General features: G+C 43.2%; 1 protein-coding gene across 3 annotated transcripts; it reads left to right on the forward strand.

The window, feature by feature from the left end:
• The first annotated feature begins 3,242 nt into the window (after positions 1 to 3,242).
• ARK2N (arkadia (RNF111) N-terminal like PKA signaling regulator 2N) lies at positions 3,243 to 85,754 on the forward strand. 3 transcript variants are annotated; one of them, XM_073343456.2, is made up of 5 exons: positions 3,243 to 3,426; positions 23,636 to 24,445; positions 51,250 to 51,432; positions 70,293 to 70,419; positions 82,757 to 85,754. In XM_073343456.2, the coding sequence occupies exons 2-5, from the start codon at positions 23,722 to 23,724 to the stop codon at positions 82,944 to 82,946; spliced, it is 1,224 nt and encodes a 407-aa protein (XP_073199557.1). In that variant the 5' UTR covers positions 3,243 to 3,426; positions 23,636 to 23,721; the 3' UTR covers positions 82,947 to 85,754. The 3 variants fall into 3 exon arrangements, with proteins under 3 accessions (XP_073199557.1, XP_073199559.1, XP_073199558.1); XM_073343457.2 differs by lacking the exon at positions 3,243 to 3,426 and adding an exon at positions 3,480 to 3,664; XM_073343458.1 differs by lacking the exons at positions 51,250 to 51,432; positions 70,293 to 70,419; positions 82,757 to 85,754 and adding an exon at positions 34,298 to 35,089.
• Positions 85,755 to 141,128: the final 55,374 nt, after the last annotated feature.

Here is a 141,128-nt window from a genome sequence, read left to right on the forward strand (position 1 = left end):
CCACCCTGACAGTTAGGAAGTTTTTTCTAATGCCCAGCCTAAACCTCCCGTGCTGCAATTTAAGCCCATTGCATCTTGTCCTATCCTCAGAGGTTAAGAAGAACAATTTTTCTTCCTCCTCCTTGTAACAACCTTTTACATACTTGAAAACAGTTATCATGTCCCCTCACATTCTTCTCTTTTCCAGACTAAACAAACCCAGTTTTTTCAATCTTCCCTCATAAGTCATGTTTTCTAGACCTTTAATCATTTTTGTCACTTTTCTCTGGACTCTCTCCAATTTGTCCACATTGTCCTTCCTGAAATGTGGTGCCCAGAACTGGACACAATACTCCAGATGAAGCCTAATTAGCACAGAGTAGAGCAAAAGAATTACTTCTCGTGTCTTGCTTATAACACTTCTGCTAATACATCCCAGAATGATGTTTGCTTTTTTGGCAACAGTGTTACGCTGTGGACTCATATTTAGCTTGTGGTCCACTAGGACCTCCAGATCTCTCTTTGCAGTACTCCTTCCTAGGCAGTCATTTTCCATTTTGTATGTGTGCAATTGATTGTTCCTTCCTAAGTGGAGTGCTTTGCATTTGTCCTTATTGAATTTCATCCTATTTACTTCGGACCATTTCTCCAGTTTGTCCAAGTCTCTCCTTTTCCCCAACTAGCTGTCAGGAAAGAACTCATTCAGACCCTGCTTACAAATTGTTTTGCTGTAGTAATGGTCGATAGCTTCTTTACGAACTACTCAATGCAGGTGCTCACGCATGACATTGTCATATTTCCCAAGGAGCGCTACTAAACTGAGGAAATTACCATTATGTTCCGTGAACAACTTATCCAAACCCCAGAAAGGCAAATTATTCTTTGCAGGGAAGAGGGTAATTGAGATCAGAGCTTGAGCACGTTCCTTCAAAGCTGGGTTTCTACATTAATAATGCGCTGGTTTTCTGGATCTACGCATTTATTCAGCTTGAACCTGGACTGGAACGCCATCCATTTGGAGTAGGCCATAAAATGGCCAGATGCCTTTTCATGTTGCTTCAAAGCATCAGCTAAGTTATGCCAGTAATTGTACCCCGAAAGCACAAGCAATCATTTGGCATTCTTGTCAAATATTTTGCAATAAAAACAGAACACGTTGTCTATTGATTCTGAGTAAACTAGTTAATGCCGATTCAGTTTCTTAGCATTCTTGAGCACTCTTTCACAGTGTGACTTTGAGAAGTGTCGCTTCTGCTCATTTACTGGAAACATCATATCCTTGAATTTGCCCAGCCCCTTCAAAATTTTATGATCAGTAGCGGCAGAGTTCAGGATTTCTGGCCATAAAGCAGGATCTGATGTATCGATTTGTGGGGTGTAATTTTTCTCACTGCTGTTTCTGTCATCATGCGAGGCTGATTCTTCTCTATTGTTTCTCTCCTTTTCATGTAAACCAGATTTTTCTTTATCATCACTCTCCTTTACATCGCCAGGAAAACTGGACGATTCTTCATCACTTTCCTCACATTTCTATTCCTTATCAGGTAAATCTGCTAATTCCTTAGTAATAAGACTTCCATAATTTACACTTTGCTCCTCAATTTCTTCTGCACTGGGACGCTCACTATTGCCTAAAGCAGGGGTGGCCAACCTGTGGCTCCAGAGCTGCAAGGCTCCTCAGACGTTAATAGGTGGCTCCTTGCATATGTGCTGACTCCAGGGCTGGAACTACAGTTGCTAACTTTCCACTGCTCAACCCTAGGCCCTGCCCCCAGTCCACCCATTCCCCCAAGGCCCCCACACCTTCCCCTGAGCCTGCTCCTCCCACTCCTTCCCCCGTGCCCTTGCTCCTCCCGCTCTATCCCAGAGCCTCCTGTACACTGCGAAACAGCTGATCACGGTGGGCAGGAGGTACGGGGAGGGAGGGAGAGGTGCTGATCGGCAGGGGTGCCAGCGGGCAGGAGGTGCTGGGCCTGGCGGGGTGAGTGTGGGGTCTGCTCCTGTATTACTGTGGCTCTTTGGCAATGTACATTGGTAAATTCTGGCTCCTTCTCAGTCTAGCCACCCCTGGCCTAAAGCCCAGTCTGTGTTGTTCTGTTTCAGATATTTTCCCATCAAATTTGCCCCTTGCTTCAAATGAGATTGCAGCTGAACTTTTTGCTTCCTATATTGAGCATGTGAAAGCTTCTTTGGGGTCATCTTTTATTTTCTATGGGGAAAAACAGACCGTATTAGGGAGAACAAAAGTCTATATTCCGCAGTCTTAGAAAGTTATCAAACATTATGTGTTAAGCATGGCAAAAGGAGTAACAGTATTTCTTTTATATTGTTGCTTAGATAAGGGTTCAATAGTTATTTCTGGTGTCTCATTAAATAGTCCTTTATTAGTCTGTATTTACTCTCTTCAAGTCTTAAACCCCAAAGTACTTTCACAATTACACAATATTGCAGCTGGGCTCTCACTTCACTCCGTATCTCACTGACTGACTGGCAGGGTCCTGCCCCTTACGCACCCACGAGGCTCTGGCTGACAAGATTCGAGGCGGTTCAAAGAAAATGTCGTTCTCAAAAAATCTGGAAGGTTGCACGAGATACTGCAAAGGTCCGGAACGTTCCGCAGCCGGAACCCCTGAAACATTTTACTTCAAACATTCTGTTTTCCCATGTGTCGCTAACAACACAGAGGGCACCTCCAGCCTGGCCCTGCCTGAGCCTGGCGGCCCTGGACACCCCCCGTGAGCATGGGGCTGCAGAGTTAACTGGTTTGTGTCTAGCCCGTCTCTTTCAGCCCCATCCATCAGGGGCTTGCCAGGGCTGCCCTGCCTTGCCAGAGGGTGATACCAAAGCCCTTCCCATGGGGCCCCAGAGGGAGCTGACAGGTGAGGCTCCGGGTCTCTTCGAGGGGGGGAGAGAAGCGGGACTGGGAAGAGGCTCTGGCTCCCATCCCTCTGGACGGGACCCTAGGTCGGAGGCTCTGGATTACCCCCCGACTCCCCAGAGGAGCGGGGTCTCCCTGGTTCCTTTCCCCATGGGGCCCTGGAAGGAAGGGTTCCGGCTGCTCCCGCATCCCCATGGGGCCCTGGGGGGTGGGGGGGGGCTCGGCCGGCTCCCACTCTTCGGGGGCCGGGCTGGGGGCGGTTCCCGTTCCTGCGGGGCAGGGGGGAGGCGCGGCGGGGGCGGGCCGCCAGGTGGCGCTGCAGGGGCCAGCGGCGGGGTCGCTCTGTGCGCGGCACGGCGCTCGGCGGCAGCCCGGTCCCGGCCGCCGGAAGTGACGCCGCGAGCGGAGCCGAGCGGCCTCCGGTGACATTTTCTCTCGGTGGCGCTCAGGGCGGGGAGCGGGGCAGGCGGCGGCGGCGACCCGGCCTCGGCCCCCCATGTCCGAGCTGCTCCCCCGCGAGGGGGAGGCGAGGAGGAGCCGCAGTGGCGGCGGCGGCGGCGCTGGCACTGGTGAGCGACGCGCGTTCAGCCGCTGGGGGCTCGGGCCAGTCTCGGGGGACCCGCCCGCGCGGCCTGCGCTCTCGGAGAAGCCGGGCTCGCTGCCCCCCCCCCCCCGCCCCTCGCGTCAGGCCGGGCTGGGCGGAAGAGGCCCGTACACCCGCCCCCAGCGCGCCGGGACTGGCAGGAGGCGCGGCCTCGGGTGGGATCCGCGTCTCCCCCTCTCCGGGCCGGGGAGGAAGCCCGTGAGGTGAGGCCGAGGCCGGGCCCGGGCCCGGGTCCCGGCGCGCTGCAGCGGGCTGGGCCCCGAAGGGATGCCGGGAGGGGCCTGCGGCCTTAGAGTGCGCAGCGCGGGCTCAGTGCGCGGGCGGGAGGGGCCCGGCTCTGGTGCCAAGGCGCCGGGTGAATTCTGCGTGGGGGTGGGATTCAGGGGTGGTTCCAGCACCCCAGTGCCTGTGTGAAGGCCGGGCCCCCTGGCGGGAGGTCACATCCGCACCCTTGAGCTCCGGGAAATGCAGTTCAGCGCACCAGGGGGTGACTCTTAAAAACTTGATAGCTTCTGGGGCGGCTTTCAGGAGCCCTTAGGTGTATCTCTCTCTCTCCCCCCCTCCCCCGCCCATTCTACCACATGGCGGGAAGTGTGGGAGTGCAGCACCTCACTTCTGGTTTCAAGAGAAGCCCAGTAGAGACCTTTAGTGTGTCGGGATTTGTTCCAGTCCAGGCTGTGGAGTGCCGTTTGAAGTGGGGGCCAATAGAATTTGCTTCTCTGCCTGACCTTTCTCTTTCTCTCAGGCACCCCACCACCCAGCAGCCTGGTCCTCTGGCCCATGAGTCCCTACACCCATCCTCTCCAAATTTTGAACCAGTGATGCTGCAGTCTGGCATGTGAGGTTGTAGCACCACTCAGGTTTGACCCAGTTGCCCTTCCATCATGATGGAGGGGCAACTGGGCCAAATTGGAGTGGGTGGCATTGTGACCCCGGTGCAAACTTGAGTGCTGCCGCAACCCCGTGTGCCAGGTGGGAATGCCATTCACTCAGATTTGGTTCAGCTGCCCCTCCATCATGACACAGGAGTGTCCTGAGTGGCGTTGCAACCTGGAGTGTGGGGTCAAAGCGCCCTCAGGTTTGGCTCAGTCAAAAAGTGGTCACGTCCCACTCCCCCCCCACCACTCCAGCTCTGCTGCCTGTCATTCTAGTTATAAACTCTTATGCTCATCCCATCTACCTTTAGGGATCTTACTTACCATGTTTTTTTTTTAATTAATATTATTGTGGACAGAAAGAATACATAGGGGTAACTGAAATAATGGTTCCTGGTGTTCAGGTTTACTAGGTTAGTGCCAGTGAGCATTGATGTGATGTTTTGTGTTCATTCATGTCCTGACTTAAAAGCTCAACTCTCAAGTTTTCCAGTTGCCTTTATAGCCCCATAATCTGTTGTAATTTGATTACTCTAGTTCACTGAATCTGTTTTGACAATGCTGGGAAGCACATTTTTGGTTTCTTAACTTAAATAGTTCTAGAAAGAAATTTACATAATCTAATACCATAATATGTTTTGTTTGAAAAGCCCCTGGAGACAAATGTATGCCTAATTTATGTAATAAATAATAGACCTATCTAAATTTATGCAAAAGTTCCAATTCGAGAGTTTATGATGAGTTCAAATTGTGTTTTCCTTACTTAGGCAAATCTCCCATTGACTTTAATAGGAGTTTCTACTGAGTGACAGTAGGACTTGTCACTGAAGCTTTAAGTAGAAAGACCTTTTAAAAATACTGTAAATAAAACTTCACTGTCCTGCTTGGTGTAAGAAAGACACTATGGCCATAAGTGCACACTACTACGTATGCCAGCAATTTATGTCAGTCAGGAGTGTGAAAAATAGCACCCAGAGCGACATAAATTATGCTGGCATAAGTGGTGGTGTGCGCTTCTCCTGCTGACATAGCTACTGCCGCTTGTTGGGGGTGGTTTAATTATGTTGATAGGAGAGCTCTCTCCCCTTGGCATAGAGTGGCTGTATGAGAGATCTTAACAGTGGTGCAGCTGCATTGGAACAGCTGTGCCGCTGTAGCTCTCTAGTGTAGACATAGCATAAGCTGTTGAATATATTTCAGATGACATTTTCTAATGTTTGAGCTTTTCTTTTTGGTCCTACTCATTGTTATAAATTCTGGCATTTTTGGACAGACTTTTCCAAAGTTGTCTTCACTCTTATTCAGAATACTGAAGAATCTATTCTTAAATCTATCTGATTCTATGTAATTTAAATATACTTCTGAAATGTTTTTAATCTTTAAAGAAATCAGCCAAATAATTTGTGCTCTGAGAAGTTTACACATTTGCCTTTGTAGTCTTTTTGGGAAGTCATAACTCAAACAGCGTAGTTATAAAGTTTCAAACTTTTGATGATAGCTAGTGTTAATATATAAGTAACACACAGTTTCTGACTTTGTTTCAAAGACGGTTAGAACTCCTGTGTAGAAATGCTAGTGTCAAATGTTTTACTGGAATCAGTGAATCTTGGCTATTAAAGTCAACCAAACATAAATCTTTGCTGAAATACCTAACAGTGTTCCTTTAAATATATCAAATTTCTGTTATCTTCTGAAAAGTTTTGGGTGGCACAGGATTTTCTGTGATTTGGGTATAGCAAGCGCACAACCTTTTTTTTTCTACATGAAGTTTAGATCCATGTATAAGTAAATCGGTATCACCCAATCAGTGAGATGAAATGTGGTGCAATCAACACAGCAACCATTCCTAAGACTCTAATGACATGCTTGATCAACATGTGAGTGCTGTACTCTTGAGCAGTTTATCTGCTTGGTTAATGATCTGGAAGAGTCAGGTGTTTACAAAAGAAACTGATCCAGAGAAGGGTTTTATTACTTGGAGACTTGAATGGCTGGTAAAATATCAGATAATAATGCCAGTATACTTATAATACCAGTGTTTTGTTAAGTGAATAATGAGGGGGTGAGGGGCAGAAAAGATGCTGGAAAATGATTGCTGAATATAGTAGCTGCATATGAACAGAAAGATTAAGATAACAGTTCAGATTCATTTTTATCTATCTCTATTTATATACACACTTGTATTTTTAAATTATAAGTGCCAGCTATCCCTATCTGCTTTTCAAACTAATCATTAGTTGGCTGACTTCTTATAGGCATCTCAGCAGAAATGTCTCGAGTAGAGATTCGAAAGAGGAAAAGATAGTGACCTTATGTTTACAAAAAGAAAAGGAGTACTTGTGGCACCATAGAGACTAACAAATAAATTGGTTAGTCTCTAAGGTGCCACAAGTACTCCTTTTCTTTTTGCGAATACAGGCTAACACGGCTGTTACTCTGAAACTTGTGTTTACAGTTACTTGTGTTTACTTGTATTGTGGTAGTACCTGGTCTCATACTAAAATAGGCATTGTAAAAAGTGCAGCAAAAAGACTACATGCTCTGAAGAGCTTACAGTTTATAAGATAACAAACAAATGGTACAACAAACAGATGATGAAGGAAATGCAAAGCAACAGCCAGGCAACTAAGAATAGCATGATAGTCAGTGGTCACAGCACATGCCATGTAAATCCTCCTGAATTGTAAAAGAAGACATGGAAGCACCTGTGGGAAGCTGACAGACTGGTAGATAAGGCTACCATCAACAATGCAGAGGACATGGGGGTTAATGAAGTAAGGCTGGACGAACAAAGAATAGAAACAGAATTGTGAATGGCCTTGAAGATTAAGTAGGAAGGAAGGATACAGTGGAGAGATCCAAAAAAGGGTATGGTTTAGTCAAAGCAGCAAGTAACATACCTGCTGTCAACTTCGCCTGTTGCTCTGATCACACCTCTCCTCTTTGAATCCCTTCACTGTCTTCCCAATTATACTGCATCAAGTTCAAGCTTTCTCTGTTTGTTTTTAAAGATCTTCATGGCTCTGTGTTCTTACTTGCCCATTTCCTTTTGTCTTATTGTGACCACTCCCATATCCTTTGCTCCACCGACAATGCAAGTTTCATCACAAAAGCATCTGTGTCCCTTGAACCTGTAGTTTCCGCAGATGTTACAGTATAAAGGAGTGGCTGCAGGTTGTATTTGCTTAAAGAAGGTGGTTAGAACTCCGTTGGCTGTGTTTATCCCCCCCACCCAGTTCCCCCCGTCTACACTGCTAACTGAAGGTTTTTGAAAAATTCTTGTAGATTTTAAAGGAACACAATGAACTTTTATTTCTCTGAACACTTTATTACCTACAGATACTAGTAACCTCTAAGGTTCCTAAAACTGAAAGGTCACAGGAAAAGTGTCTGTATTTTAATATACTCTTCATTTGACCTCACTGAGTCTGTAACATAATAATATTAAAATGTGACCTAAAACTGCAGATACTGATAGGGGACTGCTGAGCAAGTGTAGTAAGTCTTTTATCTCCGTTAAAACTGACTAGACTTGAAGCTAATGGTGTTCATATTGCAAAACGTGTATCCACATTCAACCCAGAGGGCCTTCAGTTTTGCATTTAACTTTTAGCTGTATTGAAAGCCCTAGGAGTTGCTGAGCTACCACAGCACTAGTGCCTGCTCCAATGAAATAGTGTTATCTCCCTTAGTCTATTTATAGTGATGATGATTTCCATGGTGGACTGACAAACCAAGCTGTTCAGTTCTCATTAATATATGTGTCATTAATCACATGATCTTAAAAGCAAGTCAGTAAAATTAGTATTTTCTTCCCTTAGTTAATTGTACTGTTATAATTGAGAGGAGTATAGGGGTTTGTATAAAAATCCATAACAAAAAATACTTGGTGTGTAGCATTAGATAATCTTCAGTATTGGTAACACCTTCATCATAGAGAATTATTATCCCTATGTTAGGTAAGAAACTGAGCTAGAGAGGTTGCAACTGAACTGGTGGCATAGATGAAGTCCAGGCCAGTGTTATAGCCAGGATTAAAACTAAATAGTTCCTTGCTCCCAGTCCGGTGTTCTCTTAGAATACGTTCCCCTGTTCACACGCATCTGTAATACATTTTTCATAACTGAAGAGGCCAACACAATTGTATTATTGTTACCTTATTTCGCTTAGATTTTTGACGCTTATATAGTAATTTTACTCATTCAAGATTAAAAACTAGGCACAACATCTGAGTTAGTGAGATGTTGCTCTTACTCAATTACAGATGGGTTGCCTGAGGCACAGGAAGGTCAAATAATACGCCCATGGGCATGCAGTGGGTTGAGTTCAGATCCAGGGTGGTCCATTATCCTCTGTTTTCTCTGAATTTAATTGTGTAGCTGCCTTTCAAACAGAATATGCATAACTCACTTAGCATAATATATTTACTTTCACAGATATACTATGCCTCTCTTGATGCTCAATCTTTGTGGAGAAATCTTAAATTGTTATGATGTTTACATCAGGCTACTTTTAATCACAAATAACAGGTATTTATTTAAGGCTAGATGTAGGTATCAGTGTGTGTATTTAAGACACTTTCAAATTTACATTTGCACCACTTTAATTTCAAGAGGTTACTGAAATTATGGCTTTGGGTATTTATGGTGAAATTCTCCTTTTCTAATAGTATCCTATAGACATTGTTTCTCTGTACCTTCTTAAACTTTCCAGAAAGGTGGACATGCGTAACCTGATCACATATGGGAAATTTAACTCCTATCCCAGCCTGCTCCATCAGTGTTTATCAATGGTCTTGAGTTTTAGTCATTGATAAAACTGTACAAGGCTTCCTTTCACAGAAGCTGACATTACTGTTTCCATTTTGGGTAAACTGAGGTGAAGCAGTTAAGTGACTTGCCCAAGTTTACAAAGCGAGTGGCAGAGCTGGAAATATGCCCAAGGAGGCCTGACTCAATCCACTCTAAATGATAGATTACAATTGCTATTGCACTCTTTTTCTAAGTTAGATAATTGTCTATTTTGCTTAAGCAATTATTCCAATATTTAAATGTACCCTATATTAGTTTGTCATAATGCTGATATCCATCTCTGGTAATGCTGGGAAATCAGGCTGACATTCGTTAGCAGGAAAACAGTTTAAGACTACTAGACTTCTCAGTTTTATCTTGGCTTTCTAATCAGTTGTCAGCTTCCAGTCCACCCACTTCACTCTGCCAGTTCTGTCTTTTCTGAGAATGCTTTCCCAGGGAATTCAAGATGACTGTATAGCAAGAACTGGCACAGCCTCTTAGGGAAAGAGGTGGTGAGTACAGGAGGGGGATTGGAGACTGACTACTGATTGCGTATGCTTGTCACTGTGGCTGAAGTTAAAATATTTTAAGTGAGCTCACTTAATGTAATATTTTCTATAAACTGTGTGGAATCTCCCACAGAAAAAATACAGGGCCTCAAAGCAGTTTGATCCAAACTTTCTACTTTATGCAGAGTTTCTCTTCTTCCTCTTTAGATGATCACTGATAAGGACTGTTGACATTGGGCATTGGTACAGGGCAATAATTTAAAAAACCCTAATACTACAAGTTCAGTACAAACAATATGCAAGTTGACTTTCAGTATAAGGCATTTTGGATAAACTCGTAACCTAAAGAGATGGTATGAGTTACCTGTTGAATATATAATACCATTGCTGTTAGATGGACTAGATCTAATAGGTTGCCTCCGTTAACACTTGTAGCCAGTCAGGCACCTTTGACAAGACTAGAGGCATTCAGCAAAATAGCTGCAAAGAGAAGACTTTTCTTTGTCTTTAGTGAAGCAGAAACTGACCTTTGGGGGGAAAAAACATGCTATGACTGACTTTAACATTTGATAAATGAGAAGTATTTAATATCTAAATTAACATATTTGAGAGGAGAGTGAGGTCAAGCACACTGCAGGCTAGTCTGAGGACGCTGACAGTGCCTGTAGCAAACCCTGTCTCCAGACTGTCAAGGTAGCACCTTTCACTAGCACTAGTTCACTTTAATTAAGAGGAAAAGTAAAGGAAGTATTGCAGTTGTTTATTCTCTTCTATAATATTAAAACCTTGGGGGTTAATGATAAAAGCACAGTGTAGCAATGCGTGTTAATTTCACTGAATGAGGCTGCAGCAATATTTTCATGCTAAACTCTGTAGCAGAGCTTGCAGGTACAGCTAGCAAGAAAGTTGGCGCGATTATAGTTGGCTGTTGCTCCCTGTGACAGACTGACAATATTCTGTATTATCCTGAATAAATTTTATGGAATTAAGGTAAAATTTATTGAATTAGGGTTAATATCTCTGAGGTACGTTGTATTAAAAATGCAATTATATATGTGTTGTGGCATTGTATATACCTTCCGTAGTCGGGGATGTTAATATACTTTCTCCTATCAACCTTTTGAAGCCACCCCTCTGGAGAGGTCTGCATATACTAGTTCAAACTGGATTCTCCAGGGCCCAGCGGGCAAAGAAAGGGTTTGTGGATAAATAAGCCTGGTTTTAAACTGGCTCAAGGCCTTCTTCCTCATCCAGCAAATGGACAGGACCCTGATCCATGGAGGGTCCCAATCCTTAGTGGAGGGTTGGAAGGGCCGGGTGCTTGTTCTGAGCTGAAGCTGTGATGAATTGGTAACTGCAAGAACTCCCCTTTGGTTGTGGGCAGGTGGAGAGGGGAAGGGTTTGAAGGACAGTTCCTATTAGAGCTCATTTTAGGGTTATTTTCATTTCAGTAGGTTCTTTCATTGTTTTCTATGTGTTTTCTCTGTAATGCTTTTTACCTTAAGAGGCTTGCATGGGAAGTGCTGTGTGGTGACTTATATCTGTAGCACCTGATAACCTTCTCTAAAGAGAAAGCAAGCAGGTGTCCTCAAACAACCTGACTGTACTGGGAAATATACAGTGAAGTCAGGGAACTGTGCAGCCTGGAAATAAGCTGGTCAGAAGGGAGAGGGATGCGGGTCTCCACCCAAGAGAGGTGGAAGCTGGAAGCCTGAGAAGAGTAGGTGCCCTGGCTGGACCACTGAGGAGCAACACGGGTGCAATTGAACTGTGAAACTCCCTGGCCACAGAATACCTGTATTTTTCCAGGATTTACAATATAGTTTGATTAGCAGCATGTAAGCAGAACACCTGATGACAATATTTTTCAAGACATAAGGAAATGGATGCTGTATAATGTGGCTGATACCCTATCTATATCCATGATTTCATCCAATAAAATGTACTATATTTTGAAAACTGACTTATAGCCTTAATTAAAAGCGGTGTGCAGTAGCCCTTTGAAGGCTGTGGGTTGAGCCTGGCTGGATATCAATTCAGCATGGTGTGAGGGAATTCAGGAATGGTAGGTTGCTGCAAAACATGCTAGGACGGAGTGCCATGGAATTCTGGTTAGAGAGGAAGTTTTCACAACCCAATTTAAAAAAAAAAATTCTAGGGCTATATAGATACTATAGAGCCTATATAACTCAATTTTCAAAAATAATTTGAATTTAGAGTAGAGACTTAATTTTGTCACACATGATCAGAAAAGTTTTTTCTTCTGTTTTTCCCAATATGTGTAATAAATCTAATCTTTTTTGTCTATATACTTCTTTGCTGAAGTACGATACTTGGATAAGGGCATGCAATTAAGATTGAGGGGATTTAAAAATACAAACTAGTGAATGCTGAATTCTTTTAATATTAGGGGTCTACTATAGGAGTGGGTGGTGAGGTTCGGTGGCCTGCAATGTACAGGAGGTCAGACAAATCAGTGGTTTTCAAACTTTTTTTTCTGGTGACCCAGTTGAAGAAAATTGTTGATGCCTGTAACTCAACGAAGCTGGGGATGAGGGGCTTGGGGTGCGGGAGGGGGCAGGGGCTTGGGGTGCGGGAGGGGGTCAGGGCTCTGGCCTGGGGGTGCAGGCTCTGGGGTGGGACCGGGAATGAGGGATTTGGGCTGTGGGAGGGAGGCTCCGGGTTTTGCGGGGGGCTAAGGGCTGGGGCAGGGAGTTGGGATGTGGGAGGGGGTCAGGGTTTTGGGCTGGGGGTGCAGGCTCTGGGGTGCGGCCAGGAATGATGAGTTTGGGGTGCGGATTTGGGGCATGGGCTTATCTCTGGCAGTTCCCGGTCAGTGGCACAATGGGGGTCCTAAGGCAGACTTCCCGCCTGTCCAGGCATCGCGGATTCCGCTGTGCCTCGGAAGTGGCTAGCAGCAGGTCTGGCTCCTAGGCGGAGGCACGCAAGCGACTCTTTGCGGCTCTCGCCCGCAGGCACCGACCCCCATTGGTTCCTGGCCAATGGGAGTGCAGAGCCAGTGCTCAGGGCAGGGGCAGTGTGTGGAGCCCCATGGCCCCCCCTGCCTAGGAGTTGGACCTGCTGGTTGCTGCTTCCGGGGCACAGCATGGTGTCGGAGCTGGTAGGGACTAGCCTGCCTTAGCTGGGCAGCACCGCCAACGGGACTTTTAACTACCTGGTCAATGATTCTGACCAGAGCCGCCATGACTGAGTGCCTTACATTTCGCAACCCAGTACTGGGTCGCAACCCACAGTTTGAAAACCACTGGACTAGGTGATCATGATGGTCCCTTCTGTCCTTAAAGTCTGAGTGAGACTATTTAAAGGGAATAGTGTTGTTCTCTAAACATGCTAGGTTTACCAGCTTCTCTACTCTTTTCTTACAGTGTGAGGGTGATATTACTATATTTCTCCTACTGCCAATTCAGTATTGCCTTATTCTTCTTCAAAAACAAAAAATAATCAATGCAGGTACCAGAGTACTCAGGAGAACAATCCTATGCTAGTGACTAATAAATTTAAAGTGCCTCTTATTTAGAGTTACCAGTAGTACCATTCAGTCCATGATGCTGCTATTACCAGCTGGAGGGGAGAGAGTGGGTTTGATCATGCATCCTAGGGCCTCCTTGAGCCAGAATAGTTGAAGAGCATATTGTCCATTTATGGAACCAAAGTGCGTGTAGTTAAAACGTAACAATCATCTGCTTTCATTCAGCTTTAGTTCTAAAATTCCTCCTCTCCTGCCTTGTCCTCATAACTTATCATAATTTACTACTTATCTACATCAACTGATGGGCAGAATATTATAATACATCTGGTGCTAAATAATCTTGGACTCCCATTAGCATCACAAGAAATTTTATGCAGTCATAAACAGAGCAACTGTGCTAGTGGTCAAAAGAATCTTCACTCCCACACCACCTGCAATATCTCAACCCAGACTGCAGTTGACAGCTTCAGACCAGAGTCGCTCTCATTGTGAAGAGCTCTCATGCCTCCTTTGTTGAAAGGATCAAAATAATTATTTTATTACAGTAGTTCTCGGGTTCTCAAGTCTGGTCAGTGTCCCATTGTTAAGAAGTGTATAAACATGGAATAAAAGACAGTCCCTACCCTGAAAGGTTTATAGTCTAAACTGAGAATTTGAAGTAGTCTTTTATGTGACCCAATTGTACAAATGGGAATTCTTAATCAGAAAGCTGTGATTTATATCAAATGGACCTGTTACCCCCGTGGTTGTTGGAGAGTAGTTGGGTCCTCTATTGATCAACATTATCAAAGTTTCTCATTGTGGGCAATCGCACTGATCACGCTAAATTGCACAGTAACCTAGATAGTTCTCGAGCCAACTAGCAACCCCACTTTTGTCCCCAAAATTATCAAGAAAGTGGTTCTGAGAATAGTCCAGCAGAAGCTGATCTCAATCAATGTTCTTAGACACTTTAGTCAGGTTTCAGATGAGGATATGGCACTGGTACCACCTGTACTCACTTTCCAAATGGGTATATATATTCATCCTGCTGGGTTTATAAGAACGGCCATACTGGGTCAGACCAAAGGTCCATCTAGCCCAGTATCTGGTCTTCCGACAGTGGCAAGGTACCCCAGAGGGAACGAACAGAACAGATAATCATCAAGTGATCCATTCCTTGTCGCGCATTCCCAGCTTCTGGCAAACAGAGGCTAGGGAACAACACCATCCCTGCCCGTCCTGGCTACTAGCCATTGATGGACCTATCCTCCATGAATTTATCTAGTTCTTTTTTGAACCCTATTATAGTCTTGACCTTCACAACATCCCCTGGCAAAGAATTCCACGAATTGACTGTGCGTTGTGTGAAAAAACTACTTTTTGTTTGTTTTAAATCTGCTGCCTATGGATTTATATAGAGGCAATATATTTTCTGTCTTATTATCTATCCCTTTCTTAATGATTCCCAATGTTGTTTGCTTGTTTCACTGCCGCTGCACAATTGTGTACATGTTTTCAAAGACTTATCCCCACTGACTCCAAGATCTTTCTTGAGTGGTAACAACTAATTTTAGACCCCATAATTTTATATGTATAGTTGGGATTATGTTTTCCAATTTGCATTACTTTGCATTTATCAACATTGAATTTCAACTGCCGTTTCGTTGCATAGTCACCCAGTTTTGAGAGATCCTTTTGTAGCTCTTTGCAGTTTGCCTGGGACTTCACTATCTTGAGTAGTTTTGTATCATCTTCAAATTTTGCCACCTCACTGTTTACCCCTTTTTCCAGATCATTTATGAATATTCTGATTAGTACTGGTCCCAGTACAGACCCCTGGGGGACACCCCTATTTACCTCTCTCCATTCTGAAAACTAACCATTTAGTCCTACCTTTTATTTCCTATCTTTTAACCAGTTACCGATCAATGAGAGGATCTCCCCTCTTATCCCATGACTGCTTACTTTGCTTAAGAGCCTTTTGTGAGGGACCTTGTCAAAGGCTTTCTGAAAATCTAAATTCACTATATCCACTGGATCCCCCTTGTCCATGTGTTAGCAGCAGCCTTCAGTTCTGTTTGATCATACTGTGCTGTAGACTTCTATACAAGAGCTAGCAATGATAGATAGACCCAAGTTTGAATCCATGCTCTGCCTGATTTGGAGCAGTGACCTGAACCCAGATGTATTCAAATAGCTGCTCCAAATTATGCAGATCAGTGGTTTGAGGGGTTTTGTGCAGCTCTGGTGAGTGCCCGAACCACTGGGCTATTAGCTATTATGGGGCAGATGTCCGTTGAGAGTGCGTGTATGTGTGAGAGAAAGAAAAAGGGCTGACCTGACTTAGGTGCCTAACTCCAAGAGGTAGTTAGGCACCTAACTACCTTTGACGGATGGTGCTTAGATGCTGCACCTCTCCTTGGAATTATTACTGGCTAGTTTAGGCAGCTCCCCACTCAGTGTGTTGGCTTCTGTGAATCCCTCTTTTAGGAACCTAACTCTCCCCATAAAATGCAGGGGGAGGCTGGGCACTTAACTTGGAGCTGTAAATACTACTGGCTGGCAGGGCACCTGAGTCCCTTTGTGGATCGAGTGTCTTCTGTCTCCATTTTTAGGAACAAGCAGTTTATAAAAATCCATTTCCCTTGAATTCAGAGGGAAGAAGTCTTGTAGATTTGAAAACGCTGGCTACTCACAACAATGGAATATAGACAGCCAGGCACAGTGGAAGGGAAACGCTTAACAAAGCGAACACACCTTAACTTCTGTCCTCTTCTCCTGTATATTTAACTCATGAATTTATTTTAGCAAGGAAAATGAGTTTGCTTGGTTCCCTTTCAGCTGGTGAGTGCGTATAGAGTGCCAAGTGCAGGCTCATGTCCTACAGGTATGTTTTGGATTATCTTGGCTGGTCAGTCTTGACTAGTTTTCTTTAATAGTCTCCCTTTTTCAAGTTCACCTATATTAATATTTTTAAATGGAGGTTTTTTACTCTAAATTCTTGCTTGCTTATACTGGAAAAGGACTTTTTTTTTTTTTTTCCCAAGAATGCAGAGGTGTTTCACATACCCTCTCTACTGAGTCTTGGTTGGTTTGTATACACAGTCTGAGGGCTTAATAGAAATAGTTTATTTTTTAACCTCATTTGTTTATGCAAAACCAGTTGAAACAGAGCTTTAGTTTCATCCTTTCATCTCATGTTTCTGTAACCATATTGGTTGGAAAGGATGGAGTGTCCAACCTTTTAGGATTGCTGCTGGGCCTGAGTTATGAATTAACTGGCTAAACAGCCAAGTCCACTCCCCAAAAATGTTCCTTAGGTAGAATGGTGTGCTATTGAATCAGCTTTAGGAGAGCATTTTTCTAAGGACCATCTATATAAAGAAGTACAGTATCCAGAAGGTGGTGGTATAGTGGTGTGAAAAAGGCTAGACACTCTAAAGCAGCCCAGGTTTCAAATTCAAGCAAAGATGACTCCACCATCTTGAGTTAAACCGAGTGCCATGCAGTCTTCTGTTGTTTTATGTATATGGATATGCCTGGCATCTTCTACGAGCAGACAAAAAGATGTGGTGTTGGAGCTTGCAGAGTAAATCTGATCAAGAGCTCAGTAAAAATGACAGACTGTGGTGGGTGGGAAGGAAAACGTCCGTACTTGCACACCTGTCTTGAGGGAGGCTAGTATTTCCAGCAGAGAAAGGACCAATTGAATTGATTTAGTTTTGCTTGTTTTCCTTTGTTTACTTAGATATTTTTGTTGTTGAACATTTATATAAAACTTGAGTTCAGTGTTAGATTATCATTGATGGGCTTCACTGAAGGAGTAAAGAACGGTTTTGAATGGAGAGGGTGGCCTATTGGTACTAAAGGGGAGGGAGGGAGTTCCAAGCATAAAAGATGGCATGAAAATCATGAAGACCTATATATGGGTCTTTTGGATTAAATCTTAAAATTGGAGGGCATTAAAGGTCTCACAATTCTCTTTGTAAGAGTAGGAATTTGCTTCAGTGTCCTTTGCCAAAGCTTCCTCTCTTTGCTTTACTGTGCAGTAGTGCATCCCTGCACTTCAGAGGTGACTGTAATTACATGTGGTGGAGTATTTAGACAGTGTGCGAGCTTGTATACCTAAACATACTTGGGGATCTTTCAGTCTGCTACATAAACGTAAAATATATAGGCAGCAATAATTTTAGGCTGAGATAATGAGAATATAAACTTTCATCATATTCTTTAGAACGCTCTCGGCAGTGAGGAATAACTAGCGCAAGGCCTGGGCCTGTCCCAGAAACACCCCGGGGCCCTACCTTTCCACGAAAGGCGGACCAGGTGTGGGCAGGCTCCACCTAGCAGGATCCAAGTGTGGAGGAGCTTAGTGTGTGGGAGGATCCAGATGTGGGGTGAGAGGATTCTGTGTGGGGCAGTCTGGGTGTAGGCAGCTCAGTGGGGGTCTGGGTGCTGGGGCAATGGGATTCTGTAGGGGGGGGGGTCTGGGTGATGGTGGTTGGGCCTCAGCAGGGAAGTCGGGGGATGGGGCTCGGCAGGGGAGTCTAGGTGTGGGGGGCTCAGCAGCAGGAGGCTCAGCAGCAGCGTCTGGGTGCTAGGGGATTTGGGCTTGGTGGAGTGGGGGGATGGGTGCAGTTGGTTGGGGGTTGAAGTGTAGGGGGTTCGGGCTTATTGGGGTGGGGGTTGGGGTTCAGGGGACTCAACAGGGGTGATCTGGATGCTAGGGGCTTGGGGCTTGGTGGGGTGGGGGTCTGGGGGGCCTGTTGGAGGGTCGAGGTGTGGGGGTTCCGGCTTATTGTTGTGGGGGTTGGAATTCAGGGGGCTCATCAGGGGTGGTCTGGGTGCAGGGGGTGGGGCTCAGGAGCAGGGATTTGAGAGGAGAGGATCTCTGGATGCAGGGGATGAGGCTCAGCGGGATGGGGGTTTGGGTGTGGGAAGTTCGGTGGGTGGGGTTCTAGGTGTGTGAGGAACTGTCTACGGGGGCATCCAGATGCACAGGGTTGGGCATATGGGGGAGCAGCTCCCTGTCCAGTAGCCCCTCCCCCCATGGCTGAGGCGTGATGTGGGCAGGAAGTGGGGGTGGGGGGCCTGCAGAGATTCCTGCAGCCAGGGGAGTTTTCTGGGGGTGGATTTGACTTGGCCTTGGCTGCTCCTTGCAGGGGAAGAGAAAATCCCATCTCTCTTCCCCCCCCCCCCCCCCCCCCCCGCGCAGGGACTAGCAGCTGAACCCGATGCGGGATAGGAGCACTGGCTGAGGCATCCATAGTCCCTACAGTGATTTACCTCTCTGTCGGCTGCTCCAGGTGCCTGAAATGGTGCGCACGTGCTGCTGGGGAGGGGCGCACGACTGTTCTTGCGGCTTCCCTTTGCTTCCCCCATCAGAAAGTCATTTTTCTGTGGGGAAACAAAGAAATCTGCTGGGGACATGAATTCTGCATGTGCGCAGTCGTGCACATTTTCCCCAGGAGTAATAGAGCAGTAGACTGAGAATCATGGCCTCTTGGTTTTATTCTTTCTTCTGTCACTGTCTTGGTGTGGTGTTTGGACAACTTTTTGTGCCTCAGTTTACCCATATGTAAAATGGAAACAGTAATACATGTATTACGGAGATCTTGTGCGGTGTAATTGGATTTCTGAAGTTCTTTAAGAGAACCTGATTAAAGGTTAGAAAGAAATGCTTAGTATTACTATGCCTGCAGTTAATGCATTGAGGCAGAACCCTTGAGTTTCGCAGTCCTTCTGGACCAATGCCTAAATTGTTCACAAGATACACTTTAATTCAAATAAAGGTGCACTATTTGACAGTGTGTAAATTAATATTGCATAAGTTTTTATTGCTTAAGTAGAAGTCAAAATGAGCCTATGAGTTGATTGCTGTGAAAATACTTTCTTCATAAAGATCATGTTAGATATTTAGGAGTATCTGACAGTGCTGTTTTAAAGAACTGTTTTCTTAATCTTCAGACAAACATTTGTTCACTAAGAAAAAGGACAAAATTTTTGTTTTGGCTGAATGGAATTCTTGGACATTGTGTAATTAAATATCCATTTGAGCCTGTGAAGTTTTACAAACTAGTTTTCAGTGCAGTGGTTTTCTGATTTAAGTTGCCTGCTTGGCTTTCTCTTAAGGTTACCTTGAGAACTTATGTAGCATGTTTCCAGGAAAGGGTGGGAGTATTTCAGCATCATCTTTTTGCTTTTCTTTCCTCTTTATATTTCTCAAGTAGAACTAAAATAATATTTCTTAAGATTTGTTTTTCCTTAGCTTCTCCCATTGACATAGCTACCGCCTCTCAGGGATGTAGATTAACTACGCTGACGGGAGAATCTCTCCTGTCATTGTAGGAGCATCTTCACTTAAGCGCTACAGTGGCACAGCTGCAGTACTGTATGTGAAGACATGCTCTAAAGCACCAGTCCTCATGCTTCTAGCTGGAGAATCTTTTTTTTTCTGTGAAGCAGCATTGTGCAGATGTTGATTTCAGAATGGAATCTTTAAAATCATCAATCTGCAAGGGGCATGTAGTGTGATTTCTGGGGTCTAGCGGTGATATGGTGGTAGCAAAATCTTCATGTTCTTCAGTTCAGGGGCAGAGGTGGAAGAATATACACATACACCTGCAAAGATCAGGCAGCTGAATTTTCACACCTCTGCCTGAGATCTTCCCCAGGGACATAACATTTCTTTGATCCCAGTGAGAGGAAAACGGGGAAAGTTATGGTGCTCAAGAAAGAGTATCATGAAATCCAAAATTTCCATAAACACGATTACAAGATCAAGCTTTGGGATTTACAGTGTATTACCATGTGTGCAGGTAAATAGTGGAGAAGCAGCAGGCATCCGTATCAACGGAGATGAAGCATGACTGCTGAACATCATGAACCATTTGCCCTGTTGACTTCTGTATCCTATGTAAATCTCAAGTTCCCAGAGCTTCCCCTGGCCCAGGCATATACTGCTTCCCTTCTGACTCCCTAGCTCAGAAGGAAAGGAAATCATGGACTTGATCTCCACAAAATTTTCCTTAATTCCCATATGGTATAACTTCTCTAGTTATAGCACTGGAGAAAACTAATGTAGACAAAGCTTGGATGGACTCAAGGTTAAAAATGCCTGAGCCCACATGAGTCTTGTCTACTCTACTGCTTTAACCAGTGTTGCCAACAGAGAACTGCATCCATAGTGAATTACAGACAAAAAAAAATCTAATGTAGACAAAGCCTTGGGATCCATTTCCTGGTATAATACTATTTTTGACCTAGGGCAAGTCACTTAAACTCTCTGTGCCTCTGTTTTTCCATCTGTATAACTGGTATATTAATAATAATGAGATTTGCCAGTGAAGTACATGAAAGTATTCTAGTTTTAGGATGCTTTTACATCTCAGTATATTCGCTTTCCTAGTTATAAGTTTTTTTTTCTTTTTTGATGTACAGTAACACCCCGCTTAACGTCCTCTCGCTTAACGTTGTTTCGATCTTACGTCCCTTCTCAGTTACAGAATATGCTCCATTTAAAGTTGTGCAATGCTTCGCTATAACGTTGTTTGGCTGCCTGCTTTGTCCACAGCTGGCAGCCCTCCACCAGCTCCCCTCCACCACCCCCCACAGCACCTCCCACCCGCCGGCAGACCCCACAGATCAGCGCCTTCTCCTTCCTCCCCCCGCTTCCTGCGTGCGGCAATCAGCTGGCTTGCGGCGTTTGGGGGGAGGAGCGAGGACTCGGTGCGCTTCCCCCCTTCCTCCCCTGCCTCCTGCCCATGGCAATCAGCTGGCTTGCGGTGTTCAGGAGGCAGGGGAGGGAGGGGGAGCCTGCACACTGTGTCCTCGCTCCTCCCTCCTGAACACACCACAAGCCAGCTGATTGCTGTGGGCAGGAGGCGGGGGAGGGAGGGGGGAGGAGCGAGGATGCGGTGTGCGGAGTAAAGGGGGGGGAGAAGAGGCGGGTTAAAGGTGGGGGCTTGGGAGAAGGGGTGGAGTGCGCGGGCCGAGGGTTGAGCCCCCCACCCCTGGTGCTTGCAAAGTAGGGGAAGCTGCCGCTGCTGCTGCGCAGTGTGCTTCTCCTAGCCTACAGCACCTTCAGCCTCCTTGCTTGTCTCATTGTCTCCAGTGCAAGTGGGCTGTGCCTGTGTGGGGTAAGGCGGGGGCACCTCCCAACTATAGTACTGTACTGTATGGCAAAAAATTTCCCTGGAAATTAACCCCCCCTATTTACATTCAATCTTAAGGAAAAATTGGATTCACTTAACATTGTTTCACTTAGTCGCATTTTTCAGAAACATAACTACAAAGTTAAGTGAGGAGTTACTAAAAAGAAAAGGAGTACTTGTGGCACCTTAGAGACTAACCAATTTATTTGAGCATAAGCTTTTGTGAGCTACAGCTTACTGTAGTCTGTTGTAACATTTGAAAAGAGGCAGAGAAAGTGGGTCTTATGCAGTTATATATTGTCTATAAGAATTCTCTTTAGAAATTAACAGCTTCAGACGGACCTTCTCCTATTTTGTTTCAAACTAGCTTTGCTCATTTGAAGTACTGTCAGATGCTCTTTATCTATATACATCACCATACTTGCTTCTTTAGCATTTGTAATTGTGATTCCCGCTTAGCAGTTTCCACTTTCTCATTTAGCAAACCTTGATTTGTAATACTTGTGTTTTTCATGGTGCCCAACACTAATATGGCAAGTTTATTTCCTTGTTGAAGTACATTTACTTCAAGTACAATTACTTGTTGAAGTACAATTAATAAATGTCAGCACAACGCTGTGAAAGTTTTGTTAATTTAAACTTTCCTTCCTTCACTGGTCTGACGGAAGTACATTTATGACCCCCCATAACTGTAGTGCCTGACACTCATGACACTTAGGGAGAAGTGAAATATATTTAAAAAAAAAAATCTCAAGATTTAGGATTATTCAAGGGATTGGTAACAGAATCTAGACCTTTTCCCAGCACCCTCTGGGGTAAGGAATACTATTATTCCCATTTTACAGAGAGAAACTGAGTAACAGAAGTACCCAGCGTCTCATAGGAAGTCTGTAATGGAGCAGGGAATTGAACCTGGATCTCCTGAGTCTAGATTAGCACCTTCCCCATTAGACCATCCTTCCTATGGGGATGGACAAGGATGGTGTCCCTAGCCTCTGTTTACCAGAAGCTGGGAATGGGTGACAGATGAATTGCTTGATGATTAGCTGTTCTGTTCATTCCCTCTGGGGCACGTGGCATTGGCCTCTGTAGGAAGACAGGATACTGGGCTAGCTGGACCTTTGGTCTGACCCAGTATGGCTATTCTTATGTTATACAAGTACTCATTGTCTTTTTCTAGATCCTACAGAAATAGAGCCTTTAAAAAGCCCTCCCACAAATTAGAACATAGCACTGTATATTTTTCAATATAATGAATGTTGACAGTAGTAACTATTAAATTACTTTGTTTAGCACATACCAATTTTTAGGCCTAAACAAATTGTCCCCTTTAACTTACATATAAGTGGGAATGATAATTGAAAGATTTTTGCGTGGTTTTACGGTATGTTGAAGTCAAAATTAAAGTGTGGATGGAAGAAGATCTATAATAAAGGTGGAAGAATTAATGCTATTTTTATTTATAATACTTCGGAGGTGTTCAGACACTACAAAGGTTGGGGACCTACAAGTTAGCAGCTTTCTAGACAGTTTGATTTTAACATTTAAGATGGAACAGTGCTGATCAAACTATAACTTGAAGTAAAAGATGCGATTGAAACTGTGTGTGGATAGAAAGTGTTTCTTGTCAGAAGCTGTACCATCTTATGCTGTTCCCTTGACAGATCTTATCAGCAAAACCAGGTCAGGATGGGTCAATACTCATATCCGAGACCTTCAAGGAGCACCTAAATGTTGTATGAAGTATTGTTAGTACTTCACTGTAAATGAACCATCAGTGCCACTTCTCTATGGGCTGGTACTAAACCAGTGCCTCAGCAGATTTAGTGCTACTGGAAGTGGACTGCTAACACTCATTGGGTTCCCACTGGCATGGAAACTGAACAATGTTGTCACCCGTAAAGGTGGCCTCCCCAGGTAGAGGACTTCAGGATTTTGGGGTTTCAGTATGTCACTTTTTACCAATACTGAAGTTTCCTTTAAAGTGTATTAAAAATTACTTCTAGATAAAAGTTCAAAATCTGCTTATATTGTATTAATTTAAACCTTCCAAAGTAAGAGTTTAGAAACTGCAGTTGTTTTTATTTCTGATCTGTTGTGATAACTAGCGCAGATTGAAGTGTATTTTGTACAATGATAGTGCCATCTTTCATTAAGAGGGAAAGCATTAAGCATGTCAGTGTAACAGACTGAGTTAACCAGGAAAAGGCAGAAGCTAAAGAAAAGTACCACAGCCAAAGTTGTAATGTACCTTACTAGCTTTAACTAAATAAAGAAGTGGTCTCACTGTGTGAAATTGTGGACATGACCAAAAAAGTAGAAGTGATTCTGCTATTTGAGTAAATTGTCATTACTGTTCTGTTCTTATGCAGGTTGCTTTGCTGTTGAAAACCTAATCTAGTTCCCCCAGTCCTCTAGACTCCATGCTTTGAGACAAGGAGGAGCTTGGAATTCTGAAATGAAGATGGAGGCAGTGGGAAAAGTAGAAGAATGCATTGACTCAGAAGTCTCACCAAAACTCTCTGAAAAACAAGAGACAGCTCCTGGTGAAGATGGACCTATAGAACTAGACACGTGTGCTCAGAAAGATGGTGTGCCCATTGTAGCAGATTCTATGGTGCTCTCCTCAATGCCGTGCTTACTGATGGAACTGAGACGGGACTCCTCGGAGTCTCAGTTAGCATCAACAGAGAGTGATAAGCCAACAGCAGGCCAAATTTATGAGAGTGACTCTTCTAATCACTGCATGCTTTCCCCTTCTTCCAGTGGGCATTTGGCTGATTCAGATACGCTGTCTTCCGCAGAAGAGAATGAGCCCTGTCAGGCTGAAGCTCCTGTAGAGGGAGACCCTTCTGGAGTTTCTGGGGCTGCAGCTGGGAGAAAATCCAGACGGTCCAGGTCTGAAAGTGAAACATCAACTATGGCTGCCAAGAAAAATCGACAGTCTAGTGATAAGCAGAATGGACGAGTCACCAAGGTAAAAGGTCATCGGAGCCAAAAGCACAAAGAAAGAATCCGGTTATTAAGACAAAAACGGGAGGCAGCTGCTCGCAAGAAATACAATCTGCTGCAGGACAGCAGTACCAGTGATAGTGACCTGACCTGTGACTCAAGCACGAGTTCATCAGAAGATGATGAAGAGGTTTCAGGGAGCAGCAAGACAATCACGGCAGAGATACCAGGTAGAGGATGTTTTTTAAACTGAACTGTAAAGCGCCTGACATCGTTTCTCAGCTGTCATGCTAAATTAGATGAGTGACACTTGAGAAAAACCAGGAGAACTGCAGCTCTGTGTAAATTTGAAGACTGCAGTGTATTAACAAGACATGGCAAATTTTAAACTCTGTTCTGAGGTTTTCAGTTTGCTTTTGCACAACAGCAAATTGTACAGGTAAATTGTAGAAGGGACTATCTTGGAATTTTCAGATTTTTCTTTGTAAACCTATATGAACTCTTATCACTGCTGGTTAGATGGTAATAATCATAACAGCATATTTAGCCAATACATTATTATAAGTGGGCATCCGCACTTTAATATATTACAATAGCATCTCTGCATCTGTGTTTGGAAAAAATATGGCATATCTATTGCCCATTTTACCATAAGGCCTCATTCTCCAGTGTTGCACTTATGCTGTGCTTTCCAGCTCTACATTTCAAATAAGTAGTTTACTTAACCTTTTTGTTCGTTACATTCATGCAAATTGCAGCTGGCCACTTACTTTAGGGCATAAATAAAATTATTTGTACGTGCCCCAAATTGTCTCCACTCCTGGTGTTTCAAAATTTTAGGAGTAAGCCAATTCCATCCTTCTCTGTTACATGAATCTATAATTTTTATATTTCTGAATTCTCTGTTATATCCATGTTGACAAGCTGGGTGCAGCAAATTGGGGCATTCTCATGATTTTTATAGCAGAAGAAAGATAACTTCTTAAAGTTTCTCATCGGTTAGACTTCATTATTTAATTGGTGCAAATACCATGGTCAGGATTATGTGTGAACTATTTTTCCAATATACTATACCTCAAAACCTTCATCGTATAGCAACGTTAAAAAATAAAATAAAATTTAAAATAAAGTTTTTGGTTTGCCAGTCTTTCCTGGGTGGATCTGCCTTTTCCCCCTTTCTGCTAACTAAAGAGGATGTTTGGGGGATAAACTGTATGCTAAATAACAGCATATTTCTGTAGTTTAAAGGAAGATTTAAAGGAAAATGGCAGTCTTAATAACTTTGACAGCTAAAATGAATGAATATATAAAAAAGATGAATTTACCTACGATTTTACAAATAGTTGTAACTGTTTCAGCTTATTTTAATAATGGTGAATGGTGCTGGTCTGTCTGTTTGAAAACTGCTATTTTGCTTATACTCTGTAAGGCTGCATCTCTTTGCTAGGATGTAGATTGAACACAGGAAATGCAGTTTATCATTGGAAGGTATGGGAAAGGTACAGACTTCCATAATTATGTGGTTGGTTCTGTTCTTTTTGTTTTTTTAAAAAAAGAGGTTTATTTAATAGTGGTTCAGTAGCTATATTTACCAGTTAAAATAGTACAATGTGACTGATAACTTTGACAGTCACTTGTCTCATTATTTATTATTTTTAGAGTGCCCTCAGCACTTGGGGCCTGATTCAAAGCCCATTGAAGGCTCCCATTGACTTCAGTGGGCTTTGGATCAGGTCCTTCAGAACAAATAAATAGACCAGGCCAGTTTTTCAAAGGTATTTAGCTCCCGAAAGTTGCAGATAAGCCGTAGTGGGGTTTTCAGAAGCACCTACACACCTAGCTCTCATTGATTGCAATGGAAGTCAGGTGCCTAGGAATTTTTGAAAACCTCTCTAGACACTTGGCTGCATCTTTAGGTGCCTACATACCTTTGTAAATCTGGCCCTCAGTCCTGGCCCTGGAGAGCTTGCATTCGAAGGACCTGATCCGGTGCCCACTGAAATCGATGGAAAGACTCTCATTGACTTCAGTGGACATTGCATCAAGGCCTAATTTTACATGTGACACAAGGAGTGAGCACACAAAACACTTGGGGACAGCACTGACCTGCATATCTTCTTTCATACCCCAGGTGTTCTGATGGACTCTAAACAGTGGGTTTCTCTTTGACTGTTCTTTTTTTTTTAAAGTGATGTTTAAGACATACTTTGTCTTTTTAATGAATCCTTGCTAATTCTTTCACATTTCAGTTACCCTTTAAATGAGAAGGGTTGTGAGAGAAATGATCCAGAACGATCCTATTGCTCTGTGTAGGCTAGTGAAAATTAATAGATTTAATAGCTGTACTTGAGCCTTGAATCTGACCTGAGTTTCTAGCTCTCCCATTGTAGATGGATCGCTAATGATCTGGCCTGGCTACTTTTACTTAAAATAAATATTTAATTCTGCTTGATCCTTCTTTGAATTGGGTGAACTGGTTGTGTTAAAGTCATAATTATTTGACTTAATAGAGAGCATTGAGAAAGCATAGCAAGTTGACATTAAAAAGAAAAGGCGGACTTGTGGCACCTTAGAGACTAACAAATTTAAATTTGAGACTAAAATAAATTTGTTAGTCTCTGAGGTGCCACAAGTCCTCCTTTTCTTTTTGCGGATACAGACTAACATGGCTGCTACTCTGAAACCAAGTTGACATTGTGTTGTGAATAGGACCCTCAAAAGACTTAAATGAAAGACCACTCAGACACTAGTACAGGGTGGCCCAAAGTGCAGCCTGAAGGCCAAGTTCAGCCATATTTACCCCTATTGGTGATAAAAGGGTGATAAACTGCAGGCTTAATTGCTCCTGAACTTCTCTGCATCTATCAAGGGATATATAAGAACGAGCAAATGTGTTCACTTATTTTGAAAAATTCTGTACCTCTTTATGCAAATGACTTATGACACTAACAAGAAGCCAATGTAACCCTCAGTGTCATAAAGCTTGGATGCTCTTGCACTAATGAGTTAGTTTCAAGATTGGTTCAGCAGCTTACCATAGATGCTGTTTTGCAGACATGTCAAGCATAAGCATGAAAAATAGCTACGCCAGCAAAGATGTTCCAAGATTATAACTTTGCTATAGGTGTTTTTTTAGCACAGATATGAAGAGATGCTGTAAAAAAGAATAAAATATTCCTGCTGTCAAACGTGTAAAATTATTTTAGTTATATGGAAAAAAAAAGTTTGTTTTAAACCTGTGGGTAGTTTGAAAATTAAAGTGATGTACTTGGTAGGATACAATTGGGTCTTTAATGCTAAAGGATTTCACTGGACATCTTCCATTTTAAGAGTGCAGATAAATAATTTTTGAACCCCACAATATGATTGCTTTTGCAATGAGTTTGGGATGATTATTAAGAAGACAAATGTCCCAATAAATGCATAATGATGCCGTAAACATAAACAATCTTACTAACTTTTCTGCTTTCACTCAAACACACGATTTCTGAACCAGACTATTTTGCAATAGAATTTCAATTCTCAGTGCTAATCTGCAAACCTGATAATTTTCATTAAAATATTAGCAGTCTTATTTCACATCTCAGCAAAGGTTGAATAGCAAAATGTTATGATGAGGTTTCATTACTAAAACTTCATTACAATTATAACTAGATTAGTGGCATACATGACAAAAGTACATTCTGTGAGGCAGTATTCCTGAATGTTTTATGTTGTTCCTTTACGTGCTATAGGCACTATCCCACACCCATTGAAGTTAGTGAGAACCTTTTCATTTTTCTCAGTGGGCACTGAATTGGGCTCCATCCAGTCCAGTAAACCACAATGGCTTGCTAATTGATGCAAATTAAGATGCCTCTATTGTATTTTAAAGATTGAGCAGCAATATTGGCATACAAGATTCCTAAGCAATCCTTGGATATATGATGGCATTCACTTTGGGCACTGATAAAATATGGTACAGCAGCTTCTACGAGCACTTCTGTTATTGTTTAGGGTTTTGTTCTTTGTTGATTTCTGATTTCACTCTACAGACTGGCTTTGGATGAAGAAAACTTGGCATGCAAAATGATCCTAGGAATCAATATTTGGCTTAAAACAATTTGACACTTCTTAAAGTATAAAATATAATATAATATTGTTATTCCGCACACCATTGTGCTATCCTATAAGTCAAAAACAGTTTTGAATGTTAAAAAGGGCATTAATCCGTGTTTTAGGCTAATATATGGGGGAATATTGTTAAAAGCTGAAATATTAAAGTTGGAAAAGTTACATATGTGAAATGGCAAATTACCTGTATATTAATAAGGATTTTTAATATGTAGGCCTTTCTAACACATGGTGTAGAGGGCCAGCACAAAGCATTTGAACCATGAACCATTTCAATTTCACCTAGGCTTCGTGCCTAGGTCTTTTGTTGGCCCTCTGCCAAGGAATGAATTTTAACTGAAGAGAATAACTGAGGATGATTATTCAAGAGCAGATATATTTAAAAATCTGTTTGGAAGGATAAAGCTGTAAAGTATACAGTTTTTCTTAAAAGTACTGGGCTAGTGTATCAACAAGTGAGAGACCCACTATTAATAGCTGGGGACAAGATGCAGCATACCATTTTAAACTGATCTTGCCAGATCTCATAAATTAAACAACATTGATCCTAGTTGTTGCTAGGGTGGGAGACCTAAAGAATGCACACAGTAGATTCTGCTTAATAGCAATCCTGATATTAGCAACTTCTGGTTAATAGCAACATATTGCCAGGAACCAGTCCTATCCCATTGTCAGTTTGGATATGTGCAGAGTACCCCCTGCAGGCACGTTTGTGAGGCTGGAAAGGAAGTACTGGGACTTGCCTTCTCTGGTTACAGCCCTGCAAAAATACAGCACATCCTAGCCCTTCCTTCTGGAGCTTCAGCCTCTCAAACTTGCCTTCACACGGGAGGTATGGAGCTGTGGGCTGAGCAGTAGCAGGAAGAGGGGCTGCAGCCTGTATGCTGGAGCTGTGGTACTTCCCCATGTGCTCTCCAGGCTGTGCCATACCAGGGATCCCACACAGGGAAGGAAGCTCAGGGAGAGATACTGTACAGCTCCATGGGTCCCAGCACTCCTGCTCCTTATGGAAAGCCCTGGTACAGCAACTGATGGGTAACAGCAACTCTTTGCTGGCAACCAAAGGATTGCTAATAAGAGGAGTTTGTTGTACATAGACAGTGTTGGTGATTTCAGTAGCTGGTGCTCTAATCTCTTAAATCAGTGTTGAAACCACTGCCCCACTGCTGAGGGATGTTATTCTGCTGGGGCTGCTATGTTTCAGACGAGGCATAGTGTGTATATACTGATCCCTTTATGGTCACTGAAGATTCCAAGGCTGTTTGGTATCCTAGCCAAATTCAAAAGCTATAAAGTTTTCAGTTTACAGACTGCTGAGAGATCTATTAGATAAATGTTATTGTTTTAATATCATGCAAAAAGCACCTTGAAACCAGACTTTATGGCACGGAAAGCTGCCGATAAAATTGAAAGTTTGACTGAGGCATGTTGCAAACAAGCCTCCTGTAAAATTTCATGTACAAAATCATACAACATCTTTTACTTAGAAGTGCAAAAGAAGTATCTCAAACTGTTTGATATATTTGCTGCTACTGTTAAGTTAAAGTGTAATTATACCCTGAATAGTGCCTCTTTAAAAATGATGTAGGATTACATATTTGTGACTCAACAGCTATCATATCAAATTCCTTCAGCAGACCTGTTAAAGAAGCATTTTTTTTCTAGCTTCTAGCCCTGCAAACTCATCCAGAGTTTTGAACATCAATCTGGATTATTTCTTACCCATCATCACCAGTGATAAAAAAGGATTGTGCGATTAGAACTTAGTTAACAAGTTGTTGGGATCTGATCCAAAACCCTTTGAAGTCTCCCATTGGTTTAACTGAACTTTGGATCAAGCCCTTGATGAGCAAGCATAAATAGAGTTCAGCTTACTCTTATTGTATTGGCCTGCAGTAATACTTAGGAGTAAAAAGAAGAAAATGTAAGTTTTGTCAGTAAATAGATTTGCTTCCTGTGTGTATATTCAGGGTCACATCTGTTTGAGCAAGAAGATGCCATTTGTAATTATACTTTCTAATCACAACCTTGTTTTAAATAAAATGCAGCCAACTCAATTGAGACCAAATATTATCAGGGTATGTCTACACTACGAAATTAGGTCGAATTTATAGAAGTCGGTTTTTTAGAAATCGGTTTTATATATTCGAGCGTGTGTGTCCCCACAGAAAATGCTCTAAGTGCATTAACTTGGCGGAGTGCTTCCACAGTACCGAGGCTAGAGTCGACTTCCGGAGCGTTGCACTGTGGGTAGCTATCACACAGTTCCTGCAGTCTCAGCTGCCCATTGGAATTCTGGGTTGAGATCCCAATGCCTGATGGGGCTAAAACATTGTCGTGGGTGGTTCTGGGTACATATCGTCAGGCCCCCGTTCCCTCCTTCCCTCCGTGAAAGCAAGGGCAGACAATCGTTTCGCACCTTTCTTCCTGAGTTACCTGTGCAGACACCATACCACGGCAAGCATGGAGCCCGCTCAGCTCACTGTCACTGTATGTCTCCTGGGTGCTGGCAGACGTGGTACTACATTACTACACAGCAGCAGCAACCCATTGTCTTGTGGCAGCAGACGGTGCAATAGGACTGGTAGCAGTCATCGTCATGTCTGAGGTGCTCCTGGTCGCCTCTGTGAGGTAGATCAGGAGCGCCTGGGCAAACATGGGTGCAGGGACTAAATTTGGAGTGACTTGATCAGGTCATTCTCTTTAGTCCTGCAGTCAGTCCTATTGAACCATCTTATGGTGAGCAGGCAGGTGATACGGATTGCTAGCAGTCCTATTGCATCATCTTCTGCTGGGCAGGCAAGAGATGAGGATGGCTAGCAGTCCTATTGTACCATCTTCTGCCGAGCAGCCATGAGATGTGGATGGCATGCAGTCCTTCTGCACCGTCTGCTGCCAGCCAAAGATGTAAAAGATAGATGGAGTGTATCAAAACAAGAAATAGACCAGATTTGTTTTGTACTCATTTGCAAACCCCCACCCGCCCCCCGTCTAGGGGACTCATTCCTCTAGGTCACACTGCAGTCACTCACAGAGAAGTGCAGCGAGGTAAATCTAGCCATGTATCAATCAGAGGCCAGACTAACCTCCTTGTTCCAATAAGAACAATAACTTAGGTGCACCATTTCTTATTGGAACCCTCCGTGAAGCCCTGCCTGAAATACTCCTTGATGTAAAGCCACCTGCTTTGCTGATTTTAACTCCCTGTAAGCCAACCCTGTAAGCCGTGTTGTCAGTCGCCCCTCCCTGCGTCAGAGCAACAGCTAACAATCATGCATCTGAGTTGAGAGTGCAGTCCAGAGCAGTCACAATGGAGCACTGTGGGATAGCTCCCGGAGGCCACTACCGTCGAATTGTGTCCACAGTACCCCAAATTCGACCCAGCAAGGCCGATTTAAGCGCTAATCCACTTGTTGGGGTGGAGTAAGGAAATAGATTTTAAGAGCCCTTTAAGTCGAAATAAAGGGCTTCATCGTGTGGACGGGTGCAGGTTTACATCGATTTAATGCTGCTAAATTCGACCTAAAGTCCTAGTGTAGACCAGGGCTCAAACAGTTTGCTATTGAATAGAGAACTTGAATGCTGAGTTTTAGCCTGTTTAGTATGAAAACAGATAAGTGATAAGCCCTTAAAACCGGGGCTCATAGTGGAAATGCCATGTGACCTTTAACTATAGAGAAAATAAGAACAGAATAATCTTAAATATTGGTAATTATCCAAAATGTAAGGTTTCTTCTACGTGTCTAATTTAAATGGCTCCTCAAAAGGAATGTATTGATTAAATGACACTGTAATTTCCTATAAGAGATAAATCCCCAATAATGTGTTACTACCATATCTCATTATCAGTAAATTCTTGGTCTAGGTCGTCCAGTGATTTCTCTGCATTTTAAGGTATTTTCTGTTGTTCTTAAGATATGATAGCCTATGGATATTGTAAACAACAATGTTTGTTTACTAAGACACCCATATCCTATAGCAAGTCATTAGGTTTGTAAAGAAAATTGTAAACAGCCAAACAGACTCTTCCAGAAATTTAGCTGCATGAAAAAAGCCACTTAATTAAATTTATTTATATATAATTTATTAGTAAATACTAATTTAAATGTAAACTCCATCGGTTAATTACCTGTTTTTAATAGTTTAATGTGATCCTTGTCTAGTTGTGAAAACATCTAAATAAAGTAACTCTTTATGTATTAGAACAACATAACTGTTCTAGGTACATGCTGTTGACTTCCAATCATACAGGTTCAGATCCTCATGTTACTATCTTTTTTTGAGTTGGCATTTTTGAGGAGTTTGAGCACCAAAGCATAGGTTACCACTGCCTTTCTTTTTTGTTTAGAAGCTAAAATAAGCTAGGATGAGCGCCTCTGTTTAGATCAGGGGTGGGCAAACTACAGCCTGCAGGCCACATCCGGCCCACCAGCCAATTTTATCCGGCCCTCAAGCTCCTGCTGGGGAGCAGGATTGGGGCTTGCTGCACGCCAGCCGGGGAGTGGGATCGGGAGGCACTCCGCGCAGCTCCCAGAAGCAGCGGCATGTCCCCCCCTCTGGCTCCTACGTGCAGGAGCAGCCAGGGGGCTCCGCATGCTGCCACCACCCCAAGCGCCGCACCCGCAGCTCCCATTGGCTGGGAACTGCGGCCAATGGGAGCTGCAGGTGCGGCACCTGCAGATGGGGCAGTACACAGAACTGATTGGCCGCTCCTCTGCGTTGGAGCTGGAGGAAGGACATGCCGCTGCTTCCGGGAGCTGCTTGAGGTAAGTGCCGCCTGCACCCCGACCCCCTCCCGGGCCCCAACCTTCTGCCCCAGTCCAGAGCCTCCACCTGCACCCTGAACTTCTCATTTCTGGAGCCCACAGCCCCAGACAGAGCCATCACCCCCTCCTGAACCCCAACCCCAATTTCATGAGCATTCATGGCTCACCATACAATTTCCAAACCCAGATGTGTCCCTCAGGCCAAAAAGTTTCCCCACCCCGGCTTAGTTTGTTTCTGATCCTTCCAATGACGGTCATTTTAGCACCTCACTGAGAAAGGAGAGCAAGCAGTTTCCTTCTCACTGGACCCAGGAAAGAGGGTCTCCTAGAAACAAAATGCCATTTTTCTGATACTGTGGAGAATAAGGATCAGGTCTTGCTCACATTTGAGTCAATGGGAGTTTTGCCATTGATATTAATTTGAGCAGGCTTGGGCTTTGCATGGATTACCCCTGTGGTGTGGTTAGTCTTTCCTGCCGTCAGAAACAGAAGCTGTTTTACTCCTCCTTCCCCCATATAGCAGCATGGTGTTACTTACGTACTACGTGCAAGATCAGGGTTTTGTTTGTGACATTTTATTCTTCCTTTAGTGTCCAGTGTTTTAGAAGTAAAGACTAACAGGGCTAAAATTTGGGATTTGCTACTTGAAATAGTACAATTTTAGTATCAATCTCTATCTCTGTTACGTGTACAGTTGTGTGTGTGTTTACCCATCCCTTGGTGGGGAGGGAGGGCACTAACCATTTAAGTAATATGTGTATAATTATTGAGTTTATCCATTAAAATCTATGATATTTTTATATTGCAGTTTAATGGAGGTATTCATTATATCATTAAATATTGTACGATGTTTTGATTTTGAATCAACAGTGAAAGCATCTAAAGTTTCTATGGGGATTGGACTAAATTTGGTTTCCAAAACCTACAAGCACATTGTGACGGAATAGTTACCAGAAAAATCTAGAATGAAATATTTTTAAAGCCAAGAACTTGAAGTAATAACTCTGTGGTGCCTGGTGGGTTTTTACTTTGAAGTAAATGCTTCTGGTTAATTTGGAGGCTACAGATTGGTCTCCCAATATTGTATCCATCTGGCCACAGTTAGAAAAGTTTATACTGTTTTCCTGAGTTAGCATGCCTTAATAAACACTATAATGTTCTTACTTAACGTTGTCTTATCAAATGGCCTCAATGTCTTTAAAGCTGGCTACAGTCGTGCTGGGGGATCTGGAGGAGCGACCAGGGAAATTCCAGGATTGCTTGACAGGGGCACCGTGTGGGATAGGAACTGCATAGGCAATGTCCTGGAAGAGGCCATGAACTGCTTTGCCGAGATGCAGAGGCAGACAGAGGAGAAATTTCGCATGTGGATAGAAAAGCTAACTCGTCTTGACACAGATGAAGAAAGCAAGCAACAACTGGAGCCCAGGGAACCTAAAATGCAACTAGTTGGCCAAAGAATTCCCCCTACCACACAGTCAGGGGCATACACGCAGATGCCTGATAGCCAAGTACTTCCTCAGCAGTCCTTTAATTCTTATGTGAGCTATCAAAATGTTGACACTACATTAGAGTTTCCAGCGACTTTTAATAACAATATTCCAGCTGTGTTTCCAGAGAATGGGAATATTGCAGAGCATGATTTAAATCAATCAAAAACTTAGTCTTTAAAATCTTGACATTACCTTGGATTGTGTTAAGAACAAAATTTGCTTTTCTCCATGCAAGTATTTTTTTTTCCGTGATGGGTTTTTAACATTATGCTGTAAATCTTTTATTTAAAGAAAACTTATGTGGTTTTTTAAAAAACAAAGCAAGCAAAACACACACATAAACACACATGCAAAACTCAAAACAAAAACCTCCTGTCACCAACGTTTGGCAAGATGTAAATTAGAATCCTTGTTACATACCCTTGGAATGGTAGAGCTATGTTTGTTATAGTAGAAGCAATCAGTGTATTCATCTATATGTTCCTCTTGCATGCCAAAATGTTTATATAGGGAAATATAAGTTTAAAGACTTAAGGAATCTTAGTGAACTTGACTACATAATAATAATTAATACATACTTAAATGTCTGTTCATACCTAAATTCTGCAGCTTAAACTTGTCTATATATTGACCCTCCTCCTTTTTTTTGGCAGAAGTCGTAAATAAGCCTACCCTAAAAATTAGCTATATATACTGAATGTGCTCAGTAGTTGATATTCATGTCCCATTTGGTAGTTAATTTTCTCACAAGAGCTTCTATTAATGACATTGCTATATTACATACAACATTCATATTTAGGGGAAGCACCAATTTTGTATGTATGCTTGCATATATATAATTATGTATACACATACACTTTTGTGTGTGCGCGTGACATATGCACACAAATAAAACATTGATACTTTCGTGTGTGTGTGTGTGTATATATATATATGGTCAGGCTATGTCTTTCATGCTGAAATAAAAAGAGCATTGTCAGTTCTGAGATAAGCAAACTTTGTAGGTAGCTTTGAGTCTTGGGCCAAGAACTTAAAACCGAATGTCTGACATTCAGATTGGTAAACACCGTGGTGGACTTAATGCACTGTTTGCTTGTGGGTCTTAAAGCTAGAGCATTTTCTGAGCCACCTCTCTGACTGCCATTGAAATGATTATCTGTGATTGGGAATGCCATAGCATTAGTTTTGTTTAAATAATATAAGAACTGTCTACTGTGTGGGTTTTGTTTTAATTGTTATACTGATAATTAGTTATTCTGAGTAATCAGGCTTGAAACTTTGATGTTTAAATTAGGATTAAGCTATATATTATAGAAATAACTAATTCTCACCATTGCCAGAATACATGTGGTTTTCTGTTGCCTTTACAGTTGGGCCTTCATGAGAGAATAATTTCCCCTTAGTTACCAAAAGTATACATTTATATAGTTTATTTCACCCTTGTATTGGTGAGATGTTTCTAATGCAAATAAAGTCAAAACTGTAATAATGGGAATTAAAAGTCTCTACCTAGATGTCTTTTGAGTAAAGAAAATGGAAGAGGTCTTTTGGGGCTCTTAGAATTTCAGTTTTTAAGCCACGGTGGTTTTATGAATTTTTATTTAGATCATTTCAGTAAAGCTTTTTCTTCCAATTAGAAGTACCATTGTGTATCCTACAGGCCTGATACAAAGCCCGATGAAGTCACTGGGAATCTATCAATTTACATAGCCTTCTGATCAGGCCCTCCATTAATAACTAATATTTTTTACTTGTTTTAAAAATAAAAGTAACCATGATGTGTTTAATATTTTTCCTATACCAGCCAATTTAACAAACTTGTCCTCATCTATTTAAAAGTTAAGATCTTTCAGGGAAAACTGATTGCTGATTTAAAAAAAATCTTTTTAGTATTCATAGATTTTAATATATAATATATACATTTAGAATTCTAATATGAGCAGCATATTTAAAGCATGACAACTCTACAGTTTTCCCCATGCATGCAAAAGCTGCTTCCAGCAGTGACTGGTTACTTTTATATAGAACAGGGTCACTTATTCAGTATGTTAAGCATGCTCTGAAACATTACTATTTTTAAAAAAATGGAGCAATTAGGCATCTGAAAACAAATTGCCTTAAGAATTGAGCAGAATTTGTTCATCTGTTATACAGACTTTTATATACTGATTAGAAATCTCTTGTAACTGGATAATAACTTTGCAATGGTTGTAGTCAATTAAATTTCTCTCTAACTTCTGTGCCTTGTGTAGGTCATAGGAACCTTGAAAAAAAATCTTTGCATTGAAGCTGGATGGGATTTTTTTTATTGAAACTGACCTTTGAAATTTAAGTGTTAATAAACAGCACTCCTAGCTTTGCAACAACAGAAATATACTTTCTGCTTCATAAAACCTTTTCACCACCAATACATTACTTGATTTTATCTTGTAAATTACTGTGAATGTTAACAAATCAGAAAATAATAGTGGTGGAACATACATGTTTTGCTGCATATGGGGATGATGTTTTTTAAGATGGTGCCCTTTTTAGGATAGATTAGTTCAAAGGCAGCCAGTTGATTGTTAGGAAAATGTTTCAGATTAGAGATGTAGAATTTAACAGTATTTCCATATATGAACTACACAATATTGAAAACATATGAATGTGTAAATGGTTTTAGTTTGGTCAGCTGCTCTATCTGCCTCCAAAACATATGGAGTCAGATCTTCTACTGGCACAAGTCAGTATTACTTCTTTGAAGTCAAATCCAATGTCATTTTATACAAGCTGAGGATCTGACCCATTAGCTTGTGTTCTGGTTTCAAGAATTGAATTCCTCCTGGGGGGGGGGGGGGGGAATCTCCACTTGCATTGGTTTGGTATAAATATGATATTTGAGACAACGAATGGTCTGTTTTTATGCTCCTGGAAAATATGCAATAGTTTGGTTGTACACTTAAACAAAAGTATCTATCTTGCTGCTTTATATTATGTATTTGAATTGTTTATGCCAGCACTTGACATCTTTTTAACTGAATGGAGTTCTGGACTTCGGTTGCATTTCTGAAAAACTGAAAGTGTTTGTATTTTATGGTGGTATATTCATACAGCTACAGTTAAGGTTGTCACAGTTTCAGCTATAAGCTCCTATTTTCAAAGGTTTTGGCTTGAAATTAATATTTCCAGGGAATTAAGATTTGCTCTGAGCTGAAATTTTAGTATATAAGGTCTGGTCCCCACCTTGACATCCTGCTAGTAAAATAGTCTGGCCTTTTTTATTTTAAGAGTACGAGCCTTGTCTTTAAAAATGAAATTTAATTAACTGTTGTGTTTAATGAATACATTTGTGGGAGAGTCCAATGGGAATTCTACATACTGTATATACTCGTTCATTAGCCCGTTCATTTATAAGCCGACCCCCCCAAGATGGATAGGTAAAAATAGGAAAAACTGTATGACCCTTTCATAAACTGACCCTATATTTCAGGGGTTGGCAAACTTTGGCTCCCGGCCTGTCAGGGCAAGCCGCTGGCAGGTCGGGATGTTTTGTTTACCTGGAGCGTCTGCCGGCATGGAGCCCCTCAGCTCCCTGTGGCCGCAGTTCACAGGGTGCTGAGGGGCTCCATGTCTGCAGCCGCTGCAGGTAAACAAAACGAAAATGTATTAGATATTCAATTAAATGATTCCATAGAGTTTAAAATCATCATATTTTGGTGTAGACCCATTTATAAGTCGATCCCTGCTCTTTGATGTCATTTTTTTTACCAAAAATATTCGGCTTATGAACGAGAATATACGGTATGTTGGGGGAACAGCCTATTGGAGTCTAGATTACCTTTGATTGGCCTGTGGTTTTTGCTTCAGAATGGAGTAAAAAAACACTCTAGTTTCTTAAGAAAATATTACTTGCAGTCTTTCAGACTCCTGTGAAAGAATAAATATGGTAGGACAGATTGTCAACTTGTGTAAACTGGTATAGCTCCACTGAAGTCCGTGCCTATTCAAAACCAGATGAGGAATTGGCCATTAAATTTTATATGCTCGTTTATGCAAAATCTTTAATTTAAAAGACACCTAAAATACTGCAGACATTTATGCATGTGAATAATGAAAGTACACGCCTAACTGGAAATTCAGGAACTAGGAATTGGTGCATCTGTGCACTTGAAATACATTTACTTCATTTATGGTTTTTGTAACAAAGTGCAAATGAAACTTAAATCTTTGTACACTCTCTTAATTTAAGTGCCACTGAGGATGTGTGTCAAGCTGATAAATCAGGAAATTCAAAATTCAGATACCGGAACTGGTCTATGTGTAGAACTCCTTTGAAATATGTGGGGATTTGGAGTTCAGTTGATTGCAGGCTCAAGTTTCCCTGTAGGTCCTTATGGAGGCTTGGAGCCACTTCTCTCCCCCAGAAATGGGGTAAGTTAAGAAGGATGTGTTGGTTGTAATTATGCATTTCCTGTCTCTTACTTGTTTGTTACACAAGTCTTTTATTTAAATAAAGAGTTTCTGTTTTACTTAGCATACAAATGATAGTTTGACACTGGTTTAGTGTTTTATAAATTATACATTGTTCACATTAGAGCCCTATTTTAAAAGGTTTATAACTTTAAAATATTTTAGATTTTTTAAAAAATAGTACACAGCAAAACGAAGTGTAGTAAACTCTAACATAACCCAGAGTTATAAAACATAATAGTTGTCTCTAGGACTGAAAAGTATTTTTAAAGCAAGTTAGCCTAATGTTCAATCTCCATAATTTAGCTCTAAACATTTTACTCTGGGCTGAAATTTGTCATACATCAGCTTCAACTGAGGGCAATTTTTTAAACATCTGGTTTAAAAAGTTAATTTTAATACACTTGATAACTTTAGTGCTATTAGTTCCTATTCTTATCTTGCCAAAATAACATTTGATTTCAGAAGTCACATTTGACACAGGATTAATTTGGCTGAGACACTAAAATCTGACATGTGGCCTTGGTTGCTGCAAATTTACAAAACCTAAATTTAAACACAAAACTAATTAAATTGCTATGCATTTTTAACATGCATCCTTTAGAATCATAGAATATCAGGGTTGGAAGGGACCTCAGGAGGTCATCTAGTCCAACCCCCTGCTCAAAAGCAGGACCCATCCCCAATTAAATCATCCCAGCCAAGGCTTTGTCAAGCCTGACCTTAAAAACTTCTAAGGAAGGAGATTCCACCACCTCCCTAGGCAACGCATTCCAGTGTTTCACCACCCTCCTAGTGAAAAAGTTTTTCTAATATCCAACCTAAACCTCCCCCACTGCAACTTGAGACCATTACTCCTTGTCCTGTCCTCTTCCACCACTGAGAATAGTCTAGAACCATCCTCTCTGGAACTACCTCTCAGGTAGTTGAAAGCAGCTATCAAATCCCCCCTCATTCTTCTCTTCTGCAGACTAAACAATCCCAGTTCCCTCAGCCTCTCCTCATAACTCATGTGTTCCAGACTCCTAATCATTTTTGTTGCCCTTCGCTGGACTCTCTCCAATTTATCCACATCCACATTTAAAGTTGCAGTGGGGGAGGTTTAGATTGGATATTAGGAAAAACTTTTTCACTAAGAGGGTGGTGAAACACTGGAATGCGTTACCTAGGGAGGTGGTAGAATCTCCTTCCTTAGAGGTTTTTAAGGTCAGGCTTGACAAAGCCCTGGCTGGGATGATTTAACTGGGAATTGGTCCTGCTTTGAGCAGGGGGTTGGACTAGATGACCTTCTGGGGTCCCTTCCAACCCTGATATTCTATGATTCTATGATTCTATGATCCTTCTTGTAGTGTGGGGCCCAAAACTGGACACAGTACTCCAGATGAGGCCTCACCAATGTCGAATAGAGGAGGACGATCACGTCCCTCGATCTGCTCGCTATGCCCCTACTTATACAGCCCAAAATGCCATTGGCCTTCTTGGCAACAAGGGCACACTGCTGACTCATATCCAGCTTCTCGTCCACTGTCACCCCTAGGTCCTTTTCCGCAGAACTGCTGCCTAGCCATTCGGTCCCTAGTCTGTAGCTGTGCATTGGGTTCTTCCGTCCTAAGTGCAGGACCCTGCACTTATCCTTATTGAACCTCATCAGATTTCTTTTGGCCCAATCCTCCAATTTGTCTAGCCCTCTGTATCCTATCCCTGCTCTCCAGCGTATCTACCACTCCTCCCAGTTTAGTATCATCCGCAAATTTGCTGAGAGTGCAATCCACACCATCCTCCAGATCATTTATGAAGATATTGAACAAAACCGGCCCCAGGACCGACCGCTGGGGCACTCCACTTGACACCGGCTGCCAACTAGACATGGAGCCATTGATCACTACCCGTTGAGCCCGACAATCTAGCCAACTTTCTACCCACCTTATAGTGCATTCATCCAGCCCATACTTCCTTAACTTGCTGACAAGAATACTGTGGGAGACCGTGTCAAAAGCTTTGCTAAAGTCAAGATACAATACATCCACTGCTTTCCCTTCATCCACAGAACCAGTAATCTCATCATAGAAGGCGATTAGATTAGTCAGGCATGACCTTCCCTTGGTGAATCCATGCTGACTGTTCCTGATCACTTTCCTCTCATGTAAGTGCTTCAGGATTGATTCTTTGAGGACCTGCTCCATGATTTTTCTGGGGACTGAAGTGAGGCTTACTGGCCTGTAGTTCCCAGGATCCTCCTTCTTCCCTTTTTTAAAGATTGGCACTACATTAGCCTTTTTCCAGTCATCTGGGACTTCCCCCGTTCGCCACGAGTTTTCAAAGATAATGGCCAATGGCTCTGCAATCACAGCCGCCAGTTCCTTTAGCACTCTCGGATGCAACTCGTCCGGCCCCATGGACTTGTGCACGTCCAGTTTTTCTAAATAGTCCCTAACCACCTCTTTCTCCACAGAGGGCTGGCCATCTATTCCCCATGTTGTGATGCCCAGCGCAGCAGTCTGGGAGCTGACCTTGTTCGTGAAGACAGAGGCAAAAAAAGCATTGAGTACATTAGCTTTTTCCACATCCTCTCTCACTAGGTTGCCTCCCTCATTCATTAAGGGGCCCACACTTTCCTTGGCCGCCTTCTTGTTGCCAACATACCTGAAGAAACCCTTCTTGTTACTCTTAACATCTCTCGCTAGCTGCAGCTCCAGGTGCGATTTGGCCCTCCTAATTTCATTCCTACATGCCCGAGCAATATTTTTATACTCTTCCCTGGTCATATGTCCAACCTTCCACTTCTTGTAAGCTTCTTTTTTATGCTTAAGATCCGCTAGGATTTCACCGTTAAGCCAAGCTGGTCGCCTGCCATATTTACTATTCTTTCGACACATCGGGATGGTTTGTCCCATTCTCAACAGGGATTCTTTGAAATACAGCCAGCTCTCCTGGACTCCTTTCCCCTTCATGTTAGTCCCCCAGGGGATCCTACCCATCCGTTCCCTGAGAGAGTCGAAGTCTGCTTTCCTGAAGTCCAGGGTCCGTATCCTGCTGCTTACCTTTCTTCCCTGTGTCAGGATCCTGAACTCAACCAACTCATGGTCACTGCCTCCCAGATTCCCATCCACTTTTGCTTCCCCCACTAATTCTTCCCGGTTTGTGAGCAGCAGGTCAAGAAAAGCTCCCCCCCTAGTTGGCTCCTCTAGCACTTGCACCAGGAAATTGTCCCCTATGCCTTCCAAAAACTTCCTGGATTGTCTATGCACCACTGTATTGCTCTCCCAGCAGATATCAGGAAATTAAAGTCACCCATAAGAACCAGGGCATGCGATCTAGTAGCTTCCGCGAGCTGCCGAAAGAAAGCCTCATCCCCCTGGTCCAGTGGTCTATAGCAGACTCCCACCACTACATCACTCTTGTTGCTCACACTTCTAAACTTAATCCAGAGACACTCAGGTTTTTCTGCAGTTTCGTACCGGAGCTCTGAGCAGTCATACTGCTCCCTTACATACAGTGCTACTCCCCCACCTTTTCTGCCCTGCCTGTCCTTCCTGAACAGTTTATAACCATCCATGACAGTACTCCAGTCATGTGAGTTATCCCACCAAGTCTCTGTTATTCCAATCACGTCATAATTCCTTGACATCACCAGGACCTCCAGTTCTCCCTGCTTGTTTCCAAGACTTTGTGCATTCGTATATAAGCACTTGAGATAACCTGCTGATCGCCCCTCATTCTCAGTGTGAGGCAGGAGCCCTCCCCTCACAGACATTCCTGCCTGTGCTTCCTCCCGGTATCCCGCTTTCCCACTTACCTCAGGGCTTTGGTCTCCTTCCCCCGGTGAACCTAGTTTAAAGCCCTCCTCACTAGGTTAGCCAGCCTGCTCGCAAAGATGCTCTTCCTTCTCTTCGTAAGGTGGAGCCCGTCTCTGCCCAGCACTCCTCCTTCATGGAACACCGTCCCATGGTCAAAGAATCCAAAGCCTTCTCTCTGACACCACCTGCGTAGCCATTGGTTGACTTCCACTATTCGACGGTCCCTACCCAGGCCTTTTCCTTCCACGGGGAGGATGGACGAGAACACCACTTGCGCCTTATCCTTCTTCCCAGAGCCACGTAGTCCGCAGTGATCCGCTCAAGGTCCTTCTTGGCAGTATCATTGGTGCCCACGTGGAGAAGCAGGAAGGGGTAGCGATCCGGTCCTGCAGATCTGATCTGTGTGAACAGACTCTTACCCCCATGTAGAGTCCCAGGAGGCATCTTGATATACTGATCATAGGCACATTTAAGAAATGGTTGACATGCCCAATGATACTACTGAGATATCTCTTGTGATTTCATGTGATGCATTGAATTCTGATACTTTTGCGTGGCTCTAATTGAAGTTAATAGAAGTCCATGCATCCATCCAAGGCCTGAATCTGCCTCTTTGTTCATAAAGTACCAGTAAACATTCCTAAACATACATTTACTTGAGCTGAATGCCTTCGGAAGAGTTCTTCTAGTATTTTAACTAACAGGTATTTTATTAGAGAGATGTCATCAACTTGAAAACTAGCCATTTAAAAAGAGACGCTGATAGTTTCAGATATTGCACCTGGCCAGAGTTCTTCTGTGAGTTTTGTGTTTTTCTATAACATATTTCTATTTATTTTAATAAAAAAATTCTCTCACGTGTTGCCTTGTGACTACACAAACAGAAAACTGACTGGCTATTGGGACTATACAGGTGAAAGCATGAAACTGAGTACACAAAGTGCTGTCAGATTCACAAAGTAAAGAAATCGATGTCTGGTCTACACTAGAAAATTAGGTTGATCTAGATGCATCACTCAGGGATGTGAAAAATCCATATCCCTGAGAGTTAAGCCGACCTAAGTCTCTTTGTAGACTGCGCTAGGTTGATGGAAGAATTCTTCCATCAGCCTAGCTACCACCTCTTGTAGAAGTGGATTAGTTAAAGTAACAGGAGAACCCCTCCCATTGGTGTAGGTATTGCCTATACTGAAGCGCTATGCTGTAGCATTTCAAGTGTAGACAAGCCCTGAGAAAATAGAGGAAAAATATTTTGCTCAATACCTTTTACTTACACTGATCCTCAATGTGACTTGTAATAATGGTAGGTAAAAAAATGATTGTCAGAAATATCATTTTTTTGTCTATTATTATTTAATGTCTATGAAAGGAATATTTTGGTTATTTTTCAGAGCTGCTAAAGCTAAGGATGGATTATCAATCTGAATCTAACATTTTCTGGGATTATTTGTGGCAGTTGTTACAACCTTAAATGTATTTAAATGATTTTGTTGTTGAAGATATATATTGTCTTTTCCTGTATCACATACTGTATGTCTCTATAGGCCATTTTAACACAGAGTGTAATCCTGGTTTCATGGAAGTCAGTGGAAAAAAGTCGATTTCCATGGAACCAGTATTCAAACCTTATTTTTAATTATGATGGAGCTAATCCTGTAGTTCTTACTCAAGGATAACTCCCATTGTCCTTAATGGGGCATTTGCATGAATAAGGTCTGCAGGTCAGGCCCTGTAAGTGGATGCTTGATTAGATTCAGCATAACACAGGGCTGCAACATGACACTACAGTTACAAGAAATCATTAGAATGAGAGTGCTGTGTGATATGTACTGTATAAGATAAATATTCAGGCTGATTGATAACGGTGGACAGTACCTAGCAAAAAGTGAAGTCACAAACCCACTTCAGTGTGTGTGGGTGTTAGGTGTTTTTTTTTTTTTTTACAAATTTTATTAATCCCATGTAGTATTAGCTTGGGAAAATGAGGGCACATGGAAAATAGTTTCGTTGACTGAAAGGGACTCAAAAGGTCAGGTGGAAGTTTACAGACTGGCCAACTAGAGTGCCTGGATATTCAGTTTTTGTAATGTTTAGCTCACAATTCAATAACAGTAGAAACAGAACATACCATCAGAAGATAAACATGCACTGTAAAACAATATGCACCACTTCCTAGAATCTTCAGGACATAGCCATGTTCCATGTGCCTTTATTCAGAGCACAACTCAGTGACTTTATCGCTTGTGTATTATCCAAAAAACAAAGCTATTTTCCATCTAGCCATCAAATAGCCTGAAAGTATGAATGTTGATCTACAAAGCTTTAACATCTGTGCATAGTATCTTAAAATGAGCTTGAATCTTAGCTCGGAACAGATACTCATCTACTTTTCTTCTGATTTTATTGCCATGGTGTAAATTAAATTAAGTATCTTGTTGAATGAAGGAAAAATATGAAAAACACTAATCTCAATAGTAATTTTTGTTCACTTTATGATTTTAGGGAGAATGTAGTTTCACTGTTTTTATTGTATACACAGTGTGTATCTTTTGCCTAACACTGTAAATTTTGAAATGTAACTACTGTAACCTAGAGTGAATAAATATAAATAGTAATAAAATGTTTCTTGTTAATAAATTCTAGACAATGGGCAAGATTTTTTTTCTTCTCATTTGGGAATCATTTTAGAGCTCAGCTAGTCTGGTTCAATGCCACTTGTACCATGCATGTGTTATGAAACTGTTGCTCTTACTCATGTCTTGAATAATATCAAGCTTGTATTGTGCTTTTTAAATCAAAAAAAGTATCCAGTCCAAACTCCTTCTAAAAAAAAAAAATCCTTCTATGGAGTCAGAGGCATTAGTAGTATATATTGTCTAAAATAAATTTTGCAAGTCATGAAGGGCCATATTCTTAAGCATAACCTATGTTGTGTGTTCTTTGGCCTATGTTATACAGGATGATTCTAATGACCTTTTGGTGTTAAAAACTATAAATCTATGAAATGCTACTTTTTAAAATTTGGTGTAACTCCACTGATGTAAACTAAGTTACCTTGGATTTATACCAGATATAAATGAGGCCAGAATCTGACCTTTTATTCTTGTGGGTTTTTTCTTTTAAATTTTTTAATATTCTCCTCACATGATAGATACAAAAAATTAAACTTCTCTGTTGTGGGGTAATGCAGTTCAAATACTACAAAGCATTATCAATACCCATAAATAAGATCCAAAAGTATTGTTGTATTGCAAGAATAAAGGAAGCCTTATCTTTATTGGTTTGCCATTAACAAAGTGCCTCTCCCAGTTCTTTGTCACCCTTTTTAATTTTTGTTTCAAGAAAATACTCTGAAGCTAATTTTTTTAACCATTAGTAATTTACTGTTCGGAACTGTCCCAGCATCCTGATTGGAGCGCTGGGCTAGAACTTGGGAAACTTCCTATTTCCAGCTTGGCTGCTGGTTGACTTTGGGCAAGTCACGGCTGTGTGCCTCAGTTCTCCAATCTATAAGATGGAGATCATGATGCTTACATCCTTTGTAAAGCGATTTGAGATCTTCTGATGAAAAGCACTTTGAGAGATTGTTTGTAATACCTGTTTTATATATGAAAATGTAGTGGCTAAATTTTCCCTATCGCGTTAGTTAGTTAGAGTTGTTTGCTTCCTGTCCTAAACTCCACTGAATGCATCCGATGAAGTGAGCTGTAGCTCACGAAAGCTTATGCTCAAATAAATTTGTTAGTCTCTAAGGTGCCACAAGTCCTCCTTTTCTTTTTGCAGTATTATAGTGTATCAATAAACAGCTGTTGGGTTTCATCACAAAGAGGCTGAATTTTATATACAACAATCATACACCTAGCTAAATCTGGCCCAAAGTGTTTTGGGATCCAGCAGGGAGAGAGGCACTGTGATTAGTAAACACGTAAGTGGTTAGTAAACATGAGTGAGATAGTGAACTAACTATATTGCAAACTTAAAAATATAAAAAATTGACAATTGAGGCCTGAGTCTGATTTTACACTGGTTGAAATTCCATTGACACTGGTGGAGACCATTCTGATTTACATCAGTGTAGGTGAGAACGGAATCAGACCCTTGATATTTTTATGCCAAGATGGCCTCTGCCTTTCAAAGGAAAAAATTGTCTGTTTTTTGCAGTTTTCAGAGTAGCAGCTGTGTTAGTCTGTATTCGTAAAAAGAAAAGGAGTACATGTGGCACCTTTAGAGACTAACAAATTTATTTGAGCTCAAATAAATTTGTTAGTCTGTAAGGTGCCACAAGTACTCCTTTTAATTTTTTGCAGTATTAATGTTAAATGTCAATAGCTGTATTTTGCTGCTGATGTATGTTAACTTTCAGACTTGTCTTTTCCCATGTGTTTGTTGCATTAAACATGGATTTAAGCTTTCCACCAATGAAGCTTTTTAAGCATTTCTCCTAAATCAAGTCTCAATAGGTCTGACTTTTTAAAAGAGAAAAAAATTGTTTAGCTTTTGTCAGCTGACTAAAAAACTTCCTGTTTTCTCTCATGTGGAATATCATTTTTGATTTTGCCAGAGTCTGCTTTAATAACTGTCTTTTGAATTCCTTTTACTCAATCCACTCCTTCAAAAGAGTAGCCTAATTCTTGTGAAAAAACTGGAAAAAGTAAGTGTTGAATTTTTTTTCATCCTTTTCAAAAGGATATTTGTAATGAAAACAATTTTTCTTCAGTAAAGTTCATTCTTATTCCCTACCTAGAGTCAGTGATCCTGATCTTTCTGGTGCTATGTGTTAGTTTTGCATTGCACCACCAGTGTAAACTGGCCCTAAAGCTGGCATAACTGGCTTGTAAGGAGGAGGCGGGGGGAATCCACCAATGGTATGGAGCCAGCATGTGAATCCATGTTGGTCCCAAGATATTAGAGAGACAAAGTGGGTGAGGTAATACCTTTTATTGGACCAATTTCTGTTGGTGAAAGAGAAGGTTTCAAGTTACACAGCGTTCTTCTTTGGTCATTGAAATCAGTGGGAGTTAGGAGCTTAAATACCTTTGAGGACCTGGGCCTCAGCCCTCAAAATAAAGTGTGAGGGGGATTTAAATAGTGCATAGGTCTTTTGTCCCTTTGCAGAGGGTGCACTAATGTCATCATTTGTGCTTATCAGCTGCACTGCAGGATCTAGCGCATAACTTTTTCTTTATCCAGATTGTGATGGCAGATGCCAAGAGAATTCTTTTTATCTGTTCGAAAGAAGTACTGACAGTAGCATTGTTAGCTTCCCCATGCTGCCCTGTTCCTTGCCATGTGTGAGGGCACGGAGTTCATCAAGGTTGCCATCAAGGATTCCATTTGTAATGGTGGCTTTGGTCATGTGTATGTCTGTCTCCTAGGAAATTGGACTGAAAACACCAGCTCTTTTAACATAGGCCACTGACAGCTATCAGATTTGCAACAACTTTCAGTCTGTACCAATATGAGCTGGATTTAAAACGGCTACCGAGACGGGAAATGCTATGTATCGCTGTACAAATCTTCTAAGTGCTCTAGTCCTTCTAGAGTTGTTTTTAATGAGAAAATCTTGGGTTGATTGTTTTTGGTTTTTTTAAAGGGGCATCACAGCTTTTCAATAGGGTGTATATTCTAGCTTTACGCATGCTGACAGTCTCAGGGTTTTGCTCCAGTCTTGTAGTCATTAAGTTGGCATAATCAGTCATTCACTGATGACGGGTTTAGATAGCCCTGATATTCACGGCACATTTTGTTTCCAAATCTGATTTTGAAAGACAAGGCTGAGAAAAGCAAAAATCTCTCTCCTTTTTGTGGATGGTTTGTAAATAGTCTGCTTGTGATTATGTGGATTTTAAAGATCCTTTAATGGTGGCTGTCAAATTGACCAAATTACTGTACAATAATGTAAATTACATTGAAGATATTTGTCTGTTTGATGTATACTAAATTTAAGCTAAGTTATAAGGTGTGCTGTTTGGAAGTGTGGAAGATACAAGAGTGGAGCTACAGATAACAAGTTTATGCTTGTATTTCCTACTGATGAAGACTTTCACACAAGTTATTTCTATGGGTAGGTGAAGAGAATATCACTCTGCATGTATATACATTTATTATACATTTTTGCATGATTATACATGTAGGAGTGGTACAATTTTGACTTGAGACTTTTGATGCCATTTTCCAACTATAATTTGACTCATGTAGACATGCCGACTTAATTTAAATTTGGCGTCTGCTCTTAGAAAGATTAGTAATAACCAAAAGAGAAACCAAACAATGAAGGAATTATACACAGCTCCTTAAATTTTAGATAACATCCTTACTGAAAACATGGTCAAATAGTCAATATTGTACTTGACCCTCGTATCTTCTGCACTCAAGTATTTATTTTTATAGATCACACAATATATTGATACCATATCACACTGAACTCTGATGATAAGACTGTGAAAACATGCCTTTGGATCATTAATTATATTGTAAATTCTACATGTAATTTAGTCCAAAATGTGCAAAAAAAAACCCCTCAAAAACAACCAATTTAATCATAAAGTTGGTAATCTTGTACTTTGGATTTGCCTTTTTAAAAGAAAACAGTTGTCTTTCCACTGGTCATAAGGATTTTTTTCCCAGTAATAATCATCAGTATTTCATGTTGTGACATATTTGCTCTCTTATACATTGGCATTTAACTACCCATTTATTTTTACGTTGGGTCTGTTCTGAATTTGTAATGTAACAACATTGTTTTATGAAACTGATGTTGGGGGAGTTCTGACTTGAAATGGTTTGTGAATTTTTTCATGTCAGGTTGCAGAACTGATCTTCAGCACAGTTTAAGCAAGATTCCTTCATAATGTTGTGTTTTAGTGAAGTGAGTTGCTAACTGCAGAATAAGAATTCCTTAAAATTGTTGTGTTGGATTATTTTCTGAAGGATTAAGTAAAAACAAAACAAGCTCTGGTGGAATCAGCCGTGACCCAAGTTTTAAGCTTTAATTATACATTGATCTTTTTTTCTTCAGTGCCAAACACTTTTCATGTTATGCCCCTAAAGAAGCCAGAGTTTCCTGAAACAAATGTTTTTTAGAGAACTGCTTTTTTATTTGTATTTTAGTTGTTTTATAATTTAGATGGTTCTATACAACAAAAGTAGTAGTAGCCTTGTCAATGTATCCTATTCCTAGTGCAAATAAAAGCTATGCTATGCTGACATCAGCCGAGTCTTGGTCCAGAATATTCAGATATTTTTATATGTGCCACTCAAAGGTATGATTCCTTTGGAGGAAATCTTGGCCCTGTTGAAGTCAGTGGAAGTTTTACAGTTGATTTCAGTGGAGAGAGGATTTCATCCTTTAAAATGTCTTCCAAACTATCTAGATCAGTTAGAGCTATTAAGGGACGCAGCCTTTTTTTAATGAAAATGAGGACTTTCATAATGATATTTATTAATTATTCTTCTGCTTCCAAATGACCCTTTTAATTGAATTTGATTTTATTTTGAGGATGGGCTGCTTCTGGTACCCCATCAAACTATACGTTATTTTCATCTCTCAAGGATGAAAGAAAACGAAGGAAAGAAAAACACCGCCCCCCCCCCCAAAAAAAACTCTTGTAGTTGTTTTTCAATAATAGGCTGCAAAAAACTGAAGGTTTACATCTCTTCTCCCCCCCCCCCCCCAATCCCCCCACCCCTTGGTGGTGGTAGACTCATACTGTGAAAACACTGCTAAAGGCATACATGTCGCTATGCTTTGCTTTCAACAGAAAACTCTGCCTGAAAGGGTATTATTCGCTTGTATATTTTTACATTTTTTTTTTTTGCACTTGTATATGAAAAAAAGCCACTGCAGTTTTGATAAATGCCAGTGTCCTTGGCAGGTGGATTTTATGTAAGGAAACTTGCCTGGTGTTAAATGTATTGTGTTTGGATCCATTACACACAAAAAAATAGTAGTTTTATCCAAATCAACCCCTAAAAAATGTAAGTTGTCATTTGAATTAGGTACAATTCCATAAACATTTTCTCTTGCCTTACTTAATGTCCCGTCATTCAGAATATTATTTCTTTCCTTAAACTGAAACGTATTTGTTTTAGTGTTATAAATGTAACATTGTTAAATATGTAGAATTTTCTGGGTTAATGTAAAGGATAATATGTAAATATCAGATATGAGAGGGCAAGCTTACATGGCTGGGTACTCTATATCTTTTCTATTTATGCAAAACTTAAAATGCCTCTGGTGTCAGACTTCCTTCCTCCAGTTGAAGTTTAATCATTAATGTACGTGCCTCTGACTGTTCCTTGAGGACATACTTAGGAAGATGTGGTGATCCTAGAGCTAGAGATTTATGTTTTAAAAGTGTCTGTCTTTCAAAACATGCATTCATCTTTTGTCCATTGCTTTTCCTTTCCTCCTCAGATGGACCTCCGGTTGTAGCTCATTATGATATATCGGACACAAACTCTGACTCTGAAGTGGTAAATGTGGACAATCTATTGGCGGCTGCAGTAGTTCAAGAGCACAATAATTCTGTAGGAAACCAGGACACAGGAGCTACCTGGAGGACCAGAGGTCTGCTAGAGGAACTGAATACTGATACAGGTTTGTCTACATTAACCTCCTTCTCTGATGCTGTAGCATGTATATGGCCTGACACCAGTTATAAAAAGTGTAGAATAGTACAGATCAGGTATAAAGGGTCATGTTGAAGAAACGTGTGTCCTGAATGTACTTTGTTTCTTGTTTAGGGACATATTCTCCCATTCTCTCTCATGCTGAGTAGTCTGTTACTCTGTGACTTGTTCCATTGAAATCAATGGACTCATCACAGAGTAAGGGACTGCCCATGCCTGGTCTGTACAACCAAATTACATTGACGTAAATCACCTTGCACCAACCTATTTGTGCATGTTTCTATGCTCAGATTTGCCTCTGGCTGACGTAAGCGCCTTGTTACAGTAACACAATAAAACCACCTCCAGGAATCCAAAAGTTGTGCAGCCACTGCTTGTCATCCCATACCCGCATTACAATGCGATCCCACTTGTCAATGCTCCTTTCTAGGGCCCAGAAGGCAGCGCTCCACTGTCTGCAGCTGCTCTGTGAATGCTACCATCAACCTTGAGTTGTTTTTTGCTGTGTCCCTCAGCAAACCATCCTTGGAGACAACCTCGTGTCCCCAGTTGTTGTGGTGCTTCCTGCGGGTCTGCAAGTACAGGAGAATTATGCATCCTGTATTTTCAATGTTCATGAGAGTAGTGCAGAGCTCTGCAGGCTCCATGCTTCTGTCAGAAGTAGCAGAGACGGAAAAATGCCACATGGGTTTGTGGGATTTTAAAAAGTGTGAAAATTATGGGATATGGATGATTATGGGATGGAGAAAGTTGCATACTGGGAACTTACCCAGGGATCTAGGAGCTAGGGATTATGTCATTTTTAATCCCACCAACCCATTGCAAAAATTTCCCAAAAGGCTCTGCACTCGATGGTGGCACATGGCACACTGGGATATTTACCTGTGATGCACTGAACTTTACAGCCACACAAGCACTCCTAATGAGTAAGATGCAAGCTGGCAAGTGTGCACACACATGAGCAATGTACAAACTTAGGCAGAGAGATGCTGACATCATCATGCTTTGACCACAGATTGTAGCTTGAAAATGGCCTACCGACATAGGATGTGATCCGCTACAAATTAAGACAGCTGGAATCAGTTTCCGGGGGAAACTGAATCAGGCCTGTGAGTACTATGTTAGATATACTCCACACTATCTGCAACCATAAAGTTCAGATCCCAGCAGAGTCAAACTCAACCCTTCAATCTTCCAAAGTAAATAAAATAACTCCGATGAAATTTATTATGTGTAGGTCTTTTGGATGATACTTCTGAAAGCTAAGTACTCGAGTCTACAAGATGCTGAACACCTTTGTCCCAATCTAGCCAAGCACTTAAACATGTACTTAGCTTTAAGTACTTAAGTAGTCCTTTTAAAACCAATAGACTAATCATGTGATTAAAGTTAAGTATATGCTTAAGTGCTTGGCTGGTTCAGAGCCAGAGTGCCCAGCACCTTGAAAGGCTCAAGCCCTAAGTGATCAATTTTGAAAACACTTTTACTCCTACTTTGATTTTAAGAATTGGTCTACTCATGGTACTTATGCACTATAATTAGTCGTAAGAGTTTTCAGGTTTGGGTCCTAACAACCATGAATGCAGTGGAAGTTAGGTACCTAAATATCTTTTGCAGGTCTGGGCCTTAGATCCTGTGTGTGCTACATGGACACTAAAGATCCTAAAAGTTTGCCCCTATGTTTTTAAGCCAAAATTCCCCCTCCCCTCCCCTTACAATTCACCAAAGACCTGGTGGGAGCTTGGATGGAAGATGCTATGGAAATGCAACATCTATACCTTCTTTTCAGTCACAAGGAAAAATTTATTTATACTTATGAAAAATGTCTGACTCTGATTTATCTCATTGCAAAACTGCTGGGAATCTGTTCCCTTCCCTCTGCCCCAAACCACTGCTTGGAACCTTAAAACTGAAGTCAGCTTTTTCTGACATCCTGCTTGCAGACTAGCCTTTTTATTGAAGGGTTGGCTGTGTTGAGCTGTGACTTTTTTTCTCCTAAAAACACCAGTCAGCCAACGCAACATTGAATCATCTCAAGAATTGCATGGATCTTGCAAACAGGTGGAAGGTCATGGGGGAGTCAGGTTTTGGACCTACTCCTCTTATTGTCCCCTTAATATCAAAATTACGTATTCCCTCTTATCACCCACCTTTCCAAACACATCACGGAGAATGGGTCAAATCCACTTCAAGTAAGAGTGGGAAGTGTTGTTGGATGGGATGATAGACGTGAATGGCTCCCATTTCACCTCAATGGGCATTTGACACAGGAACCTAATGATAATTTAAATGTCACCATTTACTGTTTCACTGCAGATCATTTTAGCAGAAGCAAGCTAATGCTTATCCATTGTTGTTGGATGTAGTGGTAGATATTTAGTCAGAGAGCTTACGGCCAGAAGGGACCACTGGATCGTCTAGTCTGTACATCACCACCCCCCCCCCCAGCACCCACACATTAAACCCAGCAACTGAAATTAGACCAAAATATTATAGCCCACAGGAGACTAGACGAGATGTGCCACAGGGAGAGAATAGGAAGGAACTGAGGTGCATGAAAGGCAGAGGCCCTTGCAGTGGCAAGGACATGATTAAGTGGGATATACTCAGCTAATCCGGGCAAGTGACCTGCACCCACATGCTTTAGAGGAAGGTGGAAAACCTCCAACGTCACTGCCCCCACATATAGCATTGTTAGATCCTGAACATGTGAGCAAGAACCAGCCAGCTTCGTGCCACCTCAGAGCCTTGGCCCACCCTGGCCATTTATGTTTCTGACACAATGCAGTCAGGCAGTTAGTTGCTGTCAGTATTTGCTGGAGAAGGTAATAAGTAATTCAAACATCCCTTTTTCTAAGTTGAAAGTCACCACTGCTTTTGCCTAAAAGGGGGATGGAAAGAAGAGGAGTATTCCTTCCTCAGTCCCAGAAACCTTAACTGCTTCCTGGGGACAGCTCCAAAATGTCCCAAGTTCCCATAGCCAACTGTCTCCTATCTAATTACTGCTAATTACCTCCAGCTTTTTCCCAGGCAAATTCAGTGATGAAGTTATCTTTGTCAACAAAAAATCTGCAGCACATTGAACATTTAGGGGCAGCATAATGTGACTGAATTGACTATAAAAATAAATAATACAAGAAGTAGTGGATTGGACTTGGGGTGTGCAGAGGGGAAAAACAGAGAAGGAAGAGGGTTTGGCGTAGGTAGTATGGCATAAATTCAGAATCCTTACTGCATATTTACGTCTTTAGCTGCACAGGACATGGGGACTTGGCTGTACTGATAGTATGAGAGTCTGAAGCTTTGGCCTTCCTTATGCAGTGATTTTAAAATGTATCGTCAAGGCAGATGAATACAAATGGTCAGTCTCTCAGCGCACAGTAGTGCAAATATTGTTCACAGATCCACCCATGAAGATGAAGCCAGTGAAAACTAGAAAATGTTGAAGTGATGTTGTCTGAATTCTGGTGGAAACATCCTATAAAAGCAATCTATTTTTTGTATTTAAAAAGTTGAAGATATTTTTGGACTAATCTGGGCTGACCGTCAAGGGCTTTCTTTTCTTTGTCCTAATAATATTTGTAAAACCAGCCACCTGAAGCATTTCCATCTTCTTGTGAGTCCTGAGCTACTCTGTAGTGTGTCTAAGGCTCCGGGAAAGGCAGCTGCTTGAAACTTCTCCAAAGAAGCAGGACTAACACAAGTGCATAAAATATAAGTTGGTTAACGTACACTCGTGATTAACTTAAGTTAGCGATGTCCACTAAAGCCCTTGAAGATGAGAAGACCGGTCTGTGAATCAATTTGACATTCTTTTCACTGAACTCAGTGGCTGGGTATCAAGCCCTTCATCTTCTTCTGGCATTAGTCTCAATTTTATGGGGTTGGCTCTTCAAGTCTGTCTTCTCCATTCCAGTCCATGTTGAAGCAGTTCCTCGGAAACGCCACAGCACGGCTGGCCTTACGTAGGGGCAAACTGGGCTTTGTCATATTGTGCTTTGTCATTCATCATTTAAAGTGGTACAATCAAATAATAGTATCCGTCTAGAATGTAACCTTAGCTTGTACTAATCTAAGCAATGCCAGTTTAAAAAACATTAGCTAAATGGATAACTTTAGACACAGGGCAGATGAAGGTTTCTTGTTTTCAAATTGTATTTTTAGTTATATCTGTAAAAAACTTAAAATTTGCATGAAAGTAAATGATACCAATAGCAATGATGGAATCAAATGTTAGTGAGTCACATACATGACTCTGATTGGTAAACATAAATGCCAAAATAATTAGAAAAATTAATTCCCTTTCTTAATAAAAGAGAGAGAGAAAAAAACATTAATCACATGTTAAAATTATGTTTTTAGTGAAAAAAATGGACTAAAATAGAGTAGATAATGGCAGTAACACAGATTTTAAGCAGATTTTATTAATTTTTGTGTGTCCCTAATAAAGATAGCGTACAAAGTATCAAACGTGTTTCTGATATCTGTGTTAAAGCTCTAGAACTGATACCTCAAGGTTTGGGATTCGGAATATCTTGCTGTATTATCTCCTGATTGATCTAAATTTACGTATACATTTTAAACGTGTCTTTTGCTGGAGTTTGTATATATTTTTTCTTTCTTTATATAATCATAGAATCATAGAATCATAGAATATCAGGGTTGGAAGGGACCCCAGAAGGTCATCTAGTCCAACCCCCTGCTCAAAGCAGGACCAATTCCCAGTTAAATCATCCCAGCCAGGGCTTTGTCAAGCCTGACCTTAAAAACCTCTAAGGAAGGAGATTCTACCACCTCCCTAGGTAACGCATTCCAGTGTTTCACCACCCTCTTAGTGAAAAAGTTTTTCCTAATATCCAATCTAAACCTCCCCCACTGCAACTTGAGACCATTACTCCTCGTTCTGTCATCTGCTACCATTGAGAACAGTCTAGAGCCATCCTCTTTGGAACCCCCTTTCAGGTAGTTGAAAGCAGCTATCAAATCCACCCTCATTCTTCTCTTCTGCAGGCTAAACAATCCCAGCTCCCTCAGCCTCTCCTCATAACTCATGTGTTCCAGTCCCCTAATCATTTTTGTTGCCCTTCGCTGGACTCTCTCCAATTTATCCACATCCTTCTTGAAGTGTGGGGCCCAAAACGGGACATAGTACTCCAGATGAGGCCTCACCAATGTCGAATAGAGGGGAACGGTCACGTCCCTCGATCTGCTCGCTATGCCCCTACTTATACATCCCAAAATGCCATTGGCCTTCTTGGCAACAAGGGCACACTGCTGACTCATATCCAGCTTCTCGTCCACTGTCACCCCTAGGTCCTTTTCTGCAGAACTGCTGCCTAGCCATTCGGTCCCTAGTCTGTAGCTGTGCATTGGGTTCTTCCGTCCTAAGTGCAGGACCCTGCACTTATCCTTATTGAACCTCATCAGATTCCTTTTGGCCCAATCTTCCAATTGGTCTAGGTCCTTCTGTATCCTATCCCTCCCCTCCAGCGTATCTACCACTCCTCCCAGTTTAGTATCATCCGCAAATTTGCTGAGAGTGCAATCCACACCATCCTCCAGATCATTTATGAAGATATTGAATAAAACCGGCCCCAGGACCGACCCTTGGGGCACTCCACTTGATACCGGCTGCCAACTAGACATGGAGCCATTGATCACTACCCGTTGAGCCCGACAATTTAGCCAGCTTTCTACCCACCTTATAGTGCATTCATCCAGCCCATACTTCCTTAACTTGCTGACAAGAATACTATGGGAGACCGTGTCAAAAGCTTTGCTAAAGTCAAGAAACAATACATCCACTGCTTTCCCTTCATCCACAGAACCAGTAATCTCATCATAAAAGGCGATTAGATTAGTCAGGCATGACCTTCCCTTGGTGAATCCATGCTGGCTGTTCCTGATCACTTTCCTCTCATGCAAGTGCTTCAGGATTGATTCTTTGAGGACCTGCTCCATGATTTTTCCAGGGACTGAGGTGAGGCTGACTGGCCTGTAGTTCCCAGGATCTTCCTTCTTCCCTTTTTTAAAGATTGGCACTACATTAGCCTTTTTCCAGTCATCCGGGACTTCCCCCTTTCGCCACGAGTTTTCAAAGATAATGGCCAGTGGCTCTGCAATCACAGCCGCCAATTCCTTCAGCACTCTCGGATGCAACTCGTCCGGCCCCATGGACTTGTGCACGTCCAGCTTTTCTAAATAGTCCCTAACCGCCTCTATCTCCACAGAGGGCTGGCCATCTCTTCCGCATTTTGTGATGCCCAGCGCAGCAGTCTGGGAGCTGACCTTGTTAGTGAAAACAGAGGCAAAAAAAGCATTGAGTACATTAGCTTTTTCCACATCCTCTGTCACTAGGTTGCCTCCCTCATTCAGTAAGGGGCCCACACATTCCTTGGCTTTCTTCTTGTTGCCAACATACCTGAAGAAACCCTTCTTGTTACTCTTGACATCTCTGGCTAGCTGCAGCTCCAGGTGCTATTTGGCCCTCCTGATAACATTCCTACATGCCCGAGCAATATTTTTATACTCTTCCCTGGTCATATGTCCAACCTTCCACTTCTTGTAAGCTTCTTTTTTATGTTTAAGATCCGCTAGGATTTCACCATTAAGCCAAGTTGGTCGCCTGCCATATTTACTATTCTTTCGACTCATCGGGATGGTTTGTCCCTGTAACCTCAACAGGGATTCCTTGAAATACAGCCAGCTCTCCTGGACTCCTTTCCCCTTCAAGTTAGTCCCCCAGGACTAATAATTAGATACAGTTCTCCTGTCAGCTAATTCCTAAGTTATTTGCAAAACCTTAGAGTTTTCAGGTGCAGAAGTAGTCCCTGGAATCATGGTTAAAGTTTACTTCCTTGGTGTACTCCAACTCTTTCTAGAAACTTTTCACTTCTAACTGTGGTAACAGCACCTTCATACATGTCCTGGACAAGTGTGATGTAGTCTTCAGGTATCTGTTTCGTTTTCATACACTACCAGATGATTTCTCTTGGAATGTGGTCACAAGCTTTCTCAAGATTGATTAGTACTATGTGCAGGGTTTTTCGCTTTTCTCTGTATTTTTCCACACACAATCTTAATGCAAAGATAGCATCCACTGGTGACTTGGCATGACACCACACTGATTGTCATACACCTTGACTTGTCTAGGGGTATGTCTACACAACGAAATTAGGTTGATTTTATAGAAGTCGATTTTTAGAAATCGATTTTATACAGTCGATTGTGTGTGTCCCCACTAAGCACATTAAATCGGCGGAGTGCGTCCTTACTACCGTGGCTAGCATCGACTCATGGAGCAGTGCACTGTGGGTAGCTATCCAACAGTTCCCACAGTCTCCGCATTGGAATTCTGTGTTACGCCCCCAATGCCTGATGGGGCAAAAACATTGTGGGTAGTTCTGGGTACATGTCGTCATTCTCCCCTCTATCCCTCCTCCCTCTCTCCCTCCATGAAAGCAACTGAAGACAAACATTTTGCACCTTTTTTCCTGGGTTACCTGTGCAGGTGCCATAGCATGGCAAGCATGGAGCCTGCTCAGCTCACCACTGCTGTTGCGAGCATTGTAAACACCTCGTGCATTATACTACAGTATGTGCAGAACCTGGCTGAGAGATGCCAGCACAAGGACGATTGTGATGAGGACATGGACACAGACGTTCCTGAAAGCACGGGCTGTGGCAGTTGGGACATCATGGCGGCAGTGGGGATGGTTGATACAGTGGAACGCTGATTCTGGGCCCGGCAAACAAGCACAAGACAACAGTCCAGCAAATTACTGTTGGGGATGTTGAAATGCCAATAGTTATCCTTGGAGACCCAGCCTACCCCTTGCTTCCATGGCTCGTGAAGCCATACACAGGCAGCCTGGACAGTAGTAAGGAGCAGTTCAACTATAGGCTGAGGAAGTGCAGAATGGTGGTAGAATGTGCCTTTGGACGTTTAAAAGCTCGCTGGCGCTGTTTGCTGACTAGGTTAGACCTCAGCGCAACCGATATTCCCATTGTTATTACTGCTTGCTGTGTGCTCCATAATATCTGTGAGAGTAAGGGGAGACGTTTATGACAGGATGGGAGGTTAAGGCAAATCACCTGGCTGCCAATTTTGAACAGCCAGACACCAGGGCGATTAGAAGAGCACAGGTAGGTGCGCTGCGCATCAGAGAGGCTTTGAAAACTAGTTTCATGACTGGCCAGGCTACGGTGTGACAGTTGTGTATGTTTCTCCTTGATGCAAACCTGCCCCCTTTCTTGATTTTAATTCCCTGTAAGCCAACCACGCTCCTGCTTCGATCACAGCTGGCAAAGGAAATAAAGTCACTATTGTTTTGAAACCATGCATTCTTTATTAATTTTTAAAAAAAGGGAGATAACTAATAAGGTAGCCCGGGTGGGGTGGGGGAGGAGGGAAGGACAAGGCCACATTGCTTACTGTAGCCACATTACAAATCAAAACTGTTTGTTTGAATGACAGCCTTCTGTTGCTTGGGTTGTCGTCTGGAGTGCAGTGGCTGGGTGACAAGAGCTGCTCCCCCCCCCCCCCCCACACACACACACTCTTTGTTCTTGAGCATCTGTGTGAGGAGGCTTTGGAACTTGGGGAGGAGGGCAGGTGGTTGTACAGTGGATGCAGCGGCAGTCTGTGCTCTTGTTGGCTTTCCTGCAGCTCCACCAGATGGCTGAGCATGTCCATTTGCTCCCCCATTAGCCTCAGCATAGCATCCTGCCTCTTCTCATTGCGCTCACTTAATGCTTTCCTGGCCTTTGCCACTGAATGCCTCCATGCATTCAGCTGTGCCCTATCAGTGTGGGAGGACTGCATGAGCTCGGAAAACATGTCATCGCAAGTGCGTTTTTTTTGCCTTCTCATCTGCGATAACCTCAGGGATGGAGGTGATAGGGGGAGCATAGAAAAATTGCACCTGCAGGGGGAAAAAAAGGGAGGTTTAAAATTTAAGATGGTACATTTAAGATACATTTCAGAGAAAAAAAGGGAGACTCTTTCACAGTGAATCAAGCAATTCACAGCAGACAGCACATGTGCTTTAGGTACAAGGTTGCATTTTGCCTTTTATGTTGAGCGACTGCCAGTATGGTGACACATGACCCATGGCTGGGCAACAGATTTTGGTTTCCAGGCAGCCATGGTAAGCCAAAGGGTATGCGGTTTTGGCTTCTAATGCCTTCATAACATGTGGGAATGTTTTCAAACTGAAGCACCCTCCTTTCCGATGGCAAGCAATGCCGGTTGGGTTTGCCATTTAAAAGGAGGAGCTGCGGTTTTCAGGTGGGAAACCCCTCTGTGTGGCTATTTGAGATGATCCCTTCACCCCTCCCCCCGCCGCATGGCAATGGGATGATCCCTTTTAGCCAAACGCAAACAGCTCAGCATGAACGGGATCCTTTTTACTGTTCCATTACAAAAATTCCGCTATTTCAACCAGGTGACCATGAATGATATCGCTCTCCTGAGGCTAACACAGAAAGATATAGACTGAATGTTGCTTGAATGCGACCAAAACCCAGGACCATTCGCTGCCATGCTTTGTGCTGCAATGATTCCAGACTACGTGCTACTAGCTTGGCGTGGTAGAGTGTCCTACTGTGGAGGACAAAATAAGGCAGCCCTCCCCAGAAACCTTCTGCAAAGGCTTTCAGAGTACCTCCAGGAGAGCTTCATGGAGATGTCCCTGGAGGATTCCCTCTCTATCCCCAGACACGTTAACAGACTTTCCCAGTAGCTGTACTGGCTGCAAATGCATCCCAAGTCTTCAGGGCAAATCAAACACTATTGCTTTTAAACCCTGTACCGTAGTTACAAATGTGCACTTGCCAGAGGTTCCTTCTCCGCCTTCAGGGTCGGGGATCCTGCTTTGGGTGGGTATTGGTTCCAGGGTGATGAAAAGGTCCTGCCTGCCGGGGAGAACGGATTCATTGCTTGCCTGCTGCGCGTTCTCCTTCTCCTCCTCCACCTCCTCTTCCTCATCCCCAAAATCCTCCTCTGTGTTGCGTGAGACGCCCCCCTTGCAGGTGTTCATGGACAGTGGTGGGGCAGAGATAGGGTCCCCCCCCCTAGAATAAGCGGCATGTATGGGGCTCTGACCCAGAGCGACTGTTTGCCTCCTTTGTCTTTTGGTAGGCTTGCCTGAGCTCCTTGACTTTCACGCGGCACTGTGGTGTGTCCTTGTTGTAGCCTCTCTCCACCATGCACTGTGTGATTTTGGCATATATATTAGCATTTCTTCTTTTTGACTGGAGTTCTGCCTGCACAGATTCTTCTCCCCATACAGCAATCAGATGCAGTGTCTCCCTTTTGGTCGATGCTGGAGCTCGTTTGTGATTCTGGGGGGACTGCATGGTCACCTGTGCTGATGAGGTTGCTACGCTGACCAAACAGGAAATGCAATTCAAAAGTTCCCGTGGCTTTTCCTGTGTACCTGGCTAGTGCATCGGAGTTGAAAGCGCTGTCCAGAGCGGTCACATTGGAGCACTCTGGGATAGCTCCCGGAGGCCAATAACGTCGATTTGCATCCGTACTACCCCAAATTAGACCCAGCAAGGTCTATTTTAGCGCTATTCCCCTTGCTGGGGAGGAGTACAGAAGTTGATTTTAAGAGCCCTTTAGGTCAACGGAATGGGGTTGCTTGTATAGACGCATTCATTATAAAATCGACCTAATGCAGCTGAATTCGACCTAACCCTGTAGTGTAGACCAGGGCTTCAAAGTCTCTTATCAATAACTTGTCTCCCATATCTTTTTGTGGCTCAAGAGTTTAATGTCCCAGTAGTTACCACAGTCTTGTATGTTTCCTTTTCTTTTAAATATTGGTATTAATATTTTTTCACTAGGCATCTTCTCAGTCCTCATGATGAAATTAATTAATTCTGTCAATATGTTCATGTCTAATTGCTGCAGGCACTTCCATACTTTTGCAGGTATGCCGTAGGGGCTGGGAACTTTATTTTTCATGTTTCTCAGTGCTTCTGTAAAAGCATCTCTTAAGACTGGTGCCATGAGACGTTACTTGGTTTTATCATATGTCTCAGTTCTCTTGGATTCTCTTAATTCATAAGCCTTCCAAAGTAATTTTTTCACCATTCCTTAATCTGGTTTTCACTGATTAACGTATGCCCGTTTTTAATAACTTTGATCTCATCAGTGTCTTTAATTCTTTTATCGTGGGTCTTTGTCAATCTATATATTTCTTTCACATTCTCCTTTGTTTCAAGATGGGCATATAAGCCTTCTCTGGCTTTAGGCTTGGTGGCTGACACCTCTTACTTTGCTATCTTTTTTGGCTTTTTTTAATACTCCTGAAAATCCTGCTGTTGGAGCATTGTTTGCTGAAGTTTAAAACACTTAGTTTTTCTTCAGAGCCTCTCAAGCTTTCTCATTCTACCATGAGGTCTCATTGGGGAAGAAGACTTTTGCTTTTGTTTCACCAAGCAGGCTTTTTGCACATTCTAGAATGTAGCTTGCAATATGATTCCACCATTGATTTGTATTTTCTCTTACCCCTTCTAAAGGGATCTTCTGCAACATTTTTATTTTAAACTCCTTGTTAACTTCATTAAGCTTCCACCACTTGGTTTCCTGTACTGTTTTGGACCATTTTCTTCTCATATGCAATATGTCTCCATAGTCAAGAACCAGCATATGTTGAGTTGTAGTGCTTTCCCCTGAGATAACCTTACAGTTTTTTGTGTTCTTCTGCTTGACTTGGATTATCAGGAAGTAATTTATCTGTACACTCATACTACCATTCCTATCCACAACAACTACACATCCCTGCATCACTTTCTCTAAAACTATACCAAGTCCATTTCTCTTATTCAACGTCCATAGTATAGTAGCATATAGCCTTCCTCAATATCTCTTGTCTTGTCTTCAAGAGACTTTCCACTTGGTCTCTTGAAAGCAGGAAATCTGTACTTTCCTTTTCATCAATGTCTGTACCAGCTCTGTATTTTTTTCCAGTTAATGTCCCAATGTTCAGGATATCAGTCGTCTTTTCTGGACTCTCTTCTTTGACTGCATCCAACAGGAATGATGCAGTATTCCTTTCAGTAGCAGAAGGGTACTCTGCTTCACTTTGGAGAAAAGCCCTAGTCATATAGGGCATATAAAAGACTCTTTTCTTGGATTTATTTGGTGTTCCAAGCCCCAAACATTTTGTAAGCTGGTTGTGTGTTCCAAACTCAGTGGTCTCTCTTTACTGTGCTCCAAGATTGGGAATTTGGAACACAGTCTTTTCTCCCCTAACTGGCTTTCATCTTCGTCCAACCCCCTCTTTATCTGAGGCCTTGTGTACACTACGGGGGTAAGTCGACGTAAGTTATGCAATTCCAACTACGTGAATAACATAACTGGAGTCGACGTAGCTTAGGTCGACGGGAGACACAGTCCCGTTGACTAACCTTGCACTTCTTTTTCTGGTGGAGTACTGGAGTCGACGGGAGAACTATCTGCAGTCAATTTAGCGGGTCTTCGCTAGACCCGCTAGCATGATCCCCAGTGCATCGATCGCCTCAACATCTATCCCTGGTAAGTATAGACATACCCTAAAGGCTTTGGATTTCTTTGGTTAAATACTTGCACCGTGCGTGCCAAAAAACCTAGATCCTCCATTGAAGAGAGTCCGAGTCCAGCAGATCATACATTGTGGGGTTATATGAGAAACTTTCTTTGTGTTTAAGTGGAAAATGTCTTCTAGGGAGTGGTAACAACTCTTTGATGGGGATGCAAATACTTTGGGTTGTTCTGCAAGTGTTGATCTTGGAGGGTAAACAAAATACCTTCTCTGTGTGTGTGTGTGTGTGTGTGTGTTTGTGAAAGTGAGAAACTTAACAGCCTAGATATGACATTTGTGTCTTTAAGCATTTGCATACTCAAGTCTGCCTCTGCACTTCAACTCTCACCTGTACCAAGCTTCTCATTGTAGTGTATTCTTGTATTTGCTGTGCTAATCATGCTTTCTCGGGTGAATTGCTGAGGCATGGTAATATATAGCCCTATTCTTTAGCACTTCCATTTCATGCTTCACAGTGTGCTCTGCCACTTTATTACATACGAAATATATATAACAAAATATTTGGAAGTTCTGACAGCCTGATAACAATTGTCAAGAGTTATTCAGTTGAACTTGAATTGTCAAAGTAGTTGGCCTTATCTATTACTCATTTAAAGTTCAACTGACAAGTCATCTTTCTTTTATAGTCATATTTTACTTGTGAGGTGGCAGGACCCACCCCACGTCTGAGCCCAGCACTTTCATACCTCTTCTGACCCTGATCAGAGGCTGTGCCAAGGCGGCAGCCCTCTCTTCCCAAAAGCAGTGATCAAGAAGGTTGGATCAGACTGAGTGGGTATGGTAAGGTGGACATTCATAGAATCATAGAATATCAGGGTTGGAAGGGACCTCAGGAGGTCATCTAGTCCAACCCCCTGCTCAAAAGCAGGACCCATACCCAATTAAATCATCCCAGCCAGGGCTTTGTCAAGCCTGACCTTAAAAACTTCTAAGGAAGGAGATTCCACCACCTCCCTAGGCAACGCATTCCAGTGTTTCACCACCCTCCTAGTGAAAAAGTTTTTCCTAATATCCAACCTAAACCTCCCCCACTGCAACTTGAGACCATTACTCCTTGTCCTGTCCTCTTCCACCACTGAGAATAGTCTAGAACCATCCTCTCTGGAACTACCTCTCAGGTAGTTGAAAGCAGCTATCAAATCCCCCCTCATTCTTCTCTTCTGCAGACTAAACAATCCCAGTTCCCTCAGTCTCTCCTCATAACTCATGTGTTCCAGACCCCTAATCATTTTTGTTGCCCTTCGCTGGACTCTCTCCAATTTATCCACATCCTTCTTTTAGTGTGGGGCCCAAAACTGGACACAGTACTCCAGATGAGGCCTCAACCAATGTCGAATAGAGGGGGACGATCACGTCCCTCGATCTGCTCGCTATGCCCCTACTTATACATCCCAAAATGCCATTGGCCTTCTTGGCAGCAAGGGCACACTGCTGACTCATATCCAGCTTCTCGTCCGCTGTCACCCCTAGGTCCTTTTCCGCAGAACTGCTGCCTAGCCATTCGGTCCCTAGTCTGTAGCTGTGCATTGGGTTCTTCCGTCCTAAGTGCAGGACCCTGCACTTATCCTTATTGAACCTCATCAGATTTCTTTTGGCCCAATCCTCCAATTTGTCTAGGTCCCTCTGTATCCTATCCCTGCCCTCCAGCGTATCTACCACTCCTCCCAGTTTAGTATCATCCGCAGATTTGTTGAGAGTGCAATCCACACCATCCTCCAGATCATTTATGAAGATATTGAACAAAACCGGCCCCAGGACCGACCGCTGGGGCACTCCACTTGATACCGGCTGCCAACTAGACATGGAGCCATTGATCACTACCCGTTGAGCCCGACAATCTAGCCAACTTTCTACCCACCTTATAGTGCATTCATCCAGCCCATACTTCCTTAACTTGCTGACAAGAATACTGTGGGAGACGATATCAAAAGCTTTGCTAAAGTCAAGATACAATACATCCACTGCTTTCCCTTCATCCACAGAACCAGTAATCTCATCATAGAAGGTGATTAGATTAGTCAGGCATGACCTTCCCTTGGTGAATCCATGCTGACTGTTCCTGATCACTTTCCTCTCATGTAAGTGCTTCAGGATTGATTCTTTGAGGACCTGCTCCATGATTTTTCCGGGGACTGAAGTGAGGCTTACTGGCCTGTAGTTCCCAGAATCCTCCTTCTTCCCTTTTTTAAAGATTGGCACTACATTAGCCTTTTTCCAGTCATCCGGGACTTCCCCCTTTCGCCACGAGTTTTCAAAGATAATGGCCAATGGCTCTGCAATCACAGCCGCCAGTTCCTTTAGCACTCTCGGATGCAACTCGTCCGGCCCCATGGACTTGTGCACGTCCAGTTTTTCTAAATAGTCCCTAACCACCTCTTTCTCCACAGAGGGCTGGCCATCTATTCCCCATGTTGTGATGCCCAGCACAGCAGTCTGGGAGCTGACCTTGTTCGTGAAGACAGAGGCAAAAAAAGCATTGAGTACATTAGCTTTTTCCACATCCTCCGTCGCTAGGTTGCCTCCCTCATTCATTAACATTAACCTGTAATCTCAACAGGGATTCCTTGAAATATAGCCAGCTCTCCTGGACTCCTTTCCCCTTCATGTTAGTCCCCCAGGGGATCCTACCCATCCGTTCCCTGAGGGAGTCGAAGTCTGCTTTCCTGAAGTCCAGGGTCCGTATCCTGCTGCTTACCTTTCTTCCCTGTGTCAGGATCCTGAACTCAACCAACTCATGGTCACTGCCTCCCAGATTCCCATCCACTTTTGCTTCCCCTACTAATTCTTCCCGGTTTGTGAGCAGCAGGTCAAGAAAAGCTCCCCCCCTAGTTGGCTCCTCTAGCACTTGCACCAGGAAATTGTCCCCTACACTTTCCAAAAACTTCCTGGATTGTCTATGCACCGCTGTACTGCTTCAAATAATATCATAGAAGTTGGAGATGGAAGACTGATTAAGTCATTTAGTCAGTCCTGTTCCCAGTGCAGCGTTGTTTTCTACAGTGTATTCTCCGCTGTTGTGCTTTGTCTAGAACAGCTTTAAATATCTCAAGTGATATTGCTTCCAGTGCTTCCCCAAGGGGTCATTCCAGTATCTAATAGAACTCTTTACAATTAATAAAAACAATGAGGAGTCCTTGTGGCATGTTAGAGACTAGCAGATTTATTTGGGCATAAGCTTTCGTGAGCTAAAACCCACTTCATCAGATGCATGGAGTGGAAGATAAGGTAGGGAGGTATAAATGCACAGCATATGAAAAGATGGGAGTTGCCTTACCAAGTTGGGGGTCAGTGCTAATGAGCCAATTCAATTAAGTTGGAAGTGGGCTATTCTCAACAGTTGACAAGAAGGGGTGGAAATCACTTTTGTAGTGCTAATGAGGCCAATGTAAACAAGGTGGCCCATTTCAAACAGTTGACAAGAAGGTGTGAGTATCAGCAGGGGGAAATTAGTTTTTGTAGTGACCCACCTCTCCCAGTCTTTATTCGGCTTAATATGATGGTGTCCAGTTTGCAAATTAATTCCGTTTCTGCAGTTTCTCGTTGGAGTCTGTTTTTGAAGTTTTTTTGTTGAAGAATTGCCACTTTTAAGTCTGTTATTGAGTGTCCAGCGAGGTTGAAGTGTTCTCCTGTTTTTGAATGTTATAATTCCTGATGTCAGATTTGTGTCCGTTTATTCTTTTGTGTAGCAACTGTCCAGACTCCAACAAGAAACTGCACAACTGGAATAAATTTGTTGGTCTCCAAGGTGCCAGAAGGACTTCTCGTTGTTTTTGCTGATCCAGACTAACACGGATACCACTCTGAAACCTTTACAATTAATAGAATCCCATTAGAAAGTTTTTCTAGTATCCAGCCTAAACCCGCTCTTCCTAATTATCCTTTCCTTGTATCGGCCTAATGTGTAACCGTTTCTCAAGATCTTTTCAAATACTAGAGGTTATCATGTCCCTTCCTCCTCCTTTGTCTGTTTAGCGGGTGTTCAGCCAAGCTAGATGTATACACACCCCTCCCTTCTTATCTGAGCGCTTTCCCTCTGGATGAGTGACTCTCCCACTGTGTAGTGCAGCTGTACTAGCTGTTTCCTCAGGCAGTTGGAAGAGCAAGCAGTCTCCTTCAAGGCTGCCCAACCTCTCCCGTCTCACCACTGTGCACTAAAAAGAGATATAGGTTTTAACTTTCCTTGGAGCGCTGGTAGTAGTTGACTTTTCTAGAGAACTTATCACCAGAGCACCTGAGTGCTTTTTTGGTCTGGTATCTATTTTAGGTGTGTTTTGTGGTTCTCTACACATCTTCACTAAAATATGCTAAAGATTTAGTGTTTTCCAATTCAAAGCTAGGACTTTACCTACTGTGTCATGGTAATGTGGTGTCTGGCACAGTATGTAAAACAGCTTTTAAAAACATCCTTATTGTTTGGTGAACCACTCAAGTGAATGTCCAGTGAATGATACTATTTAAAGAACAACTTTTCTGTACGCACCTGCAGATCTTTTCATGAATGTTTTTTCAAAAAGATTCCCTGATAGAGTATGTTTGTAGGCAGGAGATGCATTTCAGGAGAGTCCACTGACAATTCTGTATTTTTCAGACTATATTTTGTGTTCTTGGGGGCATCTGTAATTTAAATATCTGAATTTTGTAACTTGAAATTTATAACTACCATGTATTATCATTAACAACAACTACTGCCTCTTGTATTTAGCATCATGTTTCCTCTCAAATCCTTTCCCAATTAATTCAGTGCTAAGGACAAGGTACCCTTTCAACCAAAATTCTCATCATCCACATAGCTGATACAGAGGTAATCGCAGTGAACATTTGTCCACACTTCCAATCCCTCTGCTTTGACTCTGTTTGAAAGAGACCACCTCTGTGGGCAAGAGAGTAGTTCAGTTTTCATGTCCATTCTCTCTGCTGACACTAATAAAGGCCAGTTGTGGTGATGGTTTTTATGATGCAGTCAGTGGGAGTTAGAGACAGAGATCACCAACTCACTTCCTAAACCATTAGACAGCCTCATGTGGAACAAGCCTCTGCTGACCTTGGCTGGGTTTCGCTGACAGCCAAGAGGTGGCAGAATGTATCCTGTTCTCCAGCCCTTTCAGTCATCAGTCACCAGAAAAACTATTTATACTGAAAACTGCCTGTTAGTCTGTGACAGTGAACAGACCATTTGGCATGCCCTGGAAGAGGGCCTTCTGCCATAACACATACCTCTCCAGCAGTCTCCTGGGGGAAGTCCTGTCCAGCAAGACAATGTCATGGGGCTCTGGGATGGAATCCTAGTAGGGGTTTCAGAGTCCCACCTAAGAGGTCCTCACTGATCTGAGGTACTGGCAATCAGCTTGTAGAGAAGAGCTAGGCTAGTTTCATGTGAGAGAGAAATTTGTTTTCTAGAATCCGATAGAGAACACTCTGCAGAGAGAAGAACTACACTACTTTATATTGGTTGCTTTATGTACATGTTGGAGTTTAAGGGTTTAAACTGCATGAAGAAGGGACTGATGGTTTGTATTGATTTCTGATTGCATGATTTCCTGCCCCCCTTCCCTGACTTTTAAAAAATAAGCCTGAAACACCACAGAAGATTTTTATTCTGCTTAACCTGTGACTCTTGATTTATTCACAGTAATGTTTCCTTTTCTGAGTGATGGGAGAGCTTGGGTTTATGACTATGGCACTGCTAATTCCTTGTCTAGTGATTTTCATACATTCATTGCTGGTGCTGGAAGTTACATACAAAAATAGTTCCTAGAGTAAATGGCTTAATCTTAAGAAAAGGTACAATAAAAACAATTGTTGTAAATTTCCATCTTGCTACTTCAGTAACTGACTGGAAGGAACTTTCTTTTGTCTAGGATAAGGCATAATTTGGCCTTCATATGACTTTTTCTCAGGGTTGGTCAGGAGCAGTCTGATTCTTAAGGCAATTCTGAAGTACTACAGGTGAAGAATCTAATTATTTCTAGAGTTGGAAAGCTCTCATAACAGTAATTGGGTACGACCTTTTGTGCGACAGCCCTATCACTTGAGCCATTCAAAACAAGATTGGACAAATCACTTCAATATACAGTATCTACCAGTCCTGCAGTAGGAGGGGGTTGCATGAGGTGATCTAATAGATTATCTCAAATTCATTGATCGTTTGTGGTTAGTTTGATGGGAAGTAACTTTCAGCATTGGTTTTCTGAGTTCTTTAGGCTCAGGTTGTGTTTGCATTTTTTCTTCTATGCAGGTCATTTGGATCCAGGTTTCCTAGCAAGTGAGAGAACCTCTTCTGGCAATGCACAGATCAATGAAGAAATTAATATTGCCTCTTCTGACAGTGAAGTGGAGATTGTGGGAGTTCAAGAACATGCAAGGTACTTATTATATTTTTTGCTTTATATTTTAATTTTGAATTCTTCATTTTATCCAAACTCTTAAATAGCCAAAATAAATTAAAAAGAAAAATGCTGACTGACTTCTGATGTTACAGTTCAGCCATGACCAGTGCCAAATATGCAAAATATATACTGTTTTATTAGGTTCTTATACTCTGCCTATCTTTTTTAGCCTATTAATGTTTTCAGATGTACACAGATTAAGCATGTGATTTCTATATCAAATATATTGATAGGCAAGGTATACTTGATACTGATGTGATGTGTTTATTCAGTGTACAACTGAACATACTAATAGGGTTACACAAAAATAGGTGTGTTTAAGGTATCCCACTGTGTGTGTACACAGTGCCCTTAAAAATGTGCACTTATTTCATTTAAGTATTGAAATGGTTTCTTGGATATTTAATTCCCCATTTTAAGAACATTGACCGTTAAATACTTGCATGGTCAATGTGATAAATGTAAGGATGCCCACTATGACACTCTGCACTCCATATTCACCATAGTGATCTGATTATGATATGGTTATAATAGAATTATGATGCATCTTGTACAAAATGTCATGTGAGGGGTCAATGGAAAAGTTATGGTTTGCTGAATATGATTATTCTATTTGTATGCATGTATCATTTTTGTATCTGGAGTTGACTGTGCATCTGTATTTCAAATGTGTTTGCTCCTGGGTAAAACCCACAAAGTTTGGTTACATCCAGTCTAGCCAGCACATAGTGAAGGGGCTATCCAAGGTAATGGCTCATCAGCGAAGACAGTGGGCCATGGGAAAAGCTTGGCCTCGCCTGATAAGCTTTGTGTGGATGCTTCAGCCAAAATATAGGGAATGGCTGCCATTACTCATCCAAGCATGCTAGGGCATGTGACTAGATCATGTGATACTGAACTTCATCTCATTGCTTGTACTTTTTCACAAATTGTGCTTGGGGGCTTGGCTTGAAACAAAAGTTGCCTCCACGTGGAAGAAGCTATAAAAGGGGGAGGTGACATGACTACTAGGCCTCCCTCCCCATAGAAGACAACACCTGGAAACAGCTAAGAAACTGTGACTGAACTGGGGAAGGGAGGTCTCAGGCGGGAAAGAAGAAAGCCTGCCTGTGTATGGAAGCTTGGTGGACTGTTTGTACTATCTAACAGGGTGAGATTCAAATCCTATCCAGTTTAGAGAATTTAGACTGCATTTTTGTTTTATTTCTTATGATCTACTGTACGTTATTATAATCACTTAAATCTATCTTTTGATAGTTAATAAATTTGTTTTATATTTTTACCTAAAACAGTGTGTTTTGCTTTAAGTGCTTGGGGAATCTCAGGAACGGGGACTGGTGCATTGTCTTCTCCACATTGAGGGAGGCGTAGACTGGGTGGTATTCTTTACTGGTCAGGTTTTTGACCAGGGCAAGATGGTACAGCTCTGGGTTCCTAGGCTGTGGAGTTGGGCTGGGGAGGGGGAGGTTACTGGCTGTAGCCTCTCTATTGTTAGTTCATGAATGGCCGAGGAGAAGTGTTCATGTAACTGCAGCTGGGTGTGTCCCTGTCTGTGTAAGTGCAAGTCCTGGAGGGGACTATAGCTTGTCACAGCGTCACAGTGTGACTGAGAGCCCAGGCCGGGGAGACAGATGGCACAGTGATATCCCAGTTCCAGGTTGCATCCCAGACGGGCCCATCACACCCACTGTAGCTTAAGAATTAGCCAATATGTTTTTACGAGTCGTAATTTGATTTCAGAACATTTCATGTGCTCAACCTGAGATGAGAATTGGGGAACAAAATCCTAATAGGTGGCAGGCCCACCATGTTTTAATTTATAATCTTTAAGCCTTACATATTTCTTGCATTGAATGCTGTCAAGGTTCCTCCCCCACTCTGAACTCTAGGGTACAGATGTGGGGACCTGCATGAAAAACCTCCTAAGCTTACCTTTACCAGCTTAGGTCAAAACTTCCCCAAGGTACAAAATATTCCATCCTTTGTCCTTGGATTGGCCGCTACCACCACCAAACTAATACTGGTTACTGGGGAAGAGCTGTTTGGACACGTCTTTCCCCCCAAAATACTTCCCAAAACCTTGCACCCCACTTCCTGGACAAGGTTTGGTAAAAAGCCTCACCAATTTGCCTAGGTTTCTACAGACCCAGACCCTTGGATCTTAAGAACAGTGAACAATCCTCCCAACACTTGCACCCCCCCTTTCCTGGGAAATGTTGGATAAAAAGTCTCACCAATTTGCATAGGTGACCACAGACCCAAACCCTTGGATCTGAGAACAATGAAAAAGCATTCAGTTTTCTTACAAGAAGACTTTTAATAAAAATAGAAGTAAATAGAAATAAAGAAATCCCCCCTGTAAAATCAGGATGGTAGATATCTTACAGGGTAATTAGATTCAAAACATAGAGAACCCCTCTAGGCAAAACCTTAAGTTACAAAAAAGATACACAGACAGAAATAGTTATTCTATTCAGCACAGTTCTTTTCTCAGCCATTTAAAGAAATCATAATCTAACACGTACCTAGCTAGATTACTTACTAAAAGTTCTAAGACTCCATTCCTGGTCTATCCCTGACAAAGACAAACTATAGACAGACACACAGACCCTTTGTTTCTCTCCCTCCTCCCAGCTTTTGAAAGTATCTTGTCTCCTCATTGGTCATTTTGGTCAGGTGCCAGCGAGGTTACCTTTAGCTTCTTAACCTTTTACAGGTGAGAGGAGCTTTCCCCTGGCAGGAGGGATTTCAAAGGGGTTTACCCTTCCCTTTATATTTATGACAAATGCCTTCTCATATCTATCTTTGGACCGAGGTATTATGAAGTAATTAACAGATTGAGGCCCACATAGAGACTTTTTTTCTACATTCTGGGAAACTAAATTGGAAAAAAAATCAGTCGTTATTGTCCACACAAAGCTACATTTGAAACATGCACAGCTCTGCTTGCTGATGTTGGGCGTGGGGAGATAGAACCCTGGCTCCACCTACTCTTCACCCTCTTTGCTCCTTCACCACTTATGGGCTGGTGGGAGGAGGGACGTATGAAGTACGCAGCACCCAAGATCTCAATCCTTTGTAGTCACACAGAAGGCCTTACTCAGTCTGACGCCATAGGATCCTGGCACAACCTAGACCTGTGGGATTTTTGGGGCGGGGACAGACAGACAGACAGATGGATGACATTTTGTGTGCAGGTTGAGCCTTATCTTATGAAACATTGATAATTCTTTTAAAGACGATCTCACTTGGAATACGTGGTTTCTATATCCTGCAGATCTACTATTTAGAAGACCTTTCTCCTCATTGTAAATTCTAGTTTGTGTAGATGCTAATACTAATCACATTCATGTTTCATCCCTTTCTCTCTCTTTTTTAAACTTTCTAAGTTGTTTGCCTCAGTAATACTTAAAATGTAAATCTTTCTAAATTCAATGCACAATTGCTAGTGAAAGTTAGTTTTAGTGGACATAGGCTTGCTAATGTGGAAATATTTCCTGCACTTCAAAAAGGAAGGAGAGAGAAGGTTGTTTTTCCAGCACATTTTTCTTAAGTCATCCTCAGCTGTGTTTTCCTTTGTGCTTATAACTATTTTGCCATCTTTGGGGAGGCCATCTCTCATCAGTTCTGTTTTGAAACTTGCACCTTTTGGTTGTTTGTTTCCTATTTAGAATTTTATTTCTCTTGCAGGTCTAGGCTTGCAGTTATGAAGTATTGATGGGCTTCTGGCAGGGTTGTCATGTTGAAAAGGTTTTAGGTTTTTGATCAGTATTTTTTTGCATGCTTAGTTTGTATGATTGTATTCAGTTCGCACTATATTTCTCTGCTCCATATTCTGTAGTGTTGCTGGATTGGTGTGGGCTGTGAAACTTGAGTTTGTCTTTTTTCATTTGTGGTTGTTTAGATTCTAGTGATTTGATGACATTTTTCATCATTAGAAATGATTTGGTATTTACTTAAAGCACTGAATCCTTTTGGTAGTTATTGGCTGTTTTTTGTTTGTTGAGTGGATTTCCTACCATGCATGTATTTAAAAAATAAATCTTCCTCTGTTTCTCCTTTTCTGTTTCGGGTTTGTTGCATTTACCATGATGACATATTGACCTCATGCTCAGGTTGTCAAGCATGTTTCCTGAGCTAATGTTTGATTTAACCTTCTGCAGTTGGCTGCCTTGTGTGATTTGTTCAAGGATATGAATTTTTGTTAGGCATCATTTCGACGTAGTAATTAATAGCTAGATTTTTTTCATCTTCAGGGTGAAAAGTTACCTTTAGTTTTGCCTAGGTCCCAAAGGCCAGGTCTACATTGGCGCTTAAGTTGATGTAAGGTACGTAGCTCTGGAGTGTGAAAAAATCACGCACAGCCCAAGCGATCTAGCTTACATCGACCTAACACAGTGTCTACACTACGCTATGTCAATGGGAGACGCTCTCCTGCTGACTTCACCTCCCCAAGAGGCAAAAGGTAAGTACTGAAGTTGACAGGAGAGCACTCTCCCGCTGACTCATTGTTTCTTCACCAGACCCTCTAAATTGACACCGCTGCATCAATTGCAACGGCGCCGATTTAGCACGCAGTGTAGACAAGCCCAAAGAGACTGTCATTTTACACTGGAACAATGCACTGTAACTATCATGTTCTTGTGGACTCAAGCATCATGAGATACTTCTGCTTTGGCCACTGTCTTGTCTTGTTAATTATTATTAAAGGCTTTTTTTTTTTAAAGAAAGAAATTTTAGTAGATCTATAGAACTCCAAAAGATTTGAGAAAACTGATGGAAAAGCCACCTTGAACTTTACATCTAAGGTTAAATAGCAGGCCGCAGGCAGAATAGGAAACATGAATGCAGTACTTTTAAAGAGCAGTAAAAGAAACATTAAAAAAACCAGCTTGGACAAGGAAGAGTTTCATCAAATAGAATTAGAAAATCCTCAGTCTCCCATCACAGAGAAATGTGGGGAATGTAACCTGAATAGATCTGGGAAAATTCATTTAGCTTTCATCATACAGAATTTTAAAAAATAAATTTGGAACACATGGAGTGGTTTGAAAGGTTTACTAGCACTTATTTTAAGAAGGTTATCAGTGGCAAGAGATGTGACAATCCTAAATCAGTGCCAGTAAAGACCTTTCTACCACTCCATTTTGTAGCAAAATACATCTGTATATTTTTGCTTTTTGTTTTGTTTCTTCCTAAATATTACCAGGTACTTTATTTTGTCTGTCAGTAAGGCAGTATAACAATTAGAAGTATGTTGTAAGGTAACATATTTATGCCTCAGTTTAACAAAGCACTCAAGCATGTGCTTAACTTCAAGTCCATGCTGAAATCCCATTGTCTTTAATCAATACAAGTTTAATTGTTTTGCTGAATTAGTGCCTTATATTTGGACAGTTACAATATCTCAGTATTCACACATATGCAGGTAGTCTTGAGTTAATATAGTAGCCTGATCTATAGATTATGAATAAGAATTCCCAGTTATCACCTTAAGGTTAGACAGGTTCTTGTCTCAAGGTCAAGCCCCATATTATTACAATTATTTTATAATTGGGAATCCCGATGTGCACAGGTGCAACGCTCACACTATAGGAACTCTTTTATATTTACAAATAAGTCTATGAATACATTTAGCAAAATCACACACACTCTAACTCAGTAAGGTAAATAAAGATAATATAGAAAGTACATCTGAACATCCATACTCTCACCATCCCTTGCAGAACAGCCTGAAATGTTAGCCATTATCTTCCTCATCACCGTCATCTTCCTCATCTTCACCAGGGGCCATCTTTCTGGCCCCTCCCAAGGGCTACATCTCTCTCCAACTGACCACATGCTGGGATGCCACTTTTATAATATGTTACACTGACGTTACCATGTCTAATGCGTATTCAACAGGGGTTTCTTCCTTCTTCCTTATTTGTATTTCCTCCCCTTACCAATGTTAACATGTCCTTCTATAGGTTACTATATTCATGATTTTAACTCATCATATATGTCAGTTCGTTGCCATGGCACTCTTGCAGTTGGCTATTCTGTTCAGAACCTTCCAGAAGCTGGTGTTCGTTCATGTTCCTGTGGTTGGCTCAATATTGCCCCCTACACTGTACTTCCAGTTCCCCAAAATGTATGAGTTACCTCAGTTTATCTATGCTAAAGTTCATAGGCTTCAATCCTCCTTCTAACTGCTGAAGCCAATATCTTACAGGATACAAGCCTGTAGGTTCCTTGCATTACTGCTGAATACAATAAAGCAGAATGTAATACCAAGCAGTGAATATAATAGAGGTAAGTATGGCCCATTGGCATACAGACACCCTTCCCTTGTTAGGGTAATCGTTAATGAAGCTTATCACATACATTTAGGGCCTTACTGAATGCTTAAAACCTGTGCTTTACATAACCCAATAGATGATTGATAAAAGAGAAGTGCCTGCCCAGTTAGTATATGTGTATAAGTGCCTGTGGGGTGCAGCAAAAATATAAACCTGTGACTTTGCACTCCAATTGACCATAAGAATATCTTGATATTCGGTCATTACCATACTGGCTATCTCCACTATACGTCACCCTTCTTATACACGCTACTCACTTGGTTAACCTGATAGGCTACCAACAACGATGACGACAAATTCTGTTGGTACCCTCCTTCTGGCCACGCAGCTGTATGTCCACCTTAAACATCTTGCATCCGCCAATTTACGGATACCCCCTACCCAGAGCAACAGGCTATCACTGGAATTTCCCATGTTGGGTGATATGCTACCAGAGCAGGTACATTGATGCATTTAATGTTGACGTTATTTTCAAGATGACCTACTGAGTGGATAGCTGCAAAGTGACCGAACACATCCTCATCTGGATTGAACAGAGGCAAGGAGGTGCCGTGATGTAATCTTAGTTAAATAAGACTCTTAATTAGGGTGCAGTGTCACAGACCCCATATCTGAGTTGTTCTCAATGGCACTTTTAAATAAGAATTAAAGCAAATGGCTCTTCCTGTTCCATATTTAAAAACAGTTTCAACAATATAATTTAGCAACTGCTAATCCTTGATTAAATGTGGGGCCTTTTCCAATTCTAAATTGTGCTATATGTGTGTACTGTATGCAGAAATTGATATAACAATTGTATCCATTACTACTCCTGGCATAAGTGTAGCCACCTACCACCCTGGCGTTATTGATTAGAGGGCAGACCTTTTTCCAGGTTACTAAAGGTGACATGGCTACATTTATTAGTGTATAGTTAAGGTTTGCCCTTTTACCTGGTATGCCCTTTACAATAGGCCCATTTTAGATACATATTGTTTTCTAGTACATATATACATTGATACCATCAGTTCAGGCAATAAATTCAATACTGTCCATGATAATTAGTCGTCCTTGAGTTCGGTATACTGCCATTTGGGGACAAAATCATATGGCTTCAAAGATAGCAGTGCACCAAAGAGTAGGCTGCTGCCATTGATTCCAGACCACAGTTACTTCAGCCTTAGAGGTCATCATTTGGAGGTTTACTACAAAGTCTGTTTTCTTTGCTTCCTTCACATGGTACACGTACTGGAGCTTGAGAGTCTGCATGTAATTGGCCAGGTGCTTCCCTGAACAAACTGTCAGGACAGCAAGAGTGCTGCATTGTAGCTGTAATATAGCTATGAAACCTACATTAATATGATGGTGGTTTGCTCAGTGAACTTCTGAATTTTAATCTGGGTTCTGCCAAACTGGCCACATGGCTTGACAAACTCTAAATCAAAATTTTGTGTGTGTGTTATATACACATCGATTAGTTAGGTTTGTTTCAATTAATAATTTAATTTTAACTATCTTTGATTTCTGCAAAGATTGAACCACCCTAGCTGTAATATAGGGACACACCCATTGTAATTAGATTTTAATTATAATACTGAAATAGTGTGGTACCACAAAGAAAAATGTTTTACTAGTAATAATTTTATTATTTACATCTTTGCGCACAAAAAGATTGTTGCAATAAAAACAAAAGTATGAAAAATCCTAAACTAGTTACGTGACACAAAACATAAAAATAAATCCAAACAAGTAATCCCAACATACCACAAACTATACCACCAATGGATTAAATATTGCTGCTCAGAGCAAGTCCAGGAAACCTAAGGGTTGAAATTATTAAATGTCCTGGGTTTACAACCTTGGTTTATCTATAAAAGAAGTTTAATGATTTAGTCAGGAGCTTGCTTTTCTTTAATCTTTAAATTCTAGATTAAAACAGAAATGGGCAAAAAAAAAACACATTCTTTATTTAGGAAATATAAAGGGAAAATTGCAATTAGATAGATTCAATGTTTTATTTTCATGAACTAGGACCTATAATAATAAACATGATGTATATTGTGGTAGCAAAGTTTTCTACCTGTCGCTTGTGAGAGGCGTCAATAGTTCCTTAAAAGAATAATTCCTGTGTGAAGCAGAAAGATTATATGTTGCTGACTTCCTTTACCATGTTGGGTAAGTCTGGAATTGCAACTAACATGATACCTATTTTTGGAATAATAATGCACAACCAATTAGTTAAATTAGGAATATATCTAATACAAACATGCAAGTAACAAAAAAATATAAATACTTAATGCTTGACTATTCCCTAAGGCCGTTACCTCACTCCTTTTTCTACTTTTTCTCATGGAGGATAGGTCCATCAATGGCTATTAGCCAGGATGGGCAGGGATGGTGTCCCTAGCCTCCGTTTGCCAGAAGCTGAGAATGGGTGACAGGGATGGATCATTTGATGATTACCTGTTCTGTTCATTCCCTCTGGTGCACCTGGCATTAGCCACCGTTGGAAGACAGGATACTGGGTTAGATGGACCCTTGGTCTGACCCAGTATGGCCGTTTTTGTGTTCTTATGCACTGCTTCCCCTACCACTTACAAGTTAGAGGAGTAGTAAACAGAGTTTGCTTTATCTTGTACATGCACATTTAGACAAGGTTATGTCTAGTCTGTCTAAAAGATGCTGAACCTTCTCTCTCAATTTATGGGATATGTTTTTAAAATATATATAAGATGTTTTATGGGTCCCTACTCTTTAATAATATGCTGCCAAATTCAAGTTAGAAGCAATTTTCTTTGCCTACTTCCCCTTTTCCTCCTAAGCACAGAGTGCAAAAGTACTTCCCCTTTCAGTAACATGTTAGTTGCTGGTCAAAGGCTAAGTGATTTTGCTGCTGAGGATTACTTAAAAATTACAAGCTAAAAGCACAGAGCCTGTTGTCTTGGTGGATTACAGGGTACGGGCTAAATGCATAGTTACAAGGTCTCTAAAATGAAGCTTTTGGTACTTTCTGGTAAGTAAGGGTTTTTCCCTTGTTCCTTTGATACTTTTTATTCAACCATTCCTTTATATTACCGTTTAATTTAGTCTCCTGGGATTTTAACACCCTGGTTTGGTGGAAATTGGATTTATACTAACAGCTGTGCTTAGACAGTCTTGTTGCTTCTCATTTCTCCATTTGAGTCTTTAACCACTGATGAGCATTAGTTGTTACGTTACATTAGACATATGATCATATGAACAAACCCACAAGTTAGGTTTCAGAGTAACAGCCGTGTTAGTCTGTATTCGCAAAAAGAAAAGGAGTACTTGTGGCACCTTAGAGACTAACCAATTTATTTGAGCATGAGCTTTCGTGAGCTACAGCTCACTTCATCGGATGCATACTGTGGAAACTGCAGCAGACTTTATATATACACAGAGAATATGAAACAATACCTCCTCCCACCCCACTGTCCTGCTGGTAATAGCTTATCTAAAGTGATCATCAGGTTGGGCCATTTCCAGCACAAATCCAGGTTTTCTCACCCTCCACCCCCCCACACAAATTCAAGTTAGGGCGATTAAAAATTAGTCCATGTTGCATTTGTATGAAACCTCCTCCATAATCTTTAATATGTTTGTATGCTATGTTTTGGTCGACCACAACCAGAATTCTGAGCAGACTCTACTCCACTTACCTCCAACTCCTACTTCAAATGAGCTCAATTAAATCTTACTAGCTAGCTGCATTCTAAATCTGCGCAATAAGCACTTAACACTGTACATATGTAGACGTGTCCCTCCTTAAATAATTAACCCCTTAACCAGTTTCAACAATTACTTGAACAAGTCTCAAGAAAAGCAGAGGGGATGGGGTTCTGCTCCCCCTCTCTTCCCTCGATGGCTAATGTGCTCTTATCCGATGGAGAATAATTACCCCGTCGGGACCTACAGAGCAGCAAAGGGGAGGCTGCTGATAGATGGATCTGGGCTCAGCCCGGGAGAGCTGAGGGGACTGAAATAAAGTATCCTGGACCGTACAAGTTCTGAGCCGCTGCGGCCTCTTGGCACCACCTCAAAGTGTGGGTCATTGGGCCAAATGCGACTGCCATAGTAACTCTTATAGGTACCTCAAAATTACAACCAGTTTACAAAGCCCCCTTAACATGTGTATAAAGGAATCCCCTCCTTGCGTGATTCTAAACACCAGTGACTAGTCGATAATACCCAATGAGGAGTGCAGTCAGGCTGAAGTCCCACATCACTCACTTGCATCCCTTATGTGGTTATAATTTCCTTGAGCATCTAATGGTGGGAGACAGGTGGTTACCCACGAGGGTCCCACCCTGCCTCTGGCATGCCAAGTGAATCTGATAGTCAAGAAATCAAGTGCTCCTCTGTTTGATGTGGGTCTGTGTTACTACTGTCCTCCAGGGGGGCATACCCTCCCTCTCTTGCTAAGAAAAAGCAGAAATAGTAGACTAGAGGCAAAGAACTAGAAAAGAGGAACAATAGCAGAGGGGGAAAGAGCAAGTCCCTGGTGAGTTACAGTGAGTGTTTCTGACAGGAACCAAATTCTGACTAAGAGTTTACCTGGATTTTAATTTAGATTTTACCAGAGGTGAGTTTACCTATCCCGGGTAGGGAGATTACCGCGGTATGCCCTCAGGGTCACTGTTCAGGCACCAATCTGTAGCCTGATCTATAGATTATGAATAAGAATACCCAGTTATCACCTTAAGGTTAGACAGGTTCTTGTCCCAAGATCAAGCCCTGTATTATTACAATTATTATATAATTGGGAACCCCGATGTGCACAGGTGCAACGCTCACACTATAGGAACTCTTTTAAATTTACAAATAAATAATCTGTTAATACATTTAGCAAAGTCACACACACTCTAACTCAGTAAGGTAAATAAAGATAATACATAAAGTATATCTGAATATCCATACTCTCACCATCCCTTGCAGAACAACCTGAAATGTTAGCCATTATCTTCCTCATCACCGTCACCTTCCTCATCTTCACCAGGGGCCATTATTCTGGCCCCTCCCAAGGGCTACATCTCTCTCCCTCTCCCTCTCCCTCTCCCTCTACAAGTGACCACACACTGGGATGCAAATTTTATAATATTACTCTGATGTTACGTGTCTAATGTATATTCAGTAGGGGTTTTCCCCCTCTTCCTTATTTGTATTTCCTCCCCTTACCAATGTTAGGTTGTATAGGTTAGTAAATTTATGATTTTAACTCATCATGTAGGTCAGTTCGTTGCCATGGCACTCTTACGGTTGGATGTTCCGTCCAGAACCTTCCAGAAGTTGGTGTGTGTTCATGTTTCTATTGTTGGCTGATGTCATTATAGACAAAATTCCCCGCTAAGCTCTACTTCCAGTTCCCCAAAACTTGTGTTACGTAAATTTATCTATGCCAAAGAGCATGAGGATTGAGGCCTATGAAAACTGCTGCAGCCAGTGTCTTACAGGATACAAGCCTGTAAGTTCCTTGCATTACTGTTGAATATAATAAATATATATTGTTGAATATATATATATACTGTTGAATATAATGAATCAGAATATGATACAAAGCAGTGAATATAATACAAGTAAATATAATACCCCACTGGGCTACAAAGGCAATAAAGGATAATGGCTTATTTTTTAAAAAAATAATTGTACAAAACATAGGTATGTCTACTATAATCGTTGTAAGGCATGTATCATCTCTGGTAATGGGAATCTGGTCTCATGTGTGTGTGTGTGTATGTATATATGTGTGTGTGTGTATATATATATGTATATATACACAAAAAATATATATATAAAAATGTAGTAAGTCATGTTGGCAGACCTTCATGGACTCCACAAATGGAAAAGGCACGAGCAAATTTTGCAGAGAGACCTGTTAATTGGATGCAAATTAACACCTTGAAATATTGCAATGAAGGATTTTATATGGAGAGTTGACAATAGTGTTAATGCTTTTGCTCTTCGCTTTGTTGCAGGTGTGCCCATCCTAGGGGAGGTGTGATTCAGAGTGTGTCTTCCTGGAAACATGGCTCAGGCTCACAGTACATTAGCACTCGGCAAACACAGTCATGGACAGCGGTGGCCCCCCAGCAGAATTGGGCTTCACCCCCAGAAGTAGTTGATCTCACTTTGGACGAGGATACCAGACGCAAATATCTACTGTAAAGCAATGTCACTGTGTTTTTGCCCCCACCATCCCTTCCCCTCTTTATGGCACGGAAGTTCATTGTTGTAGCTTCAGCTTCAGAAGCCCTGTTCTTAGCGTTATGGACTTAAAACTCCTGGAGAATTTCCTTTTCCATCAGAATGCAGTGTCATTTTAATATCGCTTCAAATATATTACCTTCTCAAAGGAGGATTTTTCCTAGTATGAAAACTTGATAGCACTGAATTTAAATGACACCTATGGTTATGCATTGTGTGTGTTAATCTAAAGAAATAATTGTGCAGACAGATACACGCTCCCATCCTCTCCCACCACTGATATCAAAATGATTTTAATTTACCAGTAAATTGATTTTGTTGCTAGAAGCTAGTGTTTTTGCTTTGTGAGCATCAGAGACAGTGATGGCCTGATTTTGAGAGGTGCTGAGCCCCCTTCCATTGATTTCAGTGGAACTGCAAGTGCTCAGCCCTTCTGAAAATTGGACCAACAGTATTTACCCAATTTGATTTGGTTTCTTCACCAGCAGGACTGTCGTTTTATAGAAAGGCCCATAACATGCACTGGACAACTTTTTAATTCAAGGATTGTCATTTTCTGTTGTAATTTATAGTTTACATTCTGTTCAGTGCTGTCTTCTGTCTTTCTTGGCTATGGTGTTTTATTGGTCATTTGCCACAGATGTTACATTTCCCCCCTCTTCCCCCCCAAATAACAATGACTTAATAGCAGCTGATCAGCACAAAAGCATAAGAAAATAGTCACAAAAAGACCCGCATTCCTGCCCATTTTAAAGGGATCTGAATCCCTTGCATTTTAGGATCCTGATTTTTTTTAACCATGCCTCTCAATCTTCTTCCTTCTGAAAGGTTCCTTTTGTATTTTACCTCTTTCCTTCAATCATCTTCTCCAGAAAACTTACTCTATCAGGCCCCATTCCAGCACAGCACTTAAGCAGATGTGTAATTTTAAGCACCAGCGTAGCCCCATTGAAATCAATGGGGCTACTCAAATGCTTAAAACTGTCAATGTGCTTTAGTACTTTGCAGGATCAGGGCCTACACTTATCCTTTGGTTTTAAGTAGTTCTGCCCATTTACCTATCTTAGGTCATGTTTTCTATCCTAGTGTTTGAACCTCTCTTAGGGTCTGATCCTGCAAACACTTACCTACCAAAGCTGGGTGTTTACTACAGTGAAATCAATTGGACTAGACACTCTAGTAAGCATTAGTCCCTATAGTAAGTATTGAAGTAGCCCTTAATCACTCACACTGGCTCCTGTTCAAGGTAAAAACCAAAGACTAAACTTCAAAACAAGAGGATGTTCACTTTAAATATCTATTGTGCAATTGAAATGTGTCCTTTTGTATTCAAAATGCTTTTAATGGGATTTTTCTACAGTTCCGACACAGAATTTTTACCAGCTAGGGTTATGCAGCAAGTAGAAAGGACACCGCGAGTCCTGGTCTGGTTGATTTGGTGTCAGTTTGCAAGAGCACAGGGTGGCTTCCAAAAATTTGCTGTATGGACAAGCATTTTGCCTTTGGTAGCATAGATTTGTTTAAAAAAAAATGATTCTAGTATTGTTAATAGTAAACAGTTTGCTTTGCTTCAAAAAGTGGAAAGGTTGTGACTGCACTTTAAAGAGCAACTAGGAAAAGGATTTATATTCTGTTTTAAAAGTTTCTAAAACAGTAAATGGTGATCAGCGTGTTGCATGACCATAACCTGTAAGATGTATTTGGTGCTTCTAGTAATTGGTCTTTGTTTGGGGGTGGGAGGGAGTGTAGTGAATGGAATCCATACTCATTGCAGTAGAGAACTGTCCTGTAATATTGGTTCACTATATTAATAGTGACTATTGATCTTTTTTCCTAATTGGTTAATTACATAACTTATCCATCATTTTAGCAGATTAGCACCATGCTGTAGGTTAACTGGGAAAGATGATTTAGTGTGGCTGCTTTTTACTGTTTCATGAAGTTGTCTTTAAAAGATCAGTTTCTAAGAAAGCTGCAGGGACCCATTTGTAGTCCTTCCATTTAAAAAATTGCAAACAGACTTTCTGTTTCTCAGTTTGTATATGATGTGACTTCCATGTATATATAAAAATGACTGCATCCTAACCAAACTTCCTTCAATTGTGCACTGTGTTTGTTTTAAACAAATCATGTATTTTAGTCTGATGCTGGTTTTCTTTTCTTTTATTTAAAACACTACATATTTCTTTTATTCTTTTAACAAATTTTAAAGGGTAGTGATCTAAAAACCACAATCACTGGATAGCTAGGAAGTATTTCTTTTTTTGTTTTGGGGGATTTTTTTTAAGAGAGCAAAAGGTGCCTGGACAATTTTGCTCTTCTCAACAGGAAAGTGAAATGTTAGCCATTGTATGGCGAACAACCAATGCACTTGGGGCCTGATCCCAAAGCCCACTGAAGGCAATCGGAGGCTTTCCATTGACTTCAGTGGGCACTGTCTTAAGCCCTTTATGGTTCAGCAGTTCCTCTATTGCTAGCGTTTGAACTTGGAATCTTCTGCAGTGGAGACAAATCATTGCTTAGAATTTAATGTTTAAAATGTGCAACTCTAGTTAAAAATTTGGTTCTTCTTGACACTCATTATTTAGTTCTCATTTTCCATCTAGTATTTAATGGTCTTTGGAGGAAAAAAATAATAAGAGTGTTATATATATATATATATATAAAAAAAAATAAATATATATATATTTTTGGTGCAAGATGAGACCTTCTGTTTTTTGAAACAAGTCTGTAGCATAAAGGTTAAACTATTTTAAGACAAAATAAAATAGAGTGTATTATTTAAACAATATTACCGTGTGTGGGAGTTTTTTTTCCACTTCCATTTAATACTGTGATATTTGGAGTGCCTCCAAAATAAAGCCTTTAAGCTCTGAGAGTGGGTTATATACTTTTAGAATTCAGTACTATTCCCTTCTCTGACATTCAGTTAGATGCCTAGAATGTTAAATGTTTTATTTCCTCACCACAAAAGCTTTCCTTTATCCAGCATGTCAAAGACTTGGTCCAGCACAACAATTTTGGATTATGGTACTGATGGGAGGTGACAACTGGTGACAATGAATAGTGGATTCCTATATTTATTTATAGGACCTAGGTACACCATGGGTACCAGCAAGACAGGTTTCTACAAACCATTCCCACCATGTGCCTTAAACCTTACCGGCAGGGACCACAAGTAGGGATGAGAATACCATGTCCAATTCAGTCTCAGTCCTGATACTCAAAGCCTTCCATAGGATTTGCCCCAGCTACCTGGGATCACAACTCTTCCTCTGTGACCACCCATGTCAGCCAAGTTCTATTGGAACCATGAAACTGACCAATAGGGGGAGACGTCTGAATGTGGGAGACAAAACTTCCCCTGGAGTTGGATCTAGACTATGGAACTCACTCCTGCAATAGATAAGAATGACATGGGCCTCTCCACATTCAGAATTAAATGCAAAGTTCCTTACTTTGACTTAACTTTCCCATTACTTTTCAGTCTGCTTATGCATAGGAGGGAAGCAAAGGGAAAGAAAAGAACTCTACTACCTTTCAAGCTATTCCTGCAGGAGAAGAGGGTAGAGGAAGAGTTTTGTTTAGTATCAGTCTTTTTGTTAGATGAGGACGCAAGCTGGTACTACACTAAGTGCCATATATACTAAATACAAAGATAAATAGGGAGAGGTGCTGAGGGTAGTTCACTCTTCATACCCATTCACTCCTTAGTATTGAAATTACAAATTGTGGTGGTGATGTGTTGTGGACATTGGTACAGGACTCCAACTAATGTCACATCGGGCATCAGAAGAGAGGTTGACACTTTAGAGTTTGATGCAAAGCTCGAAAGGACAACTGGTGCACCTCCCAGTCATTCAGCTCCTGATTTGATATTGATGCTCATTTTGAAAGATTGCAGTAACAGGCTGGATATGTTTCTAACCATTTTTCTATCATTTATATTTTCAAAATCTGCTTTCTTCACACCCAGAAGGGTACCATAAACTAAGCCTTCATAAATTGAAATATAGAGCATCTGAAGTTCTACCCCAACCACCTACCTCTTTCCTCCTGGCTCAGGCTGATTCACTTCGTATTGCCACTTTTCTTTATGAAAATCATGATTCCTGGGACAACGCAAGAGCTGGCAAGAGCTAATAAGTCAGTCCTGATTTTTCTTCCCTTCCTCACCCCCCCACACCCCATAAGATCTTCTGGATGCGAATTAATTTCTTGGCTGAAAAGCTGTTTCATCTGCTTTGAAATGGGAATTGAAAGTAAATGGATCGAAAGGTGGTCCACTTTCACAGTAGCATTTGTAAATACCTCTGTATCCTTTGGTGAAATGCTGTTCCCACCGTTCCGCCTTCTTAGGGCCATAGTCTGAATGACCATTGCTGTCGCGCCCTGTTTCCCAGAGTATCAATGAATTACGACTACAGTTTACACTGGGAAAAGAGCAGCACTCCACCAAAGTTCTATCCAAAGTTCTAATCCAAAGGCGGGGTTACCACCAACAGGTCCTGCATTTAAAGTGGTCTGGAACAGGTAAAAATAAGAATAGTCTCCACCTAATATTGAAATGAGATGGAAAAGTCCAGGAGTTCAGATCCCTGAGTCTTTCTTGATACCAGGGTTGAGCAAAACTCTCATGTCCCTGAGCAGATGGGTGTGTTCTGTACAGACTCGATGAGAACACTGATGTGTAGAGAACACCCCTACGCACCCTAGCTGTTTTCTCTTGGAGATGGTTGTTCAGCTGTATTTACAATTCCGCTTAAAATTAAAATTGGCTGCCAGCTGCTGATAGGGGGGATGGCATTTTTCAAAGGGTAAATCTAAGGGGGTGAAATGGGCAGGGGTAAACCTGATGAACTCATTAACCCCCGATAAACCTCCTGTGTTATTGCCTTGATTTGCCAATTTAGGGATCGCATGTGAGAAATTGGCAAGAGGCAAGTGAGAAAACATGCCGGAGATGGAAGGGCAAAAGAACTAGAACATGTAGTGTTTTTCCCAAGTTGCTGATGAAAAATCTTAAGTGTTTGATATGCTATTGCTTCCAGTGAGAAGCCCTGATTAGGCTGAATGTTTAGAAAGCAAAGTTCTGCAGAACACTAAGAAAGGGAGAATCACAGCGCGCCCTTCATCAGGGAATTACTACAGGGTCCTTACCTACTGAAGATCCTGTCCTTTCCATCATGTTAAAACTGCGGCCCTCCCGGGACCTTTATTTTATTATACTGACTAAAGATTTTATTTAAAGGTGTTTCTTGTGTGTTCAGTGGCTAGGGAAAGGTAATTAGATATGGAGCCTATTACCTAGGATTCTTGTTTGAATTCCACTAAGGCGGTAGTAACTGAAAGTCATTTTGCTGGTTGTTGAATGGCCAATGTGAAGGAAGTTATGGTCTCCATCTAGTTCCCTAAGTGATGTGTCTGCATCACAACTGGCACCTTTGTTGGTATGAAATTATCTTCTCATTCTTTGCGGTGGGTCCCTCCAGCTCAGGGTTGAGACATGTTTTGGAGAGGGGAGGGGCAGTGCAAGGAAGCCAGCCGTATCTCTTCTGTAGCTAAATAAAGGAGTTCCATCTGCAGGGCTGTCAAATGGATACCTCTTATGAGCACTGTCTGAGACAATAAACTGAAAACACACATTCAAGAGCTAACATAGCTGCTGAAGGCCATGATGGAAAAAAGCATTAGCCCTGTTTAAAACTGAGGCATGTGTTAATATATACACACACAGTGCCTGCTGGAAAATGGAGTTTATTATACATGGCTGTTCAAACCTGCTACTTTCTCCCTAAGACTGCCTCATCCTCAATCTCACACAGACCTGCTGAAGTCCCACTTTGGTTTTTTTAAACCATAATCCTCAAGTGAAAATGCAGAAAATTACAGCACCTGTTTCCACGCTTAGTTTATAGTTGTGTGTCAGTGCTCACATATTCCAGTTAGGTATTCAAGTACTATGGTCATGAATGTAATGTAGAAACCTAGATAGCTTCCTGGTCAGCATGTAGCTTTTCACTCCTTTGGCCTTCACCTTATTAAAGCAAGTATGGCAAGCCCTCTGACTTAGTTAAAAGAAAAGGAGGACTTGTGGCACCTTAGAGACTAACCAATTACTCTGCTACTCTGAAACCTGACTTAGTTACCACTAGTCGAAAGAGGTGGCAAAGGCCTAACTTGTCATCTGGTATGTCCCTTGCCCATTGCAAGTTTATTCTCTCTTATTTAAATACTAGACTAATCCTGGGTTTACTCTGTGTGTTGTTTGGGGAAATGGACTAGATAACGTAATAGAACTTTCCCCTCTAGTTTGGACGATGATGATTTGTATTACTGTGGTTGTCTAAAGGCTTCATTCAATATCAGGGCCCCTTTGTGCTAGATATTGCACATACACGCAAGGGAGACCGTCCATGCCCCAAAGTGTTTACATGATGGAGTGTTTACATGACAGATGGAGACCTGAGATCTAGAAAAATGAAGTGACTTGCCCAAGATCACACAGGTGGTCTTTGGTGGAGCCACAAATTTGTACCCAGACCCCCTGAATCCCAGTCCAGCGTCCTAATCACAAAACCATTGTTCCTCTCAGGATGTGTTGTCAGGCATGTTTTAAATGTTAAGCAATAGTCTTCCTGCCATTTTCTTTGGAAGTGCTTTCAGATTTTAACGATAGCCTTAAATAGCCCAATTTCATCCCAATACTCATAATAACCCTTTAGAACACCCTAAAGCTCTGCAAACCTCCAGGGTAAGGCTGAGGACTAACTGACTTTGCCCTGGTCTACACTACGAGTTTAGGTCAAATTTAGCAGCATTAGGTCGATTTAACCCTACACCCGTCCACATGACGAAGCTATTTTTGTCGACTTAAAGGGCTCTTAAAATCGATTTTGGCACTCCTCCCCAACAAGGGGATTAGCGCTAAAATCGACATCGCTGGGTCGAATTTGGGGTAGTGTAAATGCAATTCAACGGTATTGGCCTCCGGAAGCTATCCCAGAGTGCTCCATTGTGACAACTCTGGACAGCACTTTCAACTCAGATGCACTAGTCAGGTACACAGGAAAAGCCCTGGAAGCTTTTGAATTTCATTTCCTGTTTGGCCAGCATGGCGAGCTCATCAGCACAGGTGACCATGCAGTCCCCCAAAAGCGGGGGGAACTGGATCTGATCGCTGTATGGGGAGACGAATCTGCGCTGTCAGAACTCCGTTCCAAAAGACGTAATGCCAATATATATGCCAAAATCTCCAAGGGCAATTGTGAAGTGTTTACAATGCTCACAACTGCAGTGGTGAGCAGAGTGGGCTCCTGCTTGCAGTGCTATGGCGTATGCGCGGGCAATCCAGGAAAAAGGGCAAGTAATGATTGTCTGCCGTTGCTTTCATGGAGGGAGGGAGCGAGGGAATGGTCACTGACGACACGTACCCAAAACCACTGGCGGTTTCCTTGTCTGTTATCTCAATTTTTTTTAATTAATAAAGAATGCATGGTTTCAAAACAATAGTTACTTGATTTTGAAGTGGGGAGGGTGTTTGGCTTACAGGGAATTAACAAATCAACAAAGGGGGCTGGTTTGCATCAAGGAGAAACGCACAACTGTCACACCGTAGCCTGGCCAGTCATGAAACTAGCTTTCAAAGTCTCTTGTGATGCGCAGTGTGCCTTGCTGTGCTCTTCTAATCAGTGTCTGGCTGCTCAAAATCGGACACCAGGCAATTTGCCTCAACCTCCCACCCTGCCATAAACGTCCCCCTCTCCCCTTACTCTCATAGATATTATGGAGCACACAGCAAGCAGAAATAACAATGGGAATGTTGGTTGCGCTGAGGTCTGACCAACAATGCCAGCGAGCTTTTAAACATAAAGGCACATTCTACCACCATTCTGCACTTGCTCAGCCTATAGTTAAACTGCTCCTTACTACTGTCCAGGCTTCATGAGCCATGGGAGCAAGGGGTAGGCTGGGGTAGGTGAAACTGCACGGTGCTGCTGGCTGGGAGAGCAGCCTGAGGCAGAAGCCTCCAGCTCGCAGGAGATCAAGATAGCAGAGTTGCAGCAGAAGCGGTGGAGCGAGCAAAACACCATGGAGGAGGACGGCTCGCAGCCCTACTGCACCGTCTGCTGCAGAGTTGCAGCGGAAGCAGTGGAGCCCTTCACCATTGATGCGAAGGCACCCAGGAGCTGCTGCTGCGAGGCCGAGGCAAAAGAGCAGGAGCCCTGGAGCTGTTTCCTGTGGAATGTGCGCCTGCAAGACTTCTTCACCAGCGACAAAGGACAGGAATATGATGCACCTAAAATCTAAAAAGGCCCGCACATTTCCCAGAGTCACTACCCTTGATAACAGAATGTCAATGATTGCATTGGCTACTTGAATCACAGCAGCCCCCACAGCAGACTTGCCCACAACAGCAGTGGTGACAGTGAGCTGAGTGGGCTCCCGCTTGCAGTGCTATGGCGTCTGTGCGGTTAACCCAGGAAAAAAGCTGCGAAACGATTGTCTGCCGTTGCTTTCATGGAGGAAGGGAGAGAGAGGGAGGGGCGACTGACATGTACCCCAAACCACCCGCGACAACGTTTTTGCCCCATCAGGCATTGGGAGCTCAACCCAGAATTCCAATGGGCAATGAAGACTGCGGGAACTGTGGGATAGGTACCCACAGTGCATTGCTCCGAAAGTCGACGCTAGCCACGGTACTGTGGACGCACTCCGCCGACTTAATGCGCTTAGTGGGGACGTACGCAATCGACTGCATAAAACCGCTTCCGAAAAATCGACTTCTATAAAATCGACCTAATTTCATAGTGAAGACATACCCTTTGTAACAGCAGGTATACAATTTAAATTCTCCAACGGGAGTATATCGGGATGTGTTTCTGTTATCTTTTGTATTCTGCTCTGGTGATGGCCTCATTATTATATGAACCCAAAGGGGAGTGTTAGTGTCAGAGATATTTGGCTTGGAGTTATGCTTTTCAGAGCCTGATGAGCAATGTGTTGCTATTATACTGCTTTATGAGATGTGCTCTTACTCTAAGCTCATCTCACCTGCTCGAGTGGATGTGCAGGATATGACAGGGATTCATGAAAGGATAATTGTATTGCTTTTCCACATGATTACATTTCCCATTTGGGGCCATTTGTTAACACTCTCCCGGGGGTGTATGTGACAAAAACACCTAATAAAAATATCCTTTGACAGGATATGAGCAGCCAGCTACAAATCACAAGCTAAACACAGGCGGTCTATTTTCAGACATCTTAGTAACACCTTGGTCCTGCCAACATTTTATAGCTTTAATGGGTTCTGTAACCTGCACAAATAGCCAAAAAGGAGCCCTGTATAACAATGCAGAGAACTGGCTGACTATTCATTACAAGGTATTTTCTTTGTGGGCTTTTCTTCTGGTTGTGCATTGCCCCTGAATAGATTGACTTTTTCCTTATTTGTTCATTATTCAGAATAGATGGACATATTTGGGAAAACAGTTCATAGTGGGAACTCTTCTGAGTATTTGGGGTTAGATATTGAGCTGTGTGATTGGTAATTTAAATCACATGATCCATAGACATTAAGGCTGGAAGGGACCATTATGTTCATCTAATCTGACCTCCTGAATAATGCAAGCCAAAGAAACTCACCCAGTAATTCCTGCGTCAAGCCCATAACTTCCCTTTGAGCTATAATATATCATTTAGAAAGACATCCAGTCTTGATTTAAAGACTACAAGTGATGGACCACCATGGTACTATCCCACTATGTGCCTAAGCAAGTTGTTCTAGTGATTAATGACCCTCACTCATTTTAAAAAAAATTGCACCTTATTTCTAGTCTGAATTCGTCAAGCTTCAGTTAGGTTCTGGTTTCTGTTCTTTAATTGGATGACCTAGCCTTTATACACAGGAGGAGTGCCTGTAAATATCATTGGAGTGTTAAAAGAGGAGATGCAGGACACAACTGCATCCTCTCAGAGCTTCGTGACTGTGTCCTACTTGTGGATTATCAACAGGGCTTATGCACAGAGGGAGGGGCAGTTCACCCTGATTTAGGATGGCAAAACTGGGATTTTAGCATTAAAAATAGTATTTGAAGTCATCTGTATGTGATGAAGCTGAATTAAATAATCAAAGGAGAAAAAGAAAACAGCTCTCTGTGTTTTTTGTCAAGTCACTCGTCTTTTAACACCTTTCTTCAGTGTATCAAGGTCTTGGCTCTGGGCTGCTAGTGTGAGCTTTTCCAATCCTAGAATGAATATTAAATATTGGGGAGACATAGGGTGGTCAGATTTTCAAAGTGAAACACCAGGAAAGCTTTTCAAAGTGAAGGAAGGAAAAGGGAATCTAGAGGAGTGTGCTCAGGTGTTGCAGGGATGGCATAAAACCCAAGATGAAGAATAAAAAATGTATATGGAAAAAATGTATATTTTTAACACAGGTTAACTAACAGGTGTTTAAATCCTCATGCGGACAAGGACAGTTGTCATTTTAACATGTGTTAGCTGGTCCAGGTAAATCCGCAGTGTTAGGATATAGATATTCAGGCCTGTCTGCAAAGGCCTGTACTCTAAGAATTTAGGTGTATTCTTATCACTTGGCTAGTGATAGAGGTATAAAAGAAAGAATCAAGATCACTGTCTGCTGGTGTAAGGGCCTTCTCTTACTGCGACAGTCTGAGGCCCTGTTCTTAGGCTAAGGCCTTTGGCTAAGCAGCAGAGGCAGCCATAAGCTGGGAAGCGAACGGTCACATCCTCACATTCCAAACTAGTCACATTGAAATAAGGTGCTATTGGGCTGTTAGGCACTATCAGGACAGGATTGTATTCCTATCACCTCCAGAGAAAGGGAAGTGCCTAGAAAATGTAAAAGGAAACTTAGTTTGATAGCATCCTGTCTGGCAAGAACTCACTTATCAATAGCTGGGATGTGAAATCCTCACTTCTGTATTGTTTTGTCATTATAGTTCCCACTTTGCTGTTGTTTGTCTGTATAATCTCTGTCTGGTTCTGTGATTGTTCCTGTCTGCTGTATAATTAATTTTGCTGGGTGTAAACTAATTGAGGTGGTGGGATATAATTGGTTACATAATCATGTTACAATATGTTAGGATTGGTTAGTTAAATTTCAGGAAAATGATTGGTTAAGGTATAGCTAAGCAGAACTCAAGTTTTACTATATAATCTGTAGTCAATGAGGAAGTGACGGGGTGGGGGTGTGGGTGGGGGTGGGCATGGGCATGGGGGTGTGTGAGATGGGAACAGGGAATGGGGGTAAGAAAATTGGAATCATGTTTTGCTAAAGGGGGAGATGGGAACAGGGAATGGGGATAAGAAAATTGGAATCATGTTTTGCTAAAGGGGGAAATGGGAACAGGGAATGGGAGTAAGGAAGTTGGAATCATGTTTGGCTAAGGGTAGGAATGGGAACAGGGACACAGGTGTAAGGCTCTGTGGTGTCAGAGCTGGGAAGGAGGATACTAAGGAAGGAAACTGGAATCATGCTTGCTGGAAGTTCACCCCAATGAACATCGAATTGTTTGCACCTTTGGACTTCGGGTATTGTTGCTCTCTGTTCATGCGAGAAGGACCAGGGAAGTAAGTGGGTGAAGGAATAAGCCCCCTAACATCTTGGTGCCGGTGACTCGGATGCATCGCATTGGATAGGTGAGTGGCAGCCTGTAAGTCCCCCTCCCCAACAGTCCGCGCAGCTGCTTGGAGGGGGTATCGCGAACTCTCGTGATGGTAGTTGCGGGTTCTGGCAAGCCAGGGTAAAGGATTTTTTGGATAAATGGATAAGGGAGGACCAGGGCCCATACCAGGTACAGGGGTCAACCTGGGATAAGATTAAAAAAGAAATGGAGGAAGTGTTAGGGGACCCAGAGGTATGGGGGGTGGCTGAGGAGCCCACCCTCCTTGGTATATGGGTAGGGGAAGAAGGTCCCTGCCCATGGGGACTGAATGCCTCCCAGGGAAAAGAGGCACTTCAGTCTGCTTGAGAGGTTTGAAGTAAGGGCAGCATTATGGGAAGCTGCCAGTAATCTTTCAAGTTTGGTGCTGCTTCAGCAAGGGCTGCTGAAGGGTTGTAAATTAGTTAGGGGTAGTGAAAGATGATTTGGCACAAAAGGGTTTAAGGTCAAAAGCAGAGTTAACAGACTACCTTTAGAGACTGGATCTGAGACTTGGTCCTGGGGGAGTAGAGGGAAAAAAAAAAAGTTTCAAAGTGCAACCTGCCTTTCCAAACTCTCTTGTTTTTCTGAAGTTTTAATGGAGGGTACTTTGGATACTTATGTGAGATGTCAAGAAGGAAGTTTTTGTTTAATGATAAAACCCAGTTATATAAATGTAACTGTATGTGCAACTCTGTGCAGTCACATTGGATGGAAGCTTGGTCATTAAATTTTCCAAGGGGGTCAGGTAGAGTGGCTACTATCACCACTACGCTTCTGTCCCCAGAAGCCTTTATGGCTATTCTGAGGGAAAATGGGCCCTTTTCCCACAGAAATGGTCTATAGGGGACTGCTGCAGGCAGCAGGCAGAGAGAGAATCTGAGCAAAATTATTTGACTATTGGGTAATGTAATCAAAATCACTAAAGGATAGAAGAGGTTTCTTTTGGAACTTAACTTGGCTGCCCCTAGTTGTGTCTAGTTGTACAAGATGGAAGTGTAATCGGGGTACAGTTGTGTAAAAAGAGTAATTACAGTGCAAGGGATGTTAGGCAAAACAGAATTTTGTGTGTATGTGTGCACAGGTAAAAGAAAAGGAAAAGGGGAGGAATGATGGGAACACTGAACCTTGGGATGGCTCTGGGGGATCAGATTGTTGCTTTGGTGGGTTCTGCATGAAAACTCTGTAGGCATGGGGGAGGCAGTTATACCTTGTGTAAAATTAATTTGGCTAATATGATGTTATGGAGGTTAAACTATATGGAAGGAATTTGCATTTTCCCAGGACATGTGCAGTGTATATTGGAAAAGGAGTAAAAGAAATGCAAATAAAACATGGTACTTCATTAAAATCCTAATAGGGCTCCAAAAGGAGCCACAATAGGTTGTGCTTTCTTTTCCAGGTCGCTGTGTTTTGGAGCAGGAGATGAAAGTGGAAAGTAATCAGAACTCTGGTGGAAGTAAAATGCTTCCCTTTTAAGACAGTGTCTGAGCTGCTAACAGCTTTGGATCCAAAAGCAAGCTAGTAAGCCTCTGTGTGTAAATGCAAATTACCTAGCTGATGGGCACAAAGGAGCTGCAAATAACAAATACATCCGGTCAGCAAACAAGCTACTAGAAGACTCAGATTATGGCCCTTCAGGAAAGGGAGGTGAAAAAAAAAAAAAAAACAAGTTAAGCCTGAAAATAAGGGGGACAGGTTAACCTTAAGGGGTGTGTGTGTGTGTGTGTGTACAGTGCTAAAATCTGAAGCTGTGTCTCAGCTATTACCTGAGAATAAACTTAAAGCTTGGTACAGCAGAGAAACTATTGCAAACTTGGTCTGTTGTACAAGAGGGGAAACTGAGGTACACCATCTCATAAATTTCATAAATGACCAGTGAGTGAGGTAATTCACTAGCCTGACTATAGAACAAAATAAGGACAGTCTGGAGGTAATTCTTCTGTTTTTCCTGCAAGTAGCAAGGACATTTGTAAAAGAAAGTGGTATTATTATTAAGCAATAATCTGTCCCCACCATGGGGAAGGAAATTGTTTCTTTTGTTTTTCAGACACTCTACAAGCAAGCTGGCGCCAGCGGGAAAAATAACCCAGAATACCATGGATCTATGTTTTGTGTTGTTTGTCTGTGGTGTTTGTCTTGTTGCTAGCATTGTTGTGTTTTAATGAACAGAAAACCTCATGATGTGGGTGGGGGATGGCTTCCAAAGGCTGGCCTTGGGGGGGAAGATGTGTATGGGAATGCAAATTCTCAACTAGGAGGCCAGCACCTGTGTAATAGCTACCGTGGTACCTGGAAATGGAATGGCAACTAAGGTGGCCCCCACAAGCCCTATGGAAATAATGAAAAGGGGAGGAGCTCACTGGGAAATCAATGGGGGTGTGTGTAAAATAGTGTAAATTAATAGAAGATGTTTGGATGTGCCCCTCTCTTATGACTATAGAGGAGCGGGATCAATGGCCTATGCAAGGGGTGGACAATTGGGTGTACTGTGTATAAGGTGTTTTGCTAGGAATGTACATATTACTGGGGGCACAATTACACCAGCCCATAACCAAACTATACCCATCTACATGCTGCTATATGGACTTTGGTGCACAAATGGATCTGTGAATCTTATTGTGTGAATAAGCCAGGGCTTACTGCCTGATTCCATACCAAGTGGTCAAGCTGGTTTGGACAATATCCCATTTCTCTGTGAACATTCAATGGACTTGTGATATGGACAAAAGCATACAAAACTTGAAGGAGCAGCTTGTTGCAACTGCCAGCAACTGGACACAAGATCGTGACCCCATCGAAGGAGGAGAGGCAGTATTTTGGGGGTGTCTCGAACGTTGGACCATACTGCAGTGGTCAGGACTCAGTGTTGCTGTGGATTTTGTATTGTTAACTGTACTTGTGTTACGTTGCATAGGGAGATAACCTATTAGGAATGTAATAAGCCCTCCAAACCCTGCAGTGTACTAGACAACCCGGACCCAACCTTCTCAGGCCCACTCTAATGGGAAGTCTGGAACACTAATTGGAATAGGTGTGGTATGCCCGTATGAGAGAAGGTGCAGGGCACTATACTACACAAGGGGCAGTGGGACAAATGGAATATCGACACCTTCCACCTTGATGCCTGGCCCTATCAGGAAATGTGTCGCCATATGTCCTATGCTTTTCCAGGGATACCTGGGCAGGAGGATCCCAAAAGAAAAAAAAAGGGGTGGAGTGTTAGGATATAGATATTCAGGCCTGTCTGCAAAGGCCTGTACTCTAAGAATTTAGGTGTATTCTTATCACTTGGCTAGTGATAGAGGTATAAAAGAAAGAATCAAGATCACTGTCTGCTGGTGTAAGGGCCTTCTCTTACTGCAACAGTCTGAGGCCCTGTTCTTAGGCTAAGGCCTTTGGCTAAGCAGCAGAGGCAGCCATAAGCTGGGAAGCGAACGGTCACATCCTCACATTCCAAACTAGTCACATTGAAATAAGGTGCTATTGGGCTGTCAGGCACTATCAGGACAGGATTGTATTCCTATCATCTCCAGAGAAAGGGAAGTGCCTAGAAAATGTAAAAGGAAACTTAGTTTGATAGCATCCTGTCTGGCAAGAACTCACTTATCAATAGCTGGGATGTGAAATCCTCACTTCTGTATTGTCTTGTCATTATAGTTCCCACTTTGCTGTTGTTTGTCTGTATAATCTCTGTCTGGTTCTGTGATTGTTCCTGTCTGCTGTATAATTAATTTTGCTGGGTGTAAACTAATTGAGGTGGTGGGATATAATTGGTTACATAATCATGTTACAATATGTTAGGATTGGTTAGTTAAATTTCAGGAAAATGATTGGTTAAGGTATAGCTAAGCAGAACTCAAGTTTTACTATATAATCTGTAGTCAATGAGGAAGTGACGGGGTGGGGGTGTGGGTGGGGGTGGGCATGGGCATGGGCATGGGGGTGTGTGAGATGGGAACAGGGAATGGGGGTAAGAAAATTGGAATCATGTTTTGCTAAAGGGGGAAATGGGAACAGGGAATGGGAGTAAGGAAGTTGGAATCATGTTTGGCTAAGGGTAGGAATGGGAACAGGGACACAGGTGTAAGGCTCTGTGGTGTCAGAGTTGGGAAGGAGGATACTAAGGAAGGAAACTGGAATCATGCTTGCTGGAAGTTCACCCCAATAAACATCGAATTGTTTGCACCTTTGGACTTCGGGTATTGTTGCTCTCTGTTCATGCGAGAAGGACCAGGGAAGTAAGTGGGTGAAGGAATAAGCCCCCTAACACGCAGTGGAAGCCAAGGGTTTACCAGCTAACCAGTGTTGAAATACATTTTTTGTTCCCAGTGAAAACAAGGCCTTAGAGAAAGTTTTGACTAGGGGGGGTCAGGACAGTACCTGTAGGAAACTTTTCAGAGCAGATTTTCAAAAGATCTCAGCTCCCACTTAGGAACATAAGAATGACCATACTGTGTCAGACCAAAGGTCAGTCTAGCTCAGTATCCTGTCTTCTGACAGTGGCCAAAGCCGGGTGCCCCAGAGGGAATGAACAGAACAGGTAATCATCCAGTGATCCATCCCCTGTCACCCATTCCCAGCTTCTGGCAAACTGAGGTTAGGGACACCATCCCTGCCCATCCTGGCTAATAGCCATTGATGGACCTATCCTCCATGTATTCATCTAGTTCGTTTTTGAATCTATTATAGTCTTGGCCTTCACAACATTCTCTTGCAAAGAGTTCTACAGGTTGACTGTGCGTTGTGTGAAGAAATACTTGGTTTGTTTTCTTTTAAACCTGCTGCCTATTCATTGCATTTGGTGACTCCCTAGTTCTTGTGTTCTGAGAAGGAGTAAATAACACTTTCTTATTTACTTTCTCCACACCAGTCATAATTGTATAGACCTCTCTCATATCCCCCCCGCCCAGTCATCTCTTTTCCAAGCTGAAAAATCCCAATTTTATTAATCTCGCCTCATACGGAAGCTGTTCCATACCCCTAATCATTTTTGTTGTTCTTTTCTGAACCTTTTCCAATTCCAATATATATATATATTTTTGGATAGGGCGACCACAACTGCACGCAGTATTCAAGATGTGGGCATACCATGGATTCATATAGAGGCAGTATGATATTTTCTGTCTTATTATCTATCTCTTTCTTAATGATTCCAAACATTGTTAGCTTTTTTGACTACCGCTGAACATTGAATGGATATTTTCAGAGAACTATCCACAATGACTCCAAGATCTCTTTCTTGAGTGGTTATAGCTAATTTAGACCCCATCATTTTATATGTGTAGTTGGGATTATGTTTTCCAATGCGCATTACTTTGCATTTATCAACATTGAATTTCATCTGCCATTTTGTTGCCCAGTCACCCAGTTTTGAGAGATCCCTTTGTAACTCTTCACTGCTTTAGACTTCACTATCTCTAGTAGTTTTGTATCATCTGCAAAATTTTGCCACCTCACTGTTTACCCCTTTTTCCAGATCATTTATGCATATTCTGATTAGTACTGGTCCTAGTTCAGACCCCTGGGGGATACCACTATTTATTTACCTCTCTTCATTCTGAAAACTGACCATTTATTCCTACCCTTTGTTTCCTATCTTTCAGTTGGTTACTGATCCATGAGAGGACCTTCCTTCTTGTCCCATGACAGCTTACTTTGCTTAAAAGCCTTTGGTGAGGGACCTTTTGTCAAAGGCTTTCTTAAAATCTAAGTACCACTATATCCATTGGATCACCTTTGTCCACATGCTTGTTGCCCCCTCAAAGAATTCTAGTAGATTGGTGAGGCATGATTTCCCTTTACAAAAAACATGTTGACTCTTCCTCAACAAATCATGTTCATCAATGTGTCTGGTTGAAACTATAGAACAGAACAAAATGATCAGTTTGCCTAGAACTGAAGTAAGTCTTACTGGCCTGTAATTGCTGGGATTGCCTCTGGAGCCTTATTTTTAAATTGACATCACATTAGCTATCCTCCAGTCATCTAGTACAGAAGCTGATTTAAATGATAGGCTACATACCACAGTTAGCAGTTCTGAAAATTTCACATTAGAGTTCCCTCAGAACTCTTGGGTGAATACCATCTGGTCCTGGTGATTTATTACAGATTAGTTTATACATTTGTTCCAAAACCACCTCTAATGGCATCTCAATCTGGGACAGTTCCTCAGATTTATCACCTAAAAAGAATGGCTCAGGTTTGGGAATCTCTGTCACATCCTCAGCCATGAAGACTGATGCAAAGAATTAATTTAGTTTCTCTGCAACGGCCTTATCGTCCTTGAGTGCTCCTTTAGCATCTCGATTGTCCAGTGGCCCCACTGGTTGTTTATCAGGCTTCCTGCTTCTGATGTACTTATATATTTTTTTGCTATTACTTTTTGAAGCTAGCTGTTCTTCAAATTCTTTTTTGGCCTTCCTACATTTTTACACTTCATTTGCCAGAGTTTATGCTCCTTTTTTATTTTCCTCACTAGGATTTAACTTCCACTTTTTAAAGAATGCCTTTTTGCTTCTCACTGCTTCTTTTACTTTGTTGTTTAGCCACGGTGGCTCTTTTTTGGTTCTCTTACTATGTTTTTTAATTTGGGGTATACATTTAAGTTGAGCCTCTATTACAGTTTCTTTAAAGTTTCCATGCAGTTTGCAGGGATTTCTCTTTTGGCGCTGTACCTTTTAATTTCTGTTTAACTAACCTCCTCATTTTTGTATTGTCCCCCTTTCAGAAATTAAATGTTAACATGGTGGGCTGCTGTGGTGTTTTCCCCACCACAGGGAGGTTAAGTTTAATTATATTATGGTCACTATTACCAAGCGGTTCAGTTATATTCACCTCTTGGACCTGATCCTGTGCTCTATTTAGGACTAAATCCAGAATTACCTCTCCTCTTGTGGGTTCCAGGACTAGCTGCTCCAAGAAGCTGTCATTTAAGGTGTGAAGAAACTTTATCTCTGCACCCTGTCCTGAGGTGACATGTACCCAGTCAATATGGGAATAGTTGAAATCCCCCATTATTATTGAGTTTTTTATTTTTATAGCCTCTTTAATCTCCCTGAGCCTTTCACAGTCACTATCACCATCCTGTTCAGGGGGTCGGTAATATATCCCTACTCCTATATTCTTATTATTCAAGCACGGAACTACTATCCGTAGAGATTCTATGGTACAGTTTAGTTCATTTAAGACTTTTACTTTATTTGACTCTAGGTTTTCTTTCACATGTAGTGCCACTCCCTCACCAGCATGATCTGTTCTGGTCCTTCTATTCTGTACCCTGGTATTACTGAGTTCCTTTGATTATTCTCATTCCACCAAGCTTCTGTGATGCCTAATATATCAATATCCTCATTTAATACGAGGCACTCTAGTTCACCTCTCTTATTATTTAGACTTCTAGAATTTGTATACAAGCACTTAAAAAAATTGTCACTTTTTAGCCATCAGCCACTACGTGATGTAATTGAATGGGACTTTTTTTTCATTTGACTCTTTCTCATCAGATCCCACCTGTATTTTATCTTCCATCCTCTCCTCCTTACTAGGACATAGAGAATCTCCATTAATAGATCCTCCCCTAAGGAATGTCTCTGTCCAAACCACGTGCTCCTCCGCACCTGTCAGCTTTCCCCCAACCCTTCGTTTAAAAACAGCTCTACAGCCTTTCCCAAAGGTTGACCCCAGTTCCTAATAAATCTAAACCCCTCCTCCCAACACCATCATCTGATCCATGCATTGAGACCCTGCAGTTCTTTACTTAGGGTAAATTTACCCTGCAGTTGGTGTGTGTGTGTGTGTGTGTGTGTGAGTGTGTGTGTGTGTGTGAGAGAGAGCGAGAGTGATTGAAGTACATGTAGACATATCTGAGCTAGCTTTAATCTAGCTATGTTGGGTACTAATAACGGTGAAGCTCTGGCAGCCCAGATTTCAGCACCAGCTTGCTGTCCGAGCATGTACTCATGGGCCCAAGCTTGCAGACTCTATATGCTGAAGCCCATGCTTTGCTGCTATTGGTACCTGGCAGTACCTACCTTAAAGCTAGCTCTCACCCACCCACCCACACCAATTGCAGTGTAGAAGTTATCTTAGGCACAAAAATAAAATGGCCAAGTTGTCGCTGGGAATATTGAGCTGTTTTTTCATGTTCTCTCTGTGTGTGCATGTGTATATCTATCTATCTATCTTCCTACTGTATTTTCCACTGCATGCATCTGATGAAGTGGGCTTTAGCCCATGAAAATTTATGCTCAAATAAATTTGTTAGTCTCTAAGGTGCCACAAGTCCTCCTCGTTCTTTAAAATGTAAAGAGTGATGCTGAGGGACAACTTTGTTTGTTTGGACAATAAACATGCCTAAAAGAGACTGTGGGAGTGGGAGTGACTCCTTAGCAAGCTCCTTAGCAACCTGCCTTGTCATGGTGAGTTTCTAGGCCTCGCCATTGTGGAGAGTAGCCTTAAGACTTGGCCCGAGCACTCCAAAAAGGCTCAGAATCAGAAGGCAAAGAAAAAGAACCCAACTGTTCTGTTTCAAAATCTCATGATTTTGCAGGGCCTGACTCTTGATTTTGGAACCTCTGGAGCTGGCAATGCTGGAATATATTAAATAAATAGAGACAGTACTCCTTGCACAGAGAGACAGCATTGCCTGGTAACTCACTTTAACAGAGTCCTTTGCCTTAACAAATAAATACATAAATACAAAGCCTCGAGCTTTTTGGTGTGTGCTGGCTTGGAAGAGCGTGTGTGCTGCTCGAATGATCATGTACTACTGAAACTGGAGAGAGTAAATAGATGCCGTCTCCTCAATAATTGAAGAAGCAATGTCCTTTCCCTATGGCCTATGCTCTGCAGAGTAACTCAAAAGACTTTTGCACAGTTCCTCATAGAACAGTTCAGCATAAATTCATATTTAAGCTGAGGAATTTAGCCCTTCCCCCCCTCAGCCAAAACGTGTAACATACATTCATACGCTGTGGAAATGTTTCAATGTCTTATTCCAACCCAAATAAGAACAGCTATAATGAGTCAGACCAATGGCCAATTTAGTCCAGATTCCTATCTCTGACAGCATCCAGTGCTAGATGTTTCAGAGGGAATGAAAAGCACACGGTGATTTCAACTGATCCATCCCCAGTTGTCCAATTCCAGCTTTGGGCAGTTGGAGGTTTAGGGACATCCGGATCATGGGGTTAAATCACTGACCATCTTGGCTAATAGCCATTGAACTTATCTAATCCTTTTTTTAACTCAGTTATACTTTTGGCTTTACATCCCCTGGCAATGAGTTCCATAGGTTGACACTACATTGTGTGAAGAAGTACTTCATTTTGTTTGTCTGAAATTTGTGAAGTGCAGTTCAGAAGCGATCATGCCATTAAGCATATATGTAAAATCCCTGTGATGGGACATGCATACCCCGCACTAGGCAAGGAAGGGTTAATCTCACATTATGGGCGGTGGAAATCCCATCCCTTAGGCCAGACTGGAAATGCTCCAAATGGTGCACTAGTATAAAGAAGAGCAGCCCAGCTTATTCCGGGCTGACTGCCAGAGAAGAAGGACACTCGGTCCAGGCTCCAGCCTGGGAGCTGCTTCAGCTCCTGACTGCAGGAACCAGAGAGCCCGAGGCCCAGATCGGAGACCAGTTGCCCACAGCCAGTCAACAGGAGTCAGAGTCCCAACAAGCTACCTGCGCCAAGGAGCTTGGAGACCCCGATGACGAATGGTTTCAGGACTCATGATAGGAAGTGGCCCAGGGGGTGGAGTGAGTGGTACCTCACACCCGATGAAAGTCAGCATGTTGCGGAAGGATCCCTGCTGACTGGGTGATGACCACGCTCACTACTGGGCGCCCCTCCCACCGCCCGCCGCCTCCCACCCTAGGTGACAGCCTACTTCTCTGACTCTGGCCACTAGGTCACACGGCCCCGACCTTGAGGGCAACTGTACTGACTCTGGCCACTAGGTCACACGGCCCCGACCTTGAGGGCAACTGTACTGACTCTGGCCGCTAGGCTGCATGGCCCTGAATTCAATGGTTGCGGTACTGAGGCTGACCACTAGGCCTCACTGCCTTGAACCCAAGGGCTGGCCTTTTGAATCTGACCATTGTGCCTTATCGTGGTAAGGCCCGGAACAGTCAGGTAGACTGTAGCCGCGGTGTCAGCACACCCATTGTCCTCTTCAACAGGAGAAGGGACGTGCGTTTACTGCCACAAATCCACTAACATTACAAATGATGGAAATCTCAAGACAACAATGCTGACACCAACCTTAAAACCCAGTTCATCCACGCAGACCATTAAACAGAAATATTAAGAACATAGGAACCTCCTGGGTCATCAGTCCAGTCCCCTGCCACCACAGGGCACCCCATTCATAAACTTATCCAACTCCCTCTTAAAACTAGTTAGGTTGTTTGTCCCCATCACTCCTATAAGAAGGCTGTTCCAGAACCTCAATGACCAGCACCCAGTCAGTCTTAACTCTCCCCCAGATTTGTGTTACTGGACTGATCTGAACCTGCAGCCCCTGGGTTTTCCTTCGGAGATCTACTGCAAGTTCTATCCAAGGGTCAGCCATGCTAACATTGTGAGGCATGATTAAATCACACCAGAGGTGTTCTGTGTGCAGCACAATCGTGCGTTAATGTCTTTACAGTCACCCAGTAGTAGAGATGGGTTCAAACCCATCTGGATTCACATACCCCTGAGATTCTCAGGTTTGGCCCATTATCAAAATTAAGGGGGCTAGCGATAAAGTGGGGAGCTGGATCTAAGTTTGGATTTTGATCACTCTCCCAAGTGTAGGGGTGAGTTGGATCCAGGCTTTTGGGTTGGGTCCATCTTCCTGGAACAGAGCTGTCCTCGTTGATGTAGGCCAGGTCTATTCTAAAAAAGTCCCAGTACAGTAATATCAGTTGGGGGCGTGTGTGATTTTTTTATGACATTTCTATAGCAGCAAAAACCCTCCTGTGAATATAGTGACACCAGCCAAAAAAGTGCTTTTGTCAGTATTATTATTTTTTTTTTTTTACATTCAGGGAATCAGTACAAACGATAGCAGCCCAAGCACTCTTCCTGGTATAGGCTGTGTCTCTGCTAGGAGGGCTTGCCAGCATAGCTGTGGTCTATTCCACAGACTGCTGGAGGTGTAGCCATGTCAGCTGGGGGCTTGATGAGCTGCGATCCCTGACTAACATGCTGAGCTGGCAGAAGACCCTAGTGGAAATGCAGTGACGCTGGAAAAACGGCACTTTTGCAGGTAGCTTCTTTCGTTCATGGCGTCCTGGTCCACACTACAAAGGCCAACTAGCTGCGTGCGTGTGTGTGTGTGAAAAGCCCCAAACTACTCCCTCAGCCCACATAGCAATGGCGACGAAAACCTCAGCATAGATGCAACTGTGCCGACGGAAGAGCGCTTCTGTCGGCGGAGCTAACGTCACTTGTTCAGGTGGCGTGACTCTGCCAGCAGCAAACCTGCCGCTGGCATTCAGTCGCCTACGCTAGTGAGCCCTACTGGCATAGGCTCGGTAGGTGAGACCGGGCAGGGGTGGTTTGACTGTCCTAGTATGAAGTGCAGCTTTGTCAGCATAGCTGTGTCTGCGGGAGGAGCTCTTTTCTGGTGTAGTGTCTTCCCGGTGCTGGGGGCGGGAGGGTGTGAGGGGTGTTCCACACAGCCTCCCTGCCTTCAAGTAGTCCATATTTTCCTTCTTCAAACCAGAGTTCCCCCCAGCTCTCCTTCTGGGACAGAGGTGGTGTCTCAGCCCTCTCACCTTTGGGTGGTCAGTATGTCCATCCTTTAAGCAGGCGCCCCCCAGCCATCCCTGTTCTCTGGAGCTGGGCTTGTAGCTTATGCCAGTTGCAAAGCTCTGGCCAGTTCCCTTCAGCTGAGCACCCCCTCCGGTTAGTCCCTTGGTTTGGGAGTCAGCGCTGACAGACAGTCTGTCCTGCCGATGTCTGGCCTCCTGCTGCAAGGGAGGAGGCAGCCTTTATATGGCCCCTTTCTCCTTGTTCTTCCCCCCACCGGTTGCCTCACTCACTCCACCAGGCTTCTGGTCCCAGGCCCTTAAAGAAACAGTTCCTGTCTCTCCCCAAACCACAGCTTATTTGTGGGATGGCTTCCGCTCTATCCATATCCCCTCTTAGGTCCCTGTATACCTTTATTGGCCCTTTCCAAATCCTCGAAAGTTTGTCTCTCTCACGAACAGAAGTTGGTCCAGTAGAAGATATTACCTCACCCACCTTGTCTCAGTAATATCCTGGGACTGACATGGCTACAACAACACTTCTTATACCACCCAGGGTGGCATTGATAATAGTGGGCTACAGCTAGGCTTGGAAGGATTAGACTTTTGCTGGTAATTGTTGATGTCACTGAACACAGACAAATCGACAAAAAAAACGTGTCCATTGATGAGGATGGAAATTTACAGCTCGGCAAAGTAAGCAGAATGCAGCTTGAGAACTCAGCGGTGTTTACTTTCAGGGGATTTACTTTGTCTCTTTTGACAGGTGATGTTGACGATTTGTGTTTTAACCATTGTTGAGCTTTAACTTTTAAAAACTCAGTGGCTGTTATTCAATAACTATTGCCTGACCCCTCCATTGTCTGCCCACCCCCTCCTACCCCATTTCCCACAAGCTTGAAAATTTAAATAAATAAAAATTTAAAAAATCCTTAAAACCCAGAACTTTGCACAACTGTGAAAATTTAAATGGATCCAAATAGAAAAATGAATGATATTAGTAAAAATTACATATAAAAATAATCAAACCTGACGTCTGCAAAGCCTAGCTACAGCACAGGAAAATGTCCAACACAACAAAACAGAATGAGATCATTAACATTAAAAATGTGAAGCAATGATTTCATGTGAGCATGCTTTGCTTTTGAAGAAAGAGAATCAATTCTCAGGTCATAAGTGTACCACACCCAAGGCAGCACCAGCAAATGTCCCACTGAAGGCCAGAGCTGTAATATACTGGCTAGTGTATCTATACAGTAGTGTCCTCTGTTGACTAACATGTCGGATTGTCCAAGGGTATGTGTAAGTGTGTTTCCCGCTAGCGGTCATCCCAGAGCCTTCATACTGGCACACCTAACAGGGATTCTGCTTTACATCGTGGTAGAGTTTGCTGGTGAATGGGAACTCTTTCAGTGCCACAGAATTGTTTCTCAATGATTTGCAATTGGAGAAGAGAACTTTGCGCAAACTACTTTCCTCAGTGTAATATATTCGTGATGCAACTTCCCTCCTGCCCACAAGTCATCTGAGTAGTTCCAGTTCTGGAATCTGTGCATGACAGAGACATGGCTGTTATCGGTGCTGTCTGATGACAAGAGAACTAGCCGGCTGGGGTTATGTAGCCTAGGAGTTTGGGAACAGTCCATGATCACTGGTTCCACCACTCATTTAGTTTAACTTCCCAGCCTAAGGGTTACTACATCTCCTTCCTGAACGCATCATCAAGAAATTCTGACTCGGCTCACAACAGCTTTGTGCTCCCGATATTTCTGCTCAAAGAGTCTCCAGCTAGACTAACACGGCTGCGACTCTGCAAATAGAAATAGACCTTGGAAAGTCACTAGATGGCGCCAATTAGCTACATTTTTTGGATGCAGTTCAAAACCACACCCAATAAACATGCATTGCAGACATTTCCAGAGGGGTTCCGGGGTCACGCCTCTGGTCTAGAGATGGATAGGTGGGATAAGCTGCTGATTGAATGACAGGTGTTGTTGAGTTCTGAACAGTGCTAGAAAGTGCAATGAGACTTGAGCTGCAGCACCATGAAAACATTTCCCCTGAAGAATGCTGTTGTAATCCTAACACTGCTGGCTAAATAGGAAGGCCAGGTGCAAATTTTCCTGTGCAATTTACAAAGTAAGATGCAGTCTTGGCCAGTCCTGTCAGCGGCTCTTAAAGCAAACGGCATGTACAGTGCTGACTTCATAGCATGCAACTGACAGTGCTTTGTTAATGTGCTGGGATTTTTCCTAACGTTTTGCTGGCTACATCCCTGCCCATCATCTGCTCTGCTGTGTAGCATGGCAATAACTGTAACAAATGCCAGGTTCCAGAGTCCAATCTGGAGACTCCCCTTTGACATCTGCAGCTAAATAAGGAATCCATCTGCTGCCGAAAGTAAGCCTGGGTATTGACTAGATGAATCTCCAAGGGAGCTGGGATTAGCATCCAGGTCTTTAATGCAGGTCTCTATCACATGAGCACACTTTACCCCTAGACAGAGTCTTTCTTCCCATCAACCCATCCAGCTTTTCTCTGCTCCTATCTTCCCATCAACCTATCTGCTCTCCTCTGCTCCTTTCTGAGTCTCTTTTTTGGCTGCATGCTTCCTGTGTTATGCACTCCTGGGTCTCTTCCACCTCATCCTTCAGCCATGTAGGCCTCCAGCCCACCACATTCCCTGTGTCCCACCTCCCACAACTCTAAGCAGGTGTCCTGTGCCCTCCTGTCCACAACCAGGTGTGACCAAGTGGGAATTTTTCTGTAAGATTTTTATGAAGCCTATGTGTGCCTCAGTTTCCCTGATATTTTGCATGGCTACAGTGGTGGTGGGGGGAAGGAGTAAGTTGGCTCCCACAGTAGGCTGAGACATGGAGGAGAGGGTGTCACCTAGCTCTCTGAGCCTGAATGGGTCATTAAAAAGGACTTGCCTAGGGGGACCCCGAATAAATGGAAAATTGGAGAAGAAAATGGAAACCCCAGTCTCCAGGACATTGACACTGACATAGAGGGTGATGGATTTCCCTGCCTGCCAGTAGGGAAGCTGAGCAAAGACCTCAGCTCAGGAACAAAGGACTGGAAGATGTGCAGAGGGGGATAAGTGCTGGCTTCTGCAGGACGCTGGGAGCTCTCTCACCTGGGAACTGACTAAGGAGGTCGGATTGAGAGAGAGACACACAGCCTGAACATGGTGTTCTCCACAGCTTGGCTGGGGCTCTGGGCTCACCAGAATGGACTATGCTTTAACCTTCAGTTCTCTCTGCTCACCTAAGGACTTCCCAGGCTGTGTTCCAGTGTACTAATAAACCCGACTGTTTTGACAGCGCGGTTGGAGTGTCCCTGCAACTCGGGGGTCGGGTGCATTAATCTGTGAGGCGTGTGCAAGTCTCTACCAGGAGCTGGCTTTAGTTGGACTCGCTGAACGGAGCTCACGGTGTGAAGCAGGAGAGCTGAGGCCCAAAGGTTCCGTCGTGGGACTCAGTGAGGCCGTGTGGCCTGCCCGAAGAAAGGGCGAGAACCCTTGCAGGTTCGGCACATCAAAGGGGCTCCGCCAAGAGCTTGTTGCAAAGCTGGGGGTGTGGCACTAATCCTGTGGATCCATGACACCAGGTCTTTTGGGTCCTGCTGCTGCCAGGGATAGGTGCTTGGAAGGGGACATTGACAAGCCTGCTCTCTCGTGCTCTCATGCACACTGACATCTGTTCCTTTGAACGCAAAGCTATGTTTTGCAAGTGGCTTTGTGATGGGCCAAACCCAAACCCTGCATTGCTGCCTGCCAAGGGTCCCTCACAGTCACACAGTGATCTCTGCTGTCACTCACGCTCTCTCATGCCAACTTAAATGCAGGCAGGGAGCAAGACTTTGCCATTAGCTTCTCTTCTTGGCTATGAGAGGCTACTCCTGCGGCTTCCTCGCAGGCAACCAGACCATATTCCCCCTTGTCCCACAGCTCAGTGCTTCTCAGTGCAGCCCTACCTCCCCCTGGCCCTGAGCAGCAGCCCAGCCACACTAGCCAGCCATGTTATGAGGGAGATGGGTGCCAAGGGAATTGAGGGAGAGAGCAGCCTGCGTGGGAGACAGGACAACTGAGAAAAGAGGAGCCAGTGGGAAAAGGCGAGGAGAAAGGCCCAAGGAGGGGCAAAGAGAGAGACTGGGAGTGAGAAGGGGGAAAGGGAACACAGCGGGAACAAAGATGGGGAGGGTGCACAGGACTGGAGGTCAGGACTCCTGGCTTCCAAACCCGGCTCTACTGCTGACTCATTTATGACCTGGAGAAAGGCACGTCACTCTCCGGTGCCTCAGTTTCCCCGTTGGTGACACGGGGATAACAATCCTCTAAGGTATTATCTCACCTTAGTAATAATAATACCTGGCTTTCACACAGTGCTGCTCACCCGTAAATCTTAAAGCGCTTCACAATTTTTAATGTATTTATCTCCACTACACCCCTGTGAGGTAGGGAAGTGCTGTTTCCCCTTTTTTGCAGATGGGGAACTGAGACTCAGAGCAGCTAAGTGCCTTGCCCAAGGTTACACAGGAAGTTTAGGATGCAAGTGTTAGCAGTAATGTCTTACTAGAAGATAGGGGAGTCAGAAATCTTGTTCCCTTCACAGCCCACGTGCTCAAAAAGGTCACCCGAGGAGCTCCCCGAACAGCTGTATCAAAGGTTTCAAAGTAACAGCCGTGTTAGTCTGTATTCGCAAAAAGAAAAGGAGTACTCAAATAAATTGGTTAGTCTCTAAGGTGCCACAAGTACTCTTTTTCTTCTAGCTGTATCAAAGTATCTAAACAGCTGCAGCCGTGGGGTGTTGGGAATCTGGCCCTAGACCCAAATGTTAGAGCATAGGCATGTCTTGTTCAACTGCCAACCAAACCAAAAAAGCATATTTAAATAGAAAACTCGACACATTATTGATCAAGTAACGTTCCTTACTCAGATAGTAATTTCAGAACCTCCCTCTCCCCCCCAATATGTTTTTATACAGATTTGGAGTAGGAGAGTTTATGATATGTAAAATAGCTATAAAAGGAGGGAAATAACCTTGCCCAGCCAACTCTGACAGTGACATGAAATGATTCTGCTGTGATCCCAAAATAACTACAGTTGAGGCAAAATCAGGATCATTTACTTGGTTCCAGCAGCCCTGGACTTTCGCAGCTGAGATAAATTGGGACAAGACACTCTGGTATTTCAAAAGCCAAACGGCCCCGACGAGGCTTTGCAAAACCAAAACCACCTTGAGTTTGTGCATCTTTGAACTAACCACTGAGATCGCGGTAATTAGCAAATGAAACATAGACTTCAATTCCTGAAGCTGTTTAAATCCTGGTGCAGGAACAGGAGTTTCCAGTAGGGGGTTCTCTCTTTGTTTCTATCAAAAGAAATGAAAACCGCTTAAAGGCCAGCCCTGGTAGTGATCATTTTCAAAAGCAACTGTTTAAAGCACAGAGGGGCGGAAAAGAGCCATATTTATGGCCTGTACAACAGCAATGAGCTTGTAGAAAAATACTGACCAATTTAATGCAGCTGTTTGCCTCACCCTGTTGCAGGGATTTTGCTGCGTCATTGTAAAAGCCTTTTTGCATTTAGTGCCCAAACGGGGAGCTGTAGTGCAAAATGAGAGCTAACAATACTATAGTGTGTGTAGCAGGGTGGTCCGTGGTTAGGGCACTGGTGTGGGACTCCGGAAGGCTGGGATCTGTTGTTGGCTCTGCCACTGAGCTGTTTTGGGGCCACGGGCAAGTCCCTTAACTCTCCGTGTCTCTGTTTCCATTGTCTCTTGTCTATTTAGATGATAGCTCTTTGAGGCAGGGACTGTCACTTGTGTTTGCTTGATGCAAACACAAAGGGGTCCCCATCAAGGGATTATTCACATGCTTAAAGTTAAACCTACCTGTGACAGAGTGCACTCACCCCCCAATGGACGGGGAAGGGTTAACTCCGCATTGTGGGCTGAGGAAGCCACACCCCCTCAACCCTACTGGGCAAGCTCCAAGTGAAGCTGTAGTATAAAAGGGAGCCGGAGAAGGCACAGGAAGGTATAGGCTCCAGCCTAGGAAGTGCTAGAAGCTCTGACAGCAGAAACCAATCACATTACAGCCCTGGCAGAGACCCAGAAATCAGCAGAGGTCTGTGAGAATCCAGGGTCACTGGGAGCCATCCATGCTGAATAGACTGGAAACGCCCGGTGCTTGACTACAAGGGATAAGGTACAAAGTAGCCCAGTGGGAGGAGGCAGCTACATGCCTGGGAACAGTCAGTGTGTTTTGGTCTGGATCCCTGCTGACTCAGTGGCAGAGACTCTTGCCACTGATAGGGCCCTGGGCTGGGACTTGGTGGAGCAGGGGGGCTCAGGTCCCCCTACCCTGGCTGTCACCCACCCCTAGATGGTGTTCCACTTCCCAGACTGGCTGCTGGACCACTCAGCCCTGAGAAAGGGGGCAGCCATATTGATTCTGGCCATCAGGCCGTACAACCCTGAGAGCAAAGGTGACTCTATTTATGCTGGCTGTAAGCCTTACAGCCCTGAGGCCAAGGACATTCCAGGAGACTTATTCATGGGGTGCATGCACCATGTACCCCACCCTGTCATACTAACTAAAATCCCATGGTAACCCATCAGGAGACCAACAGATGGGATGGGGATGATTAGCCATGAGATATTATTGGGCAGAGTGGAACAAACATTTCCATACTGCAGCTACTGCCTGGTGATAAGGCTTAGTGAGATGAAGAAGCTGCACTGGTTAAGCTAAAGTGGTATGTGTGTGTGTATACATCCCCAGGCTCACACTGATGCATTTAGTGATGTAAATAAGGGAAGAAACAGTGGTGAGCATACACTGTTCTTGTTTTCGCTCTGTGTGCCTTCAAACTTTGTGTAGCTAGGTGAGGCAACTCTGCTGGATGGGCCAGAATCCTCCAGAACTTGAGTGTGGCAGGCACTAGGCATGCTCATTGGCTGTTTGAAGTTACTTGGGTGATTTCCATTGTGGGCAAGCAGCTGGGCAGGACCTGCTCAAAGTCACTCTGAGAGTGAAACCAATGGGAACTCAAGGGGAGGGGCAGGAGTTTATAAATAGAAGTGGGAGCCCAACTGAAGAACTCAGTGGTAGAACAGCACAAAGTCCAGGGCCGGATTTCCAATTAGGAACAGTAGGCACATGCCATGGGACACCTAGAAGTTAAACATGGATTAAAAGTTTCATTTTTTACGGAAAACATGAAGGTGAGCTGTAGGCATGGGGGGGGAGGGGACTGAAGACGCTGTGCACAGGGGCACATCAGGGGTAAATCTGGCCGTGACAAGATCCAGGCAAGTCCACGGTAAGGATTGTGTTCCAGGGACTCTGCTGATTCTGTTGGCTTTAGACTGCAGGTTGCATCACTCCCCTGCAGAAGAAGAGGACTAGAATGGACTGCAGGCTGTGCAAATTGTAGACTGATATTGCAAAGTCTTATGGGGAATTTGAAGGAGATTGTGTGCCTATCACTACTTTCCCACCTTTAAGGAGCTGATGTGCCATACAGAGGGTTTGGACACCATTCCTCAGACTGAGCAGGGTGAATCCTCCCAGAGAAGAGGAAGTGTATATATGTACATGCATAGTTATAGGTTCCATTTGAACTTGCAATAGTAAGTACTAAAAATTGGGGAGGGTGGAGGGGGAAATCCCCTGAAAGTATTGATTTTTTTTTTTTTGTAGAGTTGTTACTGACAATATTTATAGTTTCTTGGTTTACAAGTATACTGTCATGTGCTCACATGGATCAAGAGAGATTTAGTAAATATTTTCCTTTTGGGGTTTGGTCACTCTCCTGCTGACAGAGATTTCTGTCTAATATAGAGAGATCTATTCCGCAAACTCCCCAAAACACCAGACTGTTCTGCACCCCAGCAGAGAGGTAAGCTGAGATACAGGAAGGGGAAAGAAATACTATACCCATACCTGCCATAACCTGTTGCCTTTGCCAGACTGGCTATATGTGCTCAAACTTCACTTCCATCTCATGAAAGCAAGGCCTTAAACCACAGGGAAAGGGCCCACATGCAAAGCACCACTGCTTTAACTAAATCAGTGCAACATCACCTCTCTTAAACTGGTGCAACCTTGTGTGGACCCTAGGCCTTAGGGCAGTGGTTCCCAAACCGTGGGGCAGGCCCGCCTAGGGGTCTTGTGGGAATGTTTGGGGGGGGTGCCCAGCTGGGTCCAGGCCAACCCCCAGTTCAGCTCTGCCTCGAGCCACAGTTCCTCCCTCATCCCCCAGAACCGCCTTCAGCTCAAGCTCCTCTGCTGAGCCAACTGCACAGCAATGGAGGGGGGATGTGGACAAATTCCATTACTGGTAAGGGGTCGGGGGTGGCATGACAAGACAGTGGTGCCCAAACGGCTCCTAAGGTGTCACTGGGAGACCCTGGGATACTACAAACTACCCAGAAGTGCGGAGATGGGCGTTCGTCACTGCCAAGAGAATCGGTGGGATGCTCTGCACTCCAGCACCTATGTTGCTGAGGGATGGTCTACGTTACAAAGTTAGGTTGGCTTAACAACATCACTCAGGGCTGTGAAAAAGCCTCGCTCTGTGTGATGTAATTAAGCTGACCTAAGTCCTGGCATAGACACCTTAAGGCCATGGTAAAATGCTTCCATCAACCTAACTATCGCCTCTTGGAGAGGTGGGTTTGCTACAACATGGAGGAACCCCTTCCGTCACCGTAGTAAGTGTCTATGACTAGGACACAACAGACACCTGCAGGACTCTACAGGATATGTCCTCTCAGTTTGACAGCAAATCATTGATAACTACTCTTTTGAATACAGATTTTCAACCAGTTGTGCACCCACCTTATAGTATTTTCATGTAGATCACATTTCCCTAGTTTGCTTATGAGAATGTCCCGTTGGACTGTGTCAAAAGCCTTACTACAAATCAAGATAAATCGCATCTACTGCTTCCCCCCCCATGCATTTGGCCAGTAACCCTGTCAAACAAGGAAATTAGGTTGGTCTGGCATGACTTGTTCTTGTCAGAGCCATGCTGGCTATTCCTTATTACTCTTATCCTCTAGGTGCTTACAAATTGATTGTTTAATAATTTGTTCCAGAATCCTTCCAGTGTTGAAGTCAGGCTCTGTAATTCCCCAGATCCTCTTGTTAGGATATAGATATTCAGGCCTGTTGGTAAAGGCCTGTACTCAAAGAATTTAGGTGTATTCTTATCACTTGGCTAGTTATAGAGGTATAAAAGAAAGAATCAAAGTCACTGTCTGCTGGTGTAAGAGCCTTCTCTTACTGGGACAATCTGAGGCCCTGTTCTTAGGCTAAGACCTTTGGCTAAGCAGCAGAGGCAGCCATAAGCTGGGAAGCGAACGGTCACATCCTCACATTCCAAACTAGTCACATTGAAATAAGGTGCTATTGGGCTGTTAGGAATACAATCCCATCTTGATAATGCCTGTCACCTCCAGAGAAAGGAAAGTGCCTAGAAAATGTAAAAGGAAACTTAGTTTGATAGCATCCTGTCTGGCAAGAACTAGCTTATCAATAGCTGGGATGTGAAATCCTCACTTCTGTATTGTCTTGTCATTATAGTTCCCACTTTGCTATTGTTTGTCTGTATAATCTCTGTCTGGTTCTGTGATTGTTCCTGTCTGCTGTATAATTAATTTTGCTGGGTGTAAACTAATTAAGGTGGTGGGATATAATTGGTTACATAATCATGTTACAATATGTTAGGATTGGTTAGTTAAATTTCAGAAAGATGATTGGTTAAAGTATAGCTAAGCAGAACTCAAGTTTTACTATATAGTCTGCAGTCAATCAGGAAGTGAGTGGGTGTGGGTGGGGGAAATTGGAATAATGTTTTGCTAAAGGGGGAAATGGGAACAGAGAGTAGGGGTAAGGAAATTGGAATATTGTTTTGCTAAGGGCAGGAATGGGAACAGGGACACAGGTGTAAGGCTCTGTGGTATCAGAGCTGGGAAGGAGGATACTAAGGAAGGAAACTAGAATCATGCTTGCTGGAAGTTCACCCCAATAAACATCGAATTGTTCGCACCTTTGGACTTTGGGTATTGTCGCTCTGGTCATGCGAGAATGACCAGGGAAGTAAGTGGGTGAAGGAATAAGCCCCCTAACACCTCTTTATTCCCCTTTTTAAAGGTAGATACTATAATTGCCCTTCAGTGTTCTGGGACTTCACCCATCCTCCATGAGCTTTCAAAGATAATTGGTAATGGTTCCAAGATTGCTTCAGCGCTAGTTTCTTAAGTACCCTAGGTGGATTTTATCAGGCCCTGCCAACTTGAATACAAACATCTAACTTACCCAAATATTCTTTACCCTGTTCTTTCCCTCTTCTGGTTTGTGTTCCTTTCTTTAATATTGTCAGAGATAATTATACTTTTCAGTGAGGACTGAAGCAAAATAGGCATTAAACACTTCAGCCTTCTTGATGTTCTCTGTTATTAGCTCTGCTTCCCAAGTAAGTAGTGGACCTACACTTTCCTTCATCTTTCTCTTTCTCCTACTGCATTTATAGAACCTCTTCCTGTGTTTTGGGTATTTCTATTATGTTACAATGGTTAAATTGTTTCCTGGATGCTCGAGTGTCGCTGCTACCTTGAATGCTGCAAATCGTTTTTATGGTTATTTTGATTACCATGGCACCTAGGAGCCTTAGTCGGCATGGACCAGGACCTCACTGTGGTGAGTGCTGGACAAACACAGAACAAAAAGATGGAGCCTGCCCCCAAAGAACTTACAATGTAAACATAAAATGAGACAACAGATGGATACAGGCAGACCAGTGGGAGCATAGAAGGAAACAATGAGACAATAGTTTCTGAAATACTGAGTTGACTCCACAGGAAAAGTAACCAAAATGTATGTTGGGTGTAGTAAGTATTACCCCACAGTTTGCACTTTTATAAGGAAAGAACAGTATGATAGTTAAAACAGCAGCAAACTTTTAGAGCCTGAGTCTCCTCTCACATCAGCAGTCTTGCCAACTCTTGCAATTTTGAGTCGTCTGATATCTGGTGTTTTTCTTTAAAGCCACAACTCCTGGAGTCAAGTGATTATGTGTAAGGCTACGTTTTAGTCATGGGTTTTTAGTAAAAGTTATGGCCAGGTCACAAGCAGTGTTTAAAAAAAAAAAAAAAAATCACAGCCTGTAACCGGTCTGACTTACTAAAAATACCCCTAACTAAAACTGGGGCCAGGACCCCCCTGGGTGTTGGAGAGGGCAGGCGGCAGGGCTGGCAGGCTCCCTACCCATCTCCGACTGTCCTGTTCCTGCAGCTCCTAGGGGGAGGGATGGCGGCGGGGCTCTGCATGCTGCTCCTGCCACAAGCACCAGCTCTGCAGCTCCCATTGGCCAGGAACAGCAGCGCATGGAGCCCCCTGGCCCCTCTGCCTAGGAGCTGCAGGAAGATGCTGGTGGGAGCTGGGGACCCCCCCCAGGTAAGCACCCCCCCAACTCCCTGAACCAGCCATGAGCCCACTCCCACACACCCAAACTGCTGCTGGCCCAGGGGCTGCCCAGCTCAGACAGCCCCTGAGCCAGCACCAGACACTGCAGAAGTCACTGAGGTCATGGAAAGTCACAGAATCCATGACCAACACATGGCCTCGATTACCTGGGAATCGCAGCTTTCTATTTTTTGAAAAGTAAGTTTCCAGACTTCTGTGAAAGGTTGAAAACATGAACCCTGGAGTCTAAAATAAAAAGGCAAATAAAAGAACCCCGAATGCATCTTTTAAAAAAAAAAAAAAACCTCATGATTTTAAAGCTGCTCTCATGAACTTGGGGGGGCCCTGACTCATGATTTTTGAATGCTTGGGGATGGAAATAGTGTCAGCTTTCTGTGTTTGCAGCTCGATCCCTGTAATTCAGGCTATATCTACACTATGAACTAGAGGCATGATTCCATTGTTCGCGTACATGTTCTCACAGTACATAAGAACAGCCCGACTGGGTCAGACCAAAGGTCCATCTAGCCCAGTATCCTGTCTTCCAACAGTGGCCAGTGCCAGGTGCCCCAGAGGGAATGAACAGAACAGGTAATCATCAAGTGATCCATGCCCTGTCACCCATTCCCAGCTTCTGGCAAACAGAGGCTAGGGACGCCACTCCTGCTCATCCTGGCTAATAGCCATTGATGGACCTATCCTCCATGAAGGACCTATCCTCCATGAATGTATCTAGTTCTTTTGAATCCTGTTATGGTTTTGGCCTTCACAACATCCTCTGGCAAGGAGTTCCACAGATTGACTGTGTGTTGTGTAAAGAAATACTTCCCTTTATTTGTTTTTAAACCTGCTGCCTAGTAATTTCATTTGGTGACCTTAGTTCTTGTGGTGTTTACTCCTTCTCCTAACACTTCCTTATCTATTTTCTCTACACCGGTCATGATTTTACAGTAGCTTGTTGAGAGCTAGTACCAAAGTAAATAGCAGGGCAGCCATGGTAGCCCAGGCAGTTGCTGCACACTTGAGCCATGCTGAGTATGTAACCACCTTTTTCAAGAGTTTGTACCTGACCCGCTGAGCCATGCTGCTACTATTCCATCACTGAGATACCGTGAGTATGGCTATGCATGCTGGGGATTCATGTTCATAGTATATAGCTCATAAAGGGTCGTTACAAGGAGGAGGGAGAAAAAATTATTCTCCTAAACACCCGAGAATAGGACAAGAAGCAATGGGCTTAAATTGCAGCAAGGGTGGTTTAGGTTGGACATTAGGAAAAACTTCCTAACTGTCAGGGTGGTTAAGCATGGGAATAAATTGCCCAGGGAGGTTGTGGAATCTCCCTCACTGGAGGTTTTTTCTAAGAGCAGGTTAGACAAACACCCGTCAGGGATGGTCTGAGTATTGCCACACATACAGGGGATGGGAGTAGATGATCTCCTGAGGTCCCTTCCAGTTCTACAATTCTACTGCCATAGCCTCAGGTAAATTGTGGTGGAGCATAGCTATGGTTATGAGCCGGGTGAGATCTTGTTAAGGTTGTGTTAAGACCTTGCTCAAGCTGATTTGTGAATGAGTTTAAGAGAAGGGTGAGGGCCACACCTAAAACAGAGCCTACAGAGTCTGCCCAGAAACCAGCACCAGCAGAGGTTTGACTGGGTATTGTGACCAGGTGTGTGAGAGTGATTTAGTAGGGGATCGGCCCTGCTTTGAGCAGGGGGTTGGACTAGATAGATGACCTCCTGATGTCCCTTCCAATCCTGATATTCTATGATTCTAGAACACCCAGAAACTGGGAACAGACCAGAAAAGCCAAGCAGGAGCCTGTAAGACAGAGTGAGGGTTTGGGTTTGGTGTTGGCTAAAGAGGCAGGGGGCTACCTGCAAGCTAAGAAACAGCTCCTTTTGTTCTTGATTCCTTCGGCCTGTGGACACAGGGCTTTGTAAGTAAACAAAGCTGTGTCAAAGAAATGCCTGATGGTCACCAATTAATGCTTCCACCTGGAACATCTCCAGGCTCCCCAGACTTTGACTAGCTGCTTGGGTCAAAAGCAGCAATGCTGTACACGACACATTTGTTGAGTCTTTCCTGTCTACACAGCATTAAGAATATGAGGCAACCTCAAGGACATCGCTAAGTTCCAAATGATTGTATTTACTAACTAGCTTCTGCAGTTAGTCCCACTAGAGGGCTCCCAAGGTATTTAAAGGGATACTCTCCAATTCCTGTGCACTACATCAATCATATTTTCTATGATTAAGAAACAGTAAAATCACAATTATATGTAAAGGTGAAGAACACGCAAAATCCAGCTACTAATTGGATGTCAGTCTAAATCTTCATTTATTCCATACCATGCCATTTAGCAACAGAACACATATTTTAAATGATTTCTGTTAATGCAAGACAAGGACGGTCTGCTGCAATGCCGTCTCAGTTCTTTTGGTCTGATCCTAGAGAGGCTGACATGATCAAAAAAGGTGAAACAAGGGCAAGCCATTACATTACATTATTACAAAGGAAAAAAGGCTCAGAACAAGAAAACATACACTGAACCTTCCATGCTAACAACTGCTTGAGATCTTGCCAGTTTGAAGATGCAGTGACAGTGGGCTTTGAATCCCCTTAAACGCCGCCGCTTATGAGGCGATATCCTCATTCAAGCATACAAAGGCTGCACAAGGGCACATAAACCACCATGTGTGCACACCCAGGCCTCAGACTGGCACGTTCTAGCCTGAAAAGTCAGTGGGCGAGATCCAGATTATTCACCCTGGATTGATGGTGGTGTAACACAGATCAGAATCTCACCCCTGCCACTTCCTTTTATTAATGTAAGGAGATTACATGCAAAGATTGGTCTCTGCTCTAAAGGACTGAAATATCTTTACAAAACCAGGACAGCTGCAGATATCCTAGTATAACAATGAACCTGCAAACCATTGTAGATTTGCCAGCTTCCCTCTTTCCCTTCACACCCATTTTCTTCCAACACTTCATACTTTTTTCCTCTGCTAAATAACCTCTACATACCCTGATCTGACCTACTGCTTACCATCTTGTCTGTTGTTTGTTTAATGCACCTATCTTAGATTGCACCAGGAATGTGCTTTGATGGCAGTAAATGATCAAGCCACACCAATGCACAGAACTGGGGGCAGAATCTCTATAATAAGCCCAAATTCCTGAATCCTAGCTCCATTGGAATGCTGGTAAAATTCAGGGTCCGATCTGATTTGAGATGGGACTGAGCCTCGCAATGTAAAATGAGATGCTTGTCTCTCCTACCCTGCTCTATTGCTGCCACGGAATCATAGAATATTAGGGTTGGAAGAGACCTCAGGAGGTCATTTAGTCCAACCCCTACTCAAAGCAGGACCAATCCCAACTAAATCATCCCAGCCACGGCTTTGTCAAGCCGGGTCTTAAAAACATCTAAAGATGGAGATTCCACCACCTCCCTAGGTAACCCATTCCAGTGCTTAACCACCCTCCTAGTGAAATAGCTTTTCCTAATATCTAACCTAGACCTCCCCCACTTCAACTTGAGACCATTGCTTTTTGTTCTGTTATCTGCCACCATTGAGAACAGCCAAGCTCCATCCTCTTTGGAACCCCCTTTCAGGTAGTTGAAGGCTGCTATCAAATCCCCCCCTCATTCTTCTCTTCTGCAGACTAAATAATCCCAGTTCCCTCAGCCTCTCCTCATAAGTCATGTGCCCCAGCCCCCTGATCATTTTCGTTGCCCTCTGCTGGACTCTCTCCAATTTGCCCACATCCTTTCTGTAGCGGGGGGGCAAAACTGGATGTAGTATTCCAGATGTGGCCTCACCAGTGCCAAACAGAGAGGAATAATCACTTCCCTTGTACTGCTGGCAATGCTCCTACTAATGCAGCCTAATATGCCATTAGCCTTCTTAGCAACAAGGGCACACTGTTGACTCATCCAGCTTCTCATCCACTGTAATCTCCAGGTCCTTTTTCTGCAGAACTGCTGCTTAGCCAGCTGGTCCCTAGTCTGTAGCGGTGCATTGGATTCTTCCATCCTACGTGCAGGACTCTGCCCTCCAGCATATCTACCGCTTTCCCCCCCCCCCCATTTTAGTGTAATCTGCAGACTTGCTGCGGGTGCAATCCATCCCATCATCCAGATCATTAATAAAGATGTTGAACAAAACCGGCCCCAGGACTGACTTCTGGGGCACTCTGCTTGATACCGGCTGCCAACTAGACATCGAGCCGTTGATCACTACTCATTGAGCCTGATGATCTAGCCAGCTTTCTATCCACTTTACAGTCCATTCATCCAATCCATATGTTTTTAACTTGCTGGCAAGAATACTGTGGGAGACCGTATCAAAAGCTTTGCTAAAGTCAGGATATATCACGTCCACCACTTTCCTCCAATCCACAGAGCCAGTTATCTCATTATAGAAGGTAATCAGGTTGGTCAGGCATGACTTGTCCTTGGTGAATCCATGTTGACTGTTCCTGATCATCTTCCTCTCCTCCAAGTGCTTCAAAACAGATTCCTTGAGGACCTGCTCCATGATTTTTCTGATAGGGTGGGCTGATTCATGATTTTTGAATGGTTGGGAGCAGCAATATTAGTTCAGTAAAGGCTGAGAAAGTGGTGAAATAAACATCTAAGCCTTCCAAAAAGACAGCTAGCAAAACCAGGCTAGACCAGACATGACCTCCTGATATTTCTAAGGGCTTGTATAGATGAGGGAAATTTGCACTGGTGTAACTACGTTGAGGAAGCTACACTAGAGCAAACTCCTAATGGAGATGTACTGTTTAGACTAAAACATAGCTTCCCCCACACTAAGGATGTGTCTACACTGCAATGGGAGGTGTGGCCGCAACACTGGTTGAGGTACCTGAGCTATCTTTGATCTAGATGTTTACACCCACTGACCTGTCATGTCTCTGATTGCAGTGAAAACTTGCATGCCCCAACAAGTGGTACTGGTAGGAGCCTCAGCAGTGCCTCTCATCTATATTGGAGTTTGCATCAGTGTAGCTACCGGTATAAAAAGAGTCAACAGCATCGCCCCAATAAACTAGGCCTAAGGTTTAAAAAACAAAACAAACAAGCAGGAAAATAAACAAACCCTTGTCAGGTCAACCTCCGTATGTCATAAAGAAGGAACAAACCCAATTTCCCCACCCCCACCACACCACACACTTTGTGGGGATGTTTACAGGCCAAATCTTGATCCCTTTGAAATCAATAGCAATACCCTGGCCCTATGTACATGCAAAGCGCCCTCTGCTTTATCTGTCCCAAGATATCAAGGAGGAGGAAATAACCTTTTAAGTCTCCTCCCTTCCCCTCACCTCTTTTTAAAAACAAAACAATGAGCCTATCTGGAACTCCCTTATTATTTAGTCCATTAACAGCCTCTGAGTATTCCGGCTGCCTCTCTTGTTTCTGGGCTGAGTTCTATTGTCCTCTTTTGCTTTGCATGGTCTCTTAAATCTTTGTTTATCCAGCCACTTGTGAATCATTTGCACTTTGAGCAGTTGACTCAGTCATGTATTGGGGCTGATTTTTTTTCAGAGGCTGTCTCAGAACTAGCTTGATCTCTTTCGTGAAATGTGTACCCTGGTTCCACATCTTTTTCTTTCTCTCTAATATTTGCAAAGCTTGTTGCTCAGGTTTGATTTCACTCTGTTTGTGATTCTTATGTAGATATGCTAGGGTGAACTGCTCCGTCCCTGGCTTACCTAGGAACACCAGAAATCAGACTGGGACTCTAATGAATTTTGCAGCAGTTAGAAATGGTTCTGAAAGCCTTAGCTTTACCCCTGGGAAACTCGTTAATTCCTGGGTGGCTGTCATCTGGGAACTGGCTACACTTCCTAGGGGGCTTGAAATTTGCTAGAGAACACTACACTGGGGAGGAGGGAAAGTTTCTGGCAGAAATGGATACATAGCACAAGGTTCTGGTCCAGATACAAAGCTCTGGGATATTTGGATCCAGGTTTTTGGCTAGTTAGAACTGGAGATATCTGTCAAGTTCAGATCCTACTTTGAACTCCTCAAGGCTTGGGAGTGGTCTGGTTTGGGAGTTCGTCTTGGGCCTCATCTCTAGTTTCTGGTTGCTGGAAGGGAGGGTCACTGTGGACATTTTTTGCTTGAAGTGAATCCCTCTCCATTCCTGGGCCTATGATCTAGACACCACATGTCTCCTGTAATTGGTCCTACATTGAAGCCAAACACCTGCTGGGAAGAGCAGACTCCGCTGGGAGCAAGGCCAGCAATAACCTTCCCATGGAAACTTCAACTCAGGTCCCAGAAGTAGTGGATTCTCATGCATGCTTTAAGATGTATTGGTCAGATGTTACACACACGTAAAGCCATACAACTTTTGGGTATAGACCAGCCTTATTGCTACCCTGTGCAAGCTGGTTTTTGCTGGGCGTGGTACCAGAACATGGTTGGAAAAAAGAAAAGTGTGGATCTGCTGACAGACATCCAGGGGGACTGGGACTAGGTGAAGATGAGCAACATATCAACCCCAGGCAGAAACTGATCGACTGGAGGGGCATTCGGTAGATCAGTCCAACCCTGACTCTGGGTCTTGCTGGCCACAGATCCTGGGAACCCTAGTCTAAAGGCTGCTCTAACTCATGCTCCATTGCCCATGATTCCATAAGGCTGTTATGGGAGCTGAGAGCATCTGGGATGCAGTTGTGCTCCTACCAGGCTCCTGGCCCCTCTGGCCACGTCCTTGGCATGCCCCAATGCCAGAGGCTTTTAAAGGGGATGGTGCTGAGCCAGCCCTAGGCCATCCAGGGAAAGCCCCTCTGTTAGGAATATTCCCATGTGAGCAGATCTGCTGCCAGAGCAGTGTAACAGGGCCATAAAACAACAGACTCAAGCCCTTGATCTCTTTGCTTACAGAGACTTTTCTCCTACCTGGCTGGGTCCTCTAGGTGCTTCTGTCTGTAATGTAACAAACTAACAACAATAACTAAGTGCTGGGTGGTGGTCTTGTGACTAAGGCACTGCAGTTGGATCTAGCAAATCTGGATTCAGATCCCACCCTCTACAACAGATATAGACCCCAATCCTGCAAAGATTCACACGGGTGCTTAACTTGATTACTGTGGGTTGTTCCACTGATTTCAGTGGGACAGCTTGCAATAGGAAAGTTCGCAAAAAGAAAAAGGAGGACTTGTGGCACCTTAGAGACTAACCAATTTATTTGAGCATAAGCTTTCGTGAGCTACAGCTCACTTCATCGGCATCCAATTGGTTAGTCTCTAAGGTGCCACAAGTACTCCTTTTTCTTTTTGCAAATACAGACTAACAGGGCTGTTACTCTGAAATAGGAAAGTTAAGCACTTGCATTAAGTCTTTGCAGGATTGACGGTGGGAGGCTTTGTTATGTGTTCTTGGGCCAGTCACTTAATTTCTTTGTGCTTCAGTTTCCCATCTGTAAAATGATCGGTCAGTGAGACAGCTGTACTCAAAAAGGTGCTGTGAGGGGACTCCATTAATAATAATAATGAGGTACCCAGCTATTAGGGTGATGCGGACCTTATAAGGAGAAAGATATACAGCCCCGTCTGCTTTATTTAAAAAGACGGTGGAGTTATACTATTAAGATCTTTGCTTGGGGAACTGTTGGATTTGGCTGATTCCAGCTCACTTGCCAGAATGAATTACTCGACATGTGCTGCAGTTTGTTTCACCATTGTTCTGTTTCACACACGTTAAATACAAAATTGACTCTTTTTGTCTCCTCACCAGAGAAACCCCTTTCCCTCCCCCCCCCCACAAATATTTTGATCACAAAACTAAGAGTGGGTGCTGAAGTCTGATTTCTGCTAGTTGAATCTAGTTTATTTTTAATCTGGGGACAGTCTGCAAAAGAAGCCATTTATTATAAGCAATTACAAAGCCAGCATTCAAAAAAGAACGATGAGACGGTGAATAGTCCCCTCAAAGACAGCTGCAAGCTCACTAACATATCCCAGTGTTCAGGGAACATAAAGAAATGAGATTCCGAGTTGTGAGAGAGTGCTGGGCAATCTATTGGAAATCTGTTCCAACAAAGTATCCACTTTCAGCCATAAAGAGAGCCTCTCTGTGCAGGCTGTCTATTTACTCTTTGTCTTCAGCTGGAGAGACCAGTTCCTACAGGATGGATCCCTTTGGTGTGTCATACAATCTCCCCCTTCCCCTTCCTCCCCCCTTCCTTCATTACCCAACCAAAGGCTAAGAGTGTGGGGTTTTGGGGTTTTTTTTTCTTCCCTCCCCCCTTTCATAAATGGGCAGACAGAGTCAATGGCTCCTTGAATTCATGCTGCCGGTTTCCCTTTCCAGCCTGGAACAGGTGGGGAGCTTCCAAGAGAGAAGGGGGAGAATCATGTGAAATAGCAGGGAAGAGTCTTGTTCCCTTCATGCTCAGTTAGGCAGGGAATGCAGCTTCCCTGGCATTGCTCGGAGGAAGCTGCTGCCTTTTTTTTCTTCTTCTTCTGTGAAAGGGTTTTCCCTGGGATCCTTCTCCCTTTCCCAGGTTTCTGTCCCCCTTCCCCACCACATACATTTCTTCTCTTGCTTTTGATTTACATAAACCCATGCAGAAGGGGGGGTGGGAATCTGCTGAAATCTGGAGGTTGGCTTCTTCCTGGTGGGTCTTATGATCTTCCCTGCACCAAGAGCCCTGCTGTATTTTCAGGGTGTCATTTACACCAGACCCCTGGCTGGGGTTAGTATTGAGCTAGAGCACCCCAGGAGGAGCCCTGGGGGGAGATGATTGTGTTGCAGGCAGGAGTGGTCTCTCCAAATGCTGCTCCCTGTGCAACCTGCAGCTTGCTTCCCTCCTTGCACTGCCCCCACGCTACAAGCTGAGGGGGAAGAGGGGAGGGGTTGTGACCATGCCTTTCCACACACACCCTTTTTGGGGACTTGCTACCAAGGAGGTGGGGGTGGGGGCCGAGATAAAGCCGTTAATATGCTTCACAGGGTTGCTATTGCAGGAATTCCCTGCTAGGCCACACAGGGAGCTGATGGCACAGCTGAGCAAGGCCCATCAGGGGTCCATACCTGGGCCTGACTGGAGCTTTTATTTCAGATCAAGGGAATGCCCCTGGGGAGAGCACAGTGTGTGCATCTCTTCAGGAGCAGACTGCTTGAGAACGGCAGCTGCTTTTATAGGAGGATGGGGAGAGATGCTCTTCCAGCAGTTCAGGGGCCCTGCTCCTCTCTGCCCCCATCTCCATGAAGCAGAGAGGGGCTCCTAGGAAGGAAGCTGCTGGTGCCAGCTGAGGTTTTTGTGAGCAGGGCTAGGAGGCTGGGCCACTACTTTATTCCCAGCTGGAGTCTGGGGGCTACAGCCAGCCCTGAGCTGCTGGACTTTTCATAGACTGGGAGGCTCCCACTGCCTGCTTTCTCCATCTCACCTGCTCCCATGCCAGGGAAAGCAATGGGCATCTTGTCTCCCTCTCCCTGCCCTCCTAGGGGAATAGGGCAGAGCCTAGAAGAGCCCAGAGCTGCCGCAGCAAGGCCGGTGGAGCCCTGCAGAGTTGTCAGGCTGCAGGGGAGGGACTGAATTAACTGTGTGGAGGAGAAATGGAGAGGTCTGGCCGGAGTAGGGTCAGCCTATCTTGGTTGCATAGTGAGGGGAACACTGAGCCCAGAGATCACCCCTCTTGCCAGATCCCTCCTCCCCATAGCACCCTGAGAAACTCTAGGTGGGAACCTCTCCCCAGACCCACCAATCCCAGAGCAAACAGAGCAGGGACCCCTCCCAGGTACTACCCCTCTGTAACAGGTTACCCAAGAGCTGTATTTAATTGACCCAGTGATGAAATGCTCTTAAAAGCAGGTTTTCTGGTTTTTAAAAAAATAGTGCATCGAACCATGGGTGTTCTGCATTTAGCGCTCACACTATGATGTATCCCACTGGCAGGTTTGAAGGTCGAGAGGTCTGGTGCCTGATGCAGAGTGTAATCCAAGTGTGCGGTCGGAGATGGGTTGAGGAGGCATGTGTGGGAGGATGCACCTTCAGGGTGCTGGAGTGAGAGGCAGCTTCAGGGTGCAAAGTCTGCTGCTGCCAAAATCTCGCAAGCTGTTCTCCCAAGCTTGCAGTGGGTTCCACACCTAGTGGGGAACCAGAACTGAAACCAGGTCTCCGGCTAGGGTTGCCAACTGTCCAGTTTTGTAAAAGTGGACACACTATCCCCTCCCCCCAAGTTGTTTGCTCTCCCTGCACTCATGAGTTGCCTGCAGAGCTGGCCTGGGAGGAGCTGATGCGGAGCCTGTCAGCCTGCGGAACTGGGTCATGGCAGGGCAGAGGAAGGGTCAGTCCCTGAAGCCTGGGGCTGGAGAGAGCCAAGGCCCCGGGAGACTGAGAAGCTAGGATGGGCGGTGAGCCCGGCCACCGTCCCTGCTCCTCAGATGCTGTGTGCTGTCAGGATGCCGCCTCCTCCTCCAGCAGCAGCTGCTCTTTCCGCCCTCCTGGCGGTGGAGGCTGATTGCGGTTACTCTGGCAACCGGACTTCTGGTGTTCGGTCAGCAGTACTGACTGGACACTGCACAGGTCCCCTTTTGACTGGACTTTCCGGTCAAAAACCGGACACCTGGCAACCCTAGTGTCCTCGAACCAGCCAACCTGTCCGATCTCAAAAGCAAGGCTGGGGTGACGCTGTCCTCGCAAGGGCAACCTCCCAGGGAAAGCGCAGGAGGGCGCTGGAGGAAGTGGTGTTGGTGCAGTAGAAAGCCCCCTCCCAAGGGTCGCTCTGACAGGATGTAAAACGGATGCTCTGGTCAGGTTCATTTCAGTCAAAGAGCCCCTTGCACTATTCTCAGGAGCAGCTATAGGTGCTAACCCTAATGTTTTGGGTAACAGCATGCTCACTGTCTTTCCCCATATGGCTTCCACTGGTTACAGGCCTGCTTCTGCAAGATGCTCAGCGCCTCCTGGGAGGTGCTGAGTGCCCCGACAACTGATGAAGTCAACGGGAGTTGAGGGGAGTCATCATCACGTTGCAGCATAGACTTAGCGCCTTATGGTATGGAGCCTTAGGGTGCTACTTCTCCTGAACTGGTGCAGTGTGTCCTGTAGGAACCCCTCTGGTGGCCTGATGGCAATTTGGAGTTGGTGTGGCTTTGTGGAACCTCCCCAGAATGCAGCAGTGCAAACGCTGTTGCCCTCCTGAGCTGGTGAATCCCACGTGGGTACAGCTGCCCTGGCTGGCAGAGAGGGGTATAAATTCCACCCCTCTGTTCTAGCAGGGGCAGGCCCATCCCCATAGTTTGTATAGCACCGTGGGAACTGGTTGGCTGAAAGATATTGCAACATTTTTGTTCCACTTTATTTTGTAGCTCTTGACTGAGAGCTAAGAACTTTGCATGAACTTATTCTGGTCTTCTACAAGGCAAGTAATAGCTAGCATGGCAGGAATGTATATCTTGGATATCACTCTCCGTTTGTGATTTTTACTTTTCTGACTGACTTGTGCTAGACATGGAACGGATCCGAGCATGAGCTCATCTAGAAGCTATGTTGAAATGACAGTAAGATCATCATAACGTGATTTTTAGAAACCCCTGATCCAGTCCCTGGGGGGATAACTGCTGAGGCAAAATATTGAGTAATATATTATAAAATTTTATAACCATACAAAATAATGGTTCCTCTTTGGGAACCATATATTGCCCTAGAAAAGCAGCATGGGGTACTTTTTCTCTCAGCTATTTGGCCTTTTAACAGTAGATTTAATAAAAAAGTGCATGATAATGCAGGTCACTGGAAGAGTGAAAGCAGGGTGTGTGAGGGCTCGGGGACAACATCAGTCTCACAGGATCTTAAGAGTCAAAAAATATGATATGTACCAAATTAAAATTTTAAATGGCTATTTCTCCTCTAGGCTGCAGAGTCATGACATGGATTCATCAGTGCATGGTTGAAACTTGTGGGGCTTGAGATGTAGATCCTCTTGGGGGTTCTCAGAACTAGTTCCCGGTCATTGGCTTTTTCCCCTTGTAATTAAAATCTGTTTTATCTTCCACTAGGGTGATTCAACAACAGGTTTTTTTCAAGTTAATGAGAAACCAGGGAGGCGTAGAAGGGATAGAATAAAACAACCCAAAGCAAGATTGTTGGCATAGTGTTGCTATTGTATATAAGAGCTGATTTGAAATTTTTTAGGGCAACAATTTTTTTCACTAAAAAATGGCCTTTTTTGAATAGGAAATTCTCACCAAAAATGTTTGGTTTTTTTCAGAATTTTCCACGAAACTGGAAAATGAAGTTTAGTCTTGAGCGTATTGTTGCTCCTCTTCTGCCTTCTCCCCCTCCTCCTTTTCAGTGGCAAAATGGAGGAAGAAAGAAAAAAGAGGGAATAGAGGGAGAAAGGGAAAATGAAATTAAAAGAAGTAGAAGTGAATATTGTTGCAAAAAATCAAATACAAAATCATTCATTTTTTAAATGAGTGGAACAAAAATTTCTTCAAACTCTTCCCTAAAATGTCTTCCGCATTTGTTTTTTGATCATCTCTGCATTCATGGCGCTGCTGCATTTATTTGTTTGGTGATTCCCACCCTCCACCCCCTTTGCCATCAGTCTTCTCTCATTTTTTCACTCCATTCTCTCCTCAATTTTCCAGCCAAATTTTTCATGGTATAATAATTCCTCTCCCTCTCTGGTATTTATCCCTCTGATATATTTATAGAGAGCAATCATATCTCCCCTCAACCTTCTTTTGGTTAGGCTAAACAAGCCAAGATCCTCACCATAAAATTATCATGAAAACATAAGGAGATGGGATGCTGTGCCTGTTAACAGTGACATCGTCATGTGCTATTGAAGAATTTGTTGTTTAGAGAGTAGTTCAATAGTGGAGGATAATCAAACATTAGCCAGTTATCTAGCAGGAAGGGAAAGTGTGTCATTCATGTATCTCTCATGTGTAGTAACCATAAGCATTTCAAACAAAATGTCCCACTCAAACGTCCCATGACTTTAAGCTATTTTTTTCTCAGACAAGGACAAAGGAACACGTCACGTTAAAGATCTACCAACCAAGCTGAGTTTGAACAAAATTGGCCCAGCTAGTTTTGAGTCATGCCTGAATGGAACATATGAGAAATGAGTCGGCTGATTTTGCTCAAACTTTTGAAAACCATTCTCTACTAATTTGACAAAACAGAATTTCAGCCTCAAATAAATGTCCAGAACTTTCTCAAAGACAGTTGGGGGAATGAAGGTTGGTGTCACAACCAGGATTCGGGTAGTTGGACCTAGTCGTCAGACCAGGAATCAAGCTGGGGGTCAGAGCCAGAGTCAGAATTGGGAGTTGAGCCAAGGGTCTGAGTTGGGAGACATGGGGCAGGGATCAGGAACAAGTCAGGAAAGCAGGGCTCAGGAGTCAAGTGGGAAGGCAGTGTCCAATGTGCCAGCCAGCCAGGAATTCACCTGGCTGCATGGACAACTTCTGGCTTAAATAGCACCGGTCGGCCTGTTGGTGGGGCTGGGTGCTGTTTCAGTCTGAACTTCCGTGGGTGGTGCCTCTGGTAGGGCTCAGATTCCTTTAGCCACTCAAAGCATGTCTGCGCTACAAAATTAAATTGAGGTAACTTACGTCGGCATACAGCTGCTGCAGTAATTGCATGCTTGTGCGTGTCTAAGCTTTGCTCCTTGTGTTGGCAGTGCGTGTCCTCACCAGGAGCACTTGCTCCAATTAAGCTGTCAGTGTGGGGCATTGTGGGACAGCTTCTGAAAGTCCGCATTAGTTGATGTCAGAAACGCAGTGTCTACACTGACACTGTGTCAACCTAACTACATCGACATTGGCTCTCTGCCTCTCACAGAAGTCGGTGTAGTGGGCGCGTTATGTCGGTGGCAGCGAAATTTTAGTGTAGACACTTACTCTGTTAGGGATTTATAATTACTCAGTGTCCTGTTGTTAGGACTTTGCGGTTATATAGAGTCTTATCATATCGAGGCACTTTATGAAACATCTACAACAATTGAGTAATGCCATGCACAAGTGCCTGTTAGCAATTGAAATCTTCCCTTTGAAATCAGAGTTAAAGAGCAGTAGCACAGTAACATTTTATGGCTCGGCTGCCCATTGAGAAATTGCTAAATGAAAGCACTGGTTATCTAATGTGGCCTCCCTTGGTACCGGTGAAACATGTAAACCAAAATCACGTCACTGCCGCTGGAGTTTAGGGTTGTAATAGAGTGACCAGATCAGAGAAAGCTCAGATTAAGATTTCAAAGATGGGTCTGGAAGCTAATTTGGAATGAAACTGGCAACCAGCATAACAGAGCCAAATGTGGATATGCAGGTATGTGTGAGATCAGGCATCATGGACGCGTTATACATGGCTACATTATAAATATACAGTGGCTGGTGCCCCTATCACATACACCAGAGTAACTTGAAGTCAATGGAGTTTTGGAGGAAAGTGAGAGCAGATTCAGGTCTATAGCTAGATAGCGCCATTGGGAATTCAGCAAGTAGCAATTTGTACCAGGTATGGAAGAAAGAAACACTGGTCTCAACATTAGAAAGAGGGAGGAGGCGGCAAGATCTGGCAGTGTTCTTTAAATGGTCAAGAGCAGACTTCATCTCATGCAGTTCAACTCTTGAACCATAACCCAACTGAACACTGGACGCATTTAACTGTGGGGTAAGAGGCAAGCGATCGTAGCTGCTGTTGAGATGCCAAAGCCTTGATATTGACTAGGCACGTAGACTGCATAGAGGTTGCAGAAGGAATATTATGGCTAATTTTAACGTAAATCTGTGCCTTTGGCATCTGAATGAAATGTAAAGCTATGTCGATAGATCAAATTGCAGAGGGAAAGCATGTGCAGATTAAAAGCAGGGGACTGAGGACAGACCCTGTGAAATACCCAAGACAACTGATTCACCAGAGGAGATGAAGTTGTTGAGAGACACATGAACTGCTTGTGATTGGCCTGCAAGAAAGAAAGCGTTCCACTCAAGCCAACAGATGTCATCAAGCATTTGAGGAGAATCACATGTTGAGATGTGTCAAATGCAGCTGTGAAGGATGACAAGAAAGACAAATGTAAAAGGCAGCTCGCTAGCAGTAGTTAGAAAGAGGCTGTTGACAATCTGAACCAGGGCACTCCTGGGGATTTTGCTGGGCTCTCCAGCCAGTCCAGAAACATGTAACCAGGCTGTTAAGTGATTGTAGAAGATGAGTATTATTTATGTTCTGTTAGCACCTACAGGTCCCTGCTGAGACTGGGGTTCCATCATGCTATGCACTGTGCACACAGAGTGAGTGACAGTCCTTGTCCCAAAGTCCACACTCTCTAAATAAACAAGGCAATCAAAAGGTGGGATGGGAAACTGAGGCACAGAGAGAGGGAAGTGACTTTTGCAAGGTCACACAGCATATTGCTGCTAGAGCTGGGAATGGAACCCAGCCTCGTGAGTACCTGTCCACTGGGAAACCCTGCTTCTCAAGCAGACGGGGCTTTAGCCAGAAAGGGGAGATAGGAGTCTCATTCACCACTGTGTAAGCTGGTAAATCTCCATTGATTTCAATGGACCTGTCCCCACTAAAACCACCTATGGATCAACTGACCTTCCAGCATGGCAGAAACCTGAAAATATTGGAAATCTCATAAAAGGGCTAACCTCATGAAATTTTCAGCATATTGCAGACTAAGAAGGCTCAGCTAATGATGAGTGAATCTGATGTAACCATATGCATTTTCAGATTCTTCTCTCTGGTTGGTTGTGTGTGAACTTCTTACTTTTAAAGCATCCACTGAATGCATCCGATGAAGTGAGCTGTAGCTCACGAAAGCTTACGCTCTAATAAATTGGTTAGTCTCTAAGGTGCCACAAGTCCTCCTTTTCTTTTCACTTAAGTTAGTGTCCCTGTGGCATGTTTAACATAGAGATCAAATTCCAAGGGAAACAGTGACTGCCCCTCTGTTAAGTAATGAACTCACTGATCAAGGTGTAATAAGCTAGCCTCACCTAGTTGGAATGAATTACTTGCATTTCTAATCAGTTTTCAGCCTGCTGCTGAACCAGGATTACCCCACAGAAAGGGCTTCATTGTGGTAAGAGTTAATCGAGTTGAGCTCCCCTTCTAAAATGCTAAAGATAGTAGTGGTAGTACTCCAGGATCCTGCAGAACAGTGGCTCTCAACCTTTCCAGATTACTGGACCCCTTTCAGGAATCTGATATGTCTTGCATACCCCAAGTTTCACCTCACTTTAAAACGACTTGCTTACAAAATCAGACATAACTACCAGTGTCCAGCACACTATGACTGAAAAATTGCTGACTTTCTCATTTTTACCATATAATTATAAATCAAATGGAATATTAATATCGTACTTCTGTCAGTGTATAGTCTATAGAGCAGTATAAACAAGTCATTGTCTGTATGAAATTTTAGTTTGTACTGACTTTGCTAGTGCTTTTTATGTAGCTTGTTGTAAAAGTAGGCAAATATCTAGATCTCTGCGTACCCCAGGGGTACATGTACACCTTGTTGAGAATCACTGCTGCCGAACACTAGAATATTATTACAAACCTGCAGCCATCAAGGAACTTTAGGGTCGTCTTTATGCTGCACACTTTGGTCACTCAGAACTTCACAGCAAAAGATCTCCAGCTATCCACGCAATCTTCTAGGAAACACAAGGAAATGCAAAAAAAACCCAACAAAAAAACAAACAAAAAAAATGCAGAAATAACTTCAGTGAGTTAGGTGGGGTTAATTTGTTCTTTGTTTTTTTTTAAAAGCCCCTCCTCAGCTCCTCCTTGTACTTCAGAAAACAACTTTTGTCTTTATGTATCACAAAAAGGGGACAAACTTCATTTTAATTTCCTGTTCCGTTCACCTTTAACATACAGGGTTTGAAAGGAAAACTCACCCTGGCGACTATAAACCAGTACGCAGTATGTGAGATGCTGACTGCTGCCATGCTAGGTTCCCTAGTGCTGTGCTTCTCTGCCCAGAAATTGGGTGAAAACTTTAAAAGCAGAATCAACCTCCCTCTCTCTGAATTTAACAGCCATAAAATGGCAAACAAGGGCTTGCAAACAGTCATCTCTGCAGTAGTCAGATCAGCTTAATCCATGTCATGCTGGGAGATGGCATCTGCGTTAGTGCTAACCTCCAGCATGCTGGTGCTGCATAGCAGGGTTCAAAAGAGTTAAAAAGGAGTTTGTAACTAGAATCTGATTTTCTTTCAGATCAGAAAAATTAAATAATCCAGATTAATAGTACATATATATTCTGAGACTGACTGCTTAAATTTTTCAGATGTATCCAGATGTATGCTATGGATAAATTAAGCATGGATTAAAGAGGCCTCCAACTGTTGTAAAAACCAGGGTCTTGGTGCAAGTTAGGACAAAGCAAATCCTAGAAAACAATATAGCAAAAAACCCAACAACAATGGCCTGATGAAGGTAAAGAATTGAAAGTAAAGTAAATAGGAACAGAAAAGCTCCTTATTTTGTCATTCATGCAAACTGTAACCCAGAATGCTTTACAGAGCTAAATAACACAAAGCCTGAATTAATAATAAACACAGTAATTACTGCCTAGGAACCCCAGTCCTGGCCCAGGACCCTGCTGTGTGAGGTGCTGTACAAACACAGAACGAAAGACGGTCGGTCCCCACTGAGGTGATACAGGCTGGCAGTGCTGGCAGAGAGGTCAGGTGGCTCAATGGCGCAATAAGGTATTTGAGCTGAAAGGTTGGGCAGAGCCAACCCACAAAGGGCCTCTAATATAAAGACAAATAGTTTGTGTTTATGGGGGAGAAGGGGAATCAGTGGCTGGACATAAAGAGTGGTGACTGGCACTGGGCCAGACCCACAGCCCCTCTGCGCATTGGTGCTGCTGCAAGATGAGAGGACTGCACCGTTTGCTCTGCCTCACATGCGGGACAAATGTTTCCTCCCAGGGCAAACTCTTTGTTTACTAATCTTACAGTGCCCCAAAGTGCACCAGACACCTCCCACTGCAATCGAGAAGACACAGTCCCCACCCCAAAGCCCAGTCATTCTAGCTTAACCATGATAGAGGGCATGTCTACACTACACAATAAGGCTCTGACTCTGGTTTGAGCCCAAGCTCTGTTTCCGTCCACACACAAATCAATCTGACTCGGGTCAGCAAGCACTCAGGACCTGGGTCCTAGGACCTTCCTAGAGGGATGGATCAGAGCCCCAATCCCACTGTGACTCCATTCCAAGCCCTGTGATTTTGCAGTGTGGACATAAGTCAAGCTGCAGATCTGAGTCGGAAGGTCTGCGTAGTGCAGTATGGACATGTTAGCATGGTCGTGAGACCCAGGTCCAGCTGATGCAAGCCCAGGTTTACAATGCAGTGTGGACGCTCAAGTGTGGGTTTGGAAACATCGAGTCCACAATCCCGTGTCCCACAGACGTAGGTTTACAATGCAGAATAGATTTACCCACCGTGAATGTGGGCAACAAAATGGAAGGACAGAATGAGGGAGAAAGGCTGGAGTTAGGGCATTAGGATTGCCGGGATGCACCAGCAGAAGCTAGTGCATAGCAAAATGGAGCAAAATCTTTTTTTGTACTTTGCAGCCAAATGCAAATGAGGAGGAGGATTTATTTAATTTGTATTACCATAGTGCCTAGGAGCCCCAGATATAGCCCAAGACCCCGTTATGCTAGGTGCTGTACAAACATAAGATTAAAAGAGAGTCCCTCTCCCAAAGAGGAGAGGAGCAGATGCAAATAAAGACATGTATGCTCATGTGGGAAGCTGCACCACTATGGGTCATGAAGCATGGTCTCCAAAGGGCAAGGAGAGGTAGCAGGAGCCTTGCATGTCGGTGTCCCTGTCAGAACCTTTTGCTTGATTCTTTCTCTCCCTTCTCATACGCAGTAGGGTGACCTGGGAAGAGCAGCATCCTCTGGTATCCCATTATCTCTGTGTCCCCTCTCCCAGCAGGGTCTGCCTCATGGTGGAACTTCATCCCTTTGTTCTTTTCCCCCTGGAACCCTGCGGTGTCTGATCCCCCAGGGTATTGTCTCTAATCCACATTCTTGAGGCATGTCTGAACTTTTCCCTCCTGGGGTTTCCTCCTCTGGGAATCTGCCTGTATAAGAAATCTGCCCTTTCCCATTACAGTGACCTCCTAGCAGACTTTGTGAGGCTACAAACACATAAACAATGACAACTAATGTGGTCAGATGTGTTCTCCAGTCACACCTCTAAGCCAGCGTAAACAGGAGCAGAGCTACAGCATGGCAGATAGACTGAAGCATTTAGCTGTATAGCTAATAACAAAGGGCTATAGATAGATCAAAATGAAATTGGAAAAAGAGCCGGCAGCAGAGGAATACAGGAAGGATGATCCAGATGGCCGGACCTGCAGAGGGATGGGACTCTTGCAGCAATGGTGGGACGGCTGTGTGACTTAAGCCTTTTCTACCTGGGAAGGTTTTACCAGTTTTACGGCTGTAGTTATACTGACATAACCCCCCTTATGGACACTTAGCCAGTACAATAGTAGCTTTTTTGGCATAGCTTAAACCCTTTCCCAGAAGACATAAGCTAAACCAGAATAAAGTCACTCTTAGCTTTGGTCTACACTTAAAAAAAAATTAGGTCAGCCCAGCTATGTCGCTCAGGGGTGTGTAAAACTGACCCCTCCGCCATAGTTAAACCTACCTAACCCTTGGTATAGACAGCGCTAGGCCGATTAAAGCATTCTTCTGTCACTGTAGCTACCGCCTCTCTGGGAGGTGGATTACCTACGCCGAGGACGTGGGAGAACCCCTCCTGTCAGCATAGCTAGTGTCTACACACCGAAACGCTGCAGCTGTGCCTCTGTAGCATCTCAAATGTGGACCAGCCCTGATTCCGCCGCTGTTCCACTGGTGAACCCTATGCCGTGTGCACAGACCTGAGCCCAGCCTCACTGCAGATTGCAGCACCACAGAGGGCAGGCATCAGGGCACAGGACAGGTCATCGGAGAGAGATGGGCTAGGCAGTTCTGTTCCTGCAGAGTGCTTCTGTGCTTTCCCTAGATGCATTAGGGGATGCGCAGGCTGCTTCCTCCGTGAGGAAATAGGACAAGGTCACTTTTCATTCTCTTCAATCCCCCCTTGCATCTCTTCAGTGACCAGCTCAGCCTGGAGAGGGCTTGGGGTGGGGAAGAGAAGGCAAATAGATTTGGCCTTTTATGGCCATCATATTCTCTCTTATTACAAACCTCCTGTTTTCTAGGGTAAAAAATTATCTGAGAAAATGCTGAGTAAACAAGGAAAATCTCTGCCAAAGATGCCAAACTGTCCAGATCATGAGTCTGAAAGTAACAATCCCCAAAAACCCGACAGCCCAGAACAGTAGCCCTGTTTGTAAGATACTACTTAGGAGCGTTCCCACCCACCCACTTACACAAGTTACAAAGCTACTAATTAAATGAGGGTAGATTGGGTTTTGTTCCCCCCTTCCCCCCCACCCCCCTGCTGCTTTGAAACTGAAAACAAATCAACTGAGTTGGTTCATTATGAATTCCTGGGTGCTCCTATGATGTGTTCTTACGGAAATTTCAGCTTGTTTTTTTTGCATCTGGGATAGACTGGAACTATTTCAGGTCAATGATATGCCAATTAATAAGTCCTCAAAGTATGTAGGGCATCAACACAATAGATCATAATTGTGTATTGTGTTAAGAATTCATGCTGGTTTTTTTTTGTTTTTTTTTTAAAAAAACCTCCACCCTCTTTAGGGCTTGATCTAGCTCTCACTGAAGTCTGTGACAGTACTCCCATTGTCTTCCACGAGGACAGGATCAGAGCCTTCATTATATATATTTTTTCCAGTTTTAGACCATCCTAAGCAATTGTCAGTGGTAACAGCCTAGACAGTGAGTGTTTTGTTAAGATTATTACTGTTGTATAGAGGAGCACAGTGGATTGATGTTATTGGAAGGGCTGATATACATATGTTGCTGATAGGGAAAAAATTGTGAGTTCTCTTTCCAAATAAGATCTCTTAGATGCAATAATACAATTGCAAAGGAAACAAACCCATGACATCAATCACAAAAACCTATGTTTAGGAAAGACTAAAGGGCTTTCCTAAACCAATAACAGGACAGAACTGTATTTCAAAATTAAGGCTGAAAATCCAGACAGACACTTTGGTCTTAAACTGCTGCTGTATTCTGCGCCCCCCCCCCAATGGGTGCAAGGGGGTGAATTCAGGACAGAATAGCTGCTCGGGTTTTCCACCTTAATGCTGAATATCTTTGCATTTGTGGATTATAAATGAAAGCTGAAACGCCAATGCAGCTTTAAATGCATCATAGTTAAATGGCATGTTTGCAGGGATGTTTCAGTGATTCAGGAACGGACATTTTGCCTGTGGAAGTCTAGTACAGACGAATCACACTAGCATTCCCATTTTTAAAGGGTGGATTTGCTTATCCTAAGGGGGACAAATATGTCCCTTTACATATAAATACATTCAGAATAACCTGGCATGGGTGTGTGTGCGTGTGATTTCCTGTGTGTGTGTCCACTGAATTCAGTAAATGTTATTAGAGAGTCATTAATGATCTGGAGGATGGTGTGGATTGCACCCTCAACAAGTTTGCTCATGACACTAACCTGGGAGGAGAGGTAGATACATTGGAGGGTAGGGATAGGATACAGAGGGCCCTAGACAAATTAGAGGATTGGGCCAAAAGAAATCTGATGAGGTTCAACAAGGACAAGTGCAGAGTCCTGCACTTAGGACGGAAGAATCCCATGCACCGCTACATACTAGAGACCGAATGGCTCGGCAGCAGTTCTGCAGAAAAGGACCTACGGGTTACAGTGGATGAGAAGCTGGATATGAGTCAACAGTGTGCCCTTGTTGCCAAGAAGACCAATGGCATTTTGGGCTGTATAAGTAGGGGCGTTGCCAGCTGATCGAGGGATGTGATCGTTCCCCTCTATTCAACATTGGTGAGGCCTCATCACTACAAGAAGGCCCCACACTACAAGAAGGATGTGGAAAAATTGGAGAGAGTCCAGCGGAGGGCAACAAAAATGATTAGGGACTGGACACATGACTTACAAGGAGAGGCTGAGGGAACTGGGATTGTTTAGTCTGCGGAAGAGAAGAATGAGGGGGGATTTGATAGCTGCTTTCAACTACCTGAAAGGGGGTTCCTAAGAGGATGGATCTAGACTGTTCTCCGTGGTCCCAGATGACAGAACAAGGAGTAATGGTCTCAAGTTGCAGTGGGGGAGGTTTAGGTTGGATATTAGGAAAAACTTTTTCATGAGGAGGGTGGTGAAACACTGGAATGCGTTATCTAGGGAAGTGGTGGAATCTCCTTCCTTAGAGGTTTTTAAGGTCAGGCTTGACAAAGCCGTGGCTGGGATGATTTAGTTGGGGATTGGTCCTGCTTTGAGCAGGGGGTTGGACTAGATGACCTCCTGAGGTCCCTTCCAACCCTGATATTCTAAGATGGGTGACGTAATACCTTTTTATTGAACTACTTCTGTTGGTGAAAGAGACAAGTTTTAGAGCCACATAGAGCTCTTCAGACCAGGACGCCTCTTGGGACCAACAAAGCTACAATACCATTGCAAAAAAACAATGGTACATTTTATTGGCACCATAAGGGAAACAAGTGACACCTAAATTAAATACCATACAGTACAATCAAGTATGTACCCAAGACAGGTCTTCAGCACGGTCATGGGTTTCTAAACCACTGGCCAAAATTTTCAAACTTGTCTGATCAAAAGTTAGGCATCTAGTTTCTTATTTGGACCCCTAAATAAGGTCCTGATTCTGCAAGTGATTCTGTGTGGGTGGAGGCTCGAGAACTTGTGAAGCCCCTTGAGGTCAGTTAGGAGTGGAAGAATGGTCCCCGGGTTAGGATGCTCACCTAGAACTTGGAAGACATAGATACAAGTCTCTGTTCCATCACAGACTTCCTGTGTGATGTTGGTCAAGTCGCTTAGCCTCCATGTGCCACTGTAGAATGGGGATAACACTTCCCTGCTCCACAGGGATGTTAGGAGGAGAACTACATTAAAAACTGTGAGGAGCTCAGACACTACGGTAATGGCGTCCTTGTAAGTGTTAGAATGCGGTTCCAGGGGGATTCAAATAGTCATTTGCAGGATTGTGGCCTACTTTTCAGAGGCGCTGCTGAGCTCTTGTTATTGGCTCAAGAGTTCAGCACCTCAGAAAACAAGGTGACACAAAAGCTATGAAAGAAA

The sequence above is a fragment of the Lepidochelys kempii genome, chromosome 5 (genome assembly GCF_965140285.1).
Source record: "Lepidochelys kempii isolate rLepKem1 chromosome 5, rLepKem1.hap1, whole genome shotgun sequence".
Classification (NCBI taxonomy): domain Eukaryota; kingdom Metazoa; phylum Chordata; order Testudines; family Cheloniidae; genus Lepidochelys; species Lepidochelys kempii.

Coding starts and splice junctions, on each gene's coding strand:
- ARK2N (XM_073343456.2), top strand. CDS start 23,722: ATGAAGATGGAGGCAGTGGGAAAAGTAGAAGAATGCATTGACTCAGAA. Junction 24,446..51,249: donor AATCACGGCAGAGATACCAG/GTAGAGGATGTT, acceptor TTTCCTCCTCAG/ATGGACCTCCGGTTGTAGCT. Junction 51,433..70,292: donor GGAACTGAATACTGATACAG/GTTTGTCTACAT, acceptor TCTTCTATGCAG/GTCATTTGGATCCAGGTTTC.